We start from the raw sequence: 144,179 nt of genomic DNA on the forward strand, positions 1-144,179 counted from the left end.
CAGCTCAGCTTTCAGCTCTAGTAAGATTAAAGCAGAGCTGTGATTGGTTGCTGTGGGCAGTTTGCAGTTTTACACCCATTGAGTTAATTATATTTTGGATTTTATTTTTGTACTATCTTAGTGGACTAAAGACTGGATTTTCCCCAAGATAAAACAAACAGGAAAACGCCTTGTTAAACATTCAATGTTTATTTTAGGAACTAAATCTCTTGTGTCTAATATAATTCTCAAGCTAATAGCTTTATACAATAAAACGCTCCTTAATCTTCTTCATTTTAACCTTAAAATAATGTAAACATTCTGAAGAATATGTCTTGAATCATTATTGCAGTATATAGGGTGGGGACATAAACAAAAACTGTCTAGTTATTAGACACTGTAAACATAGACTAGACAGAGTTAACCTGATTTTCAACAGTGACTTAGGCTGGGTATACACAGCGTTTCTTGCAGTCCTTTGAACAGATACATTGTTAAATGGTTACTTTTAACATACAAAAAAGTGATCAACCACGTTTTTCTGTTTGCTAAAAACAAAAAAAATGTCTACCAAAATTTGGCACATTCAAGCCACAACTCTTTCACCAAAGCCATGCCCACCTCCCAGGCTCCCTTGTTACACGAAGCAAGAGATGTTGCTAGGATTAAAAAAAATGCTCCAAGGCATGCTACCCCCAAGAATATATATATTGAAGATAGCATAACTATAAAACAACTTGTGGGTATTCGTGAATCATCTAGATGTTCCAAGAAGGCAAGAAAAAGCAGGGTTTTTTTTTTTTTCATATAATATGGGCTTGCAGAAAGATCCAAGAGTTTTGGAGAGAGGTCTGGCAAGCGTTGGAAAGAAATAATGGGAAATTTTGAAAAACAATAAATAAATAAAACAACTTGTAAAGCACAGGTATATACCCCCGCCTAACTTCATCCTGAAACATTAACCCATAGATGATCTAACCCTTACCCTAATTTGTGCATATAACAGCATATCTCGGCATATTGCAGTACAGCTTTGCACATACAATATAAACAGCATTATACAAGGATTGTCCCTTCTGAATAGACTATTCTCATGGAAGTATATCTTGTGCAACAGCTCTGCATTTAGTCACTTCATGTAAAAGAAAAATTGATCAAGAAACAATGTCCCTTTCTTGCAATTTTTTCCTCTAGACATATATAACATAATACGCAGGTCAATTCATGCGATTTTTCTGCATCTAAAATCGCAGGGGCGGATCTTCTATTTTCTTGTGTTTTGCGTTCATAAAAACAGCAGCGATACGGTACGTGTGAAGCTACCCTTAGGAGTAATGCCAGTGCAACCCTCACTGAGGAATGGAGACTACAGGCCACAGTGACCACATCTGTCTGGTACAGCGTGCCAGTACATTAGCGTGGAGCTTGAACAGTTTTGGAGCTCACTGCATTGTAATGAATTATGATGCAGTGAGTTCCAATAGTTTGGTCTGTAGCATGCAGTTGGTGGCACAGACCGTACATACAGAATGTAGGATACAATGTAGGAATGTAGCCTAAGGGTCGTATTACGTGGCCCAATCACCTATGTAAACAAGTGTGCTTCTGCTAGATCAGCACTCGTTTACTGAGCCTATTATGCAGCTTTACTATTGTGCAGCAAAAGCTGTATATATATTGTTAGCTGTGTCCGTGCAGCCCTTGCCTTTAGTGTGAAATAAAAATAAAGAATATACATCCCTCTCTACTCTCCACGATGCTTCTGCCCACTCCCTGGTTTCTTCCTGGATTTGCTCGCTGCCTGCAGCCTCCACAAGAACTGCAGTGCCTGCTTAGCCAATCACTGGCCATAGCGCTGTCATATCTCGGCCAGTGATTGGCTGAGCAGCCTGTTACTTCAGAGACTGGCTCTGAAGCTGCAGCGGCAGCAGTGGGCAGAAGCCAGGAAGAGACCAGGGAGCGGGCAGAAGTATCAGGGAGCATGGACAAGTATGTATAAATGTTATTATTTTCTTTGCACACTCATCAGCTTTCGGCCATGCATCATTATTATATTTTGGCGGCTGATGATTTTTAGGCAGGTCCAGAAGACATGATCAGCTGATTGTTGTCTTTATTACACAGAACAATACATTATTGCTTTGTATAATAGGTCCCTAAGAATGCTTTAAAAAATAGAAGTGTTAATAGTTTATTGAATAGTAAATGAACAGAAGAGAGAGCTAAATCACATGAGTAATTGGTGTGACGCCCTTTGCCTTCTCAAGTTCTTCTAGGTAGACTTATCCAGTTCTTAGGGAGGTTGTTCCATCATCTTGGAAATCTCCTGTAGATGTTGCTGCTCAAATCCTTCTGTCTTGTCCTGTAATACCAGACAGACCCGATGAGGTTGAGATCAGGGCATTATGGGGGCCATATCATCACTACCAGGACTCCTTGTTTTATTTATGCTGAAGATGTTTCCTAATGCTTCTGGCTGTACAGTATGTTTGGGGTCTTGCTGCTCAATAAACATTTGCCACGCTTTCCTAATGGAAGACATCTTACTTTGCAGCATTTTTTCACACCTGCCGAAAATGTTTGCATGATACTGTATGGACAGTATATACATAGTAGGTAGAGATGAGCAAACTGGGTCAAGGTTTGGGTTTCCAAAAACTGAACCATCAGCATTTTAATCCCACTGTCTTCCCGTTCCATGGGGAAGGTGGAGACAGCCCGCGTGCTGCCTGGAAAACAGGAATATAGCCTAGGTCATAGATTCAAATGCCGATAGTTAAGGTTAGTACAAACCCGAACCTCAGCCTGGTTCGCTCATCTCCAATAGTAGGCATGTCACTGGTAAGAGGGTAGAGAAAAGGCAGAAGATAAATTATTTGCTAGTGTCATTGATATTAGCCAAATGGCAGTATATTTTACCTTATCCCATACTAGTATACTCTTCATAGGGGCACCATAGTATGAAAACAGATTACTTTAAACATTTCATCAGACATTAATTAACATTCATTTAATTGTAAAGAGGAAATTAAATGATTTTCCATCAAGATTTTTTTCCACTGTCTGTGTGAGAAAGTCCTGCCTTCACTAATGTATTATCATATGTACAACTTCTTATCTTCATCTCACATTTCACGTTTGCATGCCATAAAAACATGTTTAGACAAAAACCATTCAGCATCACATCCGGACTTAGGTTACATAATATTCAGGGTAAGACATTTCATCATAGACTGTCATATCACGTACACCTGCTATTTAGAGCCAATGCAACTCTGCAGAGAGATTATGGGGCTCTGCTTGATGTTCCTACTGTTGCAAAGATTCTTTTAATTGCATATATATATATATATATATATATATATATATATATATATATAGGCGCAGTTCATACTTATAAGACACACTTTACATTGTTGTGACAGTACTTGTGTATATAATTTTATTCCAAAAAATGAGGTATAGAATGTGCAAGCTACGCCCGACTTTTAAAGTGGCATTGAGTGCACTACTACTTTGAGTGCACTACTTATGGCTATGTTCACACAACGTAAGTTCTGCGGGATACACGGCCATTGTTACAACGGCCGCGATTTCCACTGAACTTACGTAGTGCTGCCTTCTGAGGGAATCCCTAGTGGCGCTATAGAAAACTGACATGTCAGTTTACACTATGGATCGAGCGACTCCAGATTCGTGGCACGGAGAAGTTCTAATGGCCAAGGGCAGATGAAAAAGAAGATGAAAAGGGAAGAACTCCGATCAGAGAAGACGTTCCCTGTGAGTCACCTGATGTAACTGCACTGTAATGTATATGGTGTCCAGAACCTGTGTGGAGCTGCGTCCACCTCTATATGACTGTATGAGGTGATAGTAATCTTTGTACAGTGGATGTTATTTAGTAGCAGCGGTGGTATTAGTCAGTATGTGGTGACATTAGTCAGTATGTGGTGGTATTAGTCAGTATGTGGTGACATTAATGCCACCACATACTGACTAATGTCACCACATACTGACTAATACCACTGCATACTGACTAATGTCACCACATACTGACTAATGTCACCACATACTGACTAATACCACCACATACTGATTAGTCAGTATGTGGTGGTATTAGTGAGTATGCGGTATTAGTCAGTATGCGGTTGTATTAGTCAGTATGCGGTGGTATTAGTCAGTATGCGGTGGTATTAGTCAGTATGTGGTAGTTGTGTTAAACTCAGCACGGTGACCGGGGCCAGAAGCAGTCTGTCTCTGTACACTGTGTGGTGGTGACGATCTGTAACTGCAGCACCGCTACACAGTACAGAGACAGAAGCTTCTGACCCCATTTACTATGTTATTATCTATAATTCCAGTCATGGCCGTGATGATACAACATGTAGCCATGCTGCACTCACAACATCGTCTCATAACTTATCACCGCACAGCGAGTGGGCCTGTGTGCTCTGAAATGCCAGGGACGATTTTCATTCCCAGTCCGGCCCTGGGTAGTGGATCATCGTTACTTCCTTACATGTGACTTTTTGGTGTATAGTAGATACACAATGGAATGTTAACCTTTGTACTGTCAAATTGGCAGACCATATAAGAAACATATGATACCTAGACACAGTCAAAGACACTAAGAATGACATTTATCGTCCACACAACTTTAGGTTGGGTATATAGGTACTTGTACGCACACATATATAGTGTACTGGTACCTGTATACCCAACCTAAAGTTGTGTGGGCAAGAAATGTTATGCTTAGTGTCTAAGACAATATATATTTGCTAGTTTACAACTAACATGATATTAGCAGCATTGTCATAGCCTGACAAATTCTCGTAAATCAATGACAACATGTCAACACTTATTTCAAAAACAGGAATAGAAAGATTGAATGCTACCACTAATGTCTGAGTCCAAAAACAATAATATTAAATATACAGATTTAAAAGTTAATTTTAGACTTGTAACATTTGAAATAACAAAACATATTATTATTGGAAGATGTCTAGACCAATACAAGAAGTACAAAGACAAATGAATTAAAATGAGAAAACAATGCACTGTTCAGTTGAGTTGTTAACTAAAACAATCATCAATATAATGACTAGTTAGGACCTGCACATGGGCTGTATCCATCACCTCATTCCATTATTGACCTACACAAGCCTAAACTTTGTATCCACAAGTCTATGATTATCTTCACTACACCTATCAGAAGCATTGGGATTTCATCACAGGAACATGTAGATACTTTAGTTTCCATTCATTCAAGTGGAGTCTCAGGCTAGGTTTACACACAGTAAAATAAGAGCAAAATTGTCACAACCCACCTACTTGCCAGTTTTAAGCCAGGCGGCATGCGACAACTTGGCGACAAGAATTACACTGGATAAGTGCACAGCAAAGATGGAGAACGAACACAGAAAACAAACAGAAAGAAATCAGGTAAATTAGCAGGGTCAAATCTAAAGGGCAGCGCAGTACAAAATCAGAACCAAAGAGAACACTGTAAAAACAAGCCCAGGTCAGAAACACTGTCAGGAGCAAGGTACAAAATCGCCCGGCAAGAGAATAGTCAGTACCGTGTTCCCCCGAAAATAAGATGGCGCCTAATATTTCCCCCCCCAAAAAAAACAGGCACTATGTCTTATTTACAGGGGGAGAGAAATAAGACACCCTCCCTGGACCTACCCAGTGGCATGACCTGCAGCGGCGGTGTGCGTCGGGGCATGAGGAGGACGTGGGGGCATGGACCAGGCTGCCAGTTTTGGAGGTCCACGAAGGGATTAGGTGAGTCCTGGGTGGCAGTGGGTGGCGGTGGGGGGTGGCAATGGGCGGCCTTACTTTTGTGTGGCGCCTTACTTTTGGCTGGCACCCTAGTTTAGAGTAGGGGGTGCCTTATTTTCAGGGGATGCCTTACTTTAGATTAGAGGGTAGAGTAGTTGGGACGTCTTACTTTAGGAGGGTGTTCTATTTTTGCGGAAACACCGTAGTAAAGCAAACATCAGAACAATCAGAAGTAGAATTTACAAATGACCGCTAGTGAGCCACAGAATGTCTCAGGCATTACTATACACAGCAGCACTTCTACTTCTACCTAAAAAAAAACCCTCAAGCCTTCTAATATTGATCAGCTTATGTACGTCCTGCAGGAAGTGGAATTTTATTTCCTGTCTGACACAGTGCTCTCTGCTGCCATCTTTGTCCCTTACAGAAAGGGTCCACAGTAGTAGAAAATCCCCACAGAAAACGTCCCCTGCTTTGGACATTTTTTTAAAACCTGTTCACACACAGTTTTATTTTTATGACTGCAAAGTGCAAAAAAAAAAAAAAAAAAAAATACATATTTCTAACACATAAATAAAAATACTGAATTCTTCCTCCCAAAAGATAAAGCACTGGCTGAGATTATGTTCCCATTTTAGGAACGTGATCATGAACATTATTGGCCGTCTATGTTATGAGACGACCACCTTCCTGAAGTGGGAACATAGCCTGAAAGATATCATTTAAGAATAATATACTGTTATAAACTACAGCTGTCTTTTTTCACAGTTTATAGGCTATGTTTTTTTAGGTAAAATAACGGCCATTGTTTGATAATGACGGCCTTAAATAATGTTCATGAATATTATTGACAGCCATCACTGTAAAATAATGGCTATTATTTTAAAAACAAGAAGTTGTGCATCCATATTTTTATTTTCATACTGTTGTACACTAAAATATATGGAAAAAATGTTAGTCTGTGCACACACTGTAAATAAAATAAACGTTTTCTTCACAGTTCACATTTTTAGATAAAAAATATGGCCACATTTTATTCCTATTTTCCTGTAGCTTTTCCTTTATTTTACTGTGTGTAGCCTTAGGTAGCCTAAATTTCTCACACTTTTTTTGCACAACTTAGCATCCTGTTGTAATTATACGCCTGACATGCTAAACTAGTTTGAACAGTGAAGATGATGCATTCGGAATTCAGTTGCACACCCTGGAGACACGATTCTGAAACAGTAAAAAAAAATTAGATTTTCTGATAATGGAAACTATTAGTACAAAAAATAAGTTAATAAATAGAGATGAACGAGCATGCTGGAGTCCATCCGAACCCGAACGTTCGGCAATTGATTAGCGGTGGCTGTTGAAGTTGGATAAAGCCCTAAGGCTATGTGTTAAACATAAACGTGTTTATATCAAATACTACTACTCCCATCATTGAAGGAGTGATGTCCATCTAATGCCATCAGCGCCACCAAAGTCCCGGATCCCATTGCACGGTTGTACCTCCAGCTGGCATAACCTTTCCCTGAATCTCCACCGGGATCTCCCGGCTTCGCAGACTGGCTGCAAAAGGCTTATTATTTGATTATGCGATCGGCGTTGTCGGGCTCGTAGCGCGACCACTCCTGGTGAGCGGCTCCAAAGCCACCATTTTTATTCGAATATGCAGTTTGCAGTAACACACAATGGGGGACATTTATTAAGTCCGGCGTTTTTCACGCCGGACTTACAAATGTCCTCGCATCTCCGGCGCTACGGGGCTTTATGTAGAGGCGGACTGCCTCTACATAAATCCCGTGCGCTCTGGTGCGCACCGCCGAAAACCTACGCCAGCTGAGGACTGGAGTAGGTTTTCGGAGTATCTTTTTGCGGAACGGATGGTGAATCGCGCGGACTCTGAGTCCGCGCCCTCCGTTCCGCCCCCTTTACACCCCCTTCCCCGCCCCCCCGGCGTACCCATCGGAATGTGCCTATTTGCGAATATTTTATACGCAAAGCTGCCATTTGCAAATAAAATATTGCGCAAATCGGCAATTTCCGACGAAACCCCCCGGACCGCACGATGATACATGTCCCCCTATGTGTGCCCCCGGTGTTTTCTAATCTTTTCAGATTATCAGCTTTAAAAGACAGCCATGTTTTATACCTATTGTATTGCCACATTTAGGCATACAACACAGCTGTATAGAAAAACAGCCGTCTGTGCACACATTTAAAAAAAAAAACGAAAACTTTTTTTCAAACTGTGTGCACAGACTGACAATTTTCCATAGACTTTAATGTAGCACATTAGGGTATAAATATATGGCTGCATTTAATACCTACAGGATTTTAAAACCATATTATCATTTAATTTTACTACAGTAGGTGTGCACCTAGCCTAAAAGCGGAAACCTGTTTTATCTAGTATCACTGTGCTGGAAATCTCTGTTTTTTGCAATTTCCAGTAAATACATGTTTTGTTTTGTTTTGTTTTTTACCCCGTGCAAAAATATGGTGAAAAATATTAAATAAAACTCATGGTATAAACCCAGCCTATTAAAACAATTAACATACTGTCTTGTTTTGATGTTTAGTTGGATAATGGATTAGGGATTATCCAATATGGAGGAGTCCATGCATAGTTAACAGGTAGAGATAAGTGAACCAAATTTTATATTTTACAATACTAAACCAAACTTTCTGCAAGGTTCAGATTGAGTTTGTAAAGATGGCAGCCACACAATTTAACCCTTTGAGGACCAGGCCCAAAATGACCCAGTGGACCGCGCAAATTTTGATCTTAGTGCTTTCGTTTTTCTCTCCTCCCCTTCTAAGAGCTCTAGCACTCTCAGTTTTCTATCTACAAGCCATGTAAGTGCTTATTTGTTACAGGAATAGTTGTACTTTGTAATGGCGTCATTCATTTTACCATCACATGTATGATGGAATTCGAAATATATTATTTATGAAGATATAAATAGGTGAAATCGTAAGAAAGAATGCAATATGGTAACGTTTGGGGGGTTCCTGTGTCTACGTAATGCACTATATAGTAACAGCGACATGACACTATTATTCTATAGGTCAGTCCGAACGTCCGAACACAACCACATGCAGGTTACACAGATTCTCTAATGTTATATATGTATTTTTTTTATGAAATCCTTTTTTTTGGCAATTAAATATTAATAAAATGGGCCTATTGTGACGCTTATAACGGTTTTATTTTTTCACCTACGGGGCTGTATGGGGTGTCATTTTTTCCGCCATGATCTCTAGTTTTTATTAATACCATATTTGTGAAGATCGGACGTTTTGATCACTTTTTATTGATTTTTTTTAATATATAATGTAACATAAAATCGGTAATCTGCGCACTTTTTCCCCTCTTTTCGTGTACACCGTTTACCGGTCGCAATGACGCTTGTTATATTTTAATAGATCGGACAATTACGCACGCTACGGTATATTATATGTTTATCTATTTATTCATTTTCATATGTTTTATTTATATAATGGGAAAGGGGGGTGATTTAGACTTTTATTGGGGGAGGGGTTTTGGGGTAGTGTGTTAGTGTTTTGAACTTTTTTTTTTTACACTTTTGAAGTCCCTTTGGCGTTTAAGGGGTTAATGACACGCGGCAGGGAGCAGGAAGAGGTGACATGAAGGTCAGCTGTTTGTAGACTCTCTGGGCACCTAAAACGCTAAATTCAGGTGTCAGAAAGGTCAGTGCTTATCTATGAACTTACTGAGAGAAGATTGCAGGGTGTTGTGCTGTGCAGAAATTCTCCGTGCTCAGTCACTCCTAACAGCCCCTCCCCTCTCCATAGCCACATAATGGAGACAGAAATCCTGCTTCATTTGATGTGAGGGGGGAGGCTGGGAGATTGCTTTTTTAATACAGAAGGAAACTCTTTTAGTACATAAAACCTATTACAGAGTTTCTTAAAATCGCTTGTACTGTTGATATTTAATGTTTTCAGAAAAATGGCCCTGAAATGACAGTTACGCTTTAATTTTTTTTTAAAAAAAAGGGTATTTTCACCCCCGCTGATTGTACCTGCCTCCAGCCCACTTAGGCAATCATTGACTTTGACAATCATTGAAGGGACAGTGCAGTGGCCAGTGACTGCCTGAGCGGGCTGTTACTCTTGACTTTAGTGTTACAGCCCTCTCAGCCAATCACTGGCCACGGCGCTGTTCCGTCTTAGTCAGTGATTAGCCAAGCAAGCTTCTGGCTACTGCGAGGAACACCAGAGACCAGAGAAGGACACCGGGAGAGCACAGACATGAGCAAACCGCACTAAAACAGCTAAACGTCTGCAATGATTGGGCTGTTTTATGATGCGTTTACACAGAACAATTATCGTTTGAATTTTCGCATAAACGATCGCATTTTAGCAATAATCGTACCCTGTAAACACAGCAAACGATCAAACGACGAGCGAGAAATCGTTCATTTTGATTTTTCAACATGTTCTTAAATCGTCGTTCGTCGTTTACTGCAAATTCGCAGATCGCTTTGTGTAAACAGTCTTTCACCAATTTACCCTATGTAAAAGATGGGCTTAAGCGATCTTAAAAACGATCGCAATAATGATTTTTCTTACGAATTTTCAAATGATTAATCTAATGTTTTATTCGTCTAAATGCTGATCGTTATAAAACCCAAATTGTTGCTTCAAAATCGTTAAACGATAGATTGGGCGAATTATTGATCCGTGTAAACGCAGCATTAGTGTGGTTTGTTTTACGTTCTGGAACTTTACTTCAAAGTTCGTCGAACCTGCCAAACTGAAGTTTTAAAAATTTCTCTCATTTCTGTTATTATGTGATTGTTAATTCATCAATGTTAAAGATTGCATCACTTCATTGTGCATCACCATGCCAGCATAAAAAGAACAAGAAGTCTTCCTTTTGTCCCAGTGTCCCAGTAAAACAAGTCTGGTCCATTTTTCTGCACAAAGAATAATCCCCCGTGTATGATTCAGTGGTCATAGGTCAGGAATTTCCCAAACTGCAGATTGGGAAATAAAAATCCCAATAGCAAACCCATAACTGCTGGCTACAATATTGGCTACAAGAGAGACAAGTATCTACAGAAATTGGTTTCTATTATATATTTGTGAACTGAACCTGAGTAATTTGGTTATCTGTTAACTGAAAAAGGAGACATATTTGTCTTTATTATATAGGTGAATTATTTGTTCAAAAATAATCACTAAAGCATTACTATCACATATTTACTTCTGACATTGTCCAGACATGTCAAAAGTTAAAGGGGTACTCCGAGCCTGGGGGTATTTTTGAGGATCGCCAGGAAGGGGATGGAAATTGATGCCAGAGGTCAATTACCTCTCCCTTTCCAGTGCCGATGCTCAGATCGCACCGCCCGATACTCCCGTCCCGCGGCCGTTTCCTGGTCAGAGCTGCCGCATGAGACATGACGTCTCAAGACAGCTCTGCCATTCAGCGGCCAAGAGGGGACTCCACTACGGCTGCTGATTGGCAGAGCTGCCTTGAGACATCACGTTTCGTGTGGCAGCTCTGACCAGGAAGCGGCCGCGGGACGGGAGTACCGGGCGACGTGATCCGGGCACCGGCGCTGGAACGGGAGAGGTAAGTGACCTCTGGCTTCAATTTCCACCTCCTCCCCGGTGATCCTCAAAAATACCCGCCCCCCTGGCCCGGAGTACCCCTTTAGGATTGCACAGTCCTGAGACCTACTGAGATTGTGAATTATAACCTGACCAAGCAGCCAGCTGGGTATTGAAGCATGCCGTTACTCACTACAATCAATTATAACGCTCATAACAGGCTCCAGGGTGGGACCCAGTAAAATTTTAACTTTTGACTTGTCTGGACAACATAAAAAAAGAAAGTCCAACAGCACAAAAGAACCTGGTCCAATATGGCCTTTGTAGTGGATGGATGTACACTGGAGGGCCCACAGTCCCAAATGTAAGCAAAAAGTAGAAGAGTCCTGCAGAATTCATGGTTAAACCAGAGATTTATTTCACATGATCCATGATGCAACATTTCGATCCCACAGGTCAATCCATGCGTGATAAAGAACCATGGGGTTGAAATGTTGCATTTCTGCACCGGATCATGTGAAATAAGTATTTTCTGATTTAACCACAGATGTTATATCTGCACAATGTCAGAAGTTTTTTTTTTATAAACGGCACCAGTCCTTTAAAGTGTCGCTGTTGTTATAACTTTCTAATCTAAATCAACAGTAGATGTCATATAAAGCATTTTTGTAATCTACATTCATTTTTTTTTAATTTTTTTTTTTAGTTATCATGGAAAACACAGCACTTCCTGTGTTATGTGGTCTAAAAACAGGAAGTCCAGTGTTTCCAAGGTCATGTGCACTCACAGAGAAGGCAGTCATGTAATTGATGGACACATTGAGCCGTGACTCTCTGTACTGCTGGCACTTAATTCATTTAGTCTCCTTTTTTCAACCAGCACAAGACTAAAAAGCAGCCTTCAGGAGACTAAACCTGGATTTCTGGTAAGTATACCTTGGTTTTATAGCATGGTAACTAAAAAAAATAATAATGAATGGAAATTGCAAATACACACTGTATACACTAGAGCCGGGGTTCCATGCGGCCACACAAAAAACTGACATGTTTATTTTGTGCGGCTGCCATTTAGTGAACAGCGGCCGCACAAAATAGACTGTGCAGACAATGTAAAGTATGGATCCTGGCCGTATTTTACATTGTGTGATATAGCTAATTGGAGTGCGGGCACATGCTAATTTGCCTGCATTCCAATTAAATTGAAATTATGTTCACCTAGCCGATGAACATCACAGGCAGCAGCCATTCTGTGACACGGCCATGTCCCACAATGGCCGCTGTTTTGCCATGTGTGAACATGGCCTAAATATGTTTATTCAACATTGGTCTAGTAAGGTAGTATCTCATAGCTGCAGGAAAGGGTGAGCCTGTATTCACACAATGTTCACAAATTTCTGATTTCCATAAAAGAAAGCATCAAGAATTAAACTGCCTGTTTTATTAGACGCTGCATGAAAACTGGTTGTTAATTGAGGGGTGAAAATACCAACAACTCCTGTTTTAATGTTTAGTTCAATTAAACATAAATAATAATAATAATAATAATAATAATAATAATAATAATAATAATAATAATAATGGAAAAAAACACTAAAAGCACTCTGCAGTGATGAGCACTGCTTCAATATTTATGAAGAGGGACAGCTAGATGGGCAGATTAAAGAGGTTATCCTGCAAAAAACTTTTTCCTCAAATCAACTGGTTTCTAAAAGTTATATAGATTTGTAATTTACTTCTATTTAACCCTTAGAGGACCGGGCCAATTTAAATTTTTGCATTTTGCAAACTTGCATTTTTTCACCTAGAAACCCACATGAGCCCTTATTTTTTGCGTCACTAATTGTACTGTGCAATGACAGGCTGAATTTTTGCCTAAAGTACACTGCGAAACCAGAAATAAATTCAAAGTGTGGTGAAATTGAAAAAAAAAACGCATTTCTTTTATTTGGGGGGTTTGTGTTTTTACATCGTTCGCCCTGGGGTAAAACTGACTTATTATATATGTTCCTCAAGTCGTTACGATTAAAAAGATATACTGTATAACATGTATAACTTTTATTGTATCTGATGGCCTGTAAAAAATTCAAACCATTGTTAACAAATATATGTTCCTTAAAATCGCTCCATTCCCAGGCTTATAGCGTTTTTATCCTTTGGTTTATGGGGCTGTATGAGGTGTAATTTTTTTGTGCCATGATGTGTTCTTTCTATCGGTACCTTGATTGCGCATATGCAACTTTTTGATCGCTTTTTATTACAATTTTTCTGGATTTGATGCGACCAAAAATGCGCAATCTTGCAGTTTGGGATTTTTTTGCGCTTACGCCATTTACCGTGCGAGATCAGGAATGTGATAAATTAATATTTCGGGCGATACGGACGCGGCGATAGCAAACATGTTTACTTATTTATTTGTTTATTTTTATTTATAACATGGGAAAAGGGGGGTGATTCTGACTTTTATTAGGGGAGGGGGCTTTTTACTTATAACATCACTTTTATTTTTACTTTTACACATATACTAGAAGCTCCCCTGGGGGACTTCTAGTATATGCACTCAGATCTCTCATTGAGATCTTTGCTGTATAGTTATACAGCAAAGATCAATGAGATCGGCACTCATTTGCTTTCGGCTGCTGCAGCCGAAAACAAACGAGTGCCGAGCCGGGGACGGCGCCATCTTGGAGAGGTCCCCGGCCGGCATCAGGTACAGAGATCTCACCCACTAGACACCAAGGAAGTGCTGCAGCCGGTAATCGGAGGCAGCTGTCATCTTTGACAGCTGCCTTCGATTACCTGATTAGCGGGCACAGCGATCACACCGTGCCCGCTAATAACCGTGATCCCGGGCTACACACGGCACCCGGGATCGTGGCGGTTCAGAGCGGGGCCGCCGCGTGGCCCCGCTCTGAACGCGGGGAGGCGGCCCTGGACGTACAGGTACGTCCAGGGTCGCCTAAGGGTTAAAAATCTCAAGTCTTCCCATACTTTTCAGCTGCTGTATGTCCTACAGGAAATGTTGTTTTCTTTTCAATCTGACACAGTGCTCTCTGCTGCCACCTCTGTCCGAGACAGAAACTGTTCAGAGTAGGAGAGGTTTTCTATTAGGATTTGCTGCTGCTCTGGACAGTTCCTGTCTCAGACAGAGGTGGCAGCAGAGAGCACTGTCAGACTGGAAAGAAAACATTTCCTGCAGGACATACAACAGCTGATAAGTATGAGATTTTTAAATAAAAGTAAATTACAAATCTATATAACTTTCTGAAACCAGTTTAAAAGAAAAAGTTTGTTTGCTACATAACCCATTTAATGCAGGGCACCAAACTGCCCTATTAACATATTGATTAAAGTGAAGATTTTGTAAAAGTGACACTAAAATTGAAGGTAAGAAAGTTATCTTCATTTTCAGCATTCCGTGCACATGGGAACATGACAGCAGGTTGGAGTCTTCTAATGTTTTCATTTAATAGTATTGATAATAATGTTAATAATATTTGCAGCCCTTTATAGCCTGATTTACAATCTCTTTATAGGAATACTGCTTATTGAATGTTATGAGATTTGAAAGATGGTATTTTACTTTACTGCTCATTGCAGCATGGGCCTTAACGGAGAAGTCGGGCAGAAATTTTTATTAAAGTATTGTATTGCCCCCCAAAAGTTATACAAATCCCCAATATACACTTATTACAGGAAATGCACATAAAGTGCTTTTTTCCCTGCACTTACTACTGTATCAAGGCTTCACTTCCTGGATAAAATGGTGATGTCACGACCCGACTACCAGAGCTGTGCAGGCTGTGGCTGCAGGAGAGGATGATGGCAGGGGGACACTGAGGGACACATTGCACTGGAGGGACACTGAGCATCCCCCTGCCATCATCCTCTCCAGCAGCCACAGCCCGCACAGCTCTGGGAGTCGGGTCATGACATCACCATGTTAACCAGGAAGTGAAGCCTTGATGCAGTATTAAGTGCAAGGAAAAAAGCACTTATGTGCATTTCCTGTAATAAGTGTATATTGGGGATTTGTATAACTTTTGGGGGGCATTACAATACTTTATAACTTATATATTACCTTATATATATTATACCTTAATATTTTGTTGCGTGCAGCTCTAATTTGTGTATAGCATTTTATTTATTATCACTATAAGTTACTGTTTTGTCTTGTTCTGACAAAGATTCTCTTGTATTTGTTGTTAAAAGATCATTTACAGTAACTCTATATGAATAGATAATACATAGCCTACACTCAACATGCTAGGTAAACTCCACTTTGTGCCAGGAGCAATATATGATGCCAAATACAATATGGTGATGCAGGAATAATAATATTATCTCCGATGTGAGATGTAAAAATATTTGTTCCATAAATACATATAAAAATACCTATAAAATGGCTATTAAAGAATTCAAAATTATATTTAATTGTGCAAATAATGTATATTGGTACATTATAAATGGTATAAAATAAGCAGTCAGGTGTGTCAATATATCATCTATGTCCTGTTTTAAGCAGTTCTTCACTATTGATTGCATGCCTAAGTATAAGTTTCACAACGGGCAAGAATTAATTAATTATTTTACAGATTATCTGCCAAAAATTTGAAGCTAAAACCAGAAATAGACTAGAAACAAAGAACAGGTCGTAAAGGAAAGCCTATGATTTCTCCTCTTTTCAAATCCATTCCTGGCTTTGGCTTCAAGTCTTTGGCAGATAATCTGTCAGATAATCTTTCTTTTTAAATGGACCCTTACTGACACCGATCCCCTCTCATGATCACAAATCTGTAGCCGTGTGTAAAAAACTAGTAGAGGGTTTTAATAAACATCCAGAGTGAGCAAATCTTTCAATATAATTTTCTATTTTTGGTGACTAGCTGTAGTACTTCATGTCTTTTAGCCCTTTGGTTTTTCAGCAAGGGGAAATTCCTTTAAGAAAGTTAAAGTTAATAATTTTTGAATAAACTATACTGTATATGGAAAAATGTTTATAGTTATCAATGTAATGCTGCTTGAATCACAGGGCAGTGCTGGGTGTCTTCACCCTACCTAACTAGACATGATTAATAGATCTCTACCTAAGGATAGTTCTATCGGTTAAGGCTGGTGATGCAGGCAGAATCCACCAGGAATCGCACAAATCACTTGACATTCAGCCTGCATTTTCATTGTAGTTTTTCATCTCTGCAAAAATTTGTGAATAAGAAGACGAATAAAAAGACGCAGATGAGCCATGGACAGATCTCCGCAGCAGGACCGGCACTAGGAGCTGGACACACAGGAGCCAGTATGTATGCGGGGCCCTGTCCTAGGGTAAAGTGGGTTCAGAGGGGCTGAAAGAGTTGACAGGTTCCCTTTGTTTTTGCGCTTTCGTTTTGAAGGCTGTAGCACTTCCTTTTTTTCACCTACAGGTCCACACGAACCCTTATTTTTTGCCCCACTAATTGTACTTTGCAATGACAGATTTAATTTTTCTATAAAATATGCTGCGAAACCGGAAAAAAAATGTTTGAGCAGTCATACACATTTTTTCTTTTATTGGGGAGGGGGGGGGGGTTGTGTTTACACCTATTCTCCTATGGTAAAACTGACATGTTAATGTAGATGATGTTTTCCTTTCTTTTTTTATTTTTACTGAACAAACAACAGGTCTTTGTATGCTATTAGATCTTGTTCTTTTCACAGCAAAGATGAAAGCTGACCGATTCTTACTCACCATTGTAACTGTGCAACCGATTGTCGTTGCCGATATTCCCTTACTCTTCTGTACTGATGAGTGTTTCTTTTTCGTACGTTTATTGTATCTCTGTATATGTGTGAAAATTAAAAAAATCAATAAAAATATTGTTAAAAAAAACAACAAACTGACATGTTATCTATGTTCCTCAAATCAGTACGATTACAACAATTTGTAACTTGTGTAACTTTTATTAAATTTGATGGCTTTTAAAAAGTCAAAACCTTTTAAAAAATCTAAATTTTCCTTAAAATTGCTCTATGACCATGCTTATAAAGCTTTTATCCTTTGGTCTATGGGGCTGGCTAAGTAGTCATTTTTTGCGCCATGATCTGTACTTTCTATCGGTACCTTGATAGCGTACATACGACTCTTTAATCACTTTTTATTACAATTTTTCTGGATTTGATGCGACCAAAAATGCACAATTTGGCACTTATGCCATTTACCGTGCAAGATCAGGAATGTGATAATTTAATAGTTCGGGCAATTACGTGTGCAGCGATACCAAATATGTTTATTTATTTATTTTTATAAAATGAGGAAAGGGGGTGATTTGAATTTTTATTAGGGAAGGGTTTTTTTTTATTAATGAAAAAACTTTATTTTTTTTAACATGTGTATGGGGGACTTCTACATACACAACCTCATACCTCCCAACTTTGTGGATGACCAAAGAGGGACACCTGTGGTTCACTCTAGGAAAATTTTACAGACATTTCTTTTTCAAGGAAGCAATCACACCTGGTGCAGATTGATGCATTTAGTTACATTGATATCTGCAAATGTGTGACTGCATCCTTAGGTCCCATTCACACATGAGTAACCCTGTATGTAATTACGGACCCCCAACTGCAGACAGCATTACAAATATGTTTCAGGCAGGGTGATCTGCCTGCTAGACACCAGAGATGGGAGATAAATAGCAGTTTAGATGCAGCTGTCAGCCATGACAGCTGCATCTAAACAGCTCATTAGCGGATGCAACGATTGGACCATGCCAGCTAATAACTGCGTTCCTGGGCTATTAATAGTACCCAGGATCGCGACGGTTCAGAGCGGGGTCGCCGCGTGGCCCAGCTCTGAACTCCCCTACCCGACTGAGGACAAACAGTTACGCCCTTGGTCGTGAAGCGGTTAACCTCTTAAGGACCCATGACGTACCGGCACGTCATGGATCACTGTCACTTAAGGACCCATGACGTGCCGGTACGTCATCCCTTTAAACGGGCGCCGCGGCCGGCCGGGTCCCGATCGGGGGAGATAGCCTGCTATAATACATAGCAGGCCATCTCTCCCTGTCGGCATGGAGGGTTGTTAACCCCCCCCATGCCGACGATCGCCGCTATTGGCTGATAAGCCCATAGCGGCGATCGGAACCTTTCCGGGCCATCGGTGGCCCGATGACCCGGAAAAAAATGGCGGTCGGTGCTGTCCGAGGACGGCACCGACCGCCATTACTGTAAAAAGTAATGGTGGTCACGGTACCACCGTCCCGATCGCCGTGAACGGCCGGCCAGCCGGCCGGCCGTTCACGGCGATCGAAGTCCCCACAAGTAATAAATACCTGCTCCGGACCCCTCAGCTAGGTAGCTGAGGGGTCCGGAGCAGGTATTTGTACATTACTCACCTGTCCCGGGGTCCTGATCGGCGTCTTCCGGGTTCCCGGCGTCCTCTTCATCTTCGGCTTCTTCCGTGAGTCCCGATCGTCTCTTTCCGGCTCCAGCGTCGTCTATTTTCGTATTTTTCCGGCTCCAGCGTCGTCTATTTTCGGATCTTGCGCTCTGCTGCCCCCTAGCGGCTGATAAGTGTAATACACGTATCAGCCACTACAGGGATGTTCAGAATGTAGTAAAAAAAAAAAATTTTTCCCAATTTTTTTTTTTTTCTATTTTCCGCACCCTATCGCCGCTGAGTGTTGATCAGCATCGCACGAAAGTGCGCTGCTAATCAGCAACTCCTCCTTTTTGGCGTAGGGTGTTTTTTTTTTATATCCTACTGCCACGGTCTGCTGATAAGTGCCGAACATAAGTGCGGCATTCATCAGCAACACCATTTTTGGCGTAGGTTTTTTTTGTATACTTACTGTAAAAAACACGTAAAAAAACACTACATTACACCACACTACATTGAATAAAGTTTTACACTACACCACTACATACCCCATATACCAATCCCCATATAAAGATGGCCCCCAGGGTGTTTTCGGTGTCGGACGCATACATTATTATTGCCTCCGACACCGAAACAGCCAGTGAGGATGAATGGGGGGTCCTTCTTTCCTCCATTCATCCTCATCATCCAGTGACGTGTCTGGGAGTAGCGTAGCGTACGCTGCCCCCCAGACACGTCTTTTCCGCCAGTACCGTCCCAATAAGAGATGACGGTATGGCGTGAAATTCTACAAACTCTGTGAGAGTACCTCAGGGTACACTTACAGATTTAGGGTACGTGCACACTGCGGAATGGCGAAGGATAACCCTTTGTGCATTCCGCAGCTGGCACCCGCCGGCGGACTGATGCAGGGGCGCGTCTCCGCCTGTGTCATAGACTCTATCCTATGCATGGGCGGATTCCATCATCCGTCATTCCATCAACACGTTGGACGCAGAGCGGAATCCGCCCGTGCATAGAATGGAGTCTACGACACGGACGGAGACGTGCGCCTGCATCAGTCCGCCGGCGGGTGCCAACTGCGGAATGCACAAAGGGTTATCCTTCGCGATTCCGCAGTGTGCACGTACCCTTAGAGTGTATGAAGGAAGGGACACTCGAATCCAGCCCCAGATGCCCCCCCCCCATCCTCGGAACAAGTGGGAAGATCGTCCGGGAACTGATCATCCCACTGCTGGATAAAGGTCACCACCTGTACGGGGATAACCTTTATACCAGCACCCCCTCTTCCGGTCCCTCGCTGCCCGAGCTACTGTAACTTGCGGCACGATCCGAACATATCAGAAGTAGTAATAGAGCCCTAATATTTAGCAGCCATGGAGCGGACCCAGCGCTTCTGGATATGTGGGACCCCGTATCGCACCAGGACAACATTTTCCAGGTGACGTCCCCCACACTGGAGAACAGGAGACCCCAGAAGAAGTGCAGAGTGTGGAGTAACAGGGGGATCAGGAAGGACACCATTTACCAGTGTGACACCTGTCCTGATCACCCCGGCCTCTGCATACTGGATCGCTCCAAGGCGCACCACACGTCACTGGAGTTCTACATTATCTAAATTCTGTCCCTTATTCCTATTTCAGGGGTCACGTTGATCCAGGGATTATTCTGATCGCCAATATGGAGTCGGGAAGGAATTTTTCCCCTGTGATGAGGCTACTGTCGTCTGCCTCACGAGGGGTTTTTGCCTTCCTCTGGATCAACACAGGTTGAATTTGATGGACACCTGTCATTTCCAACCTTATAAACTAATAATTGCCCTAATACCCCCAAATAAATTAGAATTGTCCCTTTTTCCCAGCTATGTAGGTATGGCCGCCATTCCCATTAGAGGAGGCCATGATGCAATTACAAAGCCTCTGTGCGGCCAGGACAGTAGAAACCCCCCACAAGTGACCCCATTCTGGAAACTACACCCCATAAGGAATCTAACAAGTGGGGCAGCAGGTATATGGCCCCCTGGTGACGGCCACATTTGGGACGTGAAAATGAAAAAAATGGTATTTTTTATTTTCACGGCACATGTCCTACACATGTGCCCATCACTAGTGGGGTCCATATGCTCACTGCACCCCTTGTTAGATTCCTTATGGGGTGTAGTTTCCAGAATTGGGTCACTTGTCGGGGGTTTCTACTGTTCTGGCAGCACAGGAGCTTTGTAATTGCGACATGGCCTCCATCCCCCATTCCAGCCTCTAAATGGCGCTCTGTCCTTTTGGTGACTTGCCCTGTGCCCATATGGCAAATTATGTCCACATGTGGGGTATTTTCGTACTCAGGGGAAACTACCCTACACGTTTTGTGTTCATTTTCTTTTTTAACCCCTTGTGGAAATGGAAAAAAATCAAGGCTAGACCAACATTTAGTGTAATTTTTTTAAAATTTTTACTCTAAATCATTGATCTTGTCTTGATTTTTTCATTTTCACAAGGGGTTAAAAGATAAAAAAAAACACAATGTGTAGAGCAATTTCCCCTGAGTACGGAAATACCCCACATGTGGACATAAAGCGCCATGCGGGTGCAGGGTAAGCCTCCAAAGGGAAGGTGCGCCATTTGGTTTTTGAAGGCTGGATTTGGATGGAATGGATTTCGAGGGGCCATGTTGCATTCAAAAGGCCCCTGTGTTGCCAAGACAGTTAAACCCCCCACAAGTGACCCTATTATGGAAACTACACCCCTCAAGGAATGTAACAAGGGGTGTAGTCAGCATATGGACCCCACTGGTGACGGGCACAAATGTGGAACAATGTGGCGTGAAAATGAAATATTAAATTTTTTACACTATAATGTTGGTCTAGCCTTGAATTTATCATTTTCACAAGGGGTTAAAAGAGAAAAAAACACACAAAATGTGTAGAGCAATTTCCCCCGAGTCCGTAAATACCCCACATGTGGACATAAAGCGCCATGTGGGCGCAGGGCAAGCCTCCCAAGGGAAGGAGCGCCATTTGGATTTTAGAGGTTGGATTTGGCTAGAATGGATGATGAACGCCATGTCGCATTTACAGAGCCCTTGTGCTGCCTAAACACTGTAAACCCCCCACAAGTGACCCCATTCTGGAAACTACACCCCTCAAGGAATCTAACAAGGGGTGCAGTGAGGATATGGACCCCTGGATGACGGGCACATTTGTGCCATGAAAGTGAAAAAATGAAAATTTTCACTTTCACGTCACATTTTTCCACATTTGTGCCCGTCACCAGTGGGGTCCATATGCTCACTGCACCCCTTGTTAGATTCCTTGAGGGGTGTAGTTTCCAGAATGGGGTCACTTGTGGGGGGTTTCCAGTGTCTTGGCAGCACGAGGGCTCTGTAAATGCGACATGGCCCTTGAAATCCATTCCAGTGAAATCCAGCTTCCAAAAGCCAATTGGCGCTCCTTCCCTTTGGAGGCTCGTCCTGCGCCCGCTTGGCACTTTATGTCCACATGTGGGGTATTTCCGTACTCGGGAGAAACTGCGCTACATGTTTTGTGTTTTTTTTTTTCCTTTTATCCCTTTGTGAAAATGAAAAATTGAAGGCTAGAACAACATTTTAGTGTAAAAAATACTTTAGTCTTTTTTCAAGCCATATTGTTTGGAAAATCTGTGAAGCACCTGTGGGGTCCAGATGCTCACCGCACCCCTTGTTACATTCCTTGAGGGGTGTAGTTTTCTAAATGGTGTCCCTTTAGGGGTGTTTTTTAGGTTTTGGCACCCCAGAGCCTCTGCCAACCTGAAGTGGTACAGTCAAAAATGACCAAAAATAACGGAGCCATTGAAATTCACTAGGCGCTCCCTTATATCTGAGGCTTGTGGTTGCGTCAAATAGCGCAATAGGGCCACATATGGGGTATTTCTATAAACTGCAGAAATGGGGCAATCAATATTGGGGTGCATTTCTCTGGTAATAGGTTTATAATTATGAAAAATATTGGATTACAATAAAATCTCTGCACAGAAAATTAAAATTTTCAAATTTCTTACACACTTAGCTTTTATTTCTGTGACTCCCCTAAAGGGTTAAAAAACTTTCTGGATGTGCTTTTGCAGAGTTTAGGGGGTGCAGTTTCTGAAATGGGGTGCTTCGTGAGGCTTTCTAACACACAGTCCCCTCAAATACACTTTAAACCTGAACAGTTCCCTAAAAATATCTGATTTTGAAATTTTACTGAAAATTTGGAAATTTGCTGCTAATGTTTTAAGCTTCCTATTGTCTAAAAAAAATGAAATATAGTTTAATAAATGCCGCCAACATAAAGTAGACATGTTGCTAATGCTATTTAATATATAATTTATGTGGTATAACCATTTTCTGTATAAGCAGAAAAGTTTTAAAGTTGGAAAAATGCATTTTTTCACAATTTTTCACGCTATTTTGGGTTTTTTCATAAAGATTTGTTATAAGTATCGACTCCAATTTACAAGAAATGTGAAGTACAATATGTCACGAGAAAACAATCTCAGAATCAGCCGGATAGGTAAAAGCATCCCGAAGTTATTAATGAATAAAGTGACACTGGTCAAATTCATAAAATTTGCTCCGGTCCTTAAGGCCATTTCAGGCTCTGTCCTTAAGGGGTTAAAGAAGTTAACCAGCACTACAAAAACATGGGCACTTTTTCCAGAGATAGCACAACTCTTGTCTCCACTTTGGGTGGAGTTTTGTAACTCAGTTCTATTGAAGTGAGTGGAGCTTATTTGCAAACCACACCTGAACTGGAGACACAAGTGTTGTTGGCTCTGGAAGAAAGTAGCCATGTTCTTGTAGTTCTGGATTACCCCTTTAAAAATATTGGATCACCAAATTGGAGTGTAGTGATTCCCAGATGGTGAGACAAATCACAAACCTTTTATTAATGCTATGTGATCATGGGGTCATCATGAGGAAAAAGGTCCAGAGATCCTATACACGTGCCTTTAGGATGAGCTTTCATGTCACATCAATAACAATTGTATGTAATAATTAGAGAGGAGCGAATAGTATTCGATCGAATAGCTATTTAATCAAATACTGCACTATTCGAAAGATTCGAGTTTGATCGAATATGTGATCGAATATTCGAATCTAAATTAACTTTACTAAAACAGCTAAACAATTTTTAGCTGTTTTAATAAAGGTTATGGTCCCTGGGAAAGCAGGGAAGCAGTATTACAGGGCACGGTATTAGCGGCAATTAGCAATTGCCGGCAATAATGCCGATCCCTGTAATAGTTAATATTTAAATAATAAAACAAAGTTTTGTTCTAATAAAGTTATTTTCGTTGTACAAGAGCTTAATTAAAACGAATCCATGCTTTTGCAATTAAATATACTATTAGGGTGCCTTCACACCAACAGGATCTGCAGCAGATCTGCAGCAGATTTCATGGTGCAGATTTAATGTGTTCAGTTATTTAAATGAAATCTGCTGCGGATCTGCAGCAGAAAATCAGCTGCAGATCCTGTAGGTGTGAACGCACCCTTAATAAAAAAATAAATAAATGTGTATATAGATTTATTTACAGTATATTTAATTGCAAAAGCATGTATTTGTTTTAATTAAGCTATTGAACAACGAAAATAACTTTATTAGAGCGAAAATGTGCTTTATTAATTAAATATTAACTATTAGAGGAAGCTGTATTATTGCTGGCAACTCCTATAGCTGATAATGCAGCTCAATGTAATAATTAATACTTTAATTAAAATAGCAAATGTTTCTTCTAATGACGCTAGCTGATTGGCTGAGCGGACATATAAAGAGCCGGTCCCATCAAATTAAGCTCAGTGTGCTGGGGACCGGTGAAGAGAGAAGATAGAAGAAAAAAGAGAGAAGATAGAAGAAAGAAGAGAGAAGATAGAAGACATCGGAGGATACCTTGCTGATATGGGTGCAGTCTGACATGAGTCTGGCCCCCAAGGAGTTAATTGGGGACCATTACTTAACCCCCTGGGGGCCAGATTGTTCAATATGGCACCGAAAGGGTTAAGGTGGATGCTATGCATCCTCCCTTAACCCCTTGAGTGCCACACTGTAAGCAGCGATCTGTAAAGATGCTGCACACTGTAAGGTGCACAACACAGCTCACAATGATGGGTGTTGTGCTCCTGTTTGTGTTTTTTTGTGTGTTTCTCCCTTTTTGTTTTTCAGATATCGGTATCCTGTGGATTACGGTGAATTTGGTGGACTACGGCGATGACCAGCGGTTGTTCGGATTTTTTTTTTATAAAATGGTCAACAAGGGGTGTGGGGGTGTTTTTATTTGAATAAAAAATATTTTTCACTTGTGTCTTTATTTCTTTACAATGTAGACTTAGTAGTGGAAGCCGTCTAATAGAGGAAATCCATTATTAAGTCGGGGCTTAGTGTTAGCCGGTATAAAATGGCTAACAATAACACCCCCATTATTACCCCAGTACCCAATGCCACCAGGGGTACTGGGAAGAGCCAGGTGCCAGTGGTCCCAAAGCGTCAAAATTAGCGCTCCTGGACTGGGCGGCAGCAGGCTGGTAATGTTAAGGCTGGGGAGGGCCAAAAACAATGGCCCTTCCCACCCTGGTGTTACTAGGCTGCTGTTGCTTGGTTTTTAACCCGGCTGGTTATGAAAATAAGGGAAACCCTACACAATTTTTAAAAATAAATAATTAAAAAGAACGTGTAGGGTTCCCCCTATTTTCATAACCAGCCGGGTTAAAAACCAAGCATCCAACCAAGCAACCAATCACTATTCGCTCATCATAAAGCTGAAAAAAAAAGAAAAAAAAAAAAAGAAAAATCTAATTTCTGATGGGTTTTATGTTTATGCCATTAACCATGTGGTGAAACTAAGATGTTATCTATGTTCCTCAAGTCAGTATGATCAAAACAATAGGCAATTGATATAACTTTTATATTTTTTTACTACTTTAAAAACATTAAAACAGTTGACAAAATAAATGTTTTTGAAACTGTTTTATCCTGAGCCTTATAGGGATGAGCGAAGCTGGATTCGCTGTGAAGTTTGCACACTTCACTGTAAAATTCTGTTAAAATTCTATTTAAAATTATATGCTGACCTGTCCATACTCCTCCTTAGGGATGGTCTGAACCTGCCGAGGTTCGGGTTCGTACGAACCTGAACACTCGGCAATGATTCCCACTGTCTTCCACCTCCGTGGAGAGGGTGGATACAGCCGGAGGACCGCCTGTAAAACTGGGATACAGCCATAGCCATAGGCCTCCGGCTGTATCCACCCTCTCCACGGAGGTGGAAGACAGCGGGAATCATTGCCGAGAATTCAGGTTCGTACGAACCTGAACCTCGGCAGGTTCGGACCATCCCTACTCCTCGTCCTTTCGTGTCCCCGTAGCATCAACCTGTGCAGCCAATTACTGACTGAGACAGGACAGCGCCACTGGAATGACAGCTCACTCAGCCTATCAGTGAGTGACTAAGATGGGACAGTGCTGCAACCAGTGATTGGCTGTGCAGGTTGTCACTGTTGTCTGGAGAATGACAGCTTGCTCAGCCAATCACTGGTTGTGGTATTGCCCCATCTCAGTCAGTCAATGACTGGCTGAGTGGGCTGTTACTCTCATCTCTGGAGTGACAGCCTACTTAGCCAATCAGTGACTGACTGAGATGGGACAATGCTGTAGCCAGTGATTGGCTGGGCAGGCTGTTACTCTTATCTGGATAGCTACAGCCCACTCAGCCAATCACTGGCTACGGCACTGTCCCTTCTGAGTCAGTAGTTGGCTGAGTGAGCTGGAGATACATGGACATGAAAGTTGTTTAGCTGTTTTAGTGTAGTGGTAAATTAATTTTTTTACTCATCATTACTTATAACACTTTTATTTTTTGGGCTATAGGGCTGTGTAAGGCTTCACTTTTTTCACCATGATCTGTGTCTGTACCACTTACACTTGAATACATAAGACTTTTTGATCACTTTTTATTCAATATTTTTCTAGGATGTAATGTGACCAACAATCTGCAATTTTTCACTTTGGTGGGTTTTTGCACCTACACAAATTACCTACATCATTACTACAACAATGCATGCAGCTATAGCAAATATTTTTATTTTTGTTGTTGTTTTAAAACAGGAAAACGGTGGTGATTTAAATGGTCTCTGTCACATCAGATATGTCAAAAGTTATTGATAGTAGCTAGGGGCTACCCGGTATAGAGAATTGTCACATTGTGACCCTCCTCTATACCCTCTAACTGACACCACAACGCAACTGTACAGTGTGGTGCTGAAAGAGGTTATAAGTAGTTCTACTTCCCATGTACACTAGTACACCAGATGGCACTTGTTCTGCACTTCTTCAGCTTATGGGTGTTCTGGTCCTTCCGGTTTGTTATATATAGTATCATCTCCCTGATGGTCAGTGGTTTGCAGTAAATAGACTCTGGGAAAGATTACTACATAGTGTTCAGCTTCTAGTTTTCTATGGTATTTCTAATGACAGCAGTGTATATTGAGCCTTTCAGCTTTTTTCAAAGTCAGACTATACTTTAAAGTCAGATATACTGTCTCTAATAGTAATGTAGTAATGTACTGCCCTGATGTCTCAATGTGACCACTTTTTTAATATTACGCTTTTTGTACTACTATGCACCCCTGCCTTCCTATAATCATTCCAGCAGAAAAGGAGGACATGTGGCCACTTTCGTAAAAATCTTTTTTTTTTACATAGCATTGTGCACACCCTTATTTTCCTATCTCTGTATTGTGTCTTGGCTTGTTCTTCTTATTACCAGCTACGTACTAGGCGTTGTTATTGGGAGGCAGCCAGCTGATGTCACTAACTGTAGGACTGCATGAATTAGTTTTCCTATACCAAATGGCACATCTGACCCAGGGCAAGAATGTGGTATAAAGCCATACCCGCCTAAATGTATAGGTTGTTGCTGTTATGATTTTATCTAATAGAATTTAACTACAAATTTCTAAAATAAAGTAGTAAACTTTATTTGTAACGGTAGAGAGTGTACCTACATATGTATCTACTTTTTACTCTCGCCGAGAAATTATGAGGATGCAAAAAAAGATGACCCGCTCCATCACTTCAAAATTTAATTTTACAATATATATACAATATATAATGCCTTTTCTAAAATAAAATAAAAAAAGACTGTTAAAGAGGTGTTCCCATGTCAAGAAGTTATCCCTTATCCCCAAGCACTGGCTTAGCTCTATTCCCCTATTCATGTTCTGAGTCACACACTGACTTACATGGATGCTTCCTGCAATGGGTGGCACTTAAACATAAACTGTTTCTTTCTGGCGAAGAGTTACTTTGCATATGTGAGATGTGTCATCCAGATACGTGTTTGTTCATTGCAAGTTTGCACTATGTGACATCATTATGTTTTAAATGTATATTTAGTTTTAGGCCATGTTCACTAGAGATAAGCAAACTTTTCAAAAGTTCGTTCCGACCGGACTTCCGGATTTTTTTTAAAAGTTTGGTTCAACCGAATTTTGGATTTCTTCGAATTTCATAGTTTAAAGCATCTATATGATACGGCAGTAGAGTATTTGGTTGAATTTAGGGCTCTACATGTTAGTAACATAGTAGTCATTATCTTTTCAATATCTCAAAGTCAATTTTTTTTTAGACTTCAATATTTACCATTACAGGGTCTATGCAGGAAAAAGGTCACAAATGCAGTGAAGGAGCAGTCTCTCCACTACACTATCGCAAGGGTCCAACTATAGTACTTGTATATCTGTATAGCACTTTTTTTTAGAGTTTTTTTTCTACACACATACACGAGGTATATATTTGTGCCTCAGGAAAACACCTATGTCATATACACTTTTCCAAGGGTCCAACTATAGTACTTGTATATCTGTATAGCATTTTTTTTTTAGAGTTTTGTTCTACACACATGCTCAAGGTATATATTTGTGCCTCAGGAAAACACCTATGTCATATACACTGTCGCAAGGGTGACAGTATAGTACTTGGATATCTGTATAGCACGTTTTTGTTCTGTGCACCCTTTGCTCTCCTATGCCTAATCTATCTATCTATCTCCCTCTCTATTTTTCTCTCTCAATCACTGTGTTTCTCCTCTCCGCTTTCCTAATAATCTTTTTGTCTTTGCTTTTATACAATATCTTCTCAGTACTGCAGCATGCAGCAGCAGCGTTTTGTCACTGACGCGCTCTGTGCACTGCTAACAGTCTCCTTCCTCTCTCTGTGCAGACTGCCTCATGTGGTCATGTGACTGCTCCTCTTAAAGCAATACCGACATCACACAGGGGGTGGGCTAGTGCAACATCCCTGCTGATTGGATGTGTTCCGGACATCATGGTAAAGCGCTTTTCCCGCCCAGAACACTTCGTGCTTTCTAAAATGGCGGCTGGAAAAAAAATCGGAGCAGACTTCCAAAAATCCGAATCCGACCGGATTCGGACTTTGGGAAAAATCAGAACTGGATCCCATACTGGCCGAACCGTCTCGCTCATCTATAATGTTCACACAATGTATGTTTTCTATAAATCGTGGCAGTTTTCAACAACGGACGTGATTTATGGAAAACATACATTGCATTTCAATGAATGGAATTCCACCCGGCAGCACGGAAAACTGGCGTCAGTTTTCTGCAGCTGCTACTCATCGAACAGCGGCCGCACAGAACATGTCAGTTCACACAATGGAGCCTGCGGCTGCAGACGCACGGTCCATTGTGTGCAACATGTAGGTCCGCATCTGGATTCCCCAGAAATAAAGATCATCCGGCCAGTACTGTGGTACCGGCCGGGATAATCTTCAGTAACACCAGCCGCTCTGTGACCTGCAATGGGAACATGGCCTTGTTCTGTTAGATTGTCTACTGACATTAGGAAAATATGTTATAAAGCCTCATTTTTAAGGCACAATTGAAATAATGAAAATTATAGCAATCTTCTACCTTATACTAATGTAGTAATAGTTTTGTCTATTACTTTTGTGACTCTGCTCACTGGGGTGGGCCTCAGTTTTAGCATGACCAATGAGATTGTTTTTTGTTAAGAATTAAAAGGGGTTATCCAGCGCTACAAAAACATGGCCACTTTTCCCCCTCTCTTGTCTCCAGTTCAGGTGTGGTTTGCAATTAAGCTCTATTTACTTCAATGTAACTGAGTTTGAAACCCCACCCAGTCTGGAGACAAGACAGGGGAAAAAGTGGCCATGTTTTTGTAGCGCTGGATAACCCCTTTAATCCCTATGTCAAGGTGGGATAACTACTTTTATGTGTATATGAAAAGAGATTATTCTAAAAAGGTGTAACTTTGGACAAAAAAGGATTATAATTTTCTGTATCCTTGCCGACTTGCAAGTACATGTTGTGAGTGTCACCTCTGGTGGTATTTTTGTTTTTTTGTAATGATATCTATGTCAGTTTGTAAACTGGTGTTCAACTTTTGAGATGTGCTGCTCTTTGTGATAGGGCTCCTATCACTTTGCTCCCCGGATGCTCTTCTAAGTAGTTATGGCTTATCACAACTGTAAAAGGGGAGCATATTGATGCTGGAATTTATGTGCGTTTCTTGCCCCAGATGATACCACTCTATGAGGTGCTCTGTCTTTTTTTCTGTTATATGTATCAGTCAATAGTAGATTGAAATGCCCCAGATTGTACTGCCCATGCACAGCCCGAGCTCTATTAATTCTCAATGGGGCCTCCGAACATTGCCAAGGCCTAAGCAGACCCCTGTGAGATTGGAAAACATCCAGTAATATTTTTCCAGTCGAAAACTGTTTTTTTCTTTCAATAAAAAAAGAATTGTGGATGAGCAATTCACCTTAATGTGATATTCACATAGTTGCTGTCTGCATGTTACTAGTAATACATACTGCAAACACATGAGTACACATTATAACAGCAAGGGAATACTTTAGAAAGTCAGACATAAAATCCCTGCATGTAAATCACGTGGTCCTTGTGACCTATTTTTAAAGACAGGGACTGTCCCTTCAGACAGAATCCAGTCACCACGCTGCCACCTATAATTGTTATTCGGAATGTTTCTGTCTGAAAGAGGAAGTCCATTGTAAAACTCTCATTACTTCATGGGATGAGTCATTCTGTAATAACCAGAGGATTTATGTGGATGATCGACTCCTACACAACCACTTAGCCTGTGGAGGCTGAAAAATGCAAACAGGTTGTAGGTGTGTAGGGTTTTTACTGTAACATAAACATATTTTCTTGTAAGGCACATCTATCTATTACAATAGGAACATGATATACAGCCAACGCTGGAAATGAAGCCTCACACTGAGTATTCTATGTTCTATGGGAAATTAATATATGTTTCAGTGACACCACATTTCTAAAAAAAACTTTATACCTATTTTTATTCTTTTACACAAATTGTCTGTAATCAGTTGATAGACAGAAAAAAATGACATTTTGAACATTACCTTGTAATACTATGTAAAGTACTGCGGAATCTGTGTGCGCTATACAAATAAGAGAATTATTATGGGAATTCAGACATCTTCCTCTCTGGTCCAGTAAACCCAGCTTGGTCACCACAGGTTCCCATTATCTAAGTTCACTTTGTTAGAACTGCAAGGAGCCTCTTCTTATCATAACTATATTTAATATCAAATATGGGATGTAAAGGCATGAGTCAGGCTTTGGGGTGAATATAAGGTTTCAAATGATGAGTCAGGCTATGTTCACACTACGTAAGTACTGTAGTAATCACGGCCGTTGTAACAATGGCAGTGATTACCACGGAACTTACGTAGTGCTGTCTTCTAAGGAATCCCGGACAAAGTGTATACACATGGTATACACTCCGCCGGGATCCCTAGCAGCGCTGCAAGAAACTGACATGTCAGTTTTCTGTGGCCGCAATTCAGTGAATAGCAGCCCCAGAAAACCTGTCAGTGCACACAATAAAGCGTGCAGCTCCAGCCACTCTCTCCATTGTGAGCAGCGGGGAATTCGGATTGGGGGTGCACACTGATTTGCCGGCATTCGAATTCAGCAGCAGTGAAGATCATCCGGCAGGTACAGCAGTACCAGCCGGGATAATCTTCTCTGACGCCGGCCGTTTTGTGACCCACCCGGGTCACAGAACAACAGTGTTTTACAACATGGGAACATGGCTTAGGAGTCAAAATGAGGTTGCAAAGGCATGCGTTAGGCTTAGGAGTGAATATAAGGTTGAAAATGATGAGTCAAGCTTAGGGCTGAATATGAGGTTGCAAAAGCATGAATCAGGCTTAGGAGTGAAAATGAGGCTGTGAAGGCATGAACCAGGCTTAGGAGTTAATATAACGTTGAGGGTATTTAAATCTGGCTCAGGGGGTGTGAATATGAGGCTGAGGGCACATAAATCAGACTTAAAGAATATGTACATAAAGCTAAGTGAATATGAGGCTGAAGGGGCATGAATTAGTGTGATGGGTGTTATCATTAACTTGAGGGGTTGTATAAGAGTATAGAAAAGTTGTGGGGCTACAAAATGGTACAAAAAAACTTACAGGCCCTCTTCAAAGTGGTAGTTCACCATTTTTATTAATTTTTTTTTTCAAATGAACTTGTGCCAGAAAATGCCAGAGATTTGTAGTTTATTATACAATCAATCAAGTATTCCATCACTTATCAGCTACTGTATGTCCTGCAGGAAGTTGTATCATTTCCAGTCTGGATAACAGGAGAGGTTTTCTATGGGGATTTGCTTCTGCTCTGGACAGTTCCTGACATGGACAGAGGTGGCAGCAGAGAGAACTGTGTCAGACTGGAGAGACTACACCACTTCCTGCAGGACATACAGAAGCTGAGAAGTAATTTTGAATAGAAGTAAATTACAAATCTCTGGCACTTTCCGGCACCACTTGATTTTAAAGAAAGAAAATTTTGGTGAACAACCACTTTAAGGACTTACTCTAATAATTTTTTTTCCAATTGGGCTAAAAAACAAAACAAAAAAACTATTACTTGTTTTTCATAGAGTTATGGAATTACTATGGTGATCTTGGTGCCACATGAAACTGTAGCTTGAGGGACTGTTGTATACTCCTAATTGTAAATTGAAAGAAGAAAATTAGTCCTATGTTCTTTGATGAATCATGGACAGCTGTTATCCAGTAGTGGATTATAATAGGGGCGTTTCGGGCGGCAGCCCATGCCCTGAGCTTCTTGGGGGGCCCATGGCCACCCAAAAAGACTTATACTTTCAGTGGTGTACAGTCTCTTGGCTACACTTCCACCATGATTTGCATGATTCACTGATTTTTTAATGGCAATTTTGCACAAATCAGGACATCATGACATTATCTGTCCTGTACTATGAACGCCAGGCTAGTGCTGCCATAGTTACAGTGGGGTGGGGGGGCCCAGGCTTGGTGAACAGCCCGGTGCCTATAGTAAAGTTAATCCGCCCCTGCTGTTATCTGTAAGATAGTAATAAGTGATAAGCATAACAATTACTAAAAATGATTTTATAACCTCAGCATAACCCAGAGAAAACCATAAAACATCCCATATTTCATTGAAGATAATTAAATTATTACATTTGAGTTTAAACATGACCTTATTTTATTAACTAAATTCACTTTTTAAATTAAAGGATCAAGCTTGAAAAAGTTGCCTAAGAAGAGAAACTCTGCAAATTTTTATCATTTAATTAACAATATTTTTTAACAACATGTCAGTCATAGGGAAGTGCATGAGATATAAAAGGAAGTATAGCAAGGGATTGCTGGTAATGTACTTCCCTCAGACTGGAAGGTTCATGAAGGTTAAAACTTTGCTTAACCCCTTAAAGACCGAAGCAATTAAAATTTTTTAGTGTTTTAGTTTTTTCCTCCTTGTGCTTAAAAGGCCATAGCACTTGCATTTTTTCACCTAGAAACCCACATGAGCCCTTATTTTTTTGAGCTACTAATTGTACTTTGCAATGACAGGCTGCATTTATGCATAAAGTACACTGCGAAAGCAGAAAAAAATTAAATGTGTGGTGCTGCCCCCCTCTGAACTCCCTTAACGACCTCAGGGCGTAAATATACGCCTGTGGTCGTTAAGGGGTTAAAGCGTCACTGTCGTTTTAACTTTTAAAATCTAAATCAACAATAGATGTGATATAAAGCAAGTTAGTAATTTACATTAATTTTTTTTTATCATGGAAAACACAGCACTTCCTATTTTCTGACTCTTTTTTTCTCAAAAAAACAGGAAATAGTCAGAAAACAGGAAGTCTGGTGTGTCCCAGGCCATCTGAGTGCTTACAGAGAAGGCAGTCATGTGACTTATGGACACATTGAGCCGTGACTCTCTGTACAGGTCAGACTTCCTGTGTTTAGCCTGTTTTTTCAACCACAAGTCAGAAAGTTTGTTTTACAGCGTGATAAAAACAAAAAAAATGAATGTACTGTATATTGTAAACTTGCTTTATATCACTGTTGATTTAGATTTTGAAAGTTATAGCGACAGTGACACTTTAACCTTTAGGGGACACAGCCAGTTTTGGTGTTTATGCCATGGCCAAAGTTTTTAACCCCTTCCCCCAATATGACGTCCAGGGACGTCATGAAAAGCAGTGCCAGAAGGCATCATGACGTCACTGGACGTCATGCTTTTCCTGCCTCCCCCCACTGTCCCTAGATGAGATCCGGCGGTGGGACGAGGCTGTCTCACACAGCCTCCTCCCGCCGCCACTGCCCAGAGAGGAGCTGTGCTTCCCCGCTGCAGTTAACCCCATAGACGCTGCGGTCGTTGCGACCGCAGCGTCTATGGGGAAATCTGCTGCTTCCTGACGATTGGGCAGTGGGAGGAGGCTGCTGCACATTGCCTCCCCTCACCACCGCTACTGTCAGCCTCCTCCAGGCCCCCTCCTCACCTCCCGTCGTTCCGGTCCTTGTGCCGCCCCCCTCCCGGAACCGTGCGATCGATCGGGCGGCGAGAGGAGGCTGTGGCACATTGCCTCCTCCCGCCGCCACTGCTCTCAGCCTCCTCCCCCCTTCTGTCTCCCTCTGCGGCCCCCTCCTCACCTCCCCACCTCCCCTCGCTCCGTTCCCTGTGCCACCCCCTCCCGGAGCCGTGCGATCGATCGGGCGGCGAGAGGAGGCTGCGGCACATTGCCTCCTCCCGCCGCCGCTGCTGTCAGCCTCCTCCTGTCTCCCTCCCCCTCCTGTATCCCTCTGCGGCCCCCTCCTCACCACCACCTCCCGTCCCTCCCCTCGCTCCAGTCCCTGTTCGTTTGAATGACCTGTCAGTGTTACACACTGACAGGTCATTCACTATATAATGCATTACAGCACATGTGCTGTAATGCATTATATATACCTGTTAAAGTGGAGAAAAAAAAACACAAATAAATAAATACATAAATATATAAATAATTAAATAAATACATAATTAATTAATTTAATTAAAACATAAATAAATAAATAATTAAATAAATAAATACATAAATAAATATACACATTCCTCATCCCCCTTTACAAATGATCCCCTATGAATACGATACCTATATTTGGTATCGCCGCGTCCGTAATGACCCCGTCTATTAACCCGTTACATTAATTATACTGCCCAATCAACGCCATTAAAAAAATAAATAAAAAACTAACCAAGTTGACAATTTTTTGTTAATCCCACCCCCTAAAAATATAGAAAAAAGTTATCAATACGACAGATGTACCCAAAAGGTGTACCACTAAATACGTCAGCTTATGCCGCAAAAAAAAAATCCCTTATATAACTCAATTAGCAAAAAAATTTAAATATTGCTGCTCTTACAATATTCAAGGCATAAACAGTATTTATAGTATAAATGTTATAAACTATAACAAAAGCTATATAACATGGATATCACTGTAATCTTACCAACCAGACGAATAAAGATAACATGCAGTACAATATGTGTAGGTCCTGCAGCACCAATCGTCCCTTTCGATGCCTTTAATTATTCTTAGCTGAATGCACGCTGGATCACCCACGTACCCCAAGTGGGTATAGTCAGGTCATGCAAGAGAGTCCAGCAGCATCCACGGTTCAATTTCCAAACCTTTATTGGTGTCCAAGTCACATAAATACGACGTTTCGACCTCTGCTGAGGTCTTTGTCAAGTATACAGTACTGTATACTTGACAAAGACCTCAGCAGAGGTCGAAACGTCGTATTTATGTGACTTGGACACCAATAAAGGTTTGGAAATTGAACCGTGGATGCTGCTGGACTCTCTTGCATGAATAAAGATAACATGTCATATGTGATGAAAAACAGCTGCTAAATTGTCTTTTTTATTCGTACCACCTCATAAAAAATTAAATAAATATTCATCAGGGTGCCACATGTCCCTCCGAATGGTACCGATGGAAACGTCAACTTGTCTTACACAAATGTTGGCACCGCAAGGCCTCTGTGACATGGTATAAAGGCCAAAATAACCCTGAAATAAAACCAGGCCCCAAAATTCACCAGGTCTCTGTCATGTCTGCGCCCTGTGTCAGGTGACGCACTGTGGCCACATATGGGGGATTTCTAGAAACATTGAAACATGGGGAATAAATATTGAGTTCCATTTCTCAGTTAGTATTTGCTGTGTTAGATGAAAAATGGGTTAAAATGGAATATCTGCCAAAAAAATGATTCTTGAAAAATGTATAGTATGGTACCGTGTTAGCCAGAAAAATCCATATCGTGGTAAATACTTGAAATCAAAGTATTTTAGGAGTGATACCTTTGTGAACTTGTCTGACGAAGGGATCTTGTGAATCCCGAAAGCTCACAGCTCTAAAAGTTTTTTTTTGTTGGCCAATAAAGGTATCACTCCTAAAATACTTTGATTTCAAGTATTTACCACGATATGCCAAAAAAATGAAAATTTTAAATTTCCCCTCCAACTTGCTTAAATTTTTGCGAAACACCTAAAGGGTTAATAAACTTATGAAATGTCACTTTGAATACTTTGAGGGGTGCAGTTTTTACAGTGAAGGGATTTATGGGGGTAACTAACATACAGGCCCCACAAATCCACTTCAGAAATGAACTGGTCACTAATAAAATCAGAATTAGAAGTTTTCCTGAAAATTTAAGAAAATCGCTGCAAAATTTCAAAGCTCCCTAACATCCGAAAAAGTAAAAGGACGTTTACCAAATGACATCACCATAAAGCAGACATGTTGTAGATGTTGCAATAATAATTAATGTGATATGACCATTTTTCTCAGAAAAAAAGAAAATTTTAAATATGAAGAAATATAAATTTTTCTAATTTTTGCCAAATGTTGTGTTTTCTTTACAAAAAAACTACTGAGTGTATCATCAAATGTATACCACTAACATATAGAGGAATATGTCACGAAAAAACAATCTCATAATAACCGTGATAGTTAAAAGCACCGCAGAGTTATCACTACATAAAGAGAGACAGGTCAGATTTGAAAAATAGGCCCTGGTCATTAAGGCCAAAACAGGCTGCGGAGGCAAGGGGTTAAATATGACATGTCACTTTAAGCATTAATAACTTTGGAATGCTTTTACCGATCCTTGTGATTGCATTTTGTTTTTGTTTTGTTTTTTTCGTGGCATGTTCTACTTTCTGTTACTGGCTAGCTTGGGTTTATAACATCAGAATTTTTTGTGTGCAAAACTCCAAAATGTTTTGGGGAAAAAAAATAGCATTTTTCTACATTTGAAAGTCTCTGCCAATAAGGAAAATAGTAATACTACATAAATTATTTATTAATCTATATCTATAACATCTGTACTTTATATTAACAGCATTTGGTCAATATGCTTTTACTTTTTTTAGGCTTTGTTCACGCAACATATTTTTTTTGTATTTCTACGACCGTTGTTGCCGATTGCAACAACGCCCGTAGTTAATGCGAAAAAATATGTTGCCTATTTGATTATGGGATCCTGGCTGGAGCATATACACATAGTATACACTCCGGCCGGGATCCCTCATGGCGCCGCAATTAACTGACATGTCAGTTTTCTGCGGCCGCTATTCAGTGAATTGCCGCCGCAGAAACCCTGTCAGTGCACACTATGGAGCGAGCGGCTCCGGCCGCTTGCTTCATAGTGTGCAGTGGGAAAATCTAATGTGGGCGCACCCGCATCAGAACTCTATGGTCATAAAGATCATCCGGCCGGTACTGCAGTACTGGCTGAGATGATCTTTTCAGAGACCGGGCGCTCCATGACTGTTAGCTGACAGTTTAGTTGCGGCTCCCGGTCACTGTTTGTGTAAACAGTGAGCATCTGAAGCAGGCCAGTTATAGTACGTCCTCATGCTGAAACTAACCTCCTACAAGGACGTATTATAACTGACTGGTGCAGCTAGGGGTTAATACAGCATTCTGTGGAATCATACAGCATAAAGACACGGATTTATTTCATTTATATAAGGGCTATGTGCACATCATGTTCTCACCATATGCTCAGAGTGTCCATGTAATGGGCCCCCAACCAACGTGTAATTTTTTTTTATATTGGTTTTCTAATATCGTCAGAAGAGCATAAGAGTAGTCACAAGTACTATACTTGTCTATAGGCAGGGCCATATTTACTGCTGGGGCTGCCATTGGCATTTAGAATACACTCAACTAGGATGATTCCACATACATCAGAATTTTCTTCATTCTTCATTTATTCTTAGAGAATGGTTAAATCAATCAAAAATTTCGCAGAAGGTCTGACCCAGATGGACTTAGCCAGAGGTAAAAATTTGATAATTTTTTTCCCCACCGAGTCATGACGGTCGCAGCTACATCATCACTTAAAGGGAACCTGTCACCCCCCGTGCTGGGGTGACAGGCTCCCAACCCCCCCACTACAGCCCCCTATACTCACCTGATCCCGCCGGGTCCCGCTTCTGGATCCGGTCGGGTCACGGAGATCTCAGCTGCTGCAGCCCGGCGCGCGTGCTGAGAGATGAGTTCAACGCTCATAGAGAATGACAGAGCGCTGGACTCCACCTTTCCTGAGCTATGAGCCAACCCCAATTGTTATTAATCACTTGTCAATTAGGCAATAAGGGGTTCCTTCTGAAGAACCATTTTTTCCTGTATTATAATACTAATAATCACATTGTTCTACTATAATTATAAGGCTTCCAGTAAGTGTTCGGCTCCTTTCCCGTATGATCTAATAATTTGACAACTTTCCAAAAGACAGTGGCTTGGCTGCTACAAATTTTTAGTTTGATGTATTGTTTTCATGGGACAGACAATTAAAGGAAATTCAGTTTCTAGGCTCTGAAGCTTGCTGCGATTATGGACAGATCCCTGTTTGTCTACAGTGCAAGGATGAACATGGAATGGTGAATGTACAGAGTTCTCTACAGAGTGCCAACATTTACATAAGTTACTGTCCATAATAGGGCTCACAATCTAACTTCACTATCTCTGACCTACAGTATGCGTGGAGACCCTGGAGCTAATATAAGTATGCTTACACTGGTATATTTATCATGTCTGTGTGTACAGTCACAGGGCACCATTCCACTGACTGCAAAATGCACTGTTCTTATAGGTGTATACAGTACATAAAGTGGGCAGAAGTGTGTCCTATTTGCACATAAACGCATTCACTACATAGACAAATGCATGTACAGGAAATACACACACAGATGTGGCCGTATTCAGTATTGGTGGTTCCAGCTGGCTGAGTATACTAATATAGCCTTTAGTATTAGGCTATGTTCACACTACGTAAAAGTATGGCTGTTGCCATCGGCAACAACGGCTGTACTTTTCACATTGTGGAACACTGCCTCTGCTTCTGTGGGATCCCGGCCGGAGGGTACATACATCGTATACACTCCGGCCGAGATCCAGTGTGGCGCCGCGAAGAACTGACATGTCAATTTTCTGTAGTAAACCCTGTCAGTTCACACAATGAAGCGAGCAGCTCCGGCCCCTTGCTTCATTGTGAGCTGCGGGAGGTTCTAATGAGTGCGCTTGCTGATGCGCCCGCATCAGAACTCTACGGCCATAAAGATCACCTGGCCACAACTTAAGTACCGGCTGGGATGATCCGGGCAGAGACCAGCCGGTTCACGGAACGGCCGGCCTAATACGTAGTGTGAATATAGCCTTAAAGCGAATGTACATCGCTTTGTGTTTTTTACAGGAATAGACTGGTGTTGGTGCAGGGATGGCTTGGCCAAGGTCCTTTTTTTAACCACTGCACGTTTTCCACGCACGGCATCGGTCTGTTACCTGTCAGCCCCCAGTGTGACAAAATCCCCTCCCCTCTGTGATGTGGCTCCATTAGAATCACAGAGGGGAATGGAGATTATCACACTGGGGGCTGGCGGGCCTGCCCCCAGTAATTCATGATGGGCCGGTGCTTGGAAATAGACTGGTGCCAGGCACGGGAATCGGGCGGAGGTTCTAAAAAACTACCGCTGCACCGGCATCCCTCTGTCGGCACCATTCTGTTCATGCAAAAAACACAAAGCGATGTCCCTTGTGATACATTCACTTTAACAAGATAGACATTATTAGTAGTATATTCCTGGAACAAACTTTCAGCAGAGGTGGTTGGTAAATCTACAATAACAGAATTTAAACACACCTGGGATAAACATACATCTATCCTAAGATAATAAGAAAGAAAATACTAAAAGGGCAGACTAGATGGACCCAGTGGTCTTTTTCTGCCAACAATCTTCTATGTTTCTATGTTTCTAAATGAAGTGCACAGCCATGTGTTTCTCCTCAATATATGCAGCAATCGGTGGGGGTCTCGATCAAATCTGTTTTTATTGGATAGTAATACTTTACTGTTTGTCTCATCTGACCACAAACCCTTTTCCCACATTTCATTTTAATCACTCTAAAGCTTTCTAACAAACTTCAGATGGCTTTTCATAAGGTTTTAGTTTAGTTATGTAATTTTGTTAAGCTAACTTCCCACACAGACTGGTCTGCACAATTTGTCCAATGAAGTTTTCGGTAACTTCTCCGGTAATTTGTGAGTCTATAATGTAATTTTTTATTTCCTTTGAATTTTCTTGAACTTCACTTCTCTTATTTGGAAGGTCGGTTAAATTGATAAACAAGAAAAAAAAAATAGTCGCATAGTCGGCCATTTTCCCAGCAAAAATACTTGATTAAAACTTAAATTCTTATACTTATTTTGAAGTCTTCTTGGATAGTTTGTGCTAGATTGTGAACAGGAATTACAATTCAGTCACATTAAGACCACCTACATAATCGCATTTTTGTAACTTGCATCAGTTATAGTGAGCAGTAGATAATCATTTAGGGTACATTTATGTTTGTCAACTGTATTACTTTCCATATAATGATTACAATCTAATAAAGAGTATTGAATATGTCCCTTTACACACTGTCTGCTGTACTATAGAAAATCAAGTAACTGAGGGAATTGCAGGAGCTGCAGGTGTAAAATGGATGCTAAAATATGCACATATTATGATCTCAAGGAGAAGGCCGTGCAGGGGTAGGCCAGAAAGTAACTTATTACACAGGTGGATAGTAGAAAAAAAATCCTTTACTTACCTTCCTGGTTGCCCCACCATTGCCAACCATACCCAGTCCTGGTGTGCAGCAGTTGCTTGTGTTGCTTGTGTTTTTCTGGAATTTTAATTTAATGCAGGGACTCTCCAATGTACTGAAGGCAGAGGGGGTGCAAATTAAAGAGAACCAATCACCTAAATGTAACTGTCCCTATTATGAAAGTATATCTCTCCCTAAGTCTATTCATGAAGATACAGACTGCATTTGCAGTCTGTATCTTTATACTTTACCTGATCCTCTGTTCCCTGGCTGTTCCGGTGGGCGCCGCCATCTTGATGACGTCACTTGCGTTCCAGCGGTGCGTTCCAGCGTGACGTCATCAAGATGGCGCCGCCGCCGGAACAGCCAGGGAACAGAGAATCGGGTAAAGTATAAAGATACAGACTGCAAAGGCAGTCTGTATCTTCATAGATAGACTTCATGAAGATACAGACTGTATTCGCAGTCTGTATCTTTATACTTTACCTATCCTCTGCTTCAGTGCCGCACGGCCGGGCGCCGCCATCTTGATTACGGGCCTTGCGTTCACCGCTGGAACGCAAGTGACGTAATCAAGATGGCGGCGCCGGCCTTGCTCCACCGAAGAAGAGGATAGGTAAAGTATAAAGATACAGACTGCAGAGGCAGTCTGTATCTTCATAAATAGATTAGAGAAGAGGGACTAGAAAATACACAGCGATCTTGCGCTGTATAGCGCGAGATCACTGTGTATTAACGGAGCGGCGGGCAAAGGATCATGGGAACCTTTCCTGCCGCTCTGCATGACGGGAGTTTCCTGTCTCGCGCCGGCTCTTTTGAAAAGAGCCGGCTCGAGACAGGAAAGTAAAAAGTGAATAATTAAAAAACGTGGCAATAAAAATAATGAATTATATTTACAAATGTCAATAAAATGATGATTTACATCTAATTAGGGAATAAAATTTTTTTAACTTTCGTCCATGATTGGTTCTCTTTAAGTTATGAAAGTCACTTTACTTTAAGAAAGATGATGGGGGTATTATTCATAGGCCATATTCAGGCATGGTGAGGATGCATTTAGTTAGGGTCAAAATCCCAACCACACATAGTCAAAAAATTCCCAATGGTTATGAGCATGCTGCAATGTTTAAATCCGCATACAAATCATTATATTGCATAAAAGCAGATTGGCTATTAAAGCGTAACTGTCATTTCAGGGTCATTTTTCGAAAACAATAAATATCTATAGTACAAGCGATTTTAAGGAACTCTGTAATAGGTTTTATGTACTAAAAGAGTTTCCTTCTGTACTGAAAAAGCAATCTCCCAGCCTCCCCCCTCACATCAAATGAAGCAGGATTTCTGTCTCCATTATGTGGCTATGGAGAGGGGAGGGGCTGTTAGGAGTGACTGAGCACGGAGCAGTCCTGCACAGCACAACACCCTGCAATCTTCTCTCAGTAAGTTCCTAGATAAGCACTGACCTTTCTGACACCTGAATTTAGCGTTTTAGCTGCCCAGAGAGTCTACAAACAGCTGACCTTCATGTCACCTCTTCCTGCTCCCTCATCTCCCTCGGCCCCTCCCCCCTTCATAGGCTTACAATGGAGAGAGCAGAGCCCGTCTTCACTGGCTTCTCTGTAATGAAGACGTGTTTGCCTGATAATGCACAGATAAGAAGTCAGGGGGGAGGCTGGGAGATTGCTTCTTGAGTACAGAAGGAGGCTGTTTTGGCTGATGAAACCTATTACAGAGTTTCTTAAAATCGCTTATACTACTGATTTCTGCAATAAAAAAAATGTGACAGTTACGCTTTAACGTTATTTACTGTAAAAATGGCGGCCATCCAAAAACACAGGCATCAAAGAACAAAAATAAGACATAATGGGAACATTCAGCACAGTAAGAGCAGATTTTTAGTGAGCAAAATACTCCACAGCAAAAAAAATGTAACGGGAGAGCATAATATTATGGGTATAATATGTGTGTAAACTATATGACTCTTGTTAAGCCACTGCTTAAAGCGACTTCGTACCCACAATCTGACCCCCCCAAACCACTTGTACCTTCAGATAGCTGCTTTTAATCCAAGATCTGTCCTGGGGTCCATTCGGCGGGGGATGCAGTTGTCATAAAAACAACTTTTAATCCAGCAGCGCTGTGTCTAACGGCCGGGGCTTACATTTGTATATGCATTAGGCTGGCACACCCTTTCTGTCCTTTTTCCCCACCCTCTTCATCATTAGGAATACTCCAGGCAGATTGCTTTCTATTCCCCACCTGTGGCAGCCCGGCACATGGGCTGGATTGTTAATACACCTGTGCAAAGCTCAAACAGCAGTAAATGTTCTTGGATCATTCCTAATAATGAGGAGGGAGGGGAGGAGGGACATAGAGGTGGTGCCAGCCTAATGTACATACAAATGTAAGCCCCGGCCGTTGGACACAGCGCTGCCGGATTAAAAGTTGTTTTTATGACAATAACTGCATCCCCTGCTGAACGGACCCCAGGACAGATCTTGGATTAAAAGCAGCTATCCGAAGGTACAAGTGGTTTGGGGGGGACAGATTGTGGGTACGGAGTCGCTTAAATGTAATTAATAGAAATAACGGGGTACTAAAATGCTAGAATACTTGTTATTTGAGACAAGTATTTTCAAGTGCTCTAGTGCTCGATTTGAGTAATAAACACCATTAAAGTCAACAGGAGACTCAAGCATTTTTTTAGGAGTCTCCTATTTGGCAAAGAGGAAGGTGACTGGTGCCCCCGAAAACCTCAGAAAGGTTTGGAAACACCATGGAAATTGAACTGGCATAGCATGGGGAGCATGCATGGATGCAATAAAGACTCCAAGCTCCCAGAAGTATGTCACTTTAACATACTAACACCATTGCACACCTACTCCAAGATAAATTTTAATTTAAAGTGGGCAAACACTCTTTTCTGTACATTTACTTGTATAGAAACCCATTAAAAGCTGGACCATCACGTTCATTAGTTTCAGTCATCTCTGACTACCATATATGCCATAGACAAGGGGGAACTCAAACTACATTCACCGGTAGCGGGTCATCGCGTGTGTAACATGGTCACACCCATCCTCTTTAAATTTTGAAAGATTGACTCATAGGTCATAAAGGCAATGCATCAAGTGCAAGGGCTGCCGATAACTGAAAGGAAAGAGGGAACCCCATACACCTTTCATTAAACATAAGCCTCGTGAACATGCTAGAATAATTTTGTGTGAGAGCATGGTGGCAACCCTCCTTATAATTTAGGGAGAAAGCTTGGTGGTGACCCCCGTAAAAATTGTAAGGTGGGTGAAAGCCTGTTGTGATCTTCTCAAAAAATGTGCACAACGGGGGTGAGTGCAAGGTGGGATGCACTAGTGTGACCCGAGGGTGCTCATTAAGGCTTACAGCCTTAATCCCAGCTATTTGGGTACTTTGGGAGTATATGCTGTCGCATGCTGGTGTTGTTCACCCTGATGGTGGAGGCTCTGCTGCTGATCTTCGCGTATTTTGCAAAAGGAAAATATTTTGTCTTCATGACTTGTTCACTCAAACTCACTAATTACTACTAGTCCTAAAAAAGCTTGTTGGGTATGTTTGTACCCTACCTTACTATCCAATCTAAACCCTACACTTGCTCTGTCCCTGCTTTAGCAGCTTTCCCTATCCCTAAGAGAAGACAAGTGAATCGAGCATCAAGTGATTTGAGTCTATATGGTGTCATGTTATTAAAGAAAAGTTCCATCTAATAATAAAATTTCACAATTGAGCATCAGGCAAGGAACTCCATCAAGCTCAATGCTCAATCAGGCTTCTTGTGGTGCTCAGGTAAAGAAGGGATGAGTATTTGATATGTAACTGTATTGTTATAGATAAAATTTGAAAAATCTAATAAAAATATTTGGAAAAAAAAAAAAGAAGGGATGAGTAAACGAAATATACAAAATGCAATACTGCAAGACACATGAGAACTCTGGCAGTTTGCCATGTATTGATGTCATACAGCCATAGTTATAATGTGTCTTGCGAGACTGTGATAATGTAGACATGGATTAAACCTTTTTTCACCCCCTTTCCACATAAAAAACAGCCTTGAAAGACTCTACAGACTTCTTACATTCCCAAAGCTTAATTCCTATGACAATGGTTCTGTTTTCAGCCTGTAGAAGACCTGGGTTGTCCGGCATTAGACAACTATAGATATACAGATATACTACTGCTGTTACATAGAAAATAAAAAAAGAGCATAAGCTTACCTCTCTGCCCTCCAACTGTATCCTCCTACAGGTCTCCGGTGTCCCTCCGATGATCGCAGCTGCCTCCTCTTCCAAGACAACGTATCTATAGAGTTACAGCCCACTCAGCCAATTAGTGACTAAGATGGGTCAGTTATTGGCTGAGCAGGCTCTTACTCCTGAGATGAGTTTGTCTTGAAAGTGGAGGTGGTTGCGATAAGCGGGGGCACCAGAGACCTGTGGGAGGACACCAGAGTTTTAATGTGTCCTGCAGTAACGTGTTGTATTTTTTATTCCAATTGGTGTATATTTTGTCCCTTCAAGGGATATGTAAACAAAATATGCACAAATAAGAACAAAAAATGTGCAATAGGTTACTGCAAGACCCTTTAGAACTCCGGCAGTACGCCTTTAATTGACGACATACTGACCTGAGGTCTAATGTGCCTTGCAGTACTGTATTGAATTTTTGTTTTGTTTACATATTCCTTGAAGGCAAACTGGTTAAATACTTGAGTCTCTTGGTGATTCCAATGGGGTTCATAACTTGAGTCGAGCACTCAAGCATTGAAAAATGCTCGACTCAAGCATTTTAGTGCTCTTAACATTTCCAAATGTTTTTTTTTTCATCGTTATGATATCAACATTTTAGTACTATCTATTAAAGTAGATAAATCTGAAAAAAAAAAATCACTTTGTTTTTATTTAAAGGGGTACTCGGGGGAAAAATTCAAATCAACTGGTGCAGTAAAGTTATACACATTTATAAATTACTTTAATTAAAAAAAAACCTCAAGCCTTCCAGTACTTATCAGCTGCTGTATGCCCTGCATAAAGTGGTGTAGTCTATTTTTTAAAGAATACATTTACAAATTTATAAAACCACTTGATTTGAATTTGTCACCTTTAAAGAAGAGGATTTTAGCTGATCACTCAATTCTGCATCTTCTCTTAATTGCAAAGTGAATAGTTATATTAAGGCTCATTGAGCAGGTTTGAATACATGCTAATATAATAGGTAGCCGGAAGCCAGTGTTGCTTACTTCCTCTAAGCTGAGTTTCAGATTGATACACAGAAGCACATGATGACAGATCATCGAAAGCTTCCTTATAGTTTACATCCTCTCACTTGTGGTTGTTTCTTAAAACCCATTAAACTGCAAATAGGATTAGGTTATTGAGTAAAAATATATATTTTATCTATATCACTACAGCTTTATAAAATGTATATACTGCATATTCTACTATAAAAAGAAAGTCTGAACTGAGTATGTTGTCTAATTGAGAAGGGTGCCCTGATTGGGTCCCATCTATTAGCCCTACATGCTGGCCAACGTGTATTACATTTAATCCACTTTCCATGTGTCTCCACATATATTTACTAACTAGAAAATGTACCCGGCGCTGCCCGGGTATAAAGTGTCAGTGTGTATAGGGGGTCCTGTATACCTGTAGTATAGAGTTGGTGGAGGTCTTGTATACCTGAAGTATATAGTTCGGGGACCTGTATACCTGTAGTGCATAGTTTGAGGGTCCTGTATACCTGTAGTATATAGTTGGTGGAGTTCTTGTATACCTGTAGTGTATAGTTTTGGGGTCCTGAATACCTGTAGTGTATAGTTTGGGGTTCTGTATACCTGCAGTATATAGTTGGTGGAGGTGCTGTGGCAGTGTTATCCAGTCAAAGTATGGTGGTATTGGTCAGGTCTGGTATGGCACTGTTATCCAGTCAGAGTATGGTGGTATTGGTCAGGTCGGGTATGGTGGTGTTATCCAGTCACATTATGGCCGTATTGGTCAGGTCTGGTATGGCAGTGTTATCCAGTCACAATATGGTGGTATTGTTCAGGTCTGGTATGGCAGATTCATCCAGTCACAGTATGGCGGTATTGGTCAGGTCTGGTATGGCGGTGTTATCAAGTCACAGTATGGCGGTATTGGTCAGGTCTGGTGTGGCGGTGTTATTTGGTATGGTATGACGGTGTTATCCAGTCACAGTATGGTGGTATTGGTCGGGTCTGGTATGGCAGTGTTATCCAGTCACAGTATGGTGGTATTGGTAAGGTCTGGAGTGGCGGTGTTATCCAGTCACAGTATGGCGGTATTGGTCAGGTGTGATATGACAGTGTTATCCAATCACAGTAAGGCGATATTGGTCAGGTCTGGTGTGGCAGTGTTATCCAGTCACAGTATGGCGGTATTGGTCAGGTCTGGTATGGCAGTGTTATCCACTTACAGTATGGTAGTATTGGTCAGGTCTGGTATGGCAGTGTTATCCAGTCACAGTGTGGTGGTATTGGTCAGGTCTGGTGTGGCGGTGTTAAATGTGATGTCTGGAGCTATTACAGTACCTACCAATCCTGATGCTAATTGGTGAGTGAGGATGGGGTGTCTAGTGTACTGTATAGTTGGAGTAGGGGGTCTACCACTTATTTCTGTGGATCTATTGTGAGGCAGCTTCCCTAGCAACCACAACTCCCTGTGAAAATGAAAGCAGTAATGCTATTGGTTGCTAAGGCTCTGCAGCTGCAGCTAATTATGTGTGTGCAGTGTGGAGATTTTCCAATTCATCTCTATGGGGAGCTCTTCCCCCTCCCCCTCCCCTCCTGTACATCTGGCGGGGACGGGACCTTCGCTAAAACCTTCCCGAGCACCCAATGTATCTGTGTGCCAAATTTGGGGTCAAGCGGTATAGGCGTTTGGAAGTCTATATGGGACAGACGGACAGACAGACAGACAGACAGAAGGACAGACAGACAGACAGACTTTCATTTTTATGATATAGACTAGAAAACGTACCCGGCGCTGCCCGGGTATAAAGTGTCAGTGTGTTAATTAGATTTGTTCTAAGATGCCCAGGAGGCCAAGCTAAAGGTATTGTTTCATCTGAGTTAATCAGTGGAATTAGTGTATACCTGTAGTGCATAGTTGGAGGGGTTCTGTATACCCACAATGTATAGTTTTTAGGGGTCTTGCATATCTGTAGTGCATAGTTGGGGGGGAGGGGTCCTGTATACCTGTAGTGTGTATTTGGGGGGGCTGTATACCTATAGTGTATAGTTGAGGGAGGTCCTGTATACCTGCAGTGTACAGTTGGTGAAGGTCCTGTATACCTGTACTGTATAGTTCGGGGGTCCTGTACACCTGTAGTATATAGTTGGTGCTGTATACCTGTAATGTATAGTTGGTGGAGGTCTTGTATACCTGTAGTTTATAGTTTAAGGGTCCTGGATACCTGTAGTGTATAATTGGTGGAGGTCTTGTATACCTGTAGTATATCGTTCGGGGGTCCTGTATACCTGTAGTAAATAGTTTGAGGGTCCTGTCTAACTATAGTATAGAGTTGGTGGAGGTCCTGTATACCTGTATTGTATAGTTTGGGGTCCTATATACCTCAGTATATAGCTGGTAGAGTTCCTGTATACCTGTAGTATATTTGGGGTCCTGTATACTTGTAGTATAGAGTTGGTAAAGGTGCTGTATACCTGTATTATAGAGTTGGTGTAGGTCCTGTATACCTGTAGTGTATAGTTTTGAGGTCCTGTATACCTGTAGTGTATAGTTTGGGGTCCTATATACCTGTAGTATATAGTTGGTGGAGTTCCTGTATACCTGTAGTGTATAGTTTTGGGGTCCTGTATACCTGTAGTGTATAGTTTGGGGTCCTGTATACCTGTAGTATATAGTTGGTGGAGGTCCTGTATACCTGAAGTATATAGTTGGTGGAGGTCCTGTATACCTGTAGTATATAGTTTTGGAGTCCTTTATACCTGTAAAGTTTGGGGTCCTGTATACCTGTAGTATATAGTTTTGTGGAGGTCCCATGCACCTGTAGTGTATAGTTTTGGGGTCCTGTATACCTGTAGTGTCCTGTATACCTGCAGGGTTGTATTTACCCGTATGGCAGTGTTATTCAGTCACAGTGCGTCGGTATTGGTCATGTCTGGTATGGCGGTGTTATCCAGTCACAGTATGGCGGTATTGGTCAGGTCTGGTGTGGCGGTGTTATCCAGTCACAGTATGGCGGTATTGGTCAGGTCTGGTGTGGCGGTGTTATCCAGTCACGGTATGGTGGTATTGGTCAGGTCTGGTATAGCGGTGTTATCCAGTCACAGTATGGCAGTATTGGTCAGGTCTGATATGATGGTGTTATCTAGTTACAGTATGGCGGTATTGGTCAGGTCTGGTGTGGCGGTGTTACCCAGTCACAGTTTGCCGGTATTGGTCAGGTCTGGTATGGCAGTGTTATCCAGTCACAGTATGGCGGTATTGGTCAGGTCTGGTATGGCAGTGTTATCCAGTCACAGTATGGTGGTATTGGTCAGGTCTTATATGACAGTGTTATCCAGTCACAGTATGGCGGTATTGGTCAGGTCTGGTATGGCAGTGTTATCCAGTCACAGTATGGCTGTATTGGTCAGGTCTGGTGTGGCAGTGTTATCCAGTCACAGTATGGCGGTATTGGTCAGGTCTGGTATGGCAGTGTTATCCAGTCACAGTATGGCTGTATTGGTCAGGTCTGGTGTGGCAGTGTTATCCAGTCACAGTATGGCGGTATTGGTCAGGTCTGGTGTGGCAGTGTTATCCAGTCACAGTATGGCGGTATTAGTCAGGTCTGGTGTGGCAGTGTTATCCAGTCACAGTATGGCGGTATTGGTCAGGTCTGGTGTGGCGGTGTTACCCAGTCACAGTATGGCGGTATTGGTCAGGTCTGGTGTGGCAGTGTTACCCAGTCACAGTTTGGTATACCTGTAGTGCCCTGTATACATGTACTGTATAGATGGAGTAGGGGGTCCTGTATATACATGTACTGTATAGATGGAGTAGGGGGCCCTGTATATACATGTACTGTATAGATGGAGTAGGGGGCCCTGTATATACATGTACTGTATAGATGGAGTAGGGGGCCCTGTATATACATGTACTGTATAGATGGAGTAGGGGGTCCTGTATATACATGTACTGTATAGATGGAGTAGGGGGTCTACCAGTTATTACTGTGGATGTTGTGAGGCAGCTTCCCTAGCAACCATTGCTCCCTGTGAAAATAACAGCAGTAATCCTATTGGTTGCTAAGGCTCCAACTGCCGTGTCTGCTGCAGCTAATTATATCACCTGTGTTTGCAGTGAGGAGATTTTCCCATTCATCTCTATGGGGCGCCACTCTTCCCCCTCCCCCTCCCCTCCTGTACATCTGGCGGGGACGGGACCTTCGCTAAAACCTTCCCGGGCACCCAATGTATCTGTGTGCCAAATTTAGGGTCAAACGGTTCAGGCGTTTGGAAGTCTATAGAGGACAGACAGACAGAAGGACAGACAGACAGACTTTGATTTTTATGATATAGATATATTGTCCCCTATGCCATAAGTAAGGGCCTGATACTTTTTACACACTTTTTACTATGTAATATTCACCATAACAGTTTTGCTGCATACCACACATTTTTTCTAAAATCAACTGATAACTATTGATTTAAATGACTGTCTGACCTGCCCATAGGGATACAGTGGGCCCTGAACTGAACTGTCCACTGTCTGTGCTTACTTGAAACAATCTGCCCTAAACAGCAGCCGCCAACTGGTCAACGGTCCCTATTCTCACTAGGTACAGGGCCAGTCAGGGAATATACCAAGGTCGTCAGACTGGGTCCACACTTGTCAGTCATGGATAGAGGCAAATCAAGAACTTAGTCAAAAATCTAGTCAGAGGGTCAAAAGCCAGGTGAGTAACCCAGAGACAAGAGCAATACTAGAATCAAGGCAACGTCAACAAAGGAGATCACACAGTACTAGGCCACAATACAAAAGCGGAAGTCAGGAAGAACAAACCAGAAGGCAGAATCACTAGAATATCAGGAATCCAGAAGAACATAAGTCAAGGCGTGTACACAATCACTGGAGCCTGCTGAAATCTCCCCCCACAGACAGCAGTGACTGGCCCGGTGTCCTGCTCTCTCTCCTGATCACTGCATGGAGACATGTGCCCGTCTGCATATTGGCTGCCCGTCCTGACTTTAGCAAGAAGGACATGTATGGTAACCACCCCCACACTCCTGTTGCAACACCAGGTTCGTCATACTATCATGAACTTAGGGGGAGATTTATCAAACTGGTGTAAAGTGAAACTGGTTCAGTTGCCCCTAGCAACCAATCAGATTCCACCTTTCATTCCTCACAGACTTTTTGTAAAACGAAAGGTGGAATCTAATTGGTTGCTAGGGGCAACTGAGCCAGGTTCATTTTACACCATCTTTGATAAATCTCCCCCTTAATCTTTTTTCCTGATTTGTCAATGTTAAATTTTATTTAGGGAACATTGTTTGGAGGCAGAGGATGGTGACGTACCAAAACACACTGTCGCTGGTTTGAGGTGTGTGTGTGTAGGGGGAGGATTGGAGGAGCGTGCCAGTATGCTCTGTCACTGTCTGGAGGGGGGATTGTTGCAGGTTGGTGGTGCAGTCAGAAGATGGTCCCAGCAGCTGCCCTGTTACTGTCCGGGGGAGAAGCTGCTGTTGGTGAAGTGCCGAAAGGGCCTCCCGTAAGTACCATGGAGGCAAGCCACATGTTTTGTAGGGAGGGGTCCCTGTAGCAGGGTCCCCGTAGCAGTTGCGGGATCTGCCTTCATGGTAACTACACCACTGCAGAACAGATAGGATCACACACTAAATAGAATCCTCTCTCTTTGTGCTGGGCCCTTAAATGAACTTTATGGTGGATAAGAGCTGGATAAGTCAGATAATTGTGTGAGGTACAAACAAGGGGGGGGGGGGACAAAAGGAGGTCATTGGGGGATTGGAGATTGTGAGGGACAGTAACGGGATATCAGGTCAGAGGTGTATGGAAATCATTCTGATAATCATTCAGGGTGTGAGGTACGAGACACAGATAGAGCTATAACTTGCATGTGCACACTGTCTATGCAGACTAGAAAATACAACGTAAAAGAAAACACACAAATCTGCAAGAGCATTGTAGAAACAGAATATTCTGCCCATTCGCTAAACACAGGTGACCACAGACCACAATGGAAAGGATATAACGAACGTCATACATAAATGCCATACATAATATACCATTTTTAACCTATTAACCATGTCAGGAAACAATTTTTATTTAACAAGTTTATATTTATCTATATTGTGAAAAATCTACCCAGAGGGGAAACAAGCAACCGGAGGTGGGTACATTAGAGCATGTTCTGTATTGAGTCCGGCACTTTTTTGTGGTAGGTGTATGGAAACATTGATCTCATTGACATTTCACACTCTCGGATAGAACATTTTTTTTATAGTTTGATTAAAATATGTGCAAAAACTTTCCTGTTATTAGAAACAACTTTTGACATGTCACAGAGACCCTGATCGATCAAGAGAACCAGCTGAGAGAAGTCCGTGCACAGTGCATTCTCTCCCAGCTCTGTGTTATGTGACCTGGATGGCTGCCTCGATGAAGCTGTCCACACAAAACACAGCAAGGAGAGGGTGATGGGTAGAGTCTAAGTCAACAGTAAGTAGCCACACCCCCAAAACACAAAATGCAAAAAATGGCCAGCACTCTACACCTCAGTTCACACTATGCAGTTTGCAAGCCATTGTGGCTAAAATACAGACAAAAACAGGAAAATGCAACGCAATATACTCCCTCCAGTATTTACACAATAAAAACCTGTTGTAAAGATTTAACTAATGAGGGTCTTAGCAAACTATTTGAACAAATAGAATGTGCCATCTCCCCACACCAAGGTGAACCCCAGAAATATGGTCCTACTCTAGCATTGGCCTCTCTTGGGCTTATTTTTATTTTTTTTTTAATCTTTAGAACAGGTTTTTATCTATTATCATTGCTAGAGTAGGGCCATCTCTCTAAGGGCACTGTGGTATGGTGAGATGGTACATTCGGTTTGATCAAATAGTTTGCTAAGAACCTATTTTTTTTTTATCCTTATAACAGGTTTTTATTTTGTCGTGAAGATCGCACTTTATTGTTTTTGTCTGTTTTTTAGCCACGGTGGTGTGCAAACTGCATAATGTGAACTGAGGTGTTGGAGTGCTGCCCATTTTTTGCATTTTGTGTCTCATGTTTCTGTGACATGTCAAAAGTTTTTCTAATGAGAGGGACTCTTTGATGTTCATTTCTACAAAACAGTGAACGACTCTAAATGTGCTATCTATGTCATTTTCTACAATTTTGTTGTGCAAGTGTTTATACAGCAAATGTGGTATTCATTTAATTTTTATATTGTACTGATTGAATCCAATGTATTAAGAAAATGTGTATGAGATTTATAGACAGTCTTTTATTGTGGAAACCAGATTATAAAATTTAGTATGATGGTCTTTTCAGCGCTAGCAGTCATAGAGACAATGGATCAGATGTACGAAAACATTCTGCAGTATGTAAAAACTTAGAGAAGACAAAAGATGTATCAATGTATACCCTAAGGCCCAGATCCAACTGAGTGAAATAGAAACTGGTGCTAAATGCCCACAGCGACCTATTGCAGCTTAGCTTTCATTTTACAAAAAAGTGATAACTGGGCTGTGACTGGCTGTTCTGGGCAGTTTACACCTATTTCTATTTTACACAGTTTAGACCAATTATTAGTTTTGATGCACAATGTTACATTAGGCCACAAACCCTTTTACACCAAGGCCATGCCCCATTTTCAGACTCAGTGGTACAGCCAGTTCGTCATTTGTGATGTTTTACATTCAGTTTTCTCTAATATGTTTTTCCCCATTAAAAAAAGGGCATGACTAGACTATGGACTGCCCTAGAAAAGCTTAGCTCATTGCTGCTTTATGTGAATGAAACTCTATAAGATTGTGCGTGGTGCAAGGTTACATCTTTCCACCTTAGGAAAAACACAATAGGCCTATAGGTTTGGAACCAGCATTCAATTCTTAATCAGAGAACACAATATTTAGAATATTCTGCTCATGTGTCTGGTCTGTGGGTAACCAACCAACCCACTATCGAAAGGATATGACAACATGTATAGAAAAAAGGAAATAGAGAAAGAAACTGCTCCTAACACAGTATTCATTAAAATATGCCAAAAGATCAGTTGAAGCATGACAAGTTATCACTATATAGTTACACTTCCCATCTAGTGCTCCAAAGTGAAAAACAAAGCAACTCTATACAAGTCTCTATGTATTTTTTTTTTCTTTTTGAAACGACATCTCTAAGAACAAGTAAGCGGTTTGTAGTCTGATCTCTCAAAGTGACATGCTATAAAGAACCATAAAGAGTGCTTTATGTCTTGCTGGAACAGGGGGCTCAGTGTAGGTTTTAGAGCTTTTAAAGTAGATTAAAGAAATTGCTTAATTTCTTATTTTGGATATATCAGGACCATAGGAAAAAAAATTTTGTGAAGAAAGATCTAGCCTTTTAAAAGATCAGCATTATCTATCCTGCTAATTTGTCTTCTTCTTTTAGGTCATTTGGTGCAGTTGCGATGTACCTGTCTCACTGCTGATCCATTGCTCAGGATCAGCTATCAGCCCTGGATTGTTAGCGATGAGTTTCTATTAATTAGCCTTTCTTTGCCTTCACAATTCTTTGCAGGGTACAGAATAGGCTCTGTGAGCGTGTATCTAATATTGCTTGTAACTCTTCAGTCTTTAGTCTAGGTCTTAGTTCTTCAGTTTGTTCTTCGGTTGATTGGAATTATAATTTAGCAACAGCTGGAGGGCTGCAGGTTTCACATCACACCACAAAATTACAAATTCTACAGTACCTCATAGTCATGTCATATTTTCTCTTGCATTGTCTGCCTTTGCTTCTTGTTCATAGAAAATATTGTAATATCCTGAATGAGATGTTTTCCAAAACGTACTTCCAACTTCCTGTAATAATAGAGAGCAAAAGGATCAGCTTTTCTGGCTCCTGGCCATGCTCTGTAAGTAGACAGTCTGTCTTAGTTGATTTCTTGAGAAATTGACAGAGACCTTTGTTTTTCCAGACTGCTGTATGTAATGGATATTTGTTATACACACATGTTGGCAATATCATGGCAGTAAAAAAGTACATACATATATACTTTTTTCATTTTTTTATTAACGTTGCTCCATGATGCATAGCTCGTCATGATAGTATACAGGCATGACTAATCAGTCCTATGGGAACAATAAGACATAACTGTTCTTAAGCATATGGACATTCAATGGTATTTCCAGTTATATTAGTTTACTGTATAGCTCATTCAAGATGCTATATAGAATTTGTTTTTCCATAGGAGTCCATACCTATTACCGTAACTCATCTAGAACAGAAAGTATAACATTATTGGGTCGGTTTTGATATGTTTGTAGTGTCCCAGTACAGGTGTGCCATCAGTAGCTTGGGTGACTCACACTACAGACACTATCAGACACTGACACCTATTCCTTCCAGCACTTTCCCCACCAATAGGAGGTTGGTCCTGGTCACCTCTATTTAAGCCTTCCTAGTTCCTGGTGGGAGGTCAAGCCAGGAGAGTCCAAACACTAGGGATTTGTCTATAGTGGAGCAAAGTGCAAGCAAGCTGACGTTGATTCCTGATTGATTCCATTGATTCCTGTTTGACCTTCTTGGGAAACCTTGAGAGATTAGCTTTACCCAATAGCTCAAGCCAAGGACTCGTACTACCATACCTGCCACTCTGTGTGCTCCTCAGGCAGAAGTCGGTATATCTCTGTTCTAAACCGTGATTATGAGATTCTTCAACTAAGTTGCTAAGTTAGGCCGTTTTTCCACTACATGAAACATTGGCCGTTCTGTGTCCCAGCTGGGTCACAGAACGGCCGGTGTTAGTGAAGATCAACCTGGCCGGAACTGCAGTACCAGCCGGATGATCATCATTTGTGCTGAATTGGGATGCAATCCCTGTCGTAGTGTGTACTATGTGTATACACTCCCGCCGGGATCCCATACACTGCAGTACAATGTAAATTTCCTATTAATCACTGTTGTTATTGCAAAGAACATTATAATACGGGGAGTCAAATCGGCCGCCCGGACTTCCCATATTATAATATGTTGAGATGTCAGGGAACTAGTTCTAGGAAATCAATTGAATTCCTCCGTGGGCCATAAATAATGACACCACGGGACAGATTTGGCCGGTGGGCCAGAGTTTAACATGTCTGGAGTAGACCATCTAATACTGATACTGTATACTATACTCCATGTCAGATGCTTTTTTTCTGTGTCACACAGGGATATTACTTGTGGATTAATGCTAGTACTCCTACTGTGTTCGCCAATAACACAAATTGTAGCACTGTATACAATAATAGATATTGTCAGACTATTTGTGTATTAAATTTTGGTATTGTATTTGATGACTTGTTGAGATTTTTTTATTACAATCTAGAATTGTCGGCATCATTACATCTAAACAAAATGTACAGCTGGTACTGGTTCTAATATTACGATGTGGACTTCTCTCTGTAGTTGACAATCGATCCCTAGTTTGTTCACTGATCTCTTGGACACTGAGCACCCATTATACTGTACATTCTGCACTACCACTACTAGATGTCCTTTTGTATCCTATGCACTACATAGTACAGCTGAAGGGAAGTGTAACAAGGGTTAACTGTGGATGTGACATGATAATTATAGTTAACTTGAGCGACTTGTGAGCAGCAAGGTACACAATAAGAGGTTAAATAAAAAACCAAAAAAAAGGAAAAATGTTTTTACAACATGGGAACATACCCTTACAATGCCGCATGTTTAAAGGGAACCTGTCACCCCCATTTCCAGGGCAGAGCCTGGCTGACCCCCAGCTAGAGACCCTTATACTTACCCTGGAGAACAGAGTCCCGCTCCTGGAGCCGCTCCCGCTGCCGAGATATCACCATTAGAAGCCCGGCACGCAGAGATGAGTCCAACGCTCATAGAGAATGACCGTTCCATTCATTCTGTATGGGCGTCGGACTCATCTCTGATGCGCGTGCTCGGGCTTCCGACGGTGATATCTCGGCAGCGGGAGCGGCTCCAGGAGCGGGACTTCGTTCTCTGGGGTAAGTATAAGGGTCTCTAGCTGGGGGTTGGCAGGGCTCTGCCCCAGCACAGGGGGTAACAGGTTCCCTTTAAGTTAGTTTTCTGCACAGGTTTTACAATTTTGATAATAAATGGTGAGAATCGGGGGTTTCCAGAGATGGTTTCGGTGGTTAACAACATTTTAAACAGGAAAAAAAATATATTAACATTACAATAAAAAACAGAATTACTCTTGGTGAGTCCCCTAAATAAATGCATGTTCATCATGAGAAATAAGTCATAAATGCATGTTCATCATGAGAAATAAGTCATAAATGTATGTTCATCATGAGAAATAAGTCATATGAAAACAGCTGTGACACATACAGTACATTATGAAGCTTGCCCCTAAATATGTCTATTCACTTTGTTCTGAAATCTGTAAAAAAAAAAAACAGGTGATCTCCTGCATACAGCTCCCATGTGCGAGATGCCAATACCGGACCTATGTACCTTACACTGCTATACTGAATTGATATTGCCAGCTACTGTGACCAGGGCCGCCATCAGGAATTTCGGGGCCCCATACAACCAAAGTGTCTGGGCCCCCCACATTAATAAAAAAAATAAATGTGTGTTCGACCCACGCCTTGCTGGGAGGTATAATTTGGTTCAGATCAATTCTAGAGAACTGGCTTTATACCCCATTTTCCCCAGTGGCTTAAAATGTAACCTCTGTTATACAGTTATAGAATTGTAGAAACTAAATGTGAACAAGGTGCAATTTAAATGTCACCATACAGAAACTTACTTGTATAGCTGCCTCTTGTGCTCTGTATGCAGTGCATTATATTCACCCTTGCAACGTACAATTTATAGCGTGTCTACAAGCCCAGCGGGGCTCATTATGATGGAGACTAAAACTTATACAAGAGTAGGGTAGGGGTTCCCCAGTATTCATTTCGAGGGTCTGGGGGGCTGTTTGATTTGTATATGTTCACCAATATCCCCCCCCCCCCGGTATGCTCACTAACATAGAATATGTTGATAAGGCTAATATAATGAGGCTGTTCCATGTTAGTGAGCATATACAAATCACACAGCCCCCCAGGCAGACTAGTTTAGCTCACCCAAGACAGTGATAGCGAATACATGGCGGTGAGAACGCTTTCTAGGAGATCCTGTTTGTGCAGCAGAGGTGTCTTTATCCTGCTCTGCATAGACCCTCGAAATTCAATAATCCCAGACGGGGCATTGCCTAGCACTCAACAGCATTCTGAATACAGGGGAACCCCTACCCCACTCTTGTATAAGTTTTAGTCTCCATCATAATGAACCCCGCTGGGCTTGTAGACACGCTATAAATTGTACCTTGCAAGGGTGAATATAATGCACTGCATACAGAGCACAAGAGACAGCTATACAAGTAAGTGTCTATTTGAATTGCACCTTGTTCACATTTAGGTTCTACAATTTTATAACTGTATAACAGAGGTTACATTTTAAGCCACTGGGGAAAATGGGGTATATGAGCCAGTTCTCTAGAATTGAACTCACACACAGACACCAGCACACATGTATAAAGACACCAGCACACATGTATACAGACACCAGCACACATGTATACAGACATACAGACACCAGCACACATGTATACAGACATACAGACACCAGCACACATGTATACAGACATACAGACACCAGCACACATGTATACACACATACAGACACCAGCACACATGTATACAGACACCAGCACACTTGTATACACACATACAGACACCAGCACACATGTATACAGACACCAGCACACCAGGGCACGATGAAATTTGAACTTCTGCAACTTGGAGAAATCACCTGATATCACCTGCAGTCCTATGTAACACCACATAACACAGTGGTATCTCTGAGTACAGATAATGTAGTAGATTTCACCTGCAGTCCAATGTAACAGCACAGATAACACAGTGATATCTCTGAGTATAGATCATGTAGTAGATGTCACCTGCAGTCCTATGTAACAGCACAGATAACACAGTGATATCTCTGAGTACAGATAATGTAGATGTCACCTGCAGTCCTATGTAACACCACAAATAACACAGTGATATCTCTGAGTACAGATAATGTAGTAGCTGTCACCTGCAGTCCTATGTAACACAACAGATAACACAGTGATATCTCTGAGTACAGGTAATGTAGCAGATGTCACCTGCAGTCCTATGTAACACCACAGATAACACAGTGATATCTCTGAGTACAGATAATGTAGTAGCTGTCACCTCGGGGCGCCCCTACTAAATAATGTTCTACAAAAAAAGAAAAGTGTCATACAGGGACTCACAGGTGACGTCTTCTTTGATCTGAGGCGTCACTTTCCCTTTTCCTCTCCATCCGGCCCAGTCCGCCATAATGATTCCTTCCAGATATGTTTTATCTTTTCAGAACCTGCGAGACAGACAATTTAGGCTCCGCACATTTCTAGCAGCTTCCTTTCCTTTCTCCCCCCTGTAGGCTCCCATAGTAACTGCGCTGTTTGGTGTTATGTGCAGTAAAGCGAGTAGGAATGTGGGATGCCCCCTGTATGTAGGATCCCCTGCTGTGCCCCCTGTTTGTAGGATTCCCCCAGAGGTGCCCCTATGAGCTAATAATGCCCCTAGAGGTGGCCCCCATTAACTAATAATGCCCCCAGAGGTACCCCCATGAGCTAATAATGCCCCCAGAGGTGCCCCCATGAACTAATAATGCCCCTAGAGGTACCCCCATACACTAATAATGCCCCCAGAGGTGCCCCCATGAGTTAATAATGCCCCCAGAGGTGCCCCCATGAACTAATAATGCCCCTAGAGGTGCCCCCGTATACTAATAATGCCCCCAGAGGTGCCCCCATGAACTAATAATGCCCCCAGAGGTGCCCCCATGAACTAATAATGCCCCCAGAGGTGCCCCCATATACTAATAATGCCCCCAGAGGTGCCCCCATATACTAATAATGCCCCCAGAGGTGCCCCCATGAGCTAATAATGCCCCCAGAGGTGCCCCCATGAACTAATAATGCCCCCAGAGGTGCCCCCCATGAACTAATAATGCCCCCAGAGATGCCCCCATGAACTAAGAATGCCCCCAGAGGTGCCCCCATATACTAATAATGCCCCCAGAGGTGCCCCCATGAACTAATAATGCCCCCATAGGTGCCCCCATATACTAATAATGACCCCGGATGTTCCCCCCATATACTAATAATGCCCCCAGAGGTGCCCCCATATACTAATAATGCCCCCGGAGGTGCCTCCATTAACTAATAATGCCCCCAGAGGTGCCCCCATGAACTAATAATGCCCCCATATACTAATAATGCCCCCAGAGGTGCCCCCATACACTAATAATGCCCCCAGAGGTGCCCCCATATACTAATAATACCCCCAGAGGTAACCCCCATTAGCTAATAATGCCCCCAGAGGTGCCCCCATACACTAATAATGCCCCCAGAGGTGCCCCCATATACTAATAATGCCCCCAGAGGTGCCCCCATATACTAATAATGCCCCCGTATGTGCCCCCCATACACTAATAATGCCCCCAGAGGTGCCCCCCATGAGCTAATAATGCCCCCATACACTAATAATGCCCCCAGAGGTGCCCCCATATACTAATAATGCCCCCAGAGGTGCCCCCATATACTAATAATGCCCCCAGAGGTTCCCCCCATGAGCTAATAATGCCCCCAGAGGTGCCCCTAAAAAAACAAACATCCTACTCACCAAATCCGCGCTGTGCAGGCAGCAGCTCTCCTCCTCCTCTTCGGGCTCCATCTTGCGAGCCGCAGGGACGGGTCTTCCGGCAGGCATGATGACGTCACATGATCACGCCTGCCGGAGAGGTCACGGCCCGGCCTCCCATAGGCTGCTGGTATGAAGTGCCGGCAGCCTATGGGAGAGAATACAGGAGGAGGACGCTGACAGTTCTTTCTCCTGTATTCTGATCGCTTTAATGTTCCGTCCGCTCAATGTGCGGGTGGAACATCAAAGCGATCAGTGCATCCCGAGAAGCTGCGCGGCCGCAGCTTCTCGGGATACTCAAAAACAGGTGGCAAGGGGGGGCCGTGCGGGCCCCTCTAGCGTAGCGGACGGGGGGCGGCGGCCGGCGGGCCCCCCCCATGTCTCTTAGGGTCCGGGCCCCATACGGCAGTACCACTTGTACTGCCCTATCGGCGGCCCTGACTGTGACAATGTGGTGTGTGTTCTCCTGTTCACCACTTTGCATCTATGGCATGTACCGAATATGTACAGAGCCACTGTTTGGGTATTAGTTCATATGTAAGTATGGTTAATAGAACTCATGCTCCTTACCCAAGTAACATACTTGATTCCACTTACCTTTTTCCCATGGTCAAGATCATCTGGTTAAAAGTAGGTCCTCACTCGCCTAGTCATCCATTTGGGAATATACAATCTTTGGTTACCAATATCCAGGCTAAGCCCTACATACAGAGGTGGCTGTTTTGTGGTGAAAGTCTGTCTGTGCAGAGCTTCCATAGTGTCATCCACACCAGTCATATCAGGGCCGGACTGGGACTGAATAGCAGCCCTGGCAAACACACCCCACCAGCCCACATACAAGTCTCCCTGCACCCATTGCGCCAACTGTGCCACGCAGAAAAAAATTCAGATATGATCAGCTACCAGGTGTAAGCAAGTGCTGAAAAGTATTATCACCCTGCAGACTATATAAGAGTATACAGCCAGTGGCGTAACTAGAAATTGCTGGGCCCCATAGCAAACTTTTGAATGGGCCCCCCCTCCAGTCACGCCAATAATATTAATAGTACTACTTATATACTTACATACAGCCAGGACAGCAGTGTGTGCGTTATATACAGCCAGGACAGGGGGGGGGGGTATATACAGCCGGGGGGGGGGTTATATGCAGCCAGGACAAGGGGTGGTATATACAGCCAGGACAGGAGGTGGTATATACAGCCAGGACAGGGGGATGATATATACAGCAAGGACAGGGGGGGGGGGTTATATGCAGCCAGTATAGGGGGTGGTATATACAGCCAGAACAGGAGGTGGTATATACAGCCAGAACAGGGGGATGATATATGCAGCCAGGACAGGGGGGGGGGGGGGGGGGGGAGGGTGATATATACAGCAAGGACAGGAGGGGGGGGGGGGGGGTATATACAGCCAGGACAGGGGGATGATATATACAGCCAGGACAGGGGGATGATATATACAGCCAGGACAGGGGTGGTATATACAGCCAGAACAGGAGGTGGTATATACAGCCAGGACAGGGGGATGATATATACAGCAAGGACAGGGGGGGGGGGTTATATGCAGCCAGGACAGGGGGTGGTATATACAGCCAGAACAGGGGGATGATATATGCAGCCAGGACAGGGGGGGGGGGGGGGGGTGATATATACAGCAAGGACAGGAGGGGGGGGGTATATACAGCCAGGACAGGGGGATGATATATACAGCCAGGACAGGGGGGGTATATACAGCCAGGACAGGGGGGAGGGTATATACAGCCAGGACAGGGGGATGATATATACAGCCAGGACAGGGGGGGGGTATATACAGCCAGGACAGAGGGGATGATATATACAGCCAGGACAGGAGGGGGGGTATATACAGCCAGGACAGGGGGGAGGGTATATACAGCCAGGACAGGGGGATGATATATACAGCCAGGACAGGGGGATGATATATACAGCCAGGACAGGGGGATGATATATACAGCTAGGACAGGAGGATGATATATACAGCCAGGACAGGGGGATGATATATACAGCCAGGACAGGGGGATGATATATACAGCCAGGACAGGGGGGGGTATATACAGCCAGGACAGGGGGGATGATATATACAGCCAGGACAGGAGGGGGGGGTATATACAGCCAGGACAGGGGGGAGGGTATATACAGCCAGGACAGGGGGATGATATATACAGCCAGGACAGGGGGATGATATATACAGCCAGGACCTGTGTGTGTTTCCTTCCCCTCCTGTCTGTCCCGACACAACGCTGTAGCCACTGATCTTAGGCAGGAGATTATGCTAATGAGGCTGCACAGAGCTCCGTAGCCGGGATACTCACGTCCCTGCTGGTCTCCCATCCCCCGAGCTGTCCGATGCCTGTGAGGAGGCCGGGTCCGGAGAAGGAGATTCCTCACTGCTGCCCGGCTACTGACACACACAGTAAGTGGGGATCACTGTGTGTCAGCTATTACCTGCAAATGGTAGCAGCAGGGATTCGGGGCAGGGGGCATAGCCCAGCACTAGGGCCCAGGTAGGGGTATGTAGTTGCACTTCAGGGGGGCACCTACCTACGTACATCTACTGTGGGGGTGAGTGAAGAGACAGCACCAGCGCCAGAGAAAGTCCCCGCTCTGCTCACCCAGCGGTATCATAGGAGCCAGGAGACAGGAAGTTCGGAACAGGTGGGCCCGAATTCAGAACACACTATTCTGCCGGGTTAGCTGATGTCAGGACGAAGGTCCTGAACAGCTAACTGGGAACATGACTGCCTGGCCGGGCCCCCTGATGTGCCGGGCCCCGTAGCAGCGGCTACGGCTGCTACTGCGGTAGTTCCGCCCCTGTATACAGCTGTGATCAGACACGAAATACTGAACAATTATAGATGATCTGTTTGCTCTCCTGTCATCTGTCACATGATTCATACTAATAAAGTTAAAAGTATTCTGCCCTGTAAAATATTCTTCAGGAAAAGCAAAGCCCCAGGAGAGCTTCATCTTATGGCCATGTTCACACAATGTATGTTTAGCATAAATCACAGCCGTGATTTATGCAAAAACATACGTTATATTGGAAATAATGGAATGCCGGCCAGAGCGTATACACACATTGAATAGCGGCCACACAGACACAATGGAGCGTGCGGCTCTGGCTGCACGCTCCATTGTGTGCAGCAGTGAATTGAGATTCGGGCGCACACGGGTGCCCTGCATCTGAATTCACCAGAAATGAAGATCATCAGTAACACCTGCTGTTCTGTGACCCGCCCAGATCACAGAATGGCCAGTGTTATACCATGTGTGAACATGGCCTAAAGTTACATTACTGAAATAATTCAGGGGCATCTTTCCTCCCTACCTTTGTATTGTGCAGGTCCCCTGTTATTCTTCCTGGAAATGGTTCCCTGGTCCCCAATACACTGACCCATCCAATCATCACTGACAGTATCAGACTGTGGGGACACATCTTATTAAGCAGAGGATTTCAGTCAGGCCTGGGATACATAGAGTGTTATATTCCTGTGTCACTCTCCATGTAGACCCGGCCTGAGAGAACAACACAAAGCTCTAATGTAGGACTCTCCAGAATTGTTATCTCATGGGCAGCACAGATATTCCCTATAACAGAGGTCAGGAGAGCGGATAGTGATGGCCGGGGACTCACAGGTGACATCTTCTCTGATCCCAGTCATTCTCCTATCCCAGATCACTAAGGAATGACCCCAGACCCCTACAAAATTAATACTCATGAAAATTCAGACCCCCGTGTTAACATCCCCCAAACACAATAACTACTCAGCTTAACATCTCTAAACCCTATTATTTATAGTGCACCAACTCCCTACCTTAGGATGTGATGCACTATAACGGATGGGGGGAACAAATAACACTGCAATACCATGACCACATATTACCACCACCTAATGACTAACACCATCATACTGTATACAGTACACTATATGCAGACCATGTATACCTACATACAGTCAGCATATTACAGCACAGTTACAGTACACTCAGTGACTCACATGTGACCTCTTCTCTGATTGGCGTCTTCCTCTTTCGTTGTTTTCCCCACTTGGCCCCGGCTGTCATGATGACGTCTTCTGGTCACCACTCATCTCCACAGAATCTGTCAGACACACATCTTAGGCTCTGTTCATAACACCACCTGCCCACCTCTATACAAGCTGCCCATCCATAGTGCCCCAAATGGTTATAACGCCCCCTTCTGTTGCCCATGCAGTATTAAATCAACCTTAATTCCAGAGCGCTACTATAATAGTGTCCCAAATAGTATATCCCCCAATAGTGCCCCCTATAGTAGGTTATCCCTCCCATATACTAGTTAAAGCCCCTTACTGCCTCTTCCCAGCGTCGCTCCACTGATGCTTGTACATCACATTGCTAATGTTAGGGGCACTGTGGGCGTTCCTAGGCCCCCACTGCACCATTTGCCCCTGCATGTTGCCTCCTACACTCATGCGCACTTAAGACTAATTTACAGATTTTTTAGGATTAAAGTTAAAAAAAACATTGTGATTTACAAGCATCGGAGGAGGGACGCTGGGAAGAGGAGGTAAGGGGCTACCAGGAGCCATCAGCAGCTTCAATTAAAGCAGTTTTCCTTTAATTCCAACTGGGCCTCTTATAATATTTCCATTATACAGGATGCCCGGAAAGCTGAGTGACCCCATTATACAGGATGCCAGGGAGGATGAGTGACCCCAATATACAGGATGCCTGGAAAGCTGAGTGACCCCCATTATACAGGATACCAGGGAAGCTGAGTGACCCCATTATATAGGATGCCCAGAAAGCTGAGTGACCCCCATTATACAGGATACCAGGGAAGCTGAGTGACCCCATTATATAGGATGCCCGGAAAGCTGAGTGACCCCATTATACAGGATGCCCAGAAAGCTGAGTGACCCCCATTATACAGGATACCAGGGAAGCTGAGTGACCCCATTATACAGGATGCCAGGAAAGCTGAGTGACCCCATTATACAGGATGCCAGGGAGGATGAGTGACCCTATTATACAGGATGCCAGGGAAGCTGGTGACCCCATTATACAGGATGCTGAGAAAGCTGAGTGACCCCATTGTACAGGATGCCAGGAAAGCTGTGTGACCCCATTATACAGGATGCCCGGAAAGCTGAGTGACCCTATTGTACAAGATGCCAGGGAAGCTGGGTGACCCCATTATACAGGATGCCAGGAAAGCTGAGTGACCCCATTATACAGGATGCCAGGGAAGATGAGTGACCCCAATATACAGGATGCCCGGAAAGCTGAGTGACCCCCATTATACAGGATACCAGGGAAGCTGAGTGACCCCATTATATAGGATGCCCGGAAAGCTGAGTGACCCCATTATACAGGATGCCAGGAAAGCTGAGTGACCCCCATTATACAGGATACCAGGGAAGCTGAGTGACCCCATTATACAGGATGCCAGGAAAGCTGAGTGACCCCCATTATACAGGATACCAGGGAAGCTGAGTGACCCCATTATACAGGATGCCAGGAAAGCTGAGTGACCCCATTATACAGGATGCCAGGGAGGATGAGTGACCCTATTATACAGGATGCCAGAAAAGCTGGTGACCCCATTTTACAGGATGCTGAGAAAGCTGAGTGACCCCATTGTACAGGATGCCCGGAAAGCTGTGTGACCCCATTATACAGGATGCCCGGGAAGCTGAGTGACCCCATTGTACAAGATGCCAGGGAAGCTGGGTGACCCCATTATACAGGATGCCAGGAAAGCTGAGTGACCCCATTATACAGGATACTAGGGAAGCTGAGTGACCCCATTATACAGGATGCCAGGTAAGCTGAGTGACCCCATTCTACAGGATGCCAGGGAAGCTGGTGACCCCATTATACAGGATGCTGAGAAAGCTGAGTGACCCCATTGTACAGGATGCCAGGGAAGCTGGGTGACCCCATTATACAGGATGCCAGGGAGGATGAGTGACCCTATTATACAGGATGCTGAGAAAGCTGAGTGACCCCATTGTACAGGATGCCAGGGAAGCTGGGTGACCCCATTATACAGGATGCCAGGGAGGATAAGTGACCCTATTATACAGGATGCTGAGAAAGCTGAGTGACCCCATTATACAGGATGCCAGGGAAGCTGAGTGACCCCATTATACAGGATGCCAGAGAAGCTGGGTGACCCCATTATACAGGATGCCAGGAAAGCTGAGTGACCCCATTATACAGGATGCTAGGGAAGCTGAGTGACCCCATTATACAGGATGCCAGGGAAGCTGGATGACCCCATTATACAGGATGCCAGGAAAGCTGAGTGACCCCATTATACAGGATGCTAGGGAAGCTGAGTGTTCCCATTATACAGGATGCTGGGAAAGCTGAGTGACCCCATTATACATGATCCTAGGGAAGCTGAGTGACCCCATTATACAGGATGCCAGGAAAGCTGAGTGACCCCATTCTACAGGATGCCAGGGAAGCTGGGTGACCCCATTATACAGGATGCCAGGGAGGATGAGTGACCCTATTATACAGGATGCTGAGAAAGCTGAGTGACCCCATTGTACAGGATACCAGGGAAGCTGAGTGACCCCATTATACAGGATGCCCGGAAAGCTGAGTGACCCCATTATACAGGATGCTAGGGAAGCTGAGTGACCCCATTATACAGGATACCAGGGAAGCTGAGTGACCCCATTATACAGGATGCCCGGAAAGCTGAGTGACCCCATTATACAGGATGCTAGGAAAGCTGAGTGACCCCATTATACAGGATGCCAGGGAAGCTGAGTCACCCCATTATACCGGATGCCAGGGAAGCTGAGTGACCCCATTATACAGGATGCAGGGAAGCTGAGTGACCCCATTATACAGGATGCAGGGAAGCTGAGTGACCCCATTATACAGGATGCCAGGAAAGCTGAGTGACCCCCATTATACATGATCCTAGGAAAGCTGTGTGACCCCATTATACATGATCCTAGGAAAGCTGTGTGACCCCACTATACATGATCCTAGGAAAGCTGTGTGACCCCATCATACAGGATTCTGGGAAGCTAAGCAGGCCCGGACTGACAATCTGGCAGATCTGGCAAATGCCCGCTGGGCTGCCCTGATTGTCAGTCTGTGGGCCACCGGGCTGAAAATGTAATTTGGCACTATTACCAGTGTGGCAGTTTAGTGCCGGCAGCGGCCCTGACTCCAGCAGCGGCCAGAAGCAGTGCGGCTGCTTAATAAGCTGCTTCAGGACGTTGCCGGACACTAAACTGTCACACACCTATCATTGCACATTGTGTTAATGCAGGAGGAGGAGAAGCTCACTGTCCAGTGGGTGGCGCTGTCTGCTGGGCCTCCGTGTGGTGCTCTGTCTGCAGCCTCGCTCTGGGAATACACACAGGGCCCCCTGGGAGCTGTGCTGAGAGAAAAGTAGCTCCTGGCACAGGCCAGTGACGTCATACACCGGCGCGTCCTTCAGCCGGAGGAGAGCCATAGCCTGGGAGCCATGTCCCCTCTCCATAGTTGTCAATAGTCCCGGGTAAGCCCCGCCCCCTTCGCGGTAAGGCCCGCCCCCGGCGCCCACCGCGGGGCTAACACAGGGCCAGAGGAGTAGAGAGAAGCCATGGACAACTGGAAGGATGGTAAGTATAATGGGGTCACCAGCTTCCCAGCATCCTGTATGATGGGGTCACACAGCTTTCCTAGGATCATGTATAGTGGGGTCACACAGCTTTCCTAGGATCATGTATAGTGGGGTCACACAGCTTTCCTAGGATCATGTATAATGGGGTCACACAGCTTTCCTAGGATCATGTATAATGGGGGTCATTCAGCTTTCCTGGCATCCTGTATAATGGGGTCACTCAGCTTCCCTGCATCCTGTATAATGGGGTCACCAGCTTCCCTGCATCCTGTATAATGGGGTCACTCAGCTTCCCTGGCATCCGGTATAATGGGGTGACTCAGCTTCCCTGGCATCCTGTATAATGGGGTCAATCAGCTTTCCTAGCATCCTGTATAATGGGGTCACTCAGCTTTCCGGGCATCCTGTATAATGGGGTCACTCAGCTTCCCTGGTATCCTGTATAATGGGGTCACTCAGCTTCCCTGGTATCCTGTATAATGGGGTCACTCAGCTTCCCTAGCATCCTGTATAATGGGGTCACTCAGCTTTCCGGGCATCCTGTATAATGGGGTCACTCAGCTTTCTCAGCATCCTGTATAATAGGGTCACTCATCCTCCCTGGCATCCTGTATAATGGGGTCACCCAGCTTCCCTGGCATCCTGTACAATGGGGTCACTCAGCTTTCCTGGCATCCTGTATAATGGGGTGACTCAGCTTCCCTAGGATCATGTATAATGGGGTCACTCAGCTTTCCCAGTATCCTGTATAATGGGGTCACTCAGCTTCCCTAGCATCCTGTATAATGGGGTCACTCAGCTTTCCTGGCATCCTGTATAATGGGGTCATCCAGCTTCCCTGGCATCCTGTATAATGGGGTCACTCAGCTTCCCTAGCATCCTGTATAATGGGGTCACTCAGCTTTCTGGGCATCCTGTATAATGGGGTCACCCAGCTTCCCTGGCATCCTGTATAATGGGGTCACTCAGCTTTCCTGGCATCCTGTATAATGGGGTGACTCAGCTTCCCTAGGATCATGTATAATGGGGTCACTCAGCTTTCCCAGTATCCTGTATAATGGGGTCACTCAGCTTCCCTAGCATCCTGTATAATGGGGTCACTCAGCTTTCCTGGCATCCTGTATAATGGGGTCATCCAGCTTCCCTGGCATCCTGTATAATGGGGTCACTCAGCTTCCCTAGCATCCTGTATAATGGGGTCACTCAGCTTTCCTGGCATCCTGTATAATGGGGTCACCCAGCTTCCCTGGCATCCTGTATAATGGGGTCACTCAGCTTCCCTGGCATCCTGTATAATGGGGTCACTCAGCTTTCTCAGCATCCTGTATAATAGGGTCACTCATCCTCCCTGGCATTCTGTATAATGGGGTCACCCAGCTTCCCTGGCATCCTGTACAATGGGGTCACTCAGCTTTCTCAGCATCCTGTATAATGGGGTCACCAGCTTCCCTGGCATCCTGTAGAATGGGGTCACTCAGCTTTCCTGGCATCCTGTATAATGGGGTCACTCAGCTTCCCTAGCATCCTGTATAATGGGGTCACTCAGCTTTCCTGGCATCCTGTATAATGGGGTCACCCAGCTTCCCTGGCATCTTGTACAATGGGGTCACTCAGCTTTCCGGGCATCCTGTATAATGGGGTCACACAGCTTTCCGGGCATCCTGTACAATGGGGTCACTTAGCTTTCTCAGCATCCTGTAAAATGGGGTCACCAGCTTCCCTGGCATCCTGTATAATAGGGTCACTCATCCTCCCTGGCATCCTGTACAATGGGGTCACTCAGCTTTCCTGGCATCCTGTATAATGGGGTCACTCAGCTTCCCTGGTATCCTGTATAATGGGGGTCACTCTGCTTTCCGGGCATCCTGTATAATGGGGTCACTCAGCTTTCTCAGCATCCTGTATAATAGGGTCACTCATCCTCCCTGGCATCCTGTATAATGGGGTCACCCAGCTTCCCTGGCATCCTGTACAATGGGGTCACTCAGCTTTCCTGGCATCCTGTATAATGGGGTGACTCAGCTTCCCTAGGATCATGTATAATGGGGTCACACAGCTTTCCCAGTATCCTGTATAATGGGGTCACTCAGCTTCCCTAGCATCCTGTATAATGGGGTCACTCAGCTTTCCTGGCATCCTGTATAATGGGGTCATCCAGCTTCCCTGGCATCCTGTATAATGGGGTCACTCAGCTTCCCTAGCATCCTGTATAATGGGGTCACTCAGCTTTCCTGGCATCCTGTATAATGGGGTCACCCAGCTTCCCTGGCATCCTGTATAATGGGGTCACTCAGCTTCCCTGGCATCCTGTATAATGGGGTCACTCAGCTTTCTCAGCATCCTGTATAATAGGGTCACTCATCCTCCCTGGCATTCTGTATAATGGGGTCACCCAGCTTCCCTGGCATCCTGTACAATGGGGTCACTCAGCTTTCTCAGCATCCTGTATAATGGGGTCACCAGCTTCCCTGGCATCCTGTAGAATGGGGTCACTCAGCTTTCCTGGCATCCTGTATAATGGGGTCACTCAGCTTCCCTAGCATCCTGTATAATGGGGTCACTCAGCTTTCCTGGCATCCTGTATAATGGGGTCACCCAGCTTCCCTGGCATCTTGTACAATGGGGTCACTCAGCTTTCCGGGCATCCTGTATAATGGGGTCACACAGCTTTCCGGGCATCCTGTACAATGGGGTCACTTAGCTTTCTCAGCATCCTGTAAAATGGGGTCACCAGCTTCCCTGGCATCCTGTATAATAGGGTCACTCATCCTCCCTGGCATCCTGTACAATGGGGTCACTCAGCTTTCCTGGCATCCTGTATAATGGGGTCACTCAGCTTCCCTGGTATCCTGTATAATGGGGGTCACTCAGCTTTCTGGGCATCCTGTATAATGGGGTCACTCAGCTTCCCTGGTATCCTGTATAATGGGGGTCACTCAGCTTTCCTGGCATCCTGTATAATGGGGTCACTCAGCTTTCCGGGCATCCTATATAATGGGGTCACTCAGCTTCCCTGGTATGCTGTATAATGGGGGTCACTCAGCTTTTCGGGCATCCTGTATATTGGGGTCACTCATCTTCCCTGGCATCCTGTATAATGGGGTCACTCAGCTTTCCTGGCATCCTGTATAATGGGGTCACCCAGCTTCCCTGGCATCTTGTACAATAGGGTCACTCAGCTTTCCGGGCATCCTGTATAATGGGGTCACACAGCTTTCCGGGCATCCTGTTCAATGGGGTCACTCAGCTTTCTCAGCATCCTGTATAATGGGGTCACCAGCTTCCCTGGCATCCTGTATAATAGGGTCACTCATCCTCCCTGGCATCCTGTATAATGGGGTCACTCAGCTTTCCTGGCATCCTGTATAATGGGGTCACTCAGCTTCCCTGGTATCCTGTATAATGGGGGTCACTCAGCTTTCTGGGCATCCTGTATAATGGGGTCACTCAGCTTTCCGGGCATCCTATATAATGGGGTCACTCAGCTTCCCTGGTATCCTGTATAATGGGGGTCACTCAGCTTTCCGGGCATCCTGTATATTGGGGTCACTCAGCTTCCCTGGTATCCTGTATAATGGGGGTCACTCAGCTTTCCAGGCATCCTGTATATTGGGGTCACTCATCCTCCCTGGCATCCTGTATAATGGGGTCACTCAGCTTTCCGGGCATCCTGTATAATGGAAATATTATAAGAGGCCCAGTTGGAATTAAAGGAAAACTGCTTTAATTGAAGCTGCTGATGGCTCCTGGTAGCCCCTTACCTCCTCTTCCCAGCGTCCCTCCTCCGATGCTTGTAAATCACAATGTTTTTTTTAACTTTAATCCTAAAAAATCTGTAAATTAGTCTTAAGTGCGCATGAGTGTAGGAGGCAACATGCAGGGGCAAATGGTGCAGTGGGGGCCTAGGAACGCCCACAGTGCCCCTAACATTAGCAATGTGATGTACAAGCATCAGTGGAGCGACGCTGGGAAGAGGCAGTAAGGGGCTTTAACTAGTATATGGGAGGGATAACCTACTATAGGGGGCACTATTGGGGGATATACTATTTGGGACACTATTATAGTAGCGCTCTGGAATTAAGGTTGATTTAATACTGCACGGGCAACAGAAGGGGGCGTTATAACCATTTGGGGCACTATGGATGGGCAGCTTGTATAGAGGTGGGCAGGTGGTGTTATGAACAGAGCCTAAGATGTGTGTCTGACAGATTCTGTGGAGATGAGTGGTGACCAGAAGACGTCATCATGACAGCCGGGGCCAAGTGGGGAAAACAACGAAAGAGGAAGACGCCAATCAGAGAAGAGGTCACATGTGAGTCACTGAGTGTACTGTAACTGTGCTGTAATATGCTGACTGTATGGAGGTATACATGGTCTGCATATAGTGTACTGTATACAATATGATGGTGTTAGTCATTAGGTGGTGGTAATATGTGGTCATGATATTGCAGTGTTATTTGCTCCCCCCATCCTTTATAGTGCATCACATCCTCAGGTAGGGAGTTGGTGCACTATAAATAATAGGGTTTAGAGATGTTAAGCTGAGTAGTTATTGTGTTTGGGGGATGTTAACACGGGGGTCTGAATTTTCATGAGTATTAATTTTGTAGGGGTCTGGGGTCATTCCTTAGTGATCTGGGATAGGAGAATGACTGGGATCAGAGAAGATGTCACCTGTGAGTCCCCGGCCATCACTATCCGCTCTCCTGACCTCTGTTATAGGGAATATCTGTGCTGCCCATGAGATAACAATTCTGGAGAGTCCTACATTAGAGCTTTGTGTTGTTCTCTCAGGCCGGGTCTACATGGAGAGTGACACAGGAATATAACATTCTATAACACTCTATGTATCCCAGGCCTGACTGAAATCCTCTGCTTAATAAGATGTGTCCCCACAGTCTGATACTGTCAGTGATGATTGGATGGGTCAGTGTATTGGGGACCAGGGAACCATTTCCAGGAAGAATAACAGGGGACCTGCACAATACAAAGGTAGGGAGGAAAGATGCCCCTGAATTATTTCAGTAATGTAACTTTAGGCCATGTTCACACATGGTATAACACCGGCCATTCTGTGATCTGGGCGGGTCACAGAACAGCAGGTGTTACTGATGATCTTCATTTCTGGTGAATTCAGATGCAGGGCACCCGTGTGCGCCCGAATCTCAATTCACTGCTGCACACAATGGAGCGTGCAGCCAGAGCCGCACGCTCCATTGTGTCTGTGTGGCCGCTATTCAATGTGTGTATACGCTCTGGCCGGCATTCCATTATTTCCAATATAACGTATGTTTTTGCATAAATCACGGCTGTGATTTATGCTAAACATACATTGTGTGAACATGGCCATAAGATGAAGCTCTCCTGGGGCTTTGCTTTTCCTGAAGAATAGTTTACAGGGCAGAATACTTTTAACTTTATTAGTATGAATCATGTGACAGATGACAGGAGAGCAAACAGATAATCTATAATTGTTCAGTATTTCGTGTCTGATCACAGCTGTATACTCTTATATAGTCTGCAGGGTGATAATACTTTTCAGCACTTGCTTACACCTGGTATCTGATCATATCTGAATTTTTTTCTGCGTGGCACAGTTGGCGCAATGGGTGCAGGGAGACTTGTATGTGGGCTGGTGGGGTGTGTTTGCCAGGGCTGCTTTTCAGTCCCAGTCCGGCCCTGAAGCTGAGTGACACCATTATACAGGATGCTGGGATGCTGGTGACCCCATTATACTTAACATCCTTCCAGTTGTCCATGGCTTCTCTCTTCTCCTCTGGCCCTGTGTTAGCCCCGCGGTGGGTGCTGGAGGCGGGGCTTACCGTGAAGGGGCGGGGCTTACCCGGGACTATTGACAACTATGGAGAGGGGACATGGCTCCCAGGCTATGGCTCTCCTCCGGCTTAAGGACGCGCCGGTGCATGACGTCACTGGCCTGTGCCAGGAGCTACTTTTCTCTCAGCACAGCTCCCAGGGGGCCCTGTGTGTATTCCCAGAGCGAGGCTGCAGACAGAGCACCACACGGAGGCCCAGCAGACAGCGCCACCCACTGGACAGTGAGCTTCTCCTCCTCCTGCATTAACACAATGTGCAATGATAAGTGTGTGACAATTTAGTGTCCGGCAACGTCCTGAAGCAGCTTATTAAGCAGCCGCACTGCTTCTGGCCGCTGCTGGAGTCAGGGCCGCTGCCGGCACTAAACTGCCACACACTTGTAATAGTGCCAAATTACATTTTCAGCCCGGCGGCCCACAGACTGACAATCAGGGCAGCCCAGCGGGCATTTGCCAGATCTGCCAGATTGTCAGTCCGGGCCTGAGTCATATACAGTACATCAGGGGCGGACACAGACTGCAAAGGGCCCCTGTGCAAAAAATGTCTTTGGGCCACCATAACCTATTCGTTTCTGCACCTTTTTGCCTTAAAGGCACACACATACTGTATGTATGTGCAGGTATCCGGTACATGTGTTGTGGTCTGTGGTCTGTGCAGGCCCCAGTGGGGGACCTGTGGCCAACCAATAGAACTGATCATGAGGTTCACTCAAATAAAGAAACCGTAAGAAGCGACATGCAGACCTGGTCCCATCCTGTACTGATGTATCTGTGACCACAACTCACAGAATAACAATAACTACAACTCTCAGTATGCCTTACACTTATGAAGCTCTTAGGGTATGCTGGGAGTTGTAGTTTCCGAGAGCACAACCCCTTGAGTTGTCTGCTCATTTGTACTTCAAATCCCAGCACATCCTGAGGGTTGCAGACTGCAGTAAATGCTGGGAGTTGTAGTGTTTGCAGCTGTTGTACTGGGAGGGTCCTAGGTGCATTGTACACTGGATGCTGTGTGGGGGATGAGAATATATAGCTCAGAGTGTGGAAGTTACCCCAGAAGAGCACTAATAGGGGGAACAAATGGGCTCTTAATTACTGTTGGGGCACAGGTGGCATACATGTACTGTATGTGGCTGCACAGGTAGGATACATGTCCTGTATGTGGCTGCACAGGTGAGATACATGTACTGTATGTGGCTGCGCAGGTGGTAAACATGTACTGTATGTGGCTGTACAGGTGGGATACATGTCCTGTATATGGCTGCACAGGTGAGATACATATACTGTATGTGGCTGCACAGGTGGTAAACATGTACCGTATGTGACTGCACAGGTGGGAGACATGTACTGTATGTGGCTGCACAGTTCAAATATATGTACTGTATGTGGCTGCACAGGTGGGATACATGTACTGTATGTGGCTGCACAGGTGGGATACATGTACTGTATGTGGCTGCACAGGTGGGAGACATGTACTGTATGTGGCTGCACAGCTGGGAGACATGTACTGCATGTGGCTGCAGAGGTGGGAGACCTACAGTATGTGGCTGCACAGATGGAATACATGTACTGTATGTGGCTGCACAGGTGGGATACATGTACTGTATGTGGCTGCACAGGGGGAATACATGTACTGTATGTGGCTGCACAGGTGGGATACATGAACTGTATGTGGCTGCTTAGGGTGGAGATGAGAGAAAAACAACCATGCTGCAGGGGGGAGGGGGCACAGATATTGGTTAAAAAGGAATAAACTTACAATAAGGGAGGGGGGGGCTCTGTGCTTTCTCTTACACAGTCCACCCTCTATCTTACAACTTTCAGCAGCCTGACAGACACACTGACAATAACCACTAACTGCCAGAGCTGCTGCTGTTGCTCCTCTTTACAGTCCTGTCTCTGGCAGCCATAACCCTGCAGGATCTCTTCAGTCTCTGTCATCACATGCTCTCTCCTCCTCACACAAGGTATGCCGGACAGTGGAGTACATAAGGGGGGGGGGGGGGGGGGGGGGGGGTCTGTCAGCAGCAGCAGCATGCAGGAGGAAAGGAGTGAGTAAAACCAGCCTGAATGGGCACAGCATCCAGTTACTAAGTGGGACCCACAGGAGCATGGGGCTCGCACTTCCCGAGTGCTGATAACGCCTGGGGGGCCCACTACAGACATGTGCCATGCTGAGCTGACACTTTAGAGTCGAGCCTGGCGGGCCTCTCTGTTGGCCTGCGCCCCTGTGCAGCTGAACAGGCTGCACAAGTGATATGTCCGCCTCTCATATACATATTTGGTATTTAAAACAGTTAGAGATGAGAAAGCTTTAAACGTTTGGTTTGGGAGGGTTTGCTGAACTTTGAAGAAAAGTTTAGATTCATCCAAACCTTAAAGGGGTTGTCCGGCGATAAAAAATTATTCACAGAATAACACACATTACAAAGTTATACAACTTTGTAATGTATGTTATGTCTGTGAATGGCCTCTTTCCCCGTGTTTCCCCCCACCCACGCTAGACCCGGAAGTGTGGTGCATTATACTCACCGCATCTCGTGTCGTCCACGGTCTCCGATCCTCAGCAGTGACGTCTTCTTCGGGAGGCCGGCGGATCTTCCCGAGTGCCGGCCGCCCTCTGCAGAGTCATCCGAAGCTCAGCCGCGATTGGCTGAGCATAACTGTGCTCAGCCAATCGCGGCTGAGCAGCTGATGAGTTAATTTTCCATAATAAAAATAAAAAACAGCAAAATAGATTTGTTTTTTCCTTTGAGTTTAATCCTATGTCGGAACAAATTAAAAATATAATACATCAAAACTGGCATATTTTGAGGGAAGATGAAGAACTAAAAGATAGAACCCAATTTCCACCCCTAATATCCTTTCGTAGGTCCCGTTATCTTAGAGACGAGTTGGTAAAAGGTGCAATAAAGGAAAAAAATTCTATTAGTACCTGGTTAGATGAAGCGGTACCGCAAGGTAACCATAAATGCAGGAATTGCAATATATGTGACCAAATGTTAGATACGGCTTGCATAAGGGTGGGGGGTAAAGAATTTATTGTAACAGATTTAATAACCTGTCAAACAAAAAATGTGGTATATGTTTTATTTTGCCCCTGTCATTTTTATTATATTGGGAAGACAATTAGAAAATTACAAGTACGGGTCAAGGAACATATGCGGTCACTCTCCACGGGTAAAGGTTGTCCCAGATTAATTACACATATGAAAGATTTCCATAACTCTGATAAAAATATGTTAAAATTCGCAGGTTTGAAAAAAATTAAACCAGATGGCAATGTGAATACTCACAAAAGACTCTTGCAAGCGGAAGCCCGCATTATAATTGAGACGGAAGCATTGGGCAGTCTCGGCCTCAATGACAGGAATGACTACAGCGTATTTCTCTAAAGGTTTCTGTTTTGTTGTTTTTAATTATGCAAATGTATGTGATTACGTGTATATGTAAAGGAGTGAACGCCCCACTACCCATGTTGCCTTGAGAAAGCGCTTGATAGCGGGAAACGTACGTAGGCTGGGAGCAAGTTCCTCCATGATGTCCATGTCCTAACTGTCTATATATGAAATAAAGGTGAAGATTTTAGGTGAAGTGCCGTTCGTGCATCTCTACTTTGTTTATGCGCCGGCCCATAGAATGGTGTTTATGGGGCCAGCGGAAAGGCGCGCGGCCGTGCGCGCAAACAGACAGAGGAATTCCGCCGATATTATCCACGAGAATTCCTCAGTATGAACCCACCCTTACAATAGGAAAGAATTCTATGTGCTCTGATGCCTTATGTACATTACCGGTGTAATAATTACATTACATTTAGTGATGAGCGAGTACTAAAATGCTCGGGTGCTCGTTACTCGAGACAAATATTTCCCGATACTCGAGTGCTCGTTTCGAGTAACGAACCCCATTGAAGTCAATGGGAAACTCGAGCATTTTTGCAGGGGACCCAAGCTTGTCAGAAAGAAGATCGTGTGAAAACCTGTCAACCTCAGAAAATGATGGAAACACCACGGAAATGGACAGGAAACAGCAGGGGCAGCATGCATGGATGCCTCTGAGGCTGCCTAATCGCATCATTATGGCAAATTCTGGGCAACAGCATGGCAGTAATCACACAGTGAACCATTAAAACAGAAGTAGCATGACACCATGGAGATACAAAAGATGACCAGACAACCCTTTAAAATAGTCAAATTTGAATTTGACTATTAATCGAATTGAAGTTGATTTGAAAATTGAAATTGAAGATTAAAAAATAAGCCATAAAGTAGCCTTTAATGAGCAGCTGACTACTGCCTTTGAAACAGTCGTTAATTGGATTTGAAAGTTAAAATTGAAGATTAAAAAATAGGCCATAAAGTGACCTTAAACGAGCAGCTGACTACTGCCTTTGAAAGAGATAAAAAATGAAAGGAGGTAGAGGACACCCGTAAGTTGAGATCCACAGACAGTACGGTTCAAAATGGAGAACACAAGGATGCTAAATTAGGATAAAAACGATGGCATGTATCTTGGAGGTACAACAGATGACCTGACAGCCCTGCAAAATAGCACTAGCAATTGAAGTTTACTTGAAAATTAAAATTGAAGATGAAAAAAAAAGACCACAAAGTGGCCTTTAATGAGCAGCTGACTACTGCCTTTGTAACAGCTAAAAAATGAAAGGACGGCAGAGGACACCCGCAAGTTGACATCCACAGATAATATGGTTCGAAATGGACAACACGAGGATGCTAAATTAGGATCCACTATTTTCACTGTCTGTTCCTTTGAACGGTGGCGTGTATCTTGGAGATACAATAGATGATCTGACAGCCCTGCAAAATAGCACTTGAATTGAAGTCGATTTGAAAATTGAAATTGAAGATTAAAAAAAAAGACCATAAAGTGGCCTTTACCGGCCTTTAAATGAGGCAGGTGTGGAACCTCCCAAAAATTAGGCCTGACACAGCATGGCGGTGAGAACTCAGTGAAAAAGGTAGATAAGGCAGGCGTGGAACCTCCCAAAAATTAGGCCTGACACAGTAGAGCACTGCTGCCAAGAGCTTCCTAAAAGCCTCTGTCTCTACCAGCCGTTGGGGCAGCATCTCCAGGCTCAGCAGTTTGCCTATGTGCACATTTAGGGCTTGTACATGTGGGTGAGTGGCGGTGCATTTGCAATTCTGTTCAAAGGTCTGTTGTAGGGACAGTTGAACGCTGCGCTTGGACACCTTGAGGGTGTGGAGGCGCTCGTGCCTGGGGCCTGGGCGGGGGGACTGACAGAGCCAGCACGTGACACAGGGGAAGAAGCAGGGGTGTGACTTGCAGTCACTGAACGGTCTTGGTTCCACTGAGTGGGGTGTTTAGAACTCATACGCCTGCGCACTCTGGTAGTGGTTAGGCTGATAGTGGTGGCTCCCCTGGTGATCCTGGTGTGGCGCAGGTTGCACACTACAGTCCGTCGGTCATCCCCACTTTCTTTAAAGAACCTTCAGACTTACGAACATCTAGGTCTGGCCACAGGAGTTGGACTCCGTGAAAAAGTTGCTGAATCTGGCCTTGCTTTTCCCTCTGCCCACCCCTCTTCCTCTTCCAACCGGTCCTGTGACTGAACTTGCCTCCCCCTCAGAAGCACTGTCTTTACTAGGCTTATCCATCCAGCTCGAGTCAGTTACCTCGTCCTCATCCACCAGCTCTTCCTCCAATTCCTCACTCTTCTCCCCACTTTAAGTTACATCCATGACAACAACCTCACTGTCTGACAACCAGGTCTCATTGTCATCATCAGACACCTCTTCAAACTCTGCGTGCAAGTCCCCACTCTCATCGCCCACTGACTGCGTGAGCTGCATAGTTTGGGCATTGGGACAGATTGACTGCTCCAGTTGCTCAGACTCAGGGAAGGGTCCAGAAAAGAGTTTCCCAGGCTATGAAGAAGGAGGCTGAGCTGCTGGAGCAAAGGTTCCACTCCCTTGGGTAGCGTGGGTGGACTGCGTGGAAGACTGGGTGGTGGATAAGTTACTGGACACATTATCAGCTATCCACATCATCACCTGTTCACACTGCTGCAGTTTCAATAGCGGTGTACCCTGATACCCCGTAAGTTGCGAGAAGCTAGGGAGTGAATGTCTGCGATGTGCCACTGCTCCCTCCTCAATGGGTGCTGCTGTGTCACCCTGCCCTGAACCACGGCCTCTGCCAACTGCATCGCTTGGAACCCCACGCCCTCGTTGTCGACCCTTACCCCTGGGGTTCACCTTTTTATGGACACTGCACAGTCAAGACTGAGAAAGCTGCACTAAAGATCACAGGAAGCCAAGAAAATATATTACTCTGACTACTTTTGGAGGTAGTCGTATAGAGTCAGGGTGTGTAAGTGCAGGTATATAGTGGATGCCACCCTCTTACACAGGGCAATTAGCAGTGAGATTGGATATGGCAGCACTAAGAAATAAGAACATACACTGGTCACACTAGTTTTTTGGAGGCTGTGGTATACAATCTGTTGGTAAATGGAGGTATATAGTGGATGCCACCCTTTTACACAGGGCAATTAGCAGTGAGATTCGATATGGCAGCACTAAGAAATAAGAACATATACTGTTCACACTAGTTTTTTGGAGGCTGTGGTATACAATCTGTTGGTAAATGGAGGTATATAGTGGATGGCAACCTCTTACACAGGGCAATTAGCAGCACCAGCCACAAAGTAATATGATAGTACTGTGGACTTCTTAGGGGTCTGTATGCAACACCTAATGTCCCCTTTCTGCCAGCAGCCGATCACCTCAGTGTGCTGCTAAAATTGTGGTAGCTTCACTGCAAGTCCCAGCCAGCAGTTTGGAGTAATACAAAAAAATAAAGATTTTAAGCCCTTAAAAGTTCTGTTAGGTTCTTTATCTGATATTCCCTGCCTACTGGAATGCTAATTCCCTGCCTAACGCCCTCCCTGAAAAGCAGCAGCTCTGTCCCTATTCTCTTCCAGCATGCATGTGAACCGATCATCGACGGCCAAGATTTTTATATGGTAGGGTCATCTGATCTGGCCAGCCAACCAATCGCTGCTATCGACATGTCTGGGTCCCATGTGATCGCTGCATGTACCAAAGAGTCTCCTGCATGTTGATTGGCTGAGAAATTGCGCCCAAATTTACAGGAATCGGAAGATGAGATTTTCTTGAGTATCGCAAGATGCTTGTCCGAGTAACAAGTATCATGGAGTACACTAATACTCGAACGAGTACCAAGCTCGGACCAGCATGTTTGCCCATCTCTAATTACATTACATCTGCTGATCTAAAGAAAAACTTCTTTTCACCAGTGCCAGTAGATGTACAATGTACAAGGGATCTGGTATGCTATGTCATCTCTTTGACCTTTTGTGCATATGTCTCTGTATATTACTCCTCATCTTTATATAGATGTATATGTAGATGACTTGCCTGATCTCTATATAGAATAAGTGGGCTGTTAAAAGTATGAAGGTGTAAAGATGAGGTGACACAACATATTGTGTTTCCTCTGACATTATGGTATCTGTCATCTTTAACTGTAAATATAGAGAGAAAACCCACATGGGGTTGTTAGGGATCAGTAGAGATGATTATTTATATTACTGATATTTTAGTATTTTTTTAAGCCACTGTTACTGCTGTACTTTTTCTCTGGCAGGAATCCATGCTTTAGCCTACAGTTTAATTTCCTTACAGGACATGCTTTTAGCTGCTCCACAATGTTTTTATCAGTAGACATCCCTAGGGAGGTTATAGAGCACTGACTACTCTCATAAACTCATTTATCGGACACTTTCCATTTTTTCTTATTCCAGTAATCCACAGCCGTGTTACAGCAAGACAACACTAAAGCCTCCCTTTTCTGGGGATTCTGTCATGTGATGTTTTTGACATTTCCAGGGTTTCAGGAATGCATACTGTTTTTTATAATCTTTTTCATTTTATAGGAATGTATATATTTAAAACCATAATCTCTCTCAAACGAATAAAAACTTGCAGAAGTTTTTTTTTCCATGTTTCATATTTTATAGAGCTCTTATAAAAACCAAACAATGTCATATGCTCAGTGCACAAGTAACTGGATGTAAACAATCTATGATTAAGTTAATACTGTAGATTTAAAGAGGACCTATAGCCAACCCTAAAAAACTGACAATAAATACATGTATCACTGGCCATACATCATTGCCGTCCACCAATGGTTCCCATCTTACCTAACGGAACGGAACAGAAAGGTTCTGCATAGAAAATATGCAGAAATCCAGGTTGGCAAATCTTGTGGTATCGTACCCAAGAAAACTGGAGGCTGGAAGCACTGCCAAAGGTGCTTCAACTAAGAACTAAGCAAAGGGTCTAATACTTATGTCAGGGCAATATTTTAGTTTTTCCTTTTTAGTAAAACAACAAAGATTTCCAACATTTTCTTTTTCACTTTGTTATTATGGGCTATCAAGGGGCAAATGATGGTGGAAAACTGGATTTTTTTTTAATTTATTTTAGATCAAGGCACTAAAATAACAACATATTAAAAAGTGAAAGGGTTTAAAGACTTTCTGAATGCATTGTATATTGATATTGCAAATTGAGCATGTAGGTGACTAGCTAGCATGCCAGCTTCAGCAACATTTGAGTGTGCAAGATCTATACGCCCAGCTGCAACATGTGTGGGCAAATATGCATAAGGATGCCATATAAAACCTTTATGCCTTCATGTCTAACTATATCTCATCTATCCACAATAGAGCAATGGAAAATAAAAAGCAGCTTAGTATCAACTACAGACTTACATATTATAATATAGTTCCTGTGTGGATTAAAGGACCAACTGAACACCAAGGAGTGAGAAACTTCTCATTTGTTCGCCAATCACATCTTATGTGCAGCCAATTATTGTTAGTCGACCGGACATCCACCCATTTAAATGGAAACGTAGGGTCATCTATGATGAAATCGATAGGCTGCACAACTGATTGAGGTTAGTTAAGGCTCTGCAAATGAATGCTGATCTTTCCAATTGTCGTTTGTTATTGCAATGGTTTCAGGCCATGTTAGGACAAATGTGTGAAACTGCTATACACTATTCACATACCACTTATAAATCACCTATGAACACCCACAAGTGACCACATCCTAAATGCATATAAATTAACAAAACCTGTTAAAAAAATTATGCAGGACAAGTGATGGACCAGATCTACATTACAATATAGAACATAATTGTTTACAAAATTGCCTACTTCTGATATGCTTGTTTGTAAATAGTGTTAGTGCAAACAAAACATATTCATATGCTTGTATATTAGTATTAAATAAATTACCCCCACCCCCAATTAACCCAATTTTCCTCCTCTTTCGGTTTCGGTATCTTGATGCCTTAGCCCTTTACTATTTCTTTGCAGTTTACAGGCCTCTATCTGTTGGGATTCATTTGAACTATTTTGGTCTTATCATTTCAGAGTTTAGGTGTTACCTTTTATATTCAGTGCTAATGTGTAAATATTATGTATTGACGTTTCTACCTCTTTGGTTACTAATTATAAACTTGTTTCTGTATCCACTTACTCCTTTACTTCTGCTGTGTGGGAATGCTTTATTGTAATATATTCATTGATTACATAAAAAAGTATTTCCACTCTTTATTCCGTTCTCTGTCCTATTACTTGTCCTGCATAATTTTGTGTGTATCTATCTATCTATCTATCTATCTATCTATCTATCTATCTATCTATCTATCTATCTATCTATCTATCTATCTATCTATATCCCTGTGCCTGGTATACTGACAGCCCAAAGCCAAAAAGAAAATGAAGAAGATTGTACTGCAGCAAGGGCACACCTTCAGTATATATGCCACCTTATATGCCACACATGCCTCTGCATTTTAAATTAAATAAATATAAAATTTAAAAACACAAAAGTAATCAGTATTCATAGTACAATACAGCAAATGTGGTGTTATTCTTGCATGACACAGCAGAATTACAGATCTATTACAGCAACTTAGACGAAAAATAAGTTATGGCTGATATAATGTTGTAATGATTTAAAAAAAATCATAGACTGAGGTTTTAGTATGTATGAAAGTGTTTATTTTTATATATCTGATGTGTGATCTCCATTTCTAGTTGGTTATGCAATAGCTTCAGCATGTGATACAGTAGCTTTTCTTGGGCAGCAGCAAATTCAAAAGCTGACCTCAAGTCTGAAATCATCAGTGGAATTTCCAGCTCCCAGCGAGAATATTTACCTTCCTATCTCAGCCCATTGCCTAATGTACGAACCCACTAAACATTGTATCACACAAACTTGGAATCTCCACTGTCCTCAGGATGCAAATGTTTGTCTTTCTGGTTGATATAATTTTCCTGAACAATGCATCCATTGTATTAGACGCTTCTGTAGCATGCTCGAAAAATAGCCAAACTGGCTTAACATAATTTTTTATGGTTCCTGTTCCCTTTTGTGTTTTTAGGACAGCAACCAACATATAGTATTTATTGGTGTTTATTTTAAATAGTGCTACATTTTGATTTTATATATATATATATATATATATATATATATATATATATATATGTGTATATTGTGTATATATAGTATAGTTATATTGTTATGATTTTAATGAATAGTTTATAACCATGGTATTCTTCTATTTTCAAGAAATTCCAGAAAAAGAAAAAACAAGCAAGCAGAGGCATTGTAATGGTCTGTATAATGTTCTCCTGGGTTCTGGCATAATAATAGCCAGATAATGCACCCTGACACACTGCACAAATTGACAAAGAGTTTAAAGGGGTTATCTGGGTAACAAAAACAATATTCTAAACAATCCTTCCCAATACCACCCTATGTCTAATATTCATGTATAACCGATCTTTGACCCTTTCCCTGTTTTTTTCTCATTCTTAATGGCTTTGATTGTGTAAAATCCTCTACTCTAGGCCCACTCTGACCATGCTCAGCTCCCTCTTCCCCCCTCCCTTTGTGGTCACAGGACATGTGATCTCCTCTCTGGGGGCCGGGTTAGCTTGTCTATTGACTTGGTAACCTGTCCCCAGTAGACATTATTTGCATCATCTCCATGCACCTGTGCTGCTTTTATAGACTTACTGTACATGTGTCTCTGAACCTAGGTTTCTGTAATATGAGAAGTTATAGTTCTATTTCAGCTTGATGTCAGTGAATGCTGGTATATGTACGTCATTGTGTCACAGCTCTGTATATTATATTTGTGTTATAGATGTTCTTAGAGTCTGGATGGAACTAGAATGTTTTTATTCACGGTCAGCAAGCAGAGATCTAAACCTACACTACACCCCCACCCCACAGTAAACAGGTGCTTGTTATGCAGCACATGCAGCACCATGCGCGCATCAGCTCTGCTACATCATCAGCTAGTATGGAATACATATTTGGGTGATGTCATGCAAAATCTGTGAAAGTCCTGTGTTTACTGTGCAATAGTAATGACGGCAGTGAGCAGGAAAGAAATCTAAGGGGTCAAGTACACAAATGGACCAATCAGGGAAATGCATGATGGGAAATGTAGTTTCCTTTCTTGATTATAGATCGGCTTTTAGAAAAACTTGTAACTCAGGAATGGCAGCAGCTAGAAAGACAGGAGACAGCTCAAAATACTCAAGGGGACTTGGTAAGACCAGCTAGCATTTAATTTTTTCGCTCTAAGGGTATGTTCACACTGAGTAAAACAGGCGGAATTCCTGCCGCCTGTCTCAGTGTTCCATAGCCCGTCTATGGGAGAGCGAACCCCCCTCCGCAGCAGCCGCTGCTTTTTGTTCAAAGAAAAGACATGTCAGAATCTAATAAAACTGCAGCAGGATCACAACAAGGATCAAGATACATCTGCTGCTCGGAGAAAGTAGAAGGGATTACATTCAGGAGGCAGCACTGTGTATATAGTAAGAAAAAAGTTATTTACACAAGGTACAGTTGCCCAGAATTTTATGGGTTATAAAAGATAAGGGGTTGCAGACAGGCTAACAATGCATACACATAGGGGGACATTTATTATATGGTGCACCGTCTAATTTGTGGCGTAGAGGACCCTGATTCAAATAAATCTATTTGCAAACTCTTGTTTTGCAAGTAATTTATTTGCATATGAGTCCTCTACGCCACATACACCACAGGATGGTGTATGTGGCCGCACACAGAGGGGGGCGCAGGCTCTGCATGCGCCACATTTAAGATTTAATTGGCACGATGGAAAAATGTCAGTAAAACCTAGGCCAGCTTTGAGGGTTTTACTGTGTGCGCGTAGAGAGGCTTTGGTGCACGCTGGATTTATGTAGGGGCATTGCTGACATTGTCATCTAGGCAGGGCATCTTGATAGTCAGGCCCAACTGCCATGAAGCCTCGCCCAGTTGACACTGTTAACCGATGAAATGAAGTGAAGGGTTACGATGAAGGGAAGTTGTTTGAAACACATTTAACCAATAAAAGGTTGTGCTGCTAACATCTTAGTATCAGATACCCAGGACACATTTGGAGCTTTTGTGAAGTTCATGCCTTGATCGTTAAAACTCTGTCTGGCAGCATGAAGGAAATGAATACAATATTATGCAGGCGGTGAAAATGTTACAGCTGATGGGTGTATGTTTTCTAGCAAAAGCAGACATTTTAAGTAAACATGTTCTCAGTGATGAAGTGAAGGATCACAGCAAGCTTTGTTGTGGACTAAACATTTAGTCGATAATATTTCATCATAATAATGTGCCGCTGAGAAAAACGACACAAGATTCATAGGGGGAAGTGTCCACTAATCACAATGTCCCCACTGTCAAGCACAAATGTATTCCTCAGTGCCAGCCATAATGCCTTTCTGTGTCTGTCACAGTGCTCCCTGTTACACCCACACCTTTTTCCTACACTAGAATACAGTAGTTTGGGTGCATATTTTTGTAGTAAATTCCATACTTTTACTACTTTTGCTATATTGCAGAACAAAAAAAAATTGGGGTGAAATAAAAAAAACACAATTCTGCCATATTGCAAGGCTTTCATTTTTATGGTGTTTGCAATAAAAGTGACACATTAACTCTATTCTTTGCAATTACACTGATACTAAATGTATATACAGTAGTTCTTATGCCTTATAAGTTATTACCCAATTCTACATTACATTACATTACATTACATTACCCTATTTTAATATCTGTGACTTGTATTTCTCTCTCTTACTTTCTGGCGCTTTGTAAGGGCTTGTGTTTGCAGAGTTATAGCTGTAGTTATTACTGGTACCCTTCTGGGGTAGACATATAGATGGATTAGCATTTACACTGTGTTCTCTGTGCAGAATACATATATTTGTAACAGTCTAGACGTAAAAAAAACATGGCAATACAAAGTGTGCTTACATCTTTTCTAAATGTTGTCTATGATTCATACTATTTATTGGTTTCCTGATACCTGTTTATCTATTATTATTATTATTATTATTATTAATAATAATAATAATAATAATAATAATAATAATAATAATAATAATAATAATAATATCATTATTTATTTAGTTATTTTTGGGGGGGGGGCATCGTTTAATGCACACTTTTTTTTTATAAATGATCATTAGTCACACTTGAGGAAAAGTACGTGCACCCACTAAAACATTTGTGGATAGTCATGTTGTAGGTAGAGATCTAAGATACTAAGATCTACACAGTCTGTTTTCACCAGGAAGATATTTGGTAAAAATGCTTGGATAAAAAGTGAGAGCGACACATGCTCTCTGGTGAATATGGATCAGTAGCAGTGTATAAATATTTTTACCGAGCCCTTATGGTATTAAAGTGCATTTAAAAGGCAGAAAATTGATGTTTGTCTTAGCACCATTTTATCTTCACACATTCAGGTTTTTAATTGCAATTACTGAAAACAAAGCCAGAAATGGGTTTGAAAACTGGAGATATTTCAGTCTTTCCTTTATGACCTGTCATCCTTTTATAGTTTGTTCTTGGCTTTGACTTAATAATATTAATTGACTAAAATGCAATAAAAACCTATCTGTGTAAATAGACCCTTAGATAGCTGTTGGCTGAACGCTTGTTCAGTTACTCCTCCAGATTTTCTCAAATTCTACACTTAATGATGATATTACACGTGTACCTGGCACAGCAGTAAGGGGGTTACAGTTGCAAATAGGCCACTATGTCAGAGGACATAGGCCCTGGAGCTTATAAGACTCTCATGGCAGGTTATCTCCCATGAGTACATGCTGGCATCCATTATTCCAGACCCTTCTTTCCATTTCTTGGTGAAGGTCAGAACGCCTCCATACACATTAAATGGTTGGCTTGTCCCACTTAGGGAGGGTTAGAATCCCCCTATTTACCTTAAATTGTTGGCATGTCCCATTTAGGGAGGGTTAGAACCCCCTATACACATTAAATAGTTGGATTGTCCCATTCGGGGGGGGGGGGGGGGTGTTAGGATGCCCCATAAATATTAAATGGTTGACTTGCACCATTTAGGGAGGGTTAGAATGTCCTAAACACGTTAAATGGTTGGCTTGTCCCATTCAGAGACTTAGGACACTCCCATATACATTATATGGTTGGCTTGTCCCATTCGGGGAGGCTTAGGAAACTCCCATATACATTATATGGTTGGCTTTCCCATTGCTATCACTCCCACCATTTATTAAATCTATATAGGCACTTTAAAGTTCTGTAAAGAAAATGCTTGCTTTGCTGCTGAAGCAGAATATGTGTGTGTGTGTGTGTGTGTGGGGGGGGGGGCAATGTTGGTGAGAGGGCCAAGAATGATAAGTACAGTGATGATTGTAGGGTTGCATTATCCCACCATAGGAGTTTTGTTATGGTCTGATGAAGCATAAGCTTTTACTGTTACTGTTGTTCTAAATTCATATTTCATACTTGCTAATGATAATGTTTAATTGTGCCTTCATATATACCTTGTACATTGCAAGACAAAAGCTGATCTGAATCACATCACATATATACATATACTGTCTGCTGCCACCTACAGGTGAGTAAAAGATTTTCAACAGAAAAAACACCTGGTTAGATTATTTTCCTATTTCCTATTATTTTCCAATTACTCTTTCAGTAAAATAATATTGTCCCCAACTGAACTGAGATTTTTTTCAGCTTTTTTGACAGCTATTGTATAGAGTCCCTGCATATCACACTCTCTCACACTAAGTGCCCTTTTTACACTGGTGGTCACACACTCCCTGTTTAAAAACTCTCATTGCCAATAAATGTGTTAAAGTGCTGAACTACCAGCGCACTTACAATCAGTCATATCAAATCTATCTATCTATCTGTCTGTCTGTCTATCTATCTCCAGCTGACCAAATTCATATGGGATCAAACTCCCAGCACCCTCCACCTTCACCAGTTTGAAGAGGCCCTGCACATGTGTGATGCCTCCTCACAGGCGCATAGCTAGGGGTTCAGCCTAGGGGGGGCGAGTGAGTCTGAGTGGGCCCCCAACCAACCTTACCCATAGGGAACCTCAGCTGGTGACAAGGCTTCTGAATAATAAAGGGAATATTCTTCTACATTACTCATAGTGGATAAGGATAAAGAGCAGTGTAAGAGGCTTCTGTACATTTCATATAGAACCACAAAAAAATTTAAAGTGCTTAAGATTAGAAAAATATAGCTGCCTACTTCCACAGACAGCACCACTCTTGTCCTCAGTTTGTGTGTGGTATTCGAAGTGAATAGTGCCAAACTGTGATACCACACACAATCTAAGAGCAGGGGTGGCGCTGTTTTGGAAGAAAGTAACTATGGTTTTTTTTCTTAATTCTGGAGAACCCTTTTAACCAGATTATCTTTGCCTAAAAATAATAGTGGTATAGGTAATAAGTTTTTAGACATTAAGGCTATGTTCACACTGCCTATGAGTCGGGCCGCATTTCGTACGCCGGCGTACATGTGTGGCTGAAACTGCGGGCGTGGGAAAAATCGACATGCGGCCGGATGCGTACGAACCGCGAACATACGCCCGTAGTACAGTTATGCTTCCCTAGCTTGTTTCGAAGCGATCTGAGGCAGGTCATTTACTTGGAAATCTTCGCCCAGCCCCGTAAACCACACAGAACCTTTTGGATCGAAAAATCAAGTTCAATTTGGCTGAAATAAGTACTCCGTACGGGACCGCATGGAAATCCACGGCCGTGAGTTGGAACATTTCCGTCCTCAAACAATGGTCTTGTTCATTTTTCACGGCGCCGTATACGATCCGGCCGTAAGCTCATACGTAGTGTGCACTGTGCGGGCGTATATCGTATACTTTCAAGCGAACGCATCAACCTCAAAAGCTGGTTGTGATCATACATGTACAATCCAAGATATGTGATGAGCTGCTAGATATCCATTTCCTATCTCCTATCTATCTATCTATCTATCTCCTATCTATCTATCTATCTATCTATCTATCTATCTATCTATCTATCTATCTATCTATCTCCTATCTATCTATCTATCTATCTCCTATCTATCTATCATCTATCTATCTATCTATCTATCTATCTATCTATCTATCTATCTATCTCCTATCTATCTATCTATCTATCTCCTATCTATCTATCTATCTATCTATCTATCTATCTATCTATCTATCTATCTCCTATCTATCTATCATCTATCTATCTATCTATCTATCTATCTCCTATCTATCTATCTATCTATCTCCTATCTATCTATCTATCTCCTATCTATCTATCTATCTATCTATCTATCTATTTATCTATCTCCTATCTATCTATCTATCTATCTATCTATCTATCTCCTATCTATCTCTCTATCTATCTATCTATCTATCTATCTATCTATCTATCTATCTATCTATCACATTACAGGAGGAGATATAAGAGGACAATGATCACATAGTCCTTCATGCACCATCATCTTCTCAGTCCCGCCCCCTCATTAAATCACCACAGGTCCTTCATCCACAAGAATCCTCTCCAGTTCTCAGCCCCGCCCCCTTATGACATCACCACAGGTCCTTCCTCATCGCTCTGCAGGCTGTCTGCAAAAGAAATGGTAGTGACTAAATCCCATACTGCAAAGGGACCTCACTGGGGGCGCGCACCCAGCTCCCAGGCAAGCCCCGCCCCGGCCAGATTTCATTGGCTGCTCCACTCCAGGCTTCCTATCAGTTAAAATCAGCCCCTGCCGGACCCCTGACCCTGATCCGAGCGTTTAGTATTAGGGTTAGGGTTGGGGGTCGGATTAGGGTTACTAAAATCATCTAACTTTCCCCTTCCCACACAACAACCCTAACCCTAACCCTCGGGGTTGGTGCTAATCAGGAGGGTTAGGGTTAAGGTTGGGGTTGTGGGGAGGGTTAGACATGAGAATCAGTGGGACGTAACCCTAATCCGACCCCCAACCCTAACCCTAATACTAAACGCTCGGATTAGGGTCGGGGGTCCGGCAGGGTCTGATTTTAACTGATAGGCAGCCCGGAGTGGAGCAGCCAATGAAATCCGTCCGGGGCGGGGCTTGCCTGGGAGCTGTGTGCGCGCACCCAGTGAGGTCCCTTTGCTGTATGGGATTTAGACACTACCCAAAAGAAATAGCTTTTGCAGACAGCATAAGCCTCTGAGACCTCAGTGGGCCCCTGCCAGTGTGGGCCCAGGAGCCACTGCCCCCCCAGCACCCCCCAAATTTCGCTTATGCCTCCTCACCTTTTACACCAGGTACAAGTCTATTCGTACTTGCAATAACTATACAATTTGTAGCAGTGATGCATAATACGCAAGTGTACATGAACCAGCTTGTAGCCTGTATAAACAATATACAGTAAATATATATATATATATATATGTGAAGTATATAAGAAACTGTGCCTCTTCAAAAAGCGGATTGAAAGGAATGTTGGGGCTCAGACCCCTGCAGAACTAATATTTGTGCCCTATCCTAGTATTAGGTCATCAATGCTAGATAAACCTCTTTAAATTGCATTGATGCTAACGGTGGTGTCACAACCAGTAGAAAGCTTTGGCCATGATAGCTGAAGTAGTTCTTGGGATACCCCTAAGGAGTAGAAGAGGACTGTTCAGTAATGATGGTATTAAGTCAACTAGGACATCACATACAGCACCCGGCTGATGGTACTGAGTAGTGCCCTTGATGTTATGGCAGTGCAGAAGGTAGAAGAATCAGTCCAGAGAGCAGTACAGTTGATCACTACAGCATAAGGAAATACTACATCAACAAGATTAGCATAAGAATGGTTAATCTCACATAAGGTTAAACGATTAGGTCTAGGGGAGGGGGCATGAAACAAAGATAAAGCACTCCATGTTTTGTTTTTGGCCAAATAATGCAAACATCAGCACTAAACCTACAGTCCCATCCATATGTTTCATTACTGTGACCGGACCAGCAAACCCCCAGAATATCACATGGTTTTTGTGTCTCAGAAAATGGTCGGTTCTAGGTCAGCTGACTTCTGATGAACTACAGAATGACATCATCGCCTATCTGATCTTTCCTAAAAGCGTACACCCCCCCTGCGCCCTTCCCCACCCAGCACTGTCTGTATGCTGCTGCCATCTTTATAGAATTCGGATATATAGCAGTGGTAAACTTACCCTGAGGTTGTGTTCACACATGGTATTTTTGGTAAATTTTTTCAGCATGCCATGAATGTAGTAAAAATGCAATGTGTGAGCATAGCCTGAGTACCTCAAATCCACATAAAACACCTCATTTGTGATTATAATTCTGTTGGCAGGTAAATAAAGTAAGCCATGAAGTACATGCAGGTGCATAGAATTTAGCAGAAATCTTACATCATCTGCATAATAATCCAGTGCACGTAAATGCCAGCCACAGGGTATTTAATATCACTATTATCACAATAAGTATGATAAATTATCGGTATCAGATTCATAAACTCATGAATAATTAAAAAAACAAACAAACAAAAAAAAAAGTCGGTTTTGCTTCTGAGACGTCACTGCTTTCCTTTCTAATGGAAAGTGAATTGGGATTCCCCAGAAGCTGATAGGCGGCAGGAAGTAGGAGGGCTATATATTCTCTGCAGCACACATGTGAGAGCACAATACTCAGAATGAACAGCAGCATGCAGGCAGTACTCCCGAGCCTCTCCAACTGGAGGGAGAAGACAGATTCAGGCTCAATCCTACTGCAGCCACTATGGGACTTTGTCACATCAAAAGACCATCTGGTTAGATCCCCTTTCTATCCAGTTATCTTCGCCTTCACAGTCTACATGTTCTTCTGTCTTCCCTACCTGGCACTGGATGCTATCTGTCACAGAATACCTGCTTTGAAGAAATACCAAGTACAGCCAAAGTCCAGACCTACCCTGGCTATGGTGCTACATTGCCTGGCACACACCGTGTACAGCCACTTGGTCTATATATTTCCACTGACTGTTGCTTATGTGTACTGGAGACCAGTAGCTTTACCAGCAGAGGCACCACAACTGCATACATTTATACTGGACATCATTGCCTGTCTGCTTCTATTTGACTTCCAGTATTTTGCTTGGCACCTGCTGCATCACAAGGTTCCCTTTCTGTATAAAACCTTTCACAAGATGCATCACAAGTACACCGCCACCTTTGCATTGGCTACACAGTACTCCAGTGTCTGGGAGATGCTGTCTCTTGGATTCTTTGCAAATGTCAGTCCCATCTTGCTGGGTTGTCATCCAATGACAGAAATGGCCGTCTTCATCATCCATATCTACCTGTCCGTGGAAGATCATTGTGGCTATGACATGCCATGGTCTACCCACAGGTTAATACCATTTGGCATATTCGGTGGACCAAGTCATCACGATCTCCATCATGAAAAGTTTGTCTCCAATTATGCACCTTACTTTACTCACTGGGACAAGCTGTTTAATACACTAGCAAAGAAGAAGCCTTGAAAAGCCATGCAACTACATTCAAGACTGAACATATGGTCAGAACGTGACCTTCTTGCACGTCAGGGCTAGGTACCATATCTGTGACAGTGTCTTCAGTGTTGAACGGTCAAAAAATGGTGCAGAAACCAACCTTGTACCATCTACCTGTTTCTCATCCACCAAGGCTGAATGGTCTGATACTGTACTTGCCTTGCACTTGGATAGTGCCTAACCATGAACTGTAGGATGAATGACACCTGCATCACATGTAGCTGCATCACACCTGTACAATGTGTGTGCAGCAAGAACTGTATCCAGAGATGAAAAAGGAGTTTCAGTCTTTACCCTGATTATTTATTTATAATACCTGTTAATGTGGGGCTCGTTTTTTGCAGTTTAAGGAATATTACGAAATATTTAAGAAAGATAATTTATTTAATCTTAGAAATATTTAGAAATCATCCGTTTTCGTTAGTTATCTTTTTTTTTTTTTTTTTTTTTTTTTTAAATAACTACAATGTAAAAATTATGATACTAACTGTATAATGCTATTAACTATGACATCGAAGTAAGAACAGTGCGTTAAAGCATGTGTTTGTAGAGGGTAAAGTAGGTGTGAACAAACCGCGCACGTGTCATGAGAACTCAGCAGAGCTGAGTTTGTCATTGCTTCTTTTGTTGCACTATGACAGCTCACAGAGACACAGGATGATATCGCAATGGCAAACTTATTCATATAAAGGATCTGGAAAGTATTAGAAAAAGTAGTACGGAACTGTGCATGTGCCAGTAGGAATTACAGTAAAGTACAGAGCTGAATTTGCTGTTGCTTGTTGCGTTTCACCGGGACAGCTTACAGAAACACAAGAAAAGATCACAATAACAAATTCAACTCTGCTGCATTTGTGCATACTGAAAGCTAAAGGGATTTACGTTATTTATTCATTTAAAGTGTCTGGAAAGTGTTATTAGAAGGATATCAGGAAAGTCGTAATAAACTGTGCATGTGCCATTAGCCACAGAAAAGTGCAGAGCTGAATTTGCCATTGCACTATAGCACCGTGACAGCTGACAAAACACATGGTGCTATCACATGACATGGCAATCTCCGCTGTGCTATATCTGTTTATACTGAAAGCTAAAAAGGCTTATGTTTATGTTTATAATTGCAAAGGGTCTAGAAAGTCGGAGAAGGATATTAGGAATGTATAAAGAAGAGATTGAGTTTAAATAGATTGAAAGAAATATATGGTTTTAACCCTTTCAGGACCAAGGCAAATTTTATGAATATGACCTGTGTCACTTTATTCATCAATAACTTGGGAATGCTTTTACCAATCCTTCTGATTCCAAGATTGTTTTTTTGTTACATATTCTACTTTATGTTAGTGGTAAATTTGAGTTGATAGCTTTAGAATTTTTTTGTGAATAACTCCAAAATGTTATTAAAAATGTAAAAAAAAGCGCATTCTCTACATTTGAAAGTCTCTGCCAATCAGGAAAATAGTAATACTACATTCATTATTTATTAATTCATATCTATAACATGTCTACTTTATTTTAAAAGCATTTGGTGAACATGCTTTGACTTATTTAGGATGTTAGAGGCCGTAAATATTTAGTAGCAATTTTCAAAATGTTCGTGAAAATTTCAAACTCAGAAATTCTTTAGGCACCAGTTCAGTTTTGGAGTATATTTTAGAGGCCTCTATACTAAAACCCCCCACAATTCAACCCATTTTGAAATCTTCACTCTTTCAAGTATTTAAATTTACATTCATTCAGTTATTTAACCCTTTCTGCATTTCACAGGAATAACTGCAAAGTAAGAGTGAAAAGTTAAAATTTGCATTTTCTTTCCAGAGATTCCAATGTAATTCTATGTGTTTTTTACAAAACCAATTACCGTTACTGATCCACCAAAGCCAGCAATTGCCGATGCTGGATCCCCTTTGGGGGTCCAGTGGCGGTTACACTAAACTGTCAGCTATCAGCTGAAAGTTTAGTTGCGGCTCCCGATCACTGTTTTTCTAAACAGCGAGCATCTGAAGCAGGTCAGTAAATGTACTGACTTTTGCTTGAAAGGGTTAATAACGTGAAAAATAATTTGCTGGGAAATTTTAAAATGTTTTTCTTGAATGGAAGAATGTGTAGATGTCATTGGATAAAATTTGCACTGAGCACAGCGGGCTGTGTTATCTCACAACCATGGGGATTATTATATATATTTTGTACTAGTAATGTTTTGTAAATCATAAAAAAAAATTTATTACAATGTAGAAATGGTATATATTTGTACTAGCAATTATTGGGAAATATTAAACTCAGTTTTTAATGGATACAAATGGTTGTCACGGCTTTTACTGTCTAATTGGATTTACATATAGGTGTCATTTTTGGGATGTAAATCAATAACATAAAAAAGTGTCAATATACAGTGGTCCCTCAACTTACAATGGTGTCAAGATACAATATTTTCAACATACAATGTTACTTTCTGGACCATCGTAACTTGAGACCAGACTCAACATACAATGCTACAGACAGTCCAGATCTGCAGAACATGTAAAAAAAAAAAAAAAAACTAGCTGATCGACCAATAAAACTGGCCATTTTACTGGTAACCCCCCAGTATTAGTGAAATGCATGCACTGGTTGGCTGTCTGGTATCTCCTCTCTGCAGTATAGTGTGATACTACATGTCCTGTGCTGCTCTTCATCTGGCCCAACGGACATTTAGTTTCTAGAAGGGCTGAAAGAGCGGGACCTAACCTATTGGGGTCACAGTTACATGGTGAGTCACGGCAGCGACGACACACTCCTTCCCTGCCTCAGGACACGTGGACCAGTGACATCATCTGGCAGTCGTATATTGGCAATCGTAGCATTGGGCATCCCGATGACCTGCAGGACCACTAGGGGGTTAGGTGGGGTATTGTGTGTGGGGATGGGGGGCAGCCAGGATGGGTAGTGTGTGTGGGGATGTGAGGCAGGTGCGGTAGTGAGTGTGGGGATGGGGGGCAGCCTGGAATGTGAATGCATGGTTTGCTTATGGGGGGGGGGGGGGCAAACACAGGGGCCCTATACAGTCTGTGTCCACTCCTGTTACAAGAATATTTATAATAATGATGCTAACATAAAAATAAGTTTATCAAGCAGCTGTTTTCCATAACTTCTCTATAACTGTGTGTTGTTTCAATAGGGGAAGAAGACAAGCATCTGTCTGACAGCACTTACACTCCATCTCAAGAACTCAAATCCATTGGAATCTACCTGTGTAATTGTTTGTTTCCTGATGAGAAGACAGTAGTCACAATGTCTCCATCAGAACAGATTTCTAGCAGATCATGTCAAAATTGGTTGGATCTGCCAAAAATATGTAACAATAAGGATATTGACCGTAAAATATATTTTGTAAAATGCGTTAAACAGGTGTTCCTATCATAAATGCTTGCAGCCATCTCTCCATTTACTTTTATGGGGAGAATGGAAGGCATGAGTCAACAAAGGGCAGAACTCCATTGTGCCAGTGTCAGGGGACTGAGAGACAAAAGACAGTACAAGACAGTGAGCCCTGAAGCTTGACCCAACCACTGTCCCTGCCTACTTGCCACAGACGGCCCTAAACGGCCACGGCCAACCACAGAGTTAGTCCCTACACTGAGTAAGTGTGACACAAAAAAGGTAGACAGACAAACAAATACAAGAGAGAGCAGTCAACAAGCCAAGTCAGCAACAACGGGCAGCGAAGTACAAAATCAGCAAGATAACGAATAGTCGGAAGTCAGGCAGAAGGTCAATTAACGGGAAAAACAACGGCAAAGGAGACTAAGGCAGGGAACGCTGGAAAGGAGACAGGGGGAGCTGGGACTAGTATCACTAATAGTTAGCAAGGAGAGCTGGTAACACCTATATTTTATACTGGATCAGGAGCACGGACCAACTTACTATTGGTCCGGCCTCCTGAACCCAGCCACACAGCAGCTGAAACACTGCAGGCTAAATGGCAGAGCGATCTGCCCATGAGCCTGAGTGTGATGCATTTCAGCTGCACAGGCTGGGTGGCTACGAGCAGTCCCAGGTGGAGCCACGGCGTCCCTGGTTACTAGGGACGTTGTTGGGTCTCAGTGACGCCATTTGGCTCCGGCAGGCGAGGCAGTGCTGCGTCCTAGCGATGTCCGCCATGGCAGGTGAGTTCCTGACAGCCTTAGAAATCTATGGTGCAGGAGGAGATCATACCCTCTCCACACCTTGCCGAGCCCCCTGCCCACCCATCAGGGAAGCAGGGTGGACATACGCCATATGCAAGGATGATAAATCTCCCCATAGAGTAAACACAGTAAACTATTTAGGGTAGCTTCACATGTACCCAATCCGCAGCAGATTTCATGCTGTGAGTTTGCAGCAAAAGCTGCTGCGGATCCTGGTATAGCGAACTTCCATCAGCGAGGGGAGCCGGGAGCTTCACACACAGCCGCGGCGCCGAGCAGGTAATGTATGCTCCGGGGCAGTGGGGGGGTTAAAGGGGCTGGGTCACATATCGGCAGCGGAATGAAAATTCCGCTGCGGGTATGTGACCCCATAGAACTTCACTATACCAGGATCTGCTGTAAACTCGCAGCGTGAAATCCGCTGTGGATCCGGTACGTGTGAAGCTACCCTTAAATGTGGTTGTTGTATAGGTAGATGTGTTTAAAATATATACCTGATGTCCATACCTGGTGTCTAATGTGTTCTTCCCTTTCCTATAATATAAAACTAAGCTTGACAACTAACCTGGAAGATCGAATTTCCTCTTGTTCTTCTTTTTGCTAAAAATATGTTTGGAGTTGTCGTTCTGTTGCAGAATAAAGATTTGGAGCCAGACACCTGCCTAAAACTTTAAAAAGCAGCACTGGGAATTAATTTTGTTACTGCAAACCAGGTACATTATATAGCTAGAATGTCATTCTGCTCCTACTACCCGGAAGCTTTTTTTCCCTAATATGATGCTAACCTGCTCACCTGTGTGGACCACAAGTTACCTTCTCTATGTATCTCTATTATACACTCTATGGGAATCTCAAATTTATACAAAAAGTCACATGTGGTCAACAGTGCATTAGTGGGATTTGGATAAGCACATGGTTGAACAAGAGGCCTGGAACCGCGTATTAGGGGATATACAGCTGCTAGATAAAAAAGCAGCAGCATTGTTTCCTGGTGGATAGGTTTCTCTCCTGTTTGCAGACTTCCTCCTATGTTGCAACCTTCCTATTGAGCTCACACCTTTGCACTGTTCAGCTTGCGTCTGACACTAAGAACTTTAAGCAAACCTTGAAAACCTGTTTCTTTAGGATCTATGTTACATAACTTTCAGCTACAACCACAGACCGTGTCCTCCATACATCCTGATCTGACAGACTACTCTTCAAAGTGCAATCCTCATTGTATTACAATTTATTTTAGTACATGTTGGCTCACAGGCTCATTGGGGAATTATTTATGTAAATGTATTTCCCTTCCCTATTTCCAAACAAAGGGCTGATCCCCTGGACAAAGTGTAATTTTCCCACTTCTTATTTCTTATTTTCATTTATGTGCAGGGACCTCCCGTTGTTTGTTGATGCAAATGGACAGATCCACAGCATGTGCCGGCACTAGCTAAACAGAGGGTATTGTAAGTACATGCATACTTCCTGTAACGTGAGACCAGTGAATTGTTGGAGATTCCAATTTTATATGACACATTCTCTCCTGATTGATGCAATAAGCAATCTTCTTGGACTACAAGGCACGTGCTGCTAAGAATAGGACACTCGGAAGTGGAAATTCCACTAATGATGTGATGTAGAATATAAAGTGAATACAGCAGTTACACCTCACCTGTAGGGGATCAGCAGTCTCTATCCAGCTACAACAGCTTTTGACCTATGGGGATGGGGGGGGGGGGGGGGGGGGGCGACTTTGCAACCAACTCCCCCCCCCCCATTAGCCCCAGAAATAACCAAGAAACCAAATGACTGTTTTCATAGTATTTGACAAACTGAACATACAATCCAGGTTGCAGAGTAAGGCCAGGTTCAGACTATGTAACTTTGCGGCTGTATTTGCGGCTGTAATTGTGCGGCGGTATTTTTGGTGGTTCATGCATACGCTGGAAAGTATAGGATATACGGCTGCACAGTGCACACTATGTATGAATCTACGGCCCGATCGTAAACGGACCCGTAAAAAATGAACAAGACCATTGTTTGCAGCTGGACATGCGGCCGTGGATTGACAGGCGGTCCGTACGGAGTACTTCAAAAATAGCCGGCAATGATGCCGAATGCCGATGCCTCTAATAGTTAATATATTAAATTAATAAAACACATTTTCTTTGTAATAAAGTCCCTTTCGTTGGTCAATAATTTAATTCTAACGAATCCATCATTTTGCAATTAAATATACTGTTAAAATAAATAGATATATAAATAAATGTATATTTATATATATATTTATTTTTTGACAGTATATTTAATTGCAAAATGATGGATTCGTTAGAATTAAATTATTGAACAACGAAACTGAATTTATTTCATCGAAAATGTGTTTTATTAATTAAATATTAATTAGTACAGGAAGCTCCATAAGCCGTTAATTCATATTGCCGGCAAAAGAGCATTCTGTACTAATCATCACTTTACTTTAATGAAAACATCAAATGTTTCTTCTAATTATGTTATCACAATAGCATTATTAGAAGAAACATTTAGAATTATATGTGCGCTCAGCTGATTGGCTGATCGGCTCAGCGCACATATAATGAGCCGGTCCGCAGTACAGTGACTTCATTGTGCTGCGGATCAGCGAAGAGGACACATCGGGGTGAGTATAGAGCTCTCCCCACCCCCTCCCCAGCACTGCTCCCCTCCCAGCAAGGAAGGGGGGTCAGTTAACCCCTTCCTTGCTGGGATGGGTGCAGTCTGACATCAGTCTGGCCCCCAAGGGGTTAAGGGGGATGCAATACATCCTCCCTTAACCCCTTGGGGGCCAGACTGTAAGCAGCGATCTGTAAAGATGCTGCATACTGTAAGGTGCACAACACCGCTTACAATGATGGGTGTTGTGCTCCTGTTTGTGTGTTTTTTGTGTGTTTCTCCCTTTTTGTTTTTCAGATATCGGTATCCTGGGGATTACATCGGATTCCGTGGACTACGTCGATGACCAGCGTTTTTTTATTTTATTTTTTTAATAAAATGGTCAATGAGGGGTGTGGGGGTGTTTTTATTTGAATAAAAAATTTTTTTTACTTGTGTCTTGTCTTTATTTCTTTACTTTATAGACTTAGTAGTGGAAGCCGTCTAATAGACGGAATCCAATAGTAAGTTGGGGCCTAGTGTTAGCCGGTATAAAATGGCTAACACTAACCCCCTATTATTACCCCAGTACCCAATGCAACAAGGGGTACTGGGAAGAGCCGGGTGCCAGTGGTCCCGGAGCGTCAAAATTGGTGCTCCCGGACTGGGCGGCAGCAGGCTGGTAAGATTTAGGCTGGGGAGGGCCTAAACCAATGGCTCTTCCCACCCTGGTGTTACCAGGCTGCTGTCGTTTGGTTTTTAACCCGGCTGGTTATAAAAATAGGGGGGACCCTATGCGAGTTTTTTTTTAAATAAATAAATAATAAAAAAAAAAACGCATAGGGTCCCCCTTATTTTTATAACCAGCCGGGTTAAAAACCAAACAACAGCAGCCTGGTAACACCAGGGTGGGAAGAGCCATTGGTTTAGGCCCTTCCCAGCCTAAATCTTACCAGCCTGCTGCCGCCCGGTCCAGGAGCGCCAATTTTGACGCTCCGGGACCACTGGCACCCGACTCTTCCCAGTACCCCTGGTGGCATTGGGTACTGAGGTAATAATAGGGGGTTAGTGTTAGCCATTTTATACCGGCTAACACTAGGCCCCAACTTAGTAATGGATTCCGTCTATTAGACGGCTTCCACTACTAAGTCTATAAAGTAAAGAAATAAAGACAAGACACAAGTTAAAAAAATTTTTTATTCAAATAAAAACACCCCCACACCCCTCATTGACCATTTTATTAAAAAAATAAAATAAAAAAAAACGCTGGTCATCGACGTAGTCCACGGAATCCGAATTAATCCCCAGGATACCGATATCTGAAAAACAAAAAGGGAGAAACACACAAAAAACACACAAACAGGAGCACAACACCCATCATTGTAAGCGGTGTTGTGCACCTTACAGTATGCAGCATCTTTACAGATCGCTGCTGACAGTCTGGCCCCCAAGGGGTTAAGGGAGGATGTATTGCATCCCCCTTAACCCCTTGGGGGCCAGACTGATGTCAGACTGCACCCATCCCAGCAAGGAAGGGGTTAACTGACCCCCCTTCCTTGCTGGGAGGGGAGCAGTGCTGGGGAGGGGGTGGGGAGAGCTCTATACTCACCCCGATGTGTCCTCTTCGCTGGTCCGCAGCACAATGAAGTCACTGTACTGCGGACCGGCTCATTATATGTGCGCTGAGCCGATCAGCCAATCAGCTGAGCGCACATATAATTCTAAATGTTTCTTCTAATAATGCTATTGTGATAACATAATTAGAAGAAACATTTGATGTTTTCATTAAAGTAAAGTGATGATTAGTACAGAATGGTCTTTTGCCGGCAATATGAATTAACGGCTTATGGAGCTTCCTGTACTAATTAATATTCAATTAATAAAACACATTTTCGATTAAATAAATTCAGTTTCGTTGTTCAATAATTTAATTCTAACGAATCCATCATTTTGCAATTAAATATACTGTCAAAAAATAAATATATATATATAAATATACATTTATTTATATATATATTTATTTTAACAGTATATTTAATTGCAAAATGATGGATTAGTTTAAATTTAATTATTGAACAATGAAAGGCACTTTATTACAACGAAAATGTGTTTTATTATTTTAATAGATTAACCATGAGAGACATCGGCATTAGTGCAGAGGATCGCAAACCCCGGTAATAGCAATTCATGTAAACTGTGTTCCCTGCTTTCCCAGATGCATCCAGAGGTGTTTGCATCACTTTCTTAAGATTTTATTTGTTATTTTTAGTTGAACCAGATTTCCAAGTAAATGACCGTATGTTTTGAGCCGCATGTCCATTTTTTCCCACGGCCGTAGTTTCATCCGCACATTTACAGCCGCATAAAAAATACAGCCGCACAGTTACATAGTGTGAACCTAGCCTGCAACATGTGACACTTTAAGCATCCTTAAAATTGTGCCGCATATTCTGAACGATTATATCCAACGCATTTCTGTCTCTGTGTAGCATAACCTTAAACAGTGTGAATAAAGAATGTGACAGTATTAGGGAACACACTAAAAGTAAAGGCCCTATTACATGAAACATTCTGTGTAATAGAAGGCAAACGATCAGCCGACATGAACGATGTTGGCTGATCATTGCAGTTGTTTCTCTTACAACATGTTGAAAGACAAACAACTCATATAGCAACGATCTGCTGCCGTCGCTCCGTGGAATAGGAGGACCGCAATCCCCTATGGATGATCAAGCAATTACCCGGGCAGCCCCCCCTGCTCTCATGCGCTCACTGTGTGTAATAGCGGCAGCAGCGAGTGGGGAACGAGAAGCAAACAAACGCTGACAGCGCTTTGTTTCCTCCTCACAGTCGCCCTGTGTAATAGGGGCTTAAGAAACAAAGAAACTATGCTCCATACTATAGTAATACTAATGTTAGGTATTAGAGCAGTTTTGCAATAGATCTGCAAGGCCACAACATTGATGACAGCCTGTAGATATGATATGGTCAGCTGCTGCTCCTACTTCCAGGCAGACAATGCTCTTGTATCACCACGTGCAAAAAAATGCTGGATATGGGCACAGATGAGAGAAAACTTCCAGGAATACAGTGGGATGTGGGACAAAATATTCTCCTGGTCTTCTGACGTCTTCTGATAGTAGTGAACACATGTACCTTTCTAAACTGTTGCCATTTTTTTTTTAGCAAATAATAGTTATATAGTATAAAAAGTCTATAAAATGTCTGATCACATCACATCGCATTTGAGAAACGTTGATTTTCCAACATAGTGAGGCCATAGTTTGGTGGCTTGGTGAAAGGGGAAAGACATGGAACAAAGTATTGAATTTTACAGGTTCGTACATTTAAATAGACCCCCAGACATTTTAGTGCTTCATGTAGGTGGAAATGATTTATAGATACAACCTCAAATTTGATATACCGTATTTTTCGCTTTATAGGACGCGCCTTTTGATAAGACGCACCCCTGATTTTAGGGGAGAAAAATAGAAAAAAAATTTTTTGCTCCTTGTCACAGTTTGGAGATAGCAGCAGTGTGATCGGTGCCAATCCCCCCATATAGTGCCCCACATAGTAGCCAATGCCCCCATATAGTGCCCCACATAGTAGCCAATTCCCCCATATAGTACCCCACATAGTAGCCAATGCCTCCATATAGTGCCCACATAGTAGCCAATGCCCCCATATAGTGCCCCCCCATAGTAGCCAATGCCCCCATATAGTGCCCACATAGTAGCCAATGCCCCCATATAGTGCCCCCCCATAGTAGCCAATGCCCCCATATAGTAGCTAATGCCCCCATACAATGCCCCCATATAGTAGCCAATGCCCCCATACAGTGCCCCCATATAGTAGCCAATGCCCCCATATAGTAGCCAATGCCCCCATACAATGCCCTCCATGGTAGCCAATGCCCCCATGCAATGCCTCCATGGTAGCCAATCATCCCTGTGACCAGAAAAACAACAAACAGGCTACTCACCTGTCCGCCGGCCCCAGCAGCTCTTCTCCCGACACTCCGGTCTCCCGTCATCCTCCAGCACAGGCAGTGGGGGACAGAGAGACTGCCGCTGCAGAACACTTCCGGGACACAGGCAGTGTCTCTGTACCCCGCTGCCTGTGCCCGGAGGATGACGGGAGACCGGAGTGTCGGGAGAAGAGCTGCTGGGGCCGGCGGACAGGTGAGTAGGACAGCGATCAACTCCGCCCGCCCCATCCATCGCCGCTTAGCCGATCAGGAGCCCAGGAAAGTCATTGCACTTTCCCGGACTTCTGATCGGCTCAGCTGAGCGGCGATAGAAGGGGCGGGTTCGGCGGGCGCAGGGGATCGCTCAGTGCCGCTCACTATGCATATGCATAGTGAGCGGCAATACAGGGGGCGGGCAGGACGGCTTCCATGCGGTGCTCGGCACTGCTTGGGAGCCGTCTTCGCTTTATAGGACGCACTTGGTTTTTCCTCCCACTTTGGGAGGAAAAAAAGTGTGTCTTATAAAGCGAAAAATACGGTACTTAATTTGTGGCCAATGTTTACTGAGCTTGTTAGAGTATGGTCAGACATTGTTTCCAGAAGGACCTGAAGGAAGTGAGATTGGTGGATTACATTAGTAAGGCGAAGAATAAAGTGAAGAGGGTGATTGCTCGTTTCATGGCAACACACTCAGATTTGTAGTTGGGAGAGGATGAGTTTTGGAGACAAGACGATATACACCTTAATGCAGAGGACATTCACATGTGGTGCTGCAGGTTTGTGTGTGTGTGTGTGGGGGGGGCAAATGCTTACGGTTTCTAGAGGCAGACGGGCCGGGCGACCGCACGGATTTCCGGCCGTCAGCCCGCCCACCCGCCTCATCACCTGGCCTGGCCATACCTCCCCTCCCCATCACCTGCCGCGACCACTGGACCATCCGCCGGATCGCCACTTTGCCCCCCCCCCCCGGACGGCGCTCAGCTGGGCCGAGTCGGGTGCTCATCACCCGGCGGGCTGCTGCCGCCCCCTCTAACATCGTCTCCACAGTGACGTCATATCACTGCGCTGGAGGGAGAAGATGTGTACAGGCCGGAGGAGAAGAACAGAAGACAGGGACCTGCTCTATCTATTGAGGTGAGTATAATGTTTTTTTTGTTTTTTTTTGTGTGTGTATGGTGTTGCAGAGCACAGGGGGAGATTATTACTATGGGAGGCAGGGCACAGGGGGGGTTATTAATATGAGGACAGCATGGGGGGATTGTTGCTATGGGGGGCAGAGCACAGGGGGGGTTATTAATATGGGGACAGCATGGGAGGGATTGTTACTATGGGGGCAGAGCGCGAGGGGGATTATTAATATGAGGACAGCATGGGGGGATTGTTACTATGGGGGCAGAGCGCGGGGGGATTATTAATATGAGGACAGCATGGGGGGATTGTTACTATGGGGGGAAGAGCGCGGGGGGAATTATTAATATGAGGACAGCATGGGTGGATTGTTACTATGGGGGGGCAAGAGCACAGGGGGGGGTATTAATATGAGGACAGCATGGGGGGATTGTTACTATGGGGGCAGAGTGCGGGAGGGATTATTAATATGAGGATAGCATGGAGGATTGTTACTATGGGGGCAGAACGTGGGGGGGATTATTATTATGAGGACAGCATGGGTGGATTGTTACTATGGGGGGCAGAGCACGGTGGGGTTATTTATATGGGGACAGCACAGGGGGGATTTTTACTATGGGGGCAGCACAGGAAAGGATTATTACTATTGGGACAGAGCACAGGGGGATTATTACTGTGGGGACAGCACAGGGGGATTATTACTATGGGGACAGCACAGGAGGATTATTACTATGGGCACAGCACAGGGGGCATTATTACTATGTGAAGGCAAAGCAGGTGGCATTATTACTATATGCGGGTACAGCAGGGGATGCTACATACAGTGGGCAACCCACATACCTACATACCTGCTAACTTTACTGCACATGACACAAAAAAAATGGAAGTTGTAAAAGTGCAGAGCCTAAAATGTTTGTCTGACAGGTTCACAAGAGACGAATTGTTGCTGCAAGAAATCATCATGGTGGTCCAGGCCAGAAGGAGAGGAAAAGGAAACAAAGAAGACATCACCTGTGACTTTTTTTTTGCCCCAAGCTGAAAAGGGTTGAATAACATGGGGGGGGGGGGGGGGCTTTTAGCAAGATTCGCCCTGTAGTTCAAATTACCTAGAAACAGCCCTGAGTCAATGGTGTACAAGGGTATTTAAGTTCTAGGACCTTTAAGCCTGAAAGAAGTGGGGAAGAAAATGGAAAATTAAACCACCACAGTCTAAGGTCTTTTATTATAGAGGGAAGGATAAGGGTTGGGATTTAGGTAAGGACTTGACATTGCCCAGGTTGTGACGTACTGGTATATCAATCTGTGGGAAAGGGTTAAAGATAAACTTAGGAGTTTTTTACTATTCACATTAAAAATTGTATTTGACTCTGATGCACGCAATTGGTCCATGTTCACTGGTGATCAACAGAAACACCCTCTCTGGAGGAGTGGAAAATGTAAAGTGCATCACATAGACACAGGTAACCCCTAAAAGTTAGAAAATTGCATTTTTCCCAATATAACACCATAAATAATATTTTTGGGGGTTCTGCCATACATTTTATGGTTGATTGATAGGCACCATTACAAGGTGCACTTGTTCCTAAAAAAAAATATAAGCCAATACTTGGCCCTGTAGAAGGAGGAATAAATGTGCTATAGCTCTTAGAAGCCAAGGAGGAAAAAAAAAAATCAAAAATGAAAATTGGCCTGGTGGTTTAGGCCATTTTGGGTTTGGTTACAAAGGGGTTACTTAATAAGACCTAACATTTGCAGGATTATCTGTGTTTTTTCCTGTTTTAATAATGGGGGTTATTATTATATGGACCATTTTACAAATGGGGCACCATGTTTAACTGCTTCACTGAAGGTGAACAGATGAACTAATATATCTTCAAGAACTATTTATTTGGCAGTCCATCAAGACCTAGGGCTTTGTTATGTTTTGAACCTTTTATTATTTTACATACGTCTAGGTCTTTTATAAACTGAAGTTGGAACACAGTAAGTTAAGAAAGGGACAAAGATGTGATAAAATGTTTTGTATACAGTCTTCTGAAACAGGGGTAGTCAAGGGGTCATATGTGGGATGAAGGAGATTTTCATAGTATTCAGAAAAAAGAATCCATCTTTTGAGGGTCAAGTATCTTTTCCCCATGTTTGGTTGATGATCATAACATTTCTATTTCAGATTATTTTAAAAGTGGTTTATTTTTTGAATCTTTCAATTTAATCTCATGTTCTCAGAAGAGTTTATTTTCATATTTTTTTTATTTATTTATTTGCCATATTATGTCTGCTCTATTGATTCTTTGCTGTCTGCATATTGTCTGAGGGAATTCTCACCACAGGACTGGTAGATTGGTAGGTAATAGTTCCAGGCTTCACATTTACCATTGCCACACTAGACCTGAACAATACAGCCATACTGTGACTAGATAACACCGCCACAGCAGACCTGAAAAATACCCCCATACTGTGACTGGATAACACTGCCATACCAGACCTCACCAATACCCCCATACTGTGACTAGATAACACTGCCACACCAGACCTGACCAATACCGTCATACTGTGACTGGATAACACCACCATACCAGACCTGACCAATACCACCATACTGTGATTGGATAACACTGCCATACCAGACCTGACCAATACCACCATACTGTGACTGAAAAACATTTCCATACCAGACCTGACCACTACCACCATACTGTGACTGGATAACACGGCCATACCAGACCTGACCAATACCGCCATACTGTGCTGGATAACACTGTCATACCAGACCTGACCAATACCGCCATACTGTGACTGGATAACACTGCCATACCAGACCTGATACCGCCATACTGTGACTGGATAACACGGTCATACCAGACCTGACCAATATCACCACCACCACCCCCTTGAAAAGACACCAGATTTACTTTACTGGCAAGTCTGAACGGGAGGTGGGAGACTAAAAAAAGAAAAAAACTTGTTTCCTTCCGCCTGCTCCCTGGTGCTGCCCCCTGCAAGGTGCTGCCCTAGGCATCGGACCACTGGTGCCTAGTGGTAAATATGACCCTTGTTAGAGGTGTGGGGGTTCACTGGAGGTATACTGTACATGGAGCTACATGGTGATTGACAGTGATGTGGGGAAGCACTGAAGGAACACTTAAAGCTATAGGGGCTCTATTAACTCCTTGCCACATAATCATGTACCAGCACATCATGGTGCCAGTATGGGGGTAGTACTGTATGATACTGTACTGACTTACTGTACTAATCTAATTTCTTAGGTTTAATTTGGCTAAATAAAATACAGTGTGAAGTAAACCGTCCCACCAATGAGACTGCTTACCAACAGAATCTGCCTTCAAGGTGTGCACCTATTTGCACTGGGAAAAAAAATGAAAAAAGGAGAATGAAAAAGTACTTCTCTCTCCTTTTTCATTTGGCTAAACAAAGTTTCTTTTGGTCTGTCTTTAACACCATTGAAGCTCATGCCAGTTTGGAGCCAATTGCTTGGAAAAGTGTCTGCAGATTTTAGCAACATCTGCTACTTTCTAGATATGTATAACCTTACCTCTTGTCCTTTATGGTGTTGCAGTTTTAATGTTCAAGTGTATGTTGCTAAGGCCTGTGTAAAAAAAAAAAAAAATACATGTTACTTATCTAAACAGGCCCCTAGCAACTCCTATTGCTGATCCTTCTGGTCCCCTGTGTTCATTGCTTCTCCCTGCTTCTGAGATCCAATGTCTCAGCAGGATCTCCTGCTCAGTCAGTTACTGGTCACAGTATCCTCCATTCAGGGGCGTAACTACCACTATAGCAGCCATAGCGGCTGCTATGGGGCCCGCCGCATCAGGGGGCCCCATGGCCTGCTCCTGCAATAGACTGGGCCCCCTGAGCCGTCATCATTTGCAGCACCGGGTGGCCCTGCTGGTCTCCTGGGTTTTGCAAATGTCCCTTTAACTGCAAGCACTCCTGACCAGAGCTAGCAGTTATGTAGTTATGACTTTACTTGACCGTTCAGTGGTCAGTCGGAGGGGGGGGGGGGGCAATCAAAAGTTTGCTATGGGGGCCCAGCCATTTCTAGTTACGCCACTGCCTCCATTAACGATTGGTTGAGCATAGAGGTCCTGGTGAGACGTCCCAAAAGTACGGAGAAGAAACAAGCAGCACCAAACCAAAAGGTGCCGCAATAGGACCTGCAAGGCTTAGGATAGGCACAGTAAGTATCACTTTTTTATTTTGCCACCAGCCCTACCAACATATAAAACATATATTTACTCTATACTAAAACATCTTGAAAATTAATCTAACCTGCTGATATGTCCCTTTTGTGCCCCCAGAGCTCTGATCCAACACCCACCCACCCCACTAATGAATATCAATGGAGCGGGCTAGCCAGGGGTGGGCCAGATTGGTGCTCTGGGGTAGTATTCCTGCTCCCAGTGCTACAATCCAGCTGATTAGCCTAAGGATATAACTACAAACTATGGAAACGGTGCAGAAGATGAAGGTAAGAAGCTTACCTTCATCCCCTGCACAAAAGGGGCATATCAGTATGTTAGATTAGTCTACCATTCTGGTAGTTTCCCTTTAGCAACTCCAGTCAGTAGAGACATCACCTGTAACCTTTCACAAAAATGCAGCTATTACACTTTTTTTTAAACATCATTAAAAAATTTGCATTGATCAAAACATATGCAATCCAATGAAGCCATTGTCTATAGCAACCAGTTAGAGTACTGAAAGGGTCTTGGAAACAGGAGATCTGAAATCCAATTGGTTGCTAGAGGCAACTCTTTTGTTTAGACACTTTAGACAAGGCCATTGTGTAATAGCTATGCTGGTTTATTGAAGCTTAAAGAGGTTGTCCAACATTTTTTTCTTATTGGAAAAGTGAATAATTTATGATCTGTCCCTTTCCCTGAGTAGTTTTCTCTGACCTTTTTTCGCCTCTGTGTCTTCGGGCCTCCTCCTCTGTTGCTACATTTTGGATTTGTGTTTGTTTACATAAAGAACTTCCAGGTCACAGGGGTCAGCGGTGACATCACAGCTCTGAAAGCCTGTAGCTCCACCCACTCTACCACTAGGCAGGTAATGTCTGTATTACTACAGGTGCCTTTTGAGCAGCATGGTGGTTCAGTGTCTGCCAATTACTCATGTTATCAAATGAACTAGTTTTTTCACACTTTTATCTGTTGTAGGACTACAAACCCCAGCACATATGTACATGATAGGAGTTGTAGTCCTGGATTACATATACACTACAGGTGCCATCCTACAGGTGGGCCTGGTCTCAATGAGGCAGGATTCTGTTACAAGTTTACCTCAGCAATAGATTGATAGATGACATGGTGACTGCCATGAGGTGAAGTCTCCTCTCTCCTCTCCATATTACACACAGCAGCAGCACTGCCCTAACACTGTACATCTTTACACTACTATAGTAACAAAAAAGGGGAAGATTTAGCAAAGCCTGTGCAGGGGAGCAGTTACCCATAGCGGCCAATCAGATTGCTTCTTTCATTTTTAAAAAAGGCCTTGGAAAATGAAACCTAGAATCTGACTGGTTGCTATGGGCAACTGCTTCCCTGTTCCTCTGCACAAGGTTTGATAAATCACCCCATAGTTCCTTTATTTACCGTTTATAGCTCCAACCTATGCTGCAGTGCTGTACAGAGATTGTAGCCTGTCATGCTGTCCTTACTGCTGCAGTTTCTTCTGGGCTCCGATGTCAGTTACATGTTAGGGGTGGGGCTAAAGAAATATATGCATAATCCCACTCACCTGATGACTCACTGTTCCCTCACTGGCAGGAACAGGAAACCGAAGGGAACAGAATTTCACAGGAAGTAAAGAAAACACAGGCAGAGTGGTCATGTGACTGAGCCTGAGAACACAATAAGCTCTCTAAATAAAAAATAGAAGTGTATGTAGAATATGCAACATCCACAGAGGTCAATGCAATGCTAGTTTATTGAAAAATCCCAGACAACCCCTTTAACTCCCATTCACTTAAAGTCACTCTGTACCCACAATCTGTCCCCCCCCCCCGCCTCAAACCACTTGTACCTTAAGATAGCTGCGTTTAATCCAAGATCTGTCTTGGGGTCCGTTCGGTAGGTGATGCAGGAAATGTCCTAAAAAAAAACTTTTAAACTTGCAGCCCTGTGTCAAATGGCCATGGCCTAGAATATCTGTGCCCTAACTTTGCACCACCCCTCTGTCCCTCCTCCCCACCCTCTTCATCATTAGGAATGCCCCTAGAACATTTTCTCATGTCTGAACATTGCACAGGTGCCCTAATGATCCAGCCCATGTGCCGTGCTGACACAGGTGATGAATAGTAGAAAATCTGCCCAGAACATTCCTAATAATGAAGATGGTGGGGAGGAGGGACGGAGGGGTGGTGCAAAGTAAGAGCAGAGATATTCCAGGCCAGGGCCATTTGGCACAGGGCTGCCAGTTTAAAAGTTGTTTTTAAGGACAATAACTACATTAGCTGCTGACCACAGGACAGATCTTGGATTAAAAGCAGCTATCTGAAGGTACAAGTGGTTTGGGGGGGGGTCTGATTGTGAGTACAGAGTCGCTTTAAATGTCTGCTTAACAGATGAGTAGTAGGGTGCCAGGTGACAGCAATATGTACAGTAGATCAGTAGGGGATTTTAAACCTCCCCATGTCCATACAGTTGGACTGTAACGACAATGAAGTCTAAAGGGTCTAAGGAGATGAAAGAAAGGCAATGAGGTCTGATGTTATCTATTTAAAAAATCTGAGTTTAATAATTATTGACGAGTATAAATATATAACAACAATATATAACATTTATACGCTGTAACAAAAGAATAATTTACAACACTTTACGTACAAAAGATAACACAGCCAGCTGCGTTCAGTGCAAATTTTATCCAATGACATCTACAGTACAGGCTTTTCCCATTTAAGAAAATTATTTGTTCCAGCAAACAATTGTTCCTGTTATTTAAACCATATATTGCCTGTCTCATTCAAATATGTTTTACCAGTCGGTTACTACTTTCCCAATATCCTTCTAATAACACTTTCCCATCCCTTAATATGGATAAACAGATTAACCATCCTCAGCTCTCAGTCCTGTACATACAGATGTAGCAGAGTTGAGTTTGACATTGTGATATTGTCCTGCGTTTCTGTTAGGGTGCCACAAAAGAAGAAATGACAAACTCAGCTCTGCACTTGTAATTCTCTCAGTCCTCATGACACGTGCGCAGTCTAGTCACACCTACTTTACCCTCTATAAACTCATGCTTTAACCCACTGTTCTTACTATGATGTCATATTTAACCAATAGCTTTATACAATTATTATCACATTGCTGTAATACAAAAACTACATAGCTTATGGAATTGGAAGATATTTGAATATTTAAAACAGTAACTAAATAAATTATCCTTCTGAAATGAATGTATGCATTAAACTGCATGAAACTAACCCCATAATAATATGTACTGTGAATAAATAAAATAAATAAATAATCAGGGTTAGGACTAAAACTCCAGTTTTCTCGCTGGATACAGTTCTTTGTACAAGTATGATGCATTTTCATCTGACATTCATGCTACTGTTCATGGTTAGGCACTGTCGAAGTGCAAGGAAAGTGCAGTTTCAGACCATTCAGCCTTGATAGATGAGAAGCAAGTAGATGATGTACAAGGTTGGTTTCTGTACCATTTGATGACCATTGATCACTGTCACAGATATGGTACATGGTGCATCTATCTACTGTTCAGGTGTAGTTGTATGGCTTTTCAAGGCTTCTTTTCCGTCTTCTTTGCTAGTGTATTAAACAGCTTGTCCCAGTGAGTGAAGTAAGGTGCATAATTGGACACAAACTTTTCATGATGGAGATCATGATGACTCGGTCCACCACATATGCCGAATGGTATTAACCTGTGGGTAGACCATGGCATGTCATAGCCACAATGATCTTCCACGGACAGGTAGATATGGATGATGAAGACGGCCATTTCAGTCATTGGATGACACCCCAGCAAGATGGGACTGACATTTGCAAAGAATCCAAGAGACAGCATCTCCCAGGCACTGGAGTACTGTGTAGCCAATGCAAAGGTGGCGGTGTACTTGTGATGCATCTTGTGAAAGGTTTTATACAGAAAGGGAACCTTGTGATGCAGCAGGTGCCAAGCAAAATACTGGAAGTCAAATAGAAGCAGACAGGCAATGATGTCCTGTATAAATCGATGGAGTTTTGGTGCCTCTACTGGTAAAGCCACTGGTCTCCAGTACCAGTACGCAACAGTCAGTGGAAATATATAGACCAAGTGGCTGTACACGGTGTGTGCCAGGCAATGTAGCACCATAGCCAGGGTAGGTCTGGACTTTGGCTGTACTTGGTACTTCTTCAAAGCAGGTATTCTGTGACAGAGAGCATCCAGTGCCAGGTAGGGAAGACAGAAGAACATGTAGACTGTGAATGAGAAGATAACTGGATAGAAAGGGGATCTAACCAGATGGTCTTTTGATGTGACAAAGTCCCATAGTGGCTGCAGCAGGATTGAGCCTGAATCTGTCTTCTCCCTCCAGTTGGAGAGGCTCGGGAGTACTGCCTGCATGCTGCTGTTCATTCTGAGTATTGTGCTCTCACATATGTGCTGCGGAGAATATATAGCCCTCCTACTTCCTGTTGCCTCAGTCACTTCAGGGAAAATCCCAATTCACTTTCCATTATAATGGAATGCAGTGACGTCTGAAAAGAGGATATTTTTTGTATTCCCTGATCATGCATATTCAACAGCGTGATTTAAAGGGATGTAAAATACTCTAACCTGCATTCATGTATACCAGATTATTTTTCACTTGTAGACGATCATTTTTTCTCAGCATGCTGTTACGGAGTCATCATAGATCACTATTTCTGCCGAGTTTACTGCACCTGCAAATACTTCAGTGAGGAAAAGCGTTTGTAAAATAAGTTTAGTGACATTTGCTGGTTGATAACAACTAATGGAGACAGAAAGTAAGACATTGAGGGTATAAACCCACACACCGTATAAGCAGCGTATTTACTGCTGCGATACGCAGCAAATACGCAGCAAATATGCAGCAGATTATATCTAAATAACTGAACACAGCATCAAATCTGTACCAACAAATCTGCTGCGTATTTGTTGCGTATCTGCTGTGTATACGGTGTGTGGGTTTGTACCCTGAATTTTGACATAAGTGACAGACTTTGTTGGTGCTGGTCGGCAATGGTGTTACAAACTGTTGATATGGAATTGTCAAGCATTGTTTACAAAACATGGTGCAAAAGATTCAAAAAGAGATAAATAAAAAGAAGAGATGGATAAAATTGAAAACAGAAGGAAAAGGGTGCAGCCTCAGGGCCCCACGCTCTCTAAATATTATTATACAGACAAAAGGTAGCTCTCAAAAATGGCTTTATGTTGGTTTCACACATGGCAGTTTTGTTTTTTTTTTGTTTTTTTTTTTAGAAAACTGCCACTATGGTTTTTGTGCCAAAGCCAGAAGTGGATTTAAAAGGGATGGAAAATACAAAGGGAGGACTTGTACTTTTCTTTCCTGTTGGATCCACTTCTGGTTTTGGCACGAAAACTGCAGTGGCTGATTTCATAAAAAACAGCCAAGTGTAAAATCAGTATATACCAAAGTTATAATAATCAAAGATCCCAAAGGGGGGGGGGGGCTTACATTAGAACACTGTATAAAGAACTATTAGTAATAAGGACACAGTGGCCAGAGAAAGAGGTTCTAGCTACTAGATACTCAGAGTCAGGGTCACCTGATCCCAGTCATGTGTCCCTGCAGCGCGGCGTGGTGAAAGACGTCATGGACGTGGGACGCTGTCGCGTCATGATGACGCTGTTCCTGGGACCTGGTTTAATATATGTATGTATACCTGTTATTTCGTTGTTTATATTACTAATTGGGTATTGATTGCACTTGTGGATTCTTTCACTAATTATGCATTATGGAAGTGTGAACATATGATGAATTATTGTTTATAAAGGATTGCAAACTTGATCATGATTTTTGAAACATGTAATCACTATTGACACTTGTATTTTACTTTTTCACATGATTTTTACATATATTTATATCTTGATTGATTGATAATTGATGAATTGATTGATTTGCACATTTATACTGGGTCTGTGGCCCATGTTATATCACTGCTTGAAAAAGGCTACCATGCCGAAACCTCGCACTGGTGTGTGTAATAAATAGAGATGAGCGAACCTGGAGCATGCTCGAGTCCATCCGAACCCGAACTTTCAGCATTTGATTAGCGGTGGCTGCTGAACTTAGATAAAGCCCTAAGGCTATGTGGAAAACATGGATATAGTCATTGGCTGTATCCATGTTTTCCAGACAACCTTAGAGCTTTATCCAAGTTCAGTAGCCCCCGCTAATCAAATGCCGAACGTTCTGGTTCGGATCGACTTGAACCCGAACCCGGTTCCTTCATCTCTACTAATAAACTCTAAGGACTTTTATTTTTAAGTGCTGTCTCTACTGCTCTCTTTTGGAATAGCTACTAGGTACACTACCAACAAAAGAAAATGGTGAACCACTCAAATACAACATAGAAAACTTTATTGATTAAAAACATATACATAAATGTACCATAAATGATGTTATCAGTTGCATACCATGTGTGAAACCAGCATAAGGGGAAATCTGATTTATTTTAAAAACCTAAAGCATACTGCCTGTGTAAAATTACAATAACCAAAAAATAATGCATACACTGTGCATACAGTGCTCGGGCCCATTGAGCAAAAGGCTCCTGCTCTTTGATACTATGCACATGAAAAATAAAGTTGTTTTTTTTTCTTTTTTTTTTAAATAAAAACACAAAACACAGACAACAAAGGTGGGTGGTCAGGTAAGAAATTCACATTTATGTTTCCAGTACAGTTTCCAGAGTACAATCTTATATACCATGTCATTTAAATCATAGATCTTTGTCATTGACCTGCTTAGATCATGAACATCACCTGGTCACACCTATGTTTCCTGCTGCAGCTTCAGCTAAATCTAAAATTATCAGTGGAAATTCCAAACCAAATGTATCTTTTATATCCTTCATTTCGGCCAGCCCTAATATTCAGCAAGTTACGTAACATCAGGATAATTAAAAACATAAGGTGGAATTCTCAGCCACCCTCTCTGTATCGACTCCCACTGACTTACACCCTTTTTGTTGTGCATGGATTTATGATGTAGGTGAACAGCTTTCATACCAATATACTCCACAGCAATTTACAATCCATGTACATGGACAAACATAAACAGCTATTACATAGTAAAAACTTACAACCTGTACAAGTGACATTAACATGTTACATCTATGTGGTAGTGTATTATATAGCAGTGTATTACTTGATTTCATTGGGCCATATATAAGACTACATATCTCATGTGGTGTCACTGCAGTAAAACTGAATAACCATTAGGTACTGTACATCTCCCCAGTAGGCAGCTAATCCCTCCGATCAGGTAAAAGCCCCAAGAGGATAGGTAATACCACATACATGATAGCCCCTGGTAGGTAGATAATTCCCCTCTTCACTAGGTTGAAGAAAATCCCTCCCTTGGGTAGATGCCCTAGTATGTAGATAATCCCCCATTATGTAAACGTCTACAGTGGCTAGGTAAAAGTCGGTACACGCTGTACACCTCCGGTTGGATGTCCCATGAGAAGCTCGGCTGAGCGAGATAAAAAGAGACTGTGCCGCCTTAAGATGATCATGTATGGTCTGAACATGCACTAGTGGTGAAAAAGGTTGTACCATTCATGGTTGGATAAGTAAAGTTGTTATATTTTACAATCTCTGAAAGTCTCTTAGTGAGTCCAGCACAACAGGACCAGGTAGAGCTTAGTTCCAATTCTTTATTGCAAATCCATAAAACACCAAAAAGTAAAGTGCAAGTTTACTTTTTGGTGTTTTATGGATTTGCAATAAAGAATTGGAACTAAGCTCTACCTGGTCCTGTTGTACTGGACTCACTAAGAGACTTTCTGTTTTGGAGCTGTGATTTGGGCCCGTCTGAGCACACGGACACTGGGAGTGCCGGGTGAGCTGACTTCAAACCATTTGCATATTTTGCAATCTCTGGTATTTTTTTGAATATTGGACTGTATAGGGATTTACAAGCTCCCTTTGTACCAGAACCAAGTCGGCACGGGGCAGTTTCCTATTATAAAAAGTCGGTAAATAACCACACACACACACACACACACACTCACCCTCTAATCAGAAAGATGACCCCAGTAGATAAACAGTTCCCACTAGTGAATAGATGATGTCATATAATGCCCCCATTAAATAGATGCCCCAATAGGTATAGGTAGATGGTTTCCTCCCTTTAGGATGACCCTCTGTCATGGAGAGAGGTGGCAGCAGAAAGCACTGTGTCAGACTGGAAATAATACACCACTTCCTGCACGACATGCAGCAGCTGATAAGTACCGGAAGACTTGATATTTTTAAATAGAAGTAAATTACAAATCTATATAACTTTCTGAAACCTGGTGTTATAAATTTCCACAAAATTGTAAATTACTTCTGTTTAAAAATCTCAAGTCTTCCAGTACTTATCAGCTGCTGTATGTCCTGCAGGAAGTGGTGGATTGTTTATAGCTCAGACACAGTGCTCTTTGCTGCCACCTCTGTTCAGAGCAGGAAAGGTTTCTATGGGGATTTGCTACAGCTCTGGACAGTTCCAGAGTCACAGACAGAGGTGGCAGCAGAGAGAACCATGACATGCTACTCTTTCCCTCCCATTGTGGAAAGCTGGTTGTCTAGGTCACCAACCACAGCCCTGTTCTAAAAGCAGTGGTCTGGCTGATACATATGAGCCAGACCACAGACCACTGCTTTTAGAACAGAGCGGTGGTTGGTGACCTAGACAACCAGCTGTCCACAATGTCCTAACTTTAATCAAATACACTCTATACATTGCTAATGTGGTAAATGACTATTCTAGCTGCAAATGTCTGGTTTTTGGTGCAATATCTACATAGGTGTATAGAGGCCCATTTCCAGCAACTATCACTCCAGTGTTCTAATGGTACAATGTGTTTGCTCATTGGCTCAGAAGGCTAATTGATGATTAGAAAACCCTTGTGCAATCATGTTCACACATCTGAAAACAGTCTAGCTCGTTACAGAAGCTACAAAACTGACCTTCCTTTGAGCAGATTGTGTTTCTGGAGCATCACATTTGTGGGGTCAATTAAACGCTCAAAATGGCCAGAAAAAGAGAACTTTCATCTGAAACTCGACAGTCTATTCTTGTTCTTAGAAATGAAGGCTATTTCATGCGAGAAATTGCTAAGAAATTGAAGATTTCCTACAACGGTGTGTACTACTCCCAGAGGACAGCACAAACAGGCTCTAACCAGAGTAGAAAGAGAAGTGGGAGGCCGCGTTGCCCAACTAAGCAAGAAGATAAGCACATTAGAGTCTCTAGTTTGAGAAACAGACGCCTCACAGGTCCCCAACTGGCATCTTCATTAAATAGTACCCGCAAAACACCAGTGTCAACATCTACAGTGAAGAGGCGGCTGCAGGATTTTGGGCTTCAGGGCAGAGTGGCAAAGAAAAAGCCATATCTGAGACTGGCCAATAAAAGAAAAAGATTAAGATGGGCAAAAGAATACAGACATTGGACAGAGGAAGACTGGAAAAAAGTGTTGTGGACGGATGAATCCAAGTTTGAGGTGTTTGGGTCACAAAGAAGAACGTTTGTGAGACGTGGAACAAATGAAAAGATGCTGGAAGAATGCCTGACGCCATCTGTTAAGCATGGTGGAGATAATGTGATGGTCTGGGGTTGCTTTGGTGCTGGTAAGGTGGGAGATTTGTACAGGGTAAAAGAGATTCTGAATAAGGAAGGCTATCACTCAATTTTGCAACGCCATGCCATACCCAGTGGGCGGCGCTTGATTGGAGCCAATTTTATCCTACAACAGGACAATGACCCTAAACACACCTCCAAATTGTGCAAGAACTATTTACAGCAGAAGCAGGCAGCTGGTATCCTATCGGTAATGGAGTGGCCAGCGCAGTCACCAGATCTGAATCCCATTAAGCTGTTGTCGGAGCAGCTTGACCGTATGGTACGCCAGAAGTGCCCATCCAACCAATCCAACTTGTGGGAGCTGCTTCTAGAAGCATGGGGTGCAATTTCTCCAGCTTACCTCAACAGATTAATAGCTAGAATGCCAAAGGTGTGCAATGCTGTAATTGCTGCTAAAGGTGGATTCTTTGACGAAAGCAAAGTTTGATGGAAAAACAAATACAAATCATTATTTCTAACCTTGTCAATGTCTTGACTCAAAAACTCAATGTCTTGACCCCAAACTTTTGAACGGTAGTGTATATATATATATATATATATATATATATATATATATATACACACTCACCGGCCACTTTATTAGGTACACCTGTCCAACTGCACGTTACCACTTAATTTCTAATCAGCCAATCACATGGCGGCAACTCAGTGCATTTAGGCATGTAGACATGGTCAAGACAATCTCCTGCAGTTCAAACCGAGCATCAGTATGGGGAAGAAAGGTGATTTGAGTGCCTTTGAACGTGGCATGGTTGTTGGTGCCAGAAGGGCTGGTCTGAGTATTTCAGAAACTGCTGATCTACTGGGATTTTCAAGCACAACCATCTCTAGGGTTTACAGAGAATGGTCCGAAAAAGAAAAAACATCCAGTGAGCGGCAGTTCTGTGGGCAGAAATGCCTTGTTGATGCCAGAGCTCATCGAAATTGGACAGTAGAAGATCGGAAAAAAGTTGCCTGGTCTGATGAGTCTCGATTTCTGCTGCGACATTCGAATGGTAGGGTCAGAATTTGGCATCAACAACATAAAAGCATGGATCCATCCTGCCTTGTATCAACGGTTCAGGCGGGTGGTGGTGGTCTCATGGTGTGGGGAATATTTTCTTGGCACTCTTTGGGCCCCTTGGTACCAATTGAGCATCGTTGCAACGCCAGAGCCTACCTGAGTATTGTTGCTGACTATGTCCATCCCTTTATGACCACAATCTACCCAACATCTGATGGCTACTTTCAGCAGGATAATGCGCCATGTCATAAGGCTAGAATCATCTCAGACTGGTTTCTTGAACATGACAATGAGTTCGCTGTACTCAAATGGCCTCCACAGTCACCAGATCTCAATCCAATAGAGCATCTTTGGGATGTGGTGGAACGGGAGATTCGCATCATGGATGTGCAGCCGACAAATCTGCGGCAACTGTGTGATGCCATCATGTCAATATGGACCAAAATCTCTGAGGAATGCTTCCAGCACCTTGTTGAATCTATGCCACGAAGAATTGAGGCAGTTCTGAAGGCAAAAGGGGGTCCAACCCGTTACTAGCATGGTGTACCTAATAAAGTGGCCGGTGAGTGTATATATAGTGTAGCTGTATAGAACTAGTCTGTATATGCTGTATGATATATAAATATGTCAATATGTCAATTATAGCAAAATACAACAACCACACAATTGCTTTTAGAGCAGACTGGTGGTCAGTAACAAGCTGTCAACAATAGAAAGAAAACAGCCTTCATACTGTATATAGTAGAAGGAGACAAGTTTGCTAAAAAAAAAAAAAATAAAATGTATTTGCAAAAATATTCAGCCAAGTCATAGAAGTTTAACTATATTAGTTTAGTTGGGAAGACCCCATTTAGTTTAAATTAAGTGGATTTATTTAAAGGGGTTGGCCACTTTATAGTAAAATAGGTCAGTACAAAGTATTAGTAAGTGTACTCAATGGGGGAGATTTATCAAAGGGTGTAAAATTTAGACTGGTGCAAACTGCCCACAGCAACCAATCACAGCTCAGCTTTCAGCTCTGGTGAAAGAAAAGATGAGCTGTGATTGGTTGCTGTGGGCAGTTTGCACCAGTCTAAATTTTACACCCTTTCATAAATCTCTCCCAATGTATATACTAACAGCAGCTTCCTCTGTACCTCATAGAGCTAAAATCAGACTCCCCTTCACCAGGCCGGGCTGCCCAGCTCTGTTTTGTTTCTGTCCGTAAAATAGCCGACATTGAGGAGCATGTGACCTTGCCCTGTCCACTGTGTCCTCCATAGACACATACAGGCTCAGTGGTGGACACTGGGGGCGGGGCCTGGTCACATGATCCTCCATGTAAGCAATCTTATGGACCAAAACACCACAGAGCAGGGCAGCCCAGCCTGGAGGAGGGGAGCCTGATATTAGCTCTATGAGGTACACAGGGAGCTGCTGTCAGTATATACAGTGAGTACATGAACTAATACTGTACACTGAGCAATTTTACTATAAAGTGGCCAACCCTTTTAATTATTTATTTGCCAATATTTCCCCCTCACCAAAACGTGTGGCCTCTGTTCTCATGATCAGTGAGAGTTTCCGTACTTTTACTGAAGACATTCACATGTTTTACATATAGTGATAAATATGGGAAAATCCCATTAGAGAATCATGATTGTCTTGCTGCTGAAATAACAGTGTACTCACAGCAGTAGATGAGTAACACAGCAGTAGATTAGTAAGACTGGCAAATACAATGGCATATTTTGTAAAATTAAAATTTTACCCCAGTCCTTTGTTCAGTAATAATCCTCTTTAGAATACTGTATCTTACGAATGAATGAAAGGTTTTTTTTCCCTCACATACCTGGTCCCTGTTATTTCTATGAGTCATTAATGTTCAGTGCTAATAATTACCAACTTACTGCCAAGCTAGACATGCTGGCATTCACACTGGGATTTGCTTACACTGATATAAGCTTATTTGTCACAGCATAATGAAATGTGATTTTCTTGTGTCGACTACATGAAGAAAGACGGTTAAAAATAAAAAAAAAAGTCCCTAAAAAGCTGGATTTGATAATGGTTCCTGTTTCACAAAAAAAGTTTATGCAAACAACCCCACAGTTAGACATTTTGCATTCAGTACATTTTAAAAAGTCACCATTGTTTTAAAAAATATTGTAAAAGCAGATTTACACGTAACAAGTTCACTGCGGATTTTACACTGTGCATATCAAAGCAGATTCACTGCGAAAATCGTTACCATTACAGTTTATAGCCCTGTATTCTCGCAGCGGATTTTAATTCCTCTGCGAGAATGTAGTGGCAAGTTTCTTTATTATTTTTACCAGCCCAGCATAGAAATAGTTAAAGATACCATGCTTACCCACCCCCATTCCTCTGGTGCTCCTGGCTGCTTCTCAGGATTCCAACTCACTGACAGCCAGCTCAGCCAATCACTGCGCTGTCCTGACGCAGCCAATGATTGGCTTAGCGGTGTGAACTGGCCATAAGGGTAAAAATATACAGGCCGGATCCGCAACGGATTTCTCGCTGCGGATCCCTTGCCTGTAAATTCTATGGGAAGACATACTCGCAGTGGGATTAACATCTGGCTGAGAGTATGTAACTGACAGCCCTGTTAACCAGCTTTCAATCCCCCTGCGAGTATGTCTTCCCATAGAACTTACAGGCAAGGGATCCGCAGCGAGAAATCCATTGCGGATCCGGCCTGTATGTTTTTACCCTTATGGCCAGTACACACTGAGTAAACACACCGTAATTCCGCAGCGGACCACTCCGCCGCGTGTAATCCCGTGTGCTGCTGTAAGTGTAAGAGAGCGCACTCTCATCTGCTGCCACCACTCTCCGCTCGCGGAACTAACGTGTTACTTCTTTGAGCGGAGAGGAGAGGGAGCGGACGAGCGCGTGCCTCCTCACTCACTTACAGCAGCACATTGAGAGTTCCGCCGCAGAATTATGCTGTGTTTACTCAATGTCAACTAGCCCTAAGTCTATGTTCTTACTAGGGGAAAAGGCATCCGTCTATTGAGAATAATCATGAGCATTGTTTGTGGATATCATCATCAATAGACAGACTTCTTCTCTGATAAATGACAGCACATTCCCGTAGTGGGAACATAGCCTCATTGGACAGGCATCATTTAGAGGTAAATAATGGTTGCTTTTTTGACCTTAAATGGTGGCAGTCCAATAAAACTGGACGTCATTTCAAAGGTTTCGGAACATAGCCTTAAAGCGTAACTGTCATTTCCAGGCCCAAATTACACCACCCCAGCCAAACAGTAGATTATGCATAGGTATAATCATACATCCAGTCATTTAGCTGAAATAATTTGTATTAGTACCTTTTTTTATCCCCTGTACATGCTGCAGCTGGTACCTCACTAACTGTCCTGTATTTCGGCGGGTGGGCAGGATCCTCCTTTGATGATGTCTGCCCTTCCTTTCTGTCTCATGCAGCCTTCCCTCACTACCCATAATCCAGCACACCCCCTCCCATTCTCATAGTACAGCCTGTGCAGAATACAGGCAGACAATAATAGCTAGGAGGTGGTACAGCAGAGAAATAGTGGCCATTATGGTAAATATTATAAAAAACCTTTATGTTATACATATCCAGCACTTCCACAACACTAATTCCGATTATTGTTTGACTGTCTCCAACTATAGTATCTGCAGCTGTAGCAAGACTAGCACTCCCATCATGCTTTCTCTTTCATACCATGATGGGAGTGGTAGTCTTGCTACAGCTGCAGATGTCCTGCACGCTTCTCTAGTAATGAAAGAAGGGCAGCAGGGCCCGTTCTGTCACTAAACTACTAAAAAGTAATGCCCCCTTCCCCCTGCACTGGAATGGTCTGTTCTGCATCAGCTCCTGGCATGGCTCACTCACATCCCACTGCACAATGACTAGGAGAGGACAGAGAGATAAGAATGTGAAGATTACATGCGGAGTCCATTAATAATAAAATGGGGGAGTATTTAGATAAAGAATTAAGAGGGTGGGATAAAACATCAGGAGCGAGCACTCAGTGGGCAGAATTAAAAAATGCCATATTAAAGGCAACTAGACTATATGTACGAAAAGTTAGCAAAAGTAAAAGGAAGAAGAATCCATTATGGTTTACTAGAGAGGTTAAGGCCATTGTAAAGGGAAAAAAGGCAGCGTATAGGAAGTATAAGGAGACTGGGAATGAAGCTGACAGAGAGACGTATAAAAGTATACAGAAGGAGGCAAAGCAGATTATAAATGCTGCTAAAGCCTCAAAAGAAGAAGAAATGGCAAAATCTGTTACTGCGGGTATTAAAACTTTCTTCAGATATATAAGTGACAGGAAGAAGAAGAAGAATGGCTGCAGCATTACTAAAATAAGTAATGGGGAGAATACGTTTATTGATGGAGATAAGGCAGTCGCTGACTATTTGAATAGTTACTTCTGCTCAGTGTTTTCAGAAGGAGGCCTTCACAATCACAGGATGGTTGGACACAGCATTGCCTCCAGCTATATGGGTTCAGCTCCAGTATTTTCAGAGGCTGAAGTTGCAGAGGAACTTGCCCGTTTAAAGCTGAATAAGACGATGGGTCCAGATGGGATCCATCCCTGGGTTCTTAAAGAACTCAGATCTGTGATTGCTGCCCCCCTGACAGATCTGTATAACCAATCCCTGCTAACAGGAGAAGTCCCTGATGATTGGAGAACGGCCAATGTTATACCAATCCACAAGAAGGGGAATAGAGAAGAGCCCAGTAACTACAGGCCAGTGAGCCTGACATCTGTAGTAGTGAAAATGATGGAAACTCTTCTAAAAAAGAAGATAATGGATCACCTAAGAATCAACAATTTGATGGATCCAAACCAGCATGGCTTTACTGAGGGCCGATCATGTCAGACTAATCTCATTGACTTCTTTGATTATGCCACAAAAGTGCTGGGTGAAGGTGGTGCTGTGGATATCGCCTATCTGGACTTCAGCAAAGCTTTTGATACAGTTCCCCATAAAGAGCTGATAGAGAAGTTGGAGAAAATTGGACTTAATCCCTGGATAGTTCAGTGGATTTGTGGTTGGCTGAAGGATAGATATCACAGGGTTGTTGTTAATGGTGTATATTCTGAGTAGAGACTGGTTACAAGTGGTGTGCCACAAGGGTCTGTTCTGGGTCCTATTCTTTTTAATATGTTTGTAAGTGACATAGGAGAAGGGTTGGTAGGTAAAGTTTGTCTGTTTGCTGACGACACAAAAGTGTGCAATAGGGTGGATATTCCTGGAGGTGTCAGTAATATGGAAAATGATTTAGCTTTGCTAGATAAGTGGTCCAAACAGTGGATATTGAAGTTCAACGTTTCCAAATGTAAAATAATGCACTTGGGGAGGAGGAATCCTCTATCTCAGTATCACATCGGCAGTACTGTGTTGGAAAAGACTTCAGAAGAGAAGGATTTAGGGGTAATGATTTCTGACAGCCTTAAAATGAGTCACCAGTGCAACCAGGCGGTGGGGAAAGCAAATCGTATGCTGGGGTGTATAGCTAGAGGTATAACCAGTAGGAAGCGGGAGATTGTGATCCCGCTGTATAGAGCTCTGGTGAGGCCACATCTGGAATACTGTGTCCAGTTCTGGAGACCTCACCTAAAAAAGGACATTGATAAAATAGAACGGGTCCAAAGACGGGCTACAAAAATGGTGGAGGGTGTGAGGCATAAACCATATCAGGAACGACTTAAAGATTTGAATCTGTATAGTCTGGAGGAAAGACGGGAAAGGGGGGACATGATTGAAACCTTTAAGTATGTTAAGGGACTAAATAAGGTTCAAGAGGGGAGTGTTTTTAGTAAAAAACTGAGCTCAAGAACAAGAGGACACAGTGAGAGGTTAGTTGGGGGAAAGATCAGAAGCAATGTAAGAAAATATTATTTTACTGAAAGAGTAGTAGATACCTGGAACAAACTTCCAGCAGAGGTGGTTGGCAAATCTACAATAACAAAATTTAAACACGCCTGGGATAGACATATATCTATCCTAAGATAATAAGAAAGAAAATACTAAAAGGGCAGACTAGATGGACCCAGTGATCTTTTTCTGCCGACAATCTTCCATGTTTCTATGTTTCTAATGCCCCTATTCCACGAGTCGTTTGGAGGAGCAAACGAGCGCTATTAGCGCTCGTTTGCTCCTCGTTCCCCGCTCGCTGCCGCCGCTATTCAACGCGGCTGCAGTGAGCGGGTGAGTGCGGGAGGGGCTGCTCGGAGGATCGCTGATTGTCCGGGCAGCCCATAGGATATAGCAGCATCTGCTGCCGACGCTCCTATTCAACGGAGCGACGGCAGCAGATCGCTGCTATATCAGTCGCTTGTTTTTCAACATGTTGAAAAACAAGCGACTGCAACGATCAGCCGACATGAACGATGTCGACTGATCGTTGCACTCTATTCCACGGGACGAATATCGTTCGTAACGGCCAATATCGGCCGAATACGAACGATATTGCTCCTTTAAACGACCCGTGGAATAGGGGCTTAAGAGAGGAGGTCAGGTCAATTAACCCCTTGCTGTCCCAGACTCCCGGCATGTAATCTTCACATTCTTATCTCTTAGTTTGTCCTATCCTGGTCACCGTGCAGTGGGATGTGGTTGAGCTGTCAGCTGCAAAGAGCGGGGAGATCATTATGTGAAGATTCTGATTCGGACAGCAGTACCTCTCTCATTGTAGTAGGAACTATGACACAGCTCCTATGGCTCTGTACAGGCTGAGCATCGGCTCCTACACGGGGACACGCACGTGGGCTCTGAGGGAGGTGCTCACAGAGAATCCGTCTTCACAAAGGCAGAAAAAGTGAAGACGGGTTTTATTGAAAAACTGTGAAAGATTGTACAGATAACAAAGGCTAGGGGGAAAAATAAAAGTGAAGATTAGTTGGACTAGATGACAAAAAACGCTTAATCTATGCAAGTTAAAAAAAAAACCATGACCGTTACGCTTTAAACAATACTAAATAACTAAATTTAAGAAATTTTGTAATATATTTTATTACAGAAGTCTGTCTGTTAAAGTGGATGGCAAGCCCCGCCCCCTGCTCCGGCCGCAGGTGGTGTACTCTGGGCTGTACATCAATCAGTAATATTGGGGCCATCACCCACCTCTGCTGACAGCCTGCCCCAGAGCCTCAGCCTGTCCTACACTGACTGCAAAGCCCTCAGCCTCCACTACTTGGGATGCAGTGCTGCCGGCTCCACACTGAGGTAGGAGTGGGAAGCTGGGGGTCTGTGGGTACAGTGCACCTGCTGCTTCCCTAAAATAGCAGAGACCACCAGAGACTTATGGGAATAACATGTATAATCCATGTGCACACTGTACATATACCAGCCCTACCCTACACTACATATACCAGCCCTGCCCTACACTACATATACCAGCCCTGCCCTACACTACATATTCCAGCCCTGCCCTACTGTACATATACCAGCCCTGCCCTACACTACATATACCAGCCCTGCCCTACACTACATATACCAGCCCTGTCCTTCACTACATATAACAGTGGGTTAGGGTGCGTTTACACAGAGAGATTTATCTGACAGATTTTGGAAGCCAAAGCCAGGAATGGATTTGAAAAGAGGATAGATCTCAGTCTTTCCTTTATGACCTGTTCCCTGTTTATAGTCTGTTCCTGGTTTGGGCTTCAAAGATCTGTCAGATAAATCTCTCTGTGTAAACGCATCATGAGGGGGATGAATTACATGGGTGGGTACTCTGGCAGAATGCAAAGGGGCTGTACATCGTGTAGTATTAACTCTTTCTGCCAGTAAGAGGCCACCCAGCTTTCACAGATCACCCATCTTCCATCACCTGATACTCCACCAGCAACCCGCTGATTCATAGTAGAGCTCGCTGTGAGCACTGAGGGAGATGAGGGATAGGCCACGCCCACTTTCTGTCAGCCAGAAGAAAAATTCATTTATTTGTTTGAGCTGAACAACTGGGGATACCTCAACAACCGCACAAGATATCCACACAAGTTAGGGCTCTTTTTAAAGGGTATCACGTGGGCTTTTTAATTGAGGAATTTCATTTTTTGGTCACTTAAATTATAGTTGCGCTTTAAGCACTGGAGGTCGGCCGGCCGGCCTGCCCCCAGTGGGAGGGAATTCCCTCCCCTCTATGACGCGGCTCCATTAGAATCAATGGAGCCGCGTCGTAGAGGAGCAGGGGATTCCGCCCACTGGGGCCCGTTACCCGTGCATAGAACGGCGCCGTACATGGGAACTTTTCCGTGACAGCGCCGTTCTATCGGTGGGTCAAATTAAAGAGGATGTACCTGATAGTACATCCTCTTTAACTTCTTTTTCTCTCTCATGCCCTCTTCGCTTATCCCTTAGGGTCCTATTAGACGGGCCGATGGTGGCCCAATCAATAATGTAAACAAACGCTGATCTTGCGGATTTACTGAACCTATTCAGCTTCCCGGCGGCTGCAACTTCCGAGTATCCTGTCTGAGCTGACAGGCCCCTGAGTTAATTACTGGCCGCAGAAGTCCCCTCAGTTTAGAGCCCGTTTTGAAGCTGCAGCCAATGGGAAGCGAGCAGAGGACAGGAGAAGATCGGGAGCGTAGAGAGGTAATGTATGAACAGTTTATACAATTGTTAGTCGCTGGCCCCGCATCGCTTATTACACGTTAGTGGCAGATGATTTTAGGTCCAGCCCAAAGACATTACCAGTGTTTGTCATCAGCTGATCGTTGTCTCAATTACTCAGAACAATATTTCGCGAAATCAGTCTGATTCAGCCGATTATCACTCCTTGTAATAAGGCCCTTAAAATGTCTCCTAATTGACTAATAACTTTTGCACCAATATGGTTCTCAGCTGCACAATATAGATCTACCGTGCAGCTTGCAATGTTAGGTTTATATGGGGGGTGCCGTTTGAGGCCAGGAGAGGGGCGGCAACTATTTATCTGGGCGGGGAGCTGCCTGTGACTAGTCACGGCTCTCCAGCTGTTAGCACGCAGCGTTGACAGGATGATTGACAGGCAGAGAGGCCACCATTATATGGGCTGTATTCCTGGATTGTATTTCACTCACAGAAATCAATGAGTTTATGCAAAAACAAAAAAAACTCATGCAACATAGATTGATGTCCATAAGCATCTGTAAATTCCAAATACATTACCAGGAACTTATGGGAGAACTACTCTAGGTGGAACACACACAAGAAAATTGCAGACAACAGATGTGGACAGAAAAAATGTGTGAAAGGGGCCTCACAAGCTTCATGAATATAAATATATATGCAGTTAGCATCACTGCTATTGAAGCAATGAGGACATCCAAACTATCCTACTACAATCAGTATTCATGCTATACTTTTTTTTTATTGAGAAAATTTCTTTTATTTTTACAAAAAAACACTGACAAATACATTAACACATTAAAAAAAAAAAAATCAAAGGTAGTAACATATACTTCCATCCCACATCTTCACTAGCTGATGTTACCTCCTTTCAGTATATAAATTTAATATCCTAAGCAAAGTTATCCAACTATTTCAATTCATCATTTCCCAGAAGGCAGGCCTGGTTTCACTGGTCTTACACACCCTTTAATATATTACTGGACTCTATACCCACTTTAAGTCTGACACCCTACTCCTCTGCCCCTTTTTTTTATCTATCAGAGCACAAGAAGAAAGGAAACAAAATTAAGAACAAGGAAGACAGGGTCATCACCATCCATTCTTCAGATTCACTCCTTTACATTCTATTAAATATATTTTTTTCTATATCACTTTTAGCCTCCCATTCATATTTCACCTTCTTGACCCAGGTCAAAGTCTCAGGCCTCCCACCTGGACCCCCCTGGAACTATCGACGGGCAGTCCTGCTGAGGACTCCAACTCTCCCCAGTCCACATCCAAAAGGGCCCCACCGTTTTCCGCTTAATTGCAGCCCGCATAGGGTACCTAACTGGATTTCCCACTCGAGTCTACAGGTCCATATATAATGGAGCCCTATGAGCCAAGCAGGTCCCCAGTCCATACATTCTGAGGCTTCCCTGTCCTTGTGTTTAAATTATCATCATATTATCACCAGCTATTAATCACCATCAAGTACCACTATCCATCATTCCTACATCCTATCATTCACATTCTACCCTGTTCACCTGTTAGAAATGTGACTTTGCGCTCCTCAGTCCGTGCCGGGCGGCCGAGGAAGCGCTGAATTTCTGTCTGTGTTTGCACTGAATGAACTGTGTTTTACTTTCCAGCCACACCTACCTTGCCTGTCAGACTTCTGGCTGTGCAGGGGTTACTGCACTGCTAGATCTGTTCAGCTGAGCTTGGTGCTGGGATCAGGGCTGGTCCAATCAGCTGCTGGACCTAGTCTCTGATCCAGGATAAAAAGCAGTCAGATCCCTCAGTTCCCTGCTGGCTATTAGTTGTTACTAGTCCCAGCTCCCCTGCTCCTTTCCCAGCGTGCCCTGTCCTAATCCCCTTGCTATTGCTCTACCCGTATTCTGACCTCTTGCCCGACATTTGACTATCCGCTCTCCTTCTGATTTTGTACTGCGTTGTCTGTTTGGTTTTGACCCTGCTAGTTGACTATCCTCTATTGTGTTTTGTTTGTCTGTCTACGTTTTGTGTATTCACCTACGCAGTGTAGGGACCGACTCCGTGGTTGTCCACGACCGTTTAGGGTCGACTGAGGCAAGTAGGCAGGTGACAGTGGGTGGGTTCAGATCTAGGGCCCACTGTCTTTTGTCTTGTCTATGCCTGCCTGTCATGACAGAATAGCCAGCCCCTAAAAAAAAAAAAAAAAAAAAATTTTTTTTTTTTTTTTTTCTTTTGCGGATCATCATGGATCCTGTGAAAGCTCTGGTTGAGCAAATGCAAGGTCTGAACAGGCTAGATCAGAATCTTGCAGAACAGGTGCAGGAGCAGGAGTCCACACCACGGCAAGTGACCATGACCGCGGCAATGCCTCTGGAACCTCCGATTCTGCTCCCCGAAAAATTTAAAGGGGACAGGAAGGCCTTCAGGATCTTCAAGGAAGGTTGCAAATTATTTTTTCGTTTACGTCCCCGCTCCTCAGGAGATGAAACCCAAAGAGTCGGCATTGTCATGTCTCTCTTGCAGGGTCCTCCTCAGGAGTGGGCTTTTTCGTTACCCCCTGATTCTATGGAATTATCTTCAGTGGACCAATTTTTTGATGCCCTGGGGTTACTATATGATGACCCAGACAGAACCGCTGTGGCAGAGCGACAGCTGACTTCTCTGCGACAGGGTAAGAGACCTGTAGAGGAGTACTGTGCAGAATTCCGTCAGTGGTGTGTTCCTTCAGGGTGGAACGATCCAGCATTGAGGTGTCAATTTAGGATGGGGTTGTCTGACCAACTTAAGGACCTATTAGTGGTGTACCCTACCCCTGACACGTTAGAAGGGACTATGACATTGGCAATAAGGGTTGACAGGAGACTCAGAGACAGACGTGGGGAAAAGAGCGCCTCTGATGCTTCTAAATCTCTTTCTTTCCCTAACTCTACTCCTAAGTCTAATCCTTCTGTTCCTCTGTTGTCACAAGAAGACCCCATGCAACTAGGTGCTGCTGACACCCAGACCCGACGAGCTCTTCGGCTACAGCACAATCTCTGCCTGTACTGTGGCAAGTCTGGTCACTGGATGAAAGAATGTCCATCCAAGCCTGGTCAACCGGCGAAAAGACTCCAGCGTCTGAGTGACTGTCGAGAGAGTCACTCAGGCGCACAGGTACCTCTAGAAAATAAGAACAAATTGATGTTGCCCATCTCGTTGTTTTTAGGTAATAAGTGTATTTCTGGGTATGCTCATGTGGATTCTGGAGCTTCTGCCAATTTTATTAGTTCTGCATTTTGGTCATGCTTGGGAATTTGCCCTCTTCTGCTTAAATGTCCATTAACTATTACTGGTGCTGATTTTACCCCTTTGGCCCGGGGTAAAATCCAGTACATCACTCCGCATCTTGAGGTGCAAATTGGATCAGTTCACAAAGAAAATCTTGATTTTCTGGTTATGGATAACTTATCCTCTGACATTATTTTGGGTTTGCCCTGGTTGGACCAGCATAATCCTGTGTTTGACTGGTCTAACAGGGAATTGATTAAATGGGGGCCAAATTGTGCTTCTCATTGTATTGCGCTGAATGTCACAGATTGTTCTCCTGTGGAGGGAGCAATTCCTGAGTTTTTATCTGACTTTTCTGATGTCTTTGATGAGAAGGCTGTGGAGGTGCTACCGCCACACCGACCTTATGATTGTGCGATTGACTTGATGCCAGGGTCCAAGTATCCTAAGGGAAGAATCTTCAATCTGTCTAGACCTGAGAGGGAGGCCATGCGAGAATACATCCAGGACAGCCTTCGCAAAGGTCACATTCGTCCCTCTTGCTCTCCCTTAGGGGCTGGGTTCTTTTTTGTGGGGAAAAAAGATGGTGGTCTTAGACCGTGCATTGATTATCGTGAACTAAACAAGATTACCATTAAGAACCAACATCCCCTTCCCCTAATTCCGGATCTATTCAATCAGATTGTGGGCGCCCAGTGGTTCTCTAAGATTGACCTACGTGGGGCCTACAATCTGATAAGAATAAGGGAGGGGGACGAGTGGAAAACTGCCTTTAATACACCTGAAGGGCATTTTGAATATCTGGTTATGCCATTTGGGTTAAGCAACGCGCCGGCAGTTTTTCAACATTTTGTTAATGATGTTTTCCGTAAATATCTTGGTCAATTTTTAGTAGTTTATCTGGATGACATTTTAATCTTCTCTCCTGATTGGGCCTCACACATAGGTCATGTTCGTAAGGTTATGGAATTGCTCAGATTGAACCATCTGTACGCTAAACTGTCCAAATGCCAGTTCGGGATCCAAAAGGTCTCTTTTCTGGGTTACATTATCACCCCTAACTCCTTCTGTATAGACCCACTGAAGGTGGCTGCTATTGAGAAATGGGAACGACCTACTAGTCTAAAGGCCCTGCAACGATTTTTAGGATTTGCCAATTATTATAGAAAATTTATTAAAGGCTTCTCAGTCATTGCCAAACCACTGACTGACTTAACCAGAAAAGGAGCTGATCTTGTGAACTGGAGTCCCGAAGCTGTGCAGGCATTTGGACAGTTGAAAAAATGTTTTTCTGAGGCCCCAGTGCTTATTCAGCCGGATTTAGATCAGCCATTCATCATCGAGGTAGATGCTTCAGAAGTGGGGGTTGGAGCGGTCCTCTCACAAGGTTCCGAGACCCTCACTAATCTTAGACCTGTAGCCTATTTTTCAAGGAAGTTCTCTAAAACTGAGTGTAATTATGACATTGGTAACAGGGAGTTGTTGGCCATTAAATGGGCCTTTGATGAGTGGAGACACTTCCTTGAAGGGGCTAAACATAAGATCAGGGTTTTAACTGATCATAAAAATCTCTTATACCTTGATAAAGCTAAGCGCCTTACTCCTCGACAGGCAAGGTGGGCGTTATTTTTTACCAGGTTCCATTTTGAAATTACCTTCCGTCCGGGTTCTAAGAATGTCCGAGCGGATGCTCTGTCTCGCAGCTTTGAGGCCAGCAATGCCCCCAGGGAAGAACCTGAGACTATTTTAGCACCAGGTGTGGTCGTTGCCACCCTCCAACCTGACCTTGCCGCCCAGGTGGTAGATTCACAATCCCTAGCCCCTAGGAACATCCCGGAGGGAAAACTCTTTGTACCCCCCAACCTTCGACTCAGAGTTCTTGAAGAGACCCACTGTTCAGTTTTAGCAGGTCACCCGGGCATTGCTGGCACAAAGTATCTGCTCTCACGGTATTATTGGTGGCCGTCTTGGGCCAGAGATACTAAACTGTTTGTTGAGGCCTGTGAGGTCTGTGCCAGGTCCAAGGTTCCTCGTAGATTACCTGAAGGTCTTCTACATCCTCTCCCTTTGCCTGAGAGACCCTGGACCCACATTTCAATGGATTTTATCACTGACTTGCCATCTTCAAAAGGGAAGACTGTTATCTGGGTCGTAACTGATAGATTTTCTAAAATGTGCCATCTGATTCCCCTTAAGAAACTCCCTAATGCACGTACGTTAGCATCTCTGTTCATCAATCACATTTTACGACTTCATGGGGTTCCAGAGAACATTGTGTCTGATAGAGGGGTGCAGTTTGTCTCTAAGTTCTGGAGGGAGTTCTGTGGTCGATTGGGGACTTCATTGGCATTTTCATCTGCCTTCCATCCTCAGACTAATGGGCAGACTGAAAGAGTCAACCAATCATTAGAACAATTTCTAAGATGCTTTGTTTCTAGTGCCCAGGACAAATGGAAGGAGTATTTGTCCTTGGCAGAATTCGCCCTCAATAATAGAGAAAATCATTCTACCAAAATGTCGCCGTTTTTCTGCAATTATGGTTTTAATCCGAGGTTTTCATCTGCGCATGCTGCTGAATCTGTTAACCCGTCAGCTGAAAAAACCTATAGAAGACTGTGCACAGTCTGGGCCCAAGCTCTTGAGAACTTGGTTAAAGCCCAGGAATTATCGAAAAAACAAGCTAACAAAAGACGCATATCTGGCCCAGAATACCTAGTGGGTGACAAGGTGTGGCTTTCCACCAAAAACTTGAAACTTAGGGTTCCGTCTGGAAAACTGGCACCCAAATACATTGGGCCTTATGTCATCACTGAGATAATTAACCCTGTTTCTTTCAGGTTGCAATTGCCAAGAGTCATGAAAATTCATAATGTGTTCCATAAGGCTCTATTGAAAAGGTATATCACTCCTGTGTTGCCGTCTATTCCTCCAGATCCCCTGGTCATTCAAGGGGAGCTTGAGTTTGAAATTGAGAAAATTCTGGACTCTCGCCGGGTGCAGAACTCCGTTCAATACCTCATTCATTGGAAGGGGTTCGGCCCGGAAGAACGGACTTGGGTGGCAAGCCGAGATGTCCACGCTCCCCGTCTCATTAGACAATTTCATAATTGTAACCCCTCTAAGCCTCGTCCTTTGAGTGAGGGTCCTGAGGCCCCTCATAAGAGGGGGGGTACTGTTAGAAATGTGACTTTGCGCTCCTCAGTCCGTGCCGGGCGGCCGAGGAAGCGCTGAATTTCTGTCTGTGTTTGCACTGAATGAACTGTGTTTTACTTTCCAGCCACACCTACCTTGCCTGTCAGACTTCTGGCTGTGCAGGGGTTACTGCACTGCTAGATCTGTTCAGCTGAGCTTGGTGCTGGGATCAGGGCTGGTCCAATCAGCTGCTGGACCTAGTCTCTGATCCAGGATAAAAAGCAGTCAGATCCCTCAGTTCCCTGCTGGCTATTAGTTGTTACTAGTCCCAGCTCCCCTGCTCCTTTCCCAGCGTGCCCTGTCCTAATCCCCTTGCTATTGCTCTACCCGTATTCTGACCTCTTGCCCGACATTTGACTATCCGCTCTCCTTCTGATTTTGTACTGCGTTGTCTGTTTGGTTTTGACCCTGCTAGTTGACTATCCTCTATTGTGTTTTGTTTGTCTGTCTACGTTTTGTGTATTCACCTACGCAGTGTAGGGACCGACTCCGTGGTTGTCCACGACCGTTTAGGGTCGACTGAGGCAAGTAGGCAGGTGACAGTGGGTGGGTTCAGATCTAGGGCCCACTGTCTTTTGTCTTGTCTATGCCTGCCTGTCATGACATCACCACTCCGAACTTCTCTTTTCCTTACCTTACTACTGCTACTTCCTACCTTTTTCTGGGGCTAATTTCACCTAATAATTTCCCTTAGTTTATGTTAATGTATTGCCGGTTCCACCAATCCAGCCCTCTGTTTACATCTACTAGCCCTGCCCCCTTCCCACCCTATCCAACCCCACCGGCGGTCGGGGAACAAAAGGAAAAAGTATTCATGCTATACTTATTGTACAGTAAAAAATACATGGGGCTTACACAATTTTTCTTTTCTGTGGGGCATAAATTAAGAAATTACAGATGGCTGGGAGAACGACCGGACTGGGACTAATATATGTATGTGTGTGCGTGCCTGTGAAAAATGGTGGTGCAATGTGCAGTGCAGCGATTTTAGTTGTTTAGGCCCCTCGAGTATAGGCCCCTTTGTAGGCCCCACATAGTATAGCCCCCCTGTGTACCCCCACATAGTATAGCCCCCCTGCGGAGTCCCCCATAGTAAAGCCCCCTGTGTAGACCCCACATAGCATAGGTACCCGTGGAGCTCCCACATAGTATAGGCCTCTTTGTAGCCCCACATAGTATTGCCCCCTATGTAGACCCCACATAGTATAGGCCCCCCTGTGTACCCCCACATAGTATAGGCCTCTTTGTAGCCCCACATAGTATAGAACCCCTGCGTAGCCCTCACACAATTCTACATATTTTTCATGGGGATTTTGATACAGATTTGCCTCAAACTTTCTGTAAAGTGTGAAATACACAGCTGGTCTGCATCAATATCTACATTAAAAATCTCTAGATACAGGCGGAGATGCACATGGCTGTGCACTTCACTCCCCAGCCTGGTATTCAATTTGTCTAACTGCAATACACTGCAGTGGAGCTGTAGTGCAGGATATTCTACTACAGCAGGACCAGGTACTGAGACACCCATGCAGGTCTTCTGGGTATTGCTACGGAAACTTTCTGACAACAGTTGATTTGAAAAACATTTTTTGCTCTGGAGTACAGTAACTTGCTATTGACTTTTGTCTCTTTGTACTAGAGAAGTTATGCATTTTTGCAGACATTCTTCTGAATGTCAGATAGTACCATTTATTTTGTTGCTAACAACATTGCAAATAATCTCTAACTTGTTCAAATAAGACTTTCAGGGAATAACTTCATTATCTGAATGTACAGTACTTCTGATAAAAGGAAAATGGAGAACAGAAAAAATGTTATCTTAAAAGTAATTTCCATTTTGTCTTAATGGTAAATTAATGTTTCCGCCTGCTCGACAGTAAGAGGTACAAGGTTCTGCCGAAATGATTGACTCAACAGCACCACAGTCTTCTATCATGGCCGCCTCTCCATTTTGCAAAGGCCACTTTCACACGATTCTACATGTGTTTAGATACTAGAGTAGTTCTTCACCAGTATTGGCAAGTTAAAACTAGAAGTGGGTTTAAAACTCAAAAGATGGAAACCTTTTATTATAGTTTTCTCTGTGTAAGTTCCTATCTTGGTTTTGACTTACAAATACTGACCGAAATAATGCCATGTGAAAGTGGCCTTAAAAGGTATCAGAAATGTCCAGGCATGGCTAAAGACAAATTATGATCTGTAAATTTTCTGATATGCACTTTTGCATATGGGTGTTATTACAGTCTAACTGGGAAATAATGAGTTAAGTCCCCTTCACATGTCTGAGTCAGTTTTTACAGTCAGGAAATCCTGATCAGGAGGGCTTCAGGAGGCTTCAGGGAACCATCAGGATTTCCAGACAGTAATCAACATTGGGGAAACCATCAGGAATTGCCTTTAGGATTTCCTGATGGACATGTGGAAAGCATTTGACTTTCCTGATGCCCACATAGGCATCTAAGGAGGGGGGGGGGGGGGGGGCATCCTTTCAGGAAATCCTGACGAAAACAGGACAGGTTCTCTAATTTCCTAACCTATTTTCGTGAATGGATGGACACCTTTCAGGAAAAATACTGAAGGATGTCAGTGCCCAATGCAACCCTATGGGTCAAGGAAACCTGACAGGAATTCTTGATTAGTAATCTAGGGCTTTAGGGTTCTGAATGCATGTTATTTCAAAGAGAGAAAGAAGCTCTCAGAATAGTTGTATACCAATTTAGTAAAAAATGTCTGCTCTTCTTGTCACACCCTTTCGGAGTGGATTTCTAGATGCAAATTCCTATGCATACATCTGCCATTGATCCTAGTACTAATCTATGTTTTTTAAGGTAAACAGAAGGTTAGAAGAATCTAACCTTCTGTTATGTTCCCATAGAGCATGAGATGCTGAGGAAGAAGAAAGTTTCTTACCTACATCCTCAGTGCCATTTTCCTGAAATCCAGTTTTTAATACTATGTTAAAGGGGTATTCCAGGTTATTTTGATATTACTTCTACGGATTTGTCTTGTAATATAATTAATATATCTCATTGGTTTCTATTATAAATTTTGTCTCTTTTCAGACCGTCCAGTCATGACAGCACCACCTGGAGATTGAATGCCATTAGTCCTAATAGGAACAGGAAGCACGAGAGGTTAAAAAGGGCCCCTCCCCACTGCACCCTCAGTGTTTTCCTGTTCCTATCAAGACATAGCACGGGAGGTCTTACCTCCTTCTGGTCCTGGGGCTGACGACGGGATCAGAGTTGTTGTGGCGGTCAGGCAGGCGAGGACATCCGGCCAAGTCTCCAGCTCTCCTCTGAGGCCTGCACCGGGTCGCGCGGAAGGTGCCTCCCGGTCCCGTATTTCCCTGCTGCCGCGCTCCCGGAGTTGAAGCAGCGGGGAAGGAGCAGTGCGGCTCCAGTAGCCAGGCCGCAGGATCACGTGGTGCTCTCCCTTGGTCACTTCCAGTCCCGGAGTGTGCATGGCGTATGACGTCACGCGTAGGAACGCGAAGCATTCTGGGACCGGAAGCTTCGCCCCCAAGATGGCGCCGGCCACCGGAAGATCGCTAGGCCGGCGTGGGGCTCCGGAGGGCGTGAGTGCACCGGTGGCGCCAATTACAAGCTGGTCTGAGGTCTGAAATCATATAAAAGGTAGGACTTATCCCCACTCGGTCTCTTTGTTTTCGGGCTGCAATGGATACCTTACGCTCCGAATCTGTGGAGCAGGCCGCCTCTGCCAGCAGTGTGAGTAGCGGACCCCAGGGGGGGTTCACTTACTTTCTGTGTACTTTTAGTAACGGCCTTCCTTCTCTCCTTAGGGAGACAAGGAGCCGCATATGGGGAAGTGCGTTATCTGCAAGGACAAGTTGTCTGAGGGATACAACAAGCCTCTTTGCCCAAGATGTACAGCTAATATTGTGAGACAGGAGTCCCCGTCCCTGGTGGACGAACTCCGGAAAGTTAGTAATCAGGAGGTGAAAGCCACAGTCTCTGCCGCCCTGGCCAAAGATAGGTCTCAGTCACCTGAGCCACCTCCTAAAAAACATAGACGCATTATTTCTGATTCTGATTCTGAGGAACAGCCTCTGTCTTCTGGTGACAAATCCGGGGAAGAACAAACCGAAGTTGTCCCTGAAACATTGGAGGAGCCTAAAAGATACTACTTTTCGGCTAAGGATACGGATATCCTATTAAATGCTATTAGAAATACTATGGATATCAAAGAAATACAGGAGTCCCTGAATAAACAAGATGAAATGTTTGCAGGCCTTAAGCCTAAGAAAAAACGTGTCTTCCCTATTCATAGTAACATCAAAGATATGATTCTAGATGAATGGCGTGACCCCGAAAAAAAGGTTGTAGATACCTAAAGAATATAGAGCGAGATTCCCCTTTGATGAATCGGATATCAACCTCTGGTCAGAATCCCCAAAGATTGATATCCAAGTTGCCAAGGTGGTAAAGAAAACCTCCCTCCCCTTCGAGGATGCTTCGCAGCTCAAGGATCCCATAGATAGGAAAATGGATAGTTTGCTGCGCAAGGCATGGGATTCGGCTGCTGCATCTCTAAATCCTAATATAGCCGCTACTAGCGCGGCGCGCTCTCTATTTGTATGGTTGAAGGAATTAGAAAAGCATCTTCGTGATAAGTCCTTCAGAGAAGATTTGCTTAAATCTGTACCTATGCTAAAACTGGCCACAGCCTTCCTGGTGGACGTTTCAGCAGAATCTGTCCGTTTTGCAGCTAAATCTGTAGCCCTTACCAACTCTGCTAGACGGGCGCTCTGGTTAAAGAGCTGGGAGGGGGATAACCTCTCTAAAACTAAATTGTGTGCTATTCCCTTCAAGGTTCTCTGGTATTCGGATCGGTACTCGATTCCATCCTGGAAAAAGCTGCAGACAGGAAGAAGGATTTTCCGAAAGAAAAAGCATCCAAAGGTAAACAAAATTTTTGTCCCTATAAGCAATACACCTCCACTTCATACAGAGGAAAAGGGAAATCTGGGCGATGGAGTTGCTCCAAGGGCGGCAAAGGGAGAGAGTTTATGCTCAATCCCAAACCCGCAGACAAAAAACAATGACTCGATCCCAGTAGGAGGGAGGCTCTCTCAATATTTCCATCAGTGGGAGAATATAACATCAAATCCTTTCATATTGTCGATCATAGAAAAGGGTTACAAGATAGAATTTTCAGACTTCCCTCCTCCAAAATTCTGCACTACCAATCTCAACTCAACTTATTAAATCACCGTCTGTGGCAAGGCATATCAGAACTTCTCTCGTTGGAGGCTGTTGTTCCAGTTCCTCTCTCCCAACAAGGTCTTGGCCATTACTCTCGGTTATTTCTGGTGCAGAAGCCAAATGGAGCTTTCAGGACAATTATAAACCTCAAGCCCCTAAACCGAGTAATAGCCTACAGGAGATTCAAAATGGAAACTCTAAAAACAGCTATCCCATTAATAACCAAGGGAGCTTGGCTAGCCACAATAGACTTAAAAGATGCTTATTTTCATATTCCCATCAACGAAAATCACCAGAAATACCTGAGATTTGCTCTGATACACAACAGTACCACTCATCACTTCCAGTTCAGGGCACTCCCATTTGGAATAGACTCTGCTCCCCGGATATTCACGAAAGTAATGGTAGAAGTGATAGCTTATCTCAGGTTAAAAAGTGTGACGATAATTCCTTATTTAGACGATCTGCTTATTGTTGCACAATCCAAAGAACAACTGAATGTACACATTGCTTTGACCATTTCCTCTCTCCAGGACTTAGGCTGGATCGTGAATGTCCAAAAATCTGATCTAACACCTTCCCACAAAAAGAAATTCTTAGGTATGATGTTAGACACAGAGAAGCAGATGACCTTTCTTCCCCAGGACAAAATCCAGACCCTCCTGGACAAATTCAAGAAGTTTTCCAGAAAGACAACAACAACAATCAGGGAAGCAATGTCCGTCCTCGGCTCCATGACATCATGTATGCCGGTGGTACTGTGGTGCCAGAGCCACTCACGTGTTCTACAAGCTCAGATCCTAAAGACCTGGGATCACCGCCAATCGCATCTAGACTCAAAGATGTCGGTGTCAACACAGATAAAGTTGTCCATGAAGTGGTGGGTAAGCGAAAGAAACCTTACAAAAGGTCTCCTCTGGTCTCTTTCACAGCTAGTAACCCTGACGACCGACGCCAGTCAATGGGGTTGGGGAGCACATGTACAAGATCTATATCTCCAGGGACAGTGGTCAGAAATGACAAGCAGATGCTCCTCGAATCTAAGAGAACTGAAGGCGGTATACAAAGCACTAAAAGGTGCAGAATATCTCCTACACAGAAAGGACGTCAAAGTATACTCGGACAATGCGACTACAGTGGCGTTCATAAATCACCAAGGCGGGACACGTCACTCACTTCTGCAAAAAATGGCAGCAGAGATCTTCAGCTGGGCGGAAGTACATCTTCAGTCGCTGTCAGCAGTCCACGTAAAATGGACAGACAACACAAAAGCAGACTACCTAAGTCGGAAAAAGATCCTGCCAGGAGAATGGAGTCTAAACCAACAGGTATTCCAGAGTCTAACCGAAAAATGGGGAACTCCGGCGGTGGACCTTTTCGCCATGAAGAAAAACAAGAAAGTGGAAAGGTTCTACTCCAAAACCTAAAGGACAATCCGGAGGCGTTGGACGCTCTTGTTCAGCCGTGGAATTTCCAGCTAGCCTATGCGTTCCCTCCGTTTTCTCTGTTGGGAAGAGCTCTGCAGAAAATCCTAGCTGCTCATACGCAGGTAATTTTCATAGCGCCAGTCTGGCCAAAAAGAAGTTGGTTTTGTCTCCTGAAAAAACTCGCAATAGAAGGTCCCCTCCTACTGCCACAAGGGGAAGATCTTCTCGTCCAGGGTCCTCTAAATCATCAAGGGATCCAGCAACTTCACTAGCAGCGTGGTTACTGAGAAGTCCGTCTTAGCTCGCAAGGGCCTTTCGCCAAGAGTTATTGACACCATGCTGGGTAGCAAAAAAGATGTTACCTCCACCATCTACTTGAAATACTGGAGAAAATTCTGCTCAGGGTGTTGCGAGACTCCTCCTGACCCCTGCAAACCGGACATTCCACAAATATTGGATTTCCTGCAACAAGGACTAGACAAAGGGCTTTCCCTCAGCACACTTAAAGTCCAGGTGTCTGCTCTGGGTTGTTTTTTCAATTGCGGAGCATAGGTGGGTCAAAAGATTTTTCAGAGCGGTGTCGAGATTAAAAACCTAAAATCTCAAACCTTACTCCTCCCTGGGACTTAAACCTAGTCTTGCAGGCACTGACTCAAAAACCCTTTGAGCCTATAGAGGAACTATACACTAGATTTTTGACACTAAAAACTGTTTTCTTAGTCGCCATAACGTCGGCAAAAAGAGCTTGTGAGATTCAAGTACTCTCCACAGAAGAACCATACCTTACGGGTCCTAGATGATAGAATTGTCCTAAAACTGAACCCGTCATTTCTTCCTAAGGTGGTTTCAACTTTCCACAGGTCGCAAGATATCATCCTGCCTTCCTTCTGTGATCCTCCTAAAAACGAAAAGGAAATTCGGTTTCATACCTTAGACGTTCGCATGGCGGTTCTTGCTTATCTTAAAAATACCAAAGATTGGAGAACGGACGCTAATCTATTTCTCCAATTCCGAGGGCCCAATAGAGGCAAAAAAGCGTCAAAGGCATCCATAGCAAGATGGATGAAGTCGGCAATCTCAGAGGCATATAAGGCCTCAAATTAAGAAGTACCAAAAGCTCTAAAAGCTCACTCTACCAGAGCTATGTCC

The 144,179-nt window shown here is 43.3% G+C and overlaps 2 protein-coding genes and 1 long non-coding RNA gene across 5 annotated transcripts; 1 reads left to right on the plus strand and 2 right to left on the minus strand.

The window, feature by feature from the left end:
* Positions 1-2,154: 2,154 nt before the first annotated feature.
* LOC138798570 (uncharacterized) lies at positions 2,155-112,151 on the minus strand. 3 transcript variants are annotated; one of them, XR_011364103.1, is made up of 5 exons: positions 112,064-112,151; positions 109,996-110,049; positions 55,167-55,275; positions 17,060-17,149; positions 2,155-2,341 (listed from the first exon to the last, which is right to left on the minus strand). It is a non-coding gene; the product is annotated as an uncharacterized lncRNA (long non-coding RNA). The 3 variants fall into 3 exon arrangements; XR_011364105.1 differs by lacking the exon at positions 112,064-112,151 and adding an exon at positions 111,749-111,847; XR_011364104.1 differs by lacking the exon at positions 112,064-112,151 and adding an exon at positions 111,365-111,443.
* LOC138798567 (cholesterol 25-hydroxylase-like protein) lies at positions 93,697-95,035 on the plus strand. The gene has a single exon (XM_069979083.1). It carries the CDS (start codon positions 93,717-93,719, stop codon positions 94,542-94,544), a length of 828 nt encoding a protein of 275 aa, XP_069835184.1. The 5' UTR covers positions 93,697-93,716; the 3' UTR covers positions 94,545-95,035.
* A 1,056-nt stretch (positions 112,152-113,207) lies between the features above and the next one.
* On the minus strand, positions 113,208-115,046 carry LOC138798568 (cholesterol 25-hydroxylase-like protein). Its single transcript, XM_069979084.1, has one exon. It carries the CDS (start codon positions 115,035-115,037, stop codon positions 114,213-114,215), a length of 825 nt encoding a protein of 274 aa, XP_069835185.1. The 5' UTR covers positions 115,038-115,046; the 3' UTR covers positions 113,208-114,212.
* Between the last annotated feature and the right edge of the window lie 29,133 nt (positions 115,047-144,179).

This window comes from Dendropsophus ebraccatus, chromosome 8, assembly GCF_027789765.1.
Source record: "Dendropsophus ebraccatus isolate aDenEbr1 chromosome 8, aDenEbr1.pat, whole genome shotgun sequence".
NCBI classification, from domain to species: domain Eukaryota; kingdom Metazoa; phylum Chordata; class Amphibia; order Anura; family Hylidae; genus Dendropsophus; species Dendropsophus ebraccatus.

Bases quoted from the DNA above. Each gene is read 5' to 3' on its own strand.
- LOC138798567 (XM_069979083.1), top strand. From the start codon at position 93,717: ATGAACAGCAGCATGCAGGCAGTACTCCCGAGCCTCTCCAACTGGAGG.
- LOC138798568 (XM_069979084.1), bottom strand. From the start codon at position 115,037: ATGCAGGCAGTACTCCCGAGCCTCTCCAACTGGAGGGAGAAGACAGAT.